This window comes from Lissotriton helveticus, chromosome 7 (genome assembly GCF_964261635.1).
Source record: "Lissotriton helveticus chromosome 7, aLisHel1.1, whole genome shotgun sequence".
Classification (NCBI taxonomy): Eukaryota; Metazoa; Chordata; class Amphibia; order Caudata; family Salamandridae; genus Lissotriton; species Lissotriton helveticus.
In genome coordinates, this window is record NC_136068.1 from 452,224,609 (window position 1) to 452,368,787 (window position 144,179).

Sequence of the window (144,179 nt, forward strand, 5' to 3'; positions counted from 1 at the left end):
CTTGGACCCTTAAGACCCCTTACTGAATTACTGGTAAGCCCAGCTTCCCTCCGCAATTACGCTCATGACTCAGTCCCTGTACCATGTCTTAAAACACCAACTCTATATACAGGTACAAGTGGACACAAGGAATTAATCCCTTCCCGCCCCCTTACCTCCAGAACTCTATTTGAATTTCCGGTAAGCTTCTCAGTCAATTTAATGACCATCTAAAGTAACTAATAGGCTGTTCTTCGTCTTAAACCCTGCAATTTCCCTCCCTCCTTTAGAAAAAGTTCGAATATTCTAATAACACGGAATAGATTATCCCACTGTTCCTGTTTCAGCCCTCTACCCGCTCGCCCTTATTTGAGCTTGCTAACTGCCTCCCTGGTGAGCTCCCTGGCAACTTTGACCACAATTCATATCACTGCGCCGCTCTCTTATTTTGAATATAATGTCCTCTGCACAAAATATGACTACCACGAATTACTCCACTGCGCCGTTCTTTTATGTGCGATAAAGTAAAAGTGTCAATGTTTTTCCTTTCATTATGATGCCACTTCATGCACCTCAGCACCCGAAACCACCTGGGTGTCTCCATCATCACTGCGTCGCTCCTTATTTTAACTCTGATGTCACACTTGGCACCTACCCAGTCACCAACAGTATGTGCGCCTGCACTTAGTCACATGCCTGTCACTCGCTGTCTCCACCAGGACACAAGCGAAATAGGTCGACTACCACGGCACAATGTCACCTTCATTATGCATGTGAGTAAAATTAATGTACCTCCTTTCCTCCCTTTAGGCTAAAGAGGCTAATAACTAAAAAGGCAACCATTTTCTTGTCCTGATGATGGACCCCATTATTTAACAAGGGGGTCCGAAACGTCGTCGACCCAATGTGTACCATATACCTGTGAAAATGTACAAAATGAAACAATGTAATGGTACCTATAAGTAATCTCTCTGTCCAAAAACTGGAACCCTATAGAGATTGTTGATTTTGCCTTGTAAAAGCCCTTTTGTGTATGTCTCTGTCTGTGCACGGTCGTGGTTGGGTACAGGCTTGTGCCCCACGCACGTGAACTGTTGAAGGTGTTATTCTGTTTTGTATGTCCTCATTTAAAATATAAAACTTGGAAGACCACTGCCCGGCTGGGTACGTCTTTATCAATATAGAACTGACTGAGTCTATATTTATTTTTCAATCATCCAATTCCCTGCAGGGACCATTGTTGTTTCTACATAATGGAAGGACGAGAGGGCCCCTCCTCTGTGTGCATGGAAAGCAGGATTGGATTTTTGTATTGGTCTGGAGTGACCAATATTTGAAGCACGAGGGTGCCCCCGCAAGCACTTCAAGATATGGAAGAGGTGGGCTGATTATAGGGAGTTGACACTAGATCCCCCAGTGGAACCCGAGGAAGAGTTCTAGGCATCCACCTTTACATGGGCCTGTGACTTACGCCATACCTGCCGCACTATGCTCGCACAATGATGCTTCTTCTACACACGTGCACAGGGTTAGGGAGGGATAACCGGGAGGGACGGGACATGGGTGGTGGGAGTTTGGGGGTAGGGGTGGGGGGGGGAGTTTCTATTGTACATGTTTTGCCATGATTCTTGATCGGACTCGGATCCTGCGATATACCATGTATCAAAATGCCTGGTGGTTTCTCCTGACTGTGGGGTGCCACATTGATTGCCTTGCCTGATTCATTCAATAAAAATGTGTTGTGAAAAAAAAAAAACATGGAACCACAATCAGGAGTGGAACCAGTTGTAGAGTTGTTGCTTCATCGGTGAAAATGCCCAAGTACCCCAAACCCGCCCCTTTCAGCAATACGGCACTCACAAAGATACACACAGAAGTGAAAATACTTAAAATAAATTTCAAGTCATTTTAGCTCGTGTAAAACATGCTCATTTAACTGTCACTGAGTAACAAAATGTACTGTTTGCATTTTCAAACAAAAAAATTGTGACCTGTGAAGTACATGAAACACAAAAAAGGTGACGGGAGGAATGCTTGCAATTTGTCTAACCACTGGCAACCGCTTGGGGTAGCATCCCAACCCATCGTTATTTTGTACACCAAGCCACCTAATGTTTGGACCTAGCTTTATGCAGATCAGTCTTGACCCTGCTCCAATCAGAACCGTCCAGCCTTCACTGTCAAGTCAGGTCCTCTCTAAACCGGAAAACAAACAACCCAGAACTGATTTTGTCCTAGTTATGGGCTCATCTGCGGGGTACCGCTTGGTCATAGTGAGACAGTAAGCACAGGGTCCCCGTCTGGGCATACCCATGGCACTTTGGGCGGTACATCAAACACACGAAAGGTGTGTAACCTGTGAAGTAAGGCATATCTTTTTAGAAAAAATGCAAACAGTGGACTTTATTTAATCAGCGACGTGCGCTGAAGACTGATTTTGAGCTGGAAATACGTCTCAAATTCAGCAAGTGTCGGACTCGCTTATAGAGCAATCAGGCAGTGCCCTGGTGGGCTGTTCTGATAGGTCAGCATGTGGGCAGGTTTTTTGGCTGTTTGTGTGCCTGTTGTATGGTCTTGTTGTGCGCCCGCTTTTTAGGTCTCGCCTATTCAATTCTGCAGGAATGAATATGCGAGTCTAATGCCGTCAAAACAAGACTTAAACCCGAGGCTCCCCAAAAGCGGATTTCCAACAGTTCACGTGAATCACGTGACCACAAGCACGCGCATTTCCCCACATGAAAGGCATCAGCCTCCCTCCCACAGGCTCCCCAGCGTGCGCTCGGCCGGCCTCTGCCAGTTCTCCTCCCCTAATTATTGACTTCACTTTTCACGGCCGCAGGCCATGACTCGCATTTCTACTCCCCCCTGGTCTCACATCAAAGGCATCAGCCTCCCACAGGCATCCCTCCCACAGGCTTCCCTCCCCGCCCCCGCCGCCCCGCCTGCACTCCCCAAGATGTTACCAGGTACACTTATATTCTCCTTTAAAACGTGTTTACTTGCCCAGCTTAATTGACCATTTTGTCAGGGATGTTCGGTGAGGTTTTGTGCAGCCCCATACATGACTTTCATCTGGTCCCCCGATTACTCGTTTTCAAACTGAATAAAGTGATGACTTCAAATGCTTTTAAAAAAGTGTTGTAAACTGATGCTGCTTTAATCACAATTGACGAATGTTTCACAAACTGTAGACACCGCTTAGTCTACATCAGACCCCTGTGCTGTGAACCAGTGACTGCAGTGTAGAGAACAAGCACGCGCTTTTCCCCCACAGGCACCATCTGTGCGTCCACATCAAAGCAATCAGCCTCCCTCCCAGCCTCCCTCCCACTGGCATCTGAAGCTTCCCCCAGCGTGCGCTCTCCTCCCCTAATTATTCACTTCACTTTCACGGCCACCAGGCCGTGCATGTCTCTTCCCCCCCTCCCAACAGCAATGCCAAGAGCTTGTTTGTGATTTGTGACCCTTGTGCACGATGTTTTGTACGGCTTTGTTTTAATACATTTTGGGAAGCTTGCCTCGGTTTTTGTGAAGCGTATGCACATTGGAGGGCTTTGTTTCTATATGTTTTCTGAAGGTGGCCACTAGTTTTGTGAAGAGCTCGGTGCAGTCACAGAGCTCTCTGCCTGCAGCTTTCAGACAGACTGTCTGGTGCGTCCTTCCTGGCCGTCCTCCTCCCATTCCCATTCCCTCTCCCAGCAGCTTGGTATTTGATCCTGTTATCCATGACCCCCACTGCTCCGGGTCTCTGGATGTCCGTGGTCGGGGAGTATGATCTGTGCCCACAGCCCCCACAGACACCATTGCAAACAGGAGCTTTTGTACGCCATTGGACAGCGTGGAGCAGTGCGCTGTAATTTGGCTAATGGTGTCTCTCCTCAGCAGAACAACACAACATCGCAACTCTGAATTAAATTAAATGTTTTTTATCAAACAATTTTCAGAGGAAAAAAATAAGAGACATTTAATTTACTGGAATGAGTGGGTTGTTGCATTTTGCGGAATATATTAATCTTTTAAACTGCAAGCTGTTACCAGGTACACTTATATTCTCCTTTAAAACGTGTTTACTTGCCCAGCTTAATTGACCATTTTGTCAGGGATGTTCGGTGAGGTTTTGTGCAGCCCCATACATGACTTTCATCTGGTCCCCCGATTACTCGTTTTCTAACTGAATAAAGTGATGACTTCAAATGCTTTTAAAAAAGTGTTGCAAACTGATGCTGCTTTAATCACAATTGACGAACGTTTCACAAACTGTAGACACCGCTTAGTCTACATCAGACCCCTGTGCTGTGAACCAGTGACTGCAGTGTAGAAGTGCACGGTGTAGCCCCTTACCCCTCTTCATAATGTAAACAATGGAAGCCCAGCCCTTAACATAAACAATCCTGTTTAAAGTGCTAGCCGCTGCTGCATATTCCCACAAGCAGCGCTTTCAACTAATCCACTTATTTAAATACATAACACACTATCTCATTCTACATAATTCCGCTACAGTTCATACCATTTAATTTCTAACCACATAATGCACACCAGGCAACATATTTTCACTACACAACTCCACAACAAAAAAAAATGTAAATACAACCCATCTCTACATTGCACTTCAAAAAACTAAATATGTCCTCTCTAAACTGCCTGCTCACACATGCTCCCTTCATGTACATCATCATACTGAGTACAGGTCCACTTCTCACCCCCCCTTAGTGCCCCTCCCCATACTCCCTTTCTCTCTCTCACTCTCTCTCACTCTCTCACGCACTAATCCAGCATTTCTCATATTGATTCACTTCAAGTCTTTCAGCACAGTCTCTTTACCATAACGTTTTGTTAAATCCAAACCACAAACACACACTCCCCTCCTCTTCTTTGTGCATCTATAACCTTCTCTCCCCTTCATTCTTTCTTTCTCACACACTCTTTCTACTACTCTATCTAGTTTATTACGCTGTGTGCTTTTAACATTGGCTACGCACGGGGAAGGGTGGGGGCACTGGGTCACGTCGGTGGTGGAAAAATAACAGTAAAAAAACAAGCATTTTTGTGCCTTTCTGCCCCTATTAGACTCGTTTTTTCCAATTTTTCTGCCCTTCTGCCCTCTGTTAGACTCGCTTTTTTGTGCCCTTCTGCCCCCTGTTAGACTCGTTTTTCCCTTGTTTTTCTGCCCTTCTGCCCCTATTAGACTCGTTTTTTGTGCCCTTCTGCCCCTATTAGACTCGTTTTTTGTGCCCTTCTGCCCCTGTTAGACCCGTTTTTTGTGCCCTTCTGCCCCTATTAGACTCGTTTTTTCCCTTGTTTTTCTGCCCTTCTGCCCTCTGTTAGACTCGCTTTTTGTGCCTTTCTGCCCCTGTTAGGGTCGTTTTTTTCCCCTTGCAACCCCAGCATCACTCAGCGCAACCCCTGCATCACTCAGCGCAACCCCTGCATCACTCAGCGCAACCCCTGCATCACTCAGCGCAACCCCAGCATCACTCAGCGCAACCCCAGCATCACTCGGCGCAACCCCAGCATCAATCAGCACCACCACATTATCAATCAGCACCACCACATTATCACTCAGCACCACCACAGCACCACTCAGCACCACCACAGCACCACTCAGCATCACCACATCATCACTCAGCGCTACCCAAGCATCACTCAGCACAACCACATTATCAATCATCACCACCACAGCACCACTCAGCACCACCACAGCACCACTCTGTACCACCACAGCCCCACTCCGCACCAACACAGCATCTCTCATCACCACCACAGCGCCACTCAGCACCACCACATTATCACCCTGCAACACCACAGCACCACTCAGCACAAGCCCAGCACCACTCAACACCACCCAGAACCACCACAACACCACTACTGCATCACTCATAACCACCACAGCTTCACTCTAAACCACCACAGCACCACTCAGCACCACCACAGCATCACTCAGGACCACCACAGCACCACTCAAAATCACCACAGCTTCACTCAAAACCACCACAGCACCACTCAGCACCACCACAGCATCACTCAGGACCACCACAGCACCATGCACAACCACAAATTCAATCAACACCACCCAACACCACCACAGCACCACTCACCACCACCACATTATCACTCAGAACCCCCACAGTATCACTCACCACCACTTTACCCTCCAACTCCACCCTCAAAATCTACCATCCAAATCCACCATCCAAGCACTACTACACACTCCAAATACACCCTCCGACTACAATCTCCAACTCCACCATCCAACTACACCCTCCAAATCCACACTCCAACTCCTTCCTCCAACTACAAATCCACCCTCCAAAAACACCATCCAACTCCACCCTCTAACTCCAACATCCAAATCCACCCTCCAAATCCACCCGCAAACTACAACTACGGACTCCAACTCCACCCTCAAAATCCAACTCTACCCTCAAAATCCAACTCCACCCTCAAAATCCAACTCCACCCACAAAATCCAACTCCACCCTCAAAATCCAACTCCACCCTCCAACTCCACCCTCCAACTCCACCACTCAATGCCACAGCACCACTCAATGCCACAGCATTACTCAATGCCACAGCATCACTCAATGCCACAGCATCACTCAACGCCACAGCATCACTCAATGCCACAGCATCACTCAATGCCACAGCATCACTCAATGCCACAGCATCGCTCAACGCCACAGCATCACTCAACGCCACTGAAGGCCACAGCATCACTCAGCACCACTGAACGCCACAGCATCACGTGAATCATCTGACCACAAGCACGCGCATTTCCCCACATGAAAGGCATCAGCCTCCCTCTCACAGGCTTCCCCAGCGTACACTCGGCCGGCCTCTGCCAGTTCTCCTCCCCTAATTATTCACTTCACTTTTCACGGCCGCAGGCCGTGACTCACATTTCTACTCCCCCCTGGTCTCACATCAAAGGCATCAGCCTCCCACAGGCTTCCCTCCCACAGGCTTCCCTCCCCGCCCCCCCCTGCCTGCACTCCCCAACCAGGCTGCCGCGCATAATTGCATCAGACCCGAGCCACATGTCATCCTCTTCGTTTTCATGCCCCCCTCTCCTTTACACTTCAGTGTTTACCCCCGTCTTCCTCTCCTCTCGCTCACTTACGCTCTGTGTTTATTCTCTCCTTTTCCCCTATTGTTACTCACTATATTAATGCGTCACTTCCCTTTCCACGAGCTCGTAATACGTGTGTTTTGTGAGCTTACATGAGCCGACAGGTTGCCAGTGCCAGTCTTCCTTCCCTCGTGCACGCTGCAGGGGACGCAGGCCGAGCCCAGCCATCCAATTAATGCATGAGACACACGCCTACCCAGGCCTCGCTCTGGCCTCCGGTCTTCCTGCTACCTCCTCCCCGCCTCTCCTTCTGGTTTACTCACTTCCCCTCTTCCACGTTCTCTTCGCCTCCCTTTTAACTCTCCTTTCCCCCTATTGTTACTCACTATATTAATGCGTCACTTCCCTTTCCACGAGCTCGTAATGCGTGTGTTTTGTGAGCTTACATGAGCCGACAGGTTGCCAGTGCCAGCCTCCTTCCCTCGTGCACGCTGCAGGGGACGCAGACCGAGCCCAGCCATCCAATTAATGCATGAGTCACGCGCCTACCCAGCCCTCGCTCTGGCCTCCGGTCTTCCTGCTACCTCCTCCCCGCCTCTCCTTCTGGTTTACTCACTTCCCCTCTTCCACTCATAGCCCGCACCCAACCCAAAGGCATTGGAGAGCTTTATAGAGCAACAGTTACATCACACAAGGACACGTTCATTTTTGTAGGCACGGGGAGAGCAAGTGACTTGCGCAGAATCACAGGACGTTCAATGGAGTTTCCAAACGCAGCTTCCCAATTCCAAAGCCGGAAGCTCAGGCCCGTGTGCCATATCCTCTCCCGGTCGGCACCTTAGAGGCTGGCGGGACATGGGCGTGGCTAAAGAGCAGCAGCCAAACCGCAGCGTTTATACAGAGTCCTTCATTGCTGGAAATGTACTGCAAACATGGAAACCGCACAGGGCTGTGTTACAATATCAAGTGGGGGCTTCCCCGAATTCCACGCAGACATCTCACTCCACTCCATTGTTATGTTTTATGTTGTTAGTGTACTCATTGTGTGTTCTGTCATGGGCATTTTGTTTTGTTCAGCTACTTTTTGGTGTATTACTATTTTGTATTGCTCATGCACTAGCACATCCCCAAGCCTTCTGCCTGCCTCCTGCCTTGTTGTCTGAGCCTCGCATGACTTCAAAGGCTCCCCCAGCGTGCGCTCGGCCGGCCTCTGGCATTTCTCCTCCCCTAATTATTCACTTCACTTTTCACGGCCGCCAGGCCGTGATTCACTCGCATTTCTCCTCCCACCAGCCCATCGCAGCCTGCCCAGCCTGTGCCGTCTCTCCCTACCCCTTAACCCTTCACCCTGCCCCCACCACCTCTCAATATTGCTGCTTGTTCTGGTGCTGTGCTTCGAAACTGTATCGAACGATGGAATCCTACCATTTGTCATTTTTTTCAGGCAGCAAACATTACCCCACGAATTGGAGTTTGGATTTTTTATCTCGGATTGAAAAACGGAAAAAACGATTTACATGTAGTGTCTACTTTTTTTGGTCTCGCTGAGCCAACGCACACACACAACCAAACACACACACAACCCCACACACACAACACCCCCACACACACAACCACACACATAAAACCCCACACACACCCACCACACACACAACCACACACACACACACACACACACACCACACGCACACACACAACCACACACACACACACAACCACACTCAACCACACAACCACACACAACCCCAAACACAACACACACAACCCGAACACAGCACACACAACCACACACAACTAAACACACACACAACCACACACACACATGACACACACACACAACCACACACACATACAACTGCACACACAACCACACACACAACCACGCACACAACACACAACAACACACAACTATCTATCTATCGCCCTCCCTCTATCTATCGCCCTCCCTCTATCTATCGCCCTCCCTCTATCTATCTATCACCCTCACTCTATCTATCTATCGCACTCACTCTATCTATCTATCGCATCACCACAGCATCACTCAGCACCACCACAGAATCACTCAGGGGCATCACAACATCACTATGCGCTACTACAGCATTACTGAATACCACAGCATCACTCATCCCCACCAGAACATCACTCAGCGCCACCACAGCATCAATCTGTGCAACCATTCAACAACAACTGGTTCAAATACGTTCTCTCAATGTTTCAAGCTTTATTACAAATGTCACAAAAAGATGTTAATATTTCACTTCTGTTCTTGGATTTTCGTGACAATAAAATACACTGAACATAATCTTCACAAAAGTTATTTACAAAAGTTAAAGCTATTGCCATTATAAATTACAATAACTTTTAGTTAAGTACTAATTATTTTAAAAAATTAAAAGCCATTGTTATTTGTAATATCAATACATCTAAGTCACGTAAATACAACACATATTGCATTACAAATGCTATAGGTGTCACATTTGCGACTGAGGCTGACATGGACCCTAATCAGCCTCAAGTTGATCCGATGACAGGCTCGACCCCTACGCCACTCCTGGACACAGACACATTTAGTCTGGCAGAAGTAGGCACAGCTATTGCTGGACTTGCTACTGAAAAAGCCCCCGGGTTGGACAAACTCCCTGGTGACCTATTTAAAAGTGAACTCATGATCTGGGTTCCATATCTATAGGTTCTATTTAATGCAATCCTGGAGGGGATGCCGGTGCCTGCTACTTGGCTGGGGGCAGAGATTGTTCCCATCTTCAAGAAGGGTTCTTCTCTGCTCCCAGCCAACTACAGGCCTATTAGTTTAATAGACGTCCCCCAAAAGATTTTTGCTAGGTTGATCTTGGACCATCTATTAGAATGGATCCAAGATCACTCAGTCCTGAGCCCATATCAGGCGGGGTTCAGGACTAAAGTGTCCACTGTAGATCAAGTCTTTCGACTTTCCATGATATTTTGGAAAACGGTACAGCTGGAGGGTGGCAGCCTCTACACTGTATTCGTTGACCTAAGAGCGGCCTTCGATCTGGTACCGCGTAGGAAACTCTGGTCCGTGCTCTCTGGTTTGGGGGAGCCACAACACCTATTAACTATGATTATCAGATTACACACTGATAATTACGCCCAGGTAAGATGCGGCAGGGAAGGGATATTGTCCAACAAATTCCCCGTTGACAGGGGGGTTAGGCAGGGCTGTGTGCTTGCACCGACTCTGTTCTGCCTCTTTGTCAACGGGGTAATAGAGCATTTGAATGGGGTTGAGAATACTGATGCTCCCAAACTTGGAGGCAGCAGGGTGCCCGCAATTATGTTTGCGGACGACACCCTGCTCCTCTCCAAGTCCCCAATGGGGATTCAGCGAGTTCTCAATGGCTTCGAGGCATTTTGTAAAGATCATGGTCTCGCGATCAATGCTTCGAAGACCAAATATATGGTCTTCAACCTTCCATCTCGAGCTCGCTCTAATCCTTCTATTGGATCTAATACGCTAGAGAGGGTCCGAACCTTTTATTACTTAGGGATCACCCTAAATGAAAAAATGTCGTGGGTACATCAACGTGAGAAAGCGCAATTAAACTGGCTCAAATAGCAGGCGGAATTACCAAACTAATTACCAAGAATAAATCTACCTTTAAGCCGGTGGGTCCCGCCCTAGAGATTTACAGAGCACAAGCTAGGGGAGCAGTTATGTATGGAAGTGAACTCTGGGGCCACACGTGCAACCGCGATCTGGTAGTAACCGAGAATAATTTTATCAGACAGCTCCTATCACTTCCCTCTAGCACACCCCTGCTGCCTATTAGACTTGACCTGGCCCTGAGACCCCTGGATGAAGATATGGGCCTGCGGCCCCTGTTATTTTGGGGCAGGATTTGGTCAGTACCTGAGTTAACTAACTATAGGTTAGAACTGCAAGAAATCCTTACTCTCCCAAACATTGGGAAAATTCCATGGCTAAATTTTATTAAGAAAGAATTAAGGAAATTAGGGATTCCTACCTTATGGTCTGACCCGCTTACATCTTGTCCCGGGGTTACGCGGAGGCAGCTTATCATCCAGTACCAGGAGAGTAAATTGGCTACCCACATGCAAGGAACTGAGCCCGGCACCCTAACGTCATCATTCTTAATAATCAAGGACAGTTACAGGCTCAAAACTGTTTTAGATATCATAGCCCCAATATCAATCAGAAAACTGTATCTCCAATGGAGGTATGGTAGTCTACCACTACGGGCCCTTACTAGTAAATGGGCCGAGCCATCCCGTCTCATTGCCCAGGATGCAAATCTGAACAAGAAACTGATTTGCACATATTGTTTTTCTGTAATGCGTATGTGCAGGCGCGGAGAAAATGGATTGTCCCACTATGTAAAAATGTGGGCTTCTCCCATTGCCTGCAAGCATACAGGGTTCTAAAGACGGATCTTTCTGGGCATATTGTCTTTGCTTTAGCCAAATATTTGGGCTCCGTGTGGCACAAGAGGAGACATCTTTTAAATGGGGACCTATGAAAAATGTTAAAATGATAAACCCTGAGTTAGATATTCTGAGAATGTCAAAAGGCTGCTCCTTGTATTTGTATAATGTTTCTACATGTTTTAATGCTTGTATATATCTTAACATTTACTGTTTTAATGTTTTATGTACCTTTTATGGCACATGATGCCAAAATAAAGATGATGATGATGATGACATTTGCGAAAGTTAAAACTATTGGCATTGTAAATGACATAGCTATTAATTTCGCTACTTTCAAAACCAAAACATAAATAAAATATTTGTCATTTACAATACCAATAGCTCAAACTTTCCTAATGCGAGACCTATTGCATTGCAAATGCTTGTTGCTTTTTATTGTTGATTTCCCTGATGTTGCCACAAACATTGCCTGCAGCAAACACAAATGCATGCCGTTCCGTTCCCCACACCTTGCAAAACACCGAAACTGTGTTTCTTTACAAGTTCAAAACTGCCCCGAATTGCAAATGAGTACCAGTTTTTTTAGCTAATAAATTCTAATGAAGCCACTTTTATTGGGCCTATTTTCCGTCCCAGTCCGACCTTGAAAGCAGCCTCCGGCGACCGTATCACTTTTATGTGTTCTTTGAGAAAGAGACACCTGGCCTTGTCTGCTTCTCTGTCTAGTTTGGCAATGCTCAGCTACATGTACATATGAGCACACTTATATACTCGTCAGGAGTACTTCCTGGAGTCGAGGCAGCTATGCGATTGTTGCAACGTTGTCACAGAGGCTTTAGAAACAGATAATATGAATTTTCATACTGCCCACCAAGTGGGCGTGTCAGCGTTAAGCCACACTGAAGTGCGGCCTCCATGTTGGCAGTTCCTGTGTTTGCGAATAGGTTGTCACACCAACAAAAAACGACATACGGCATTTTGGGGCATATTACCAAGGGCCCTTATCGCCGCTTTAGCGGGACTTTTTCCCGCTACAGCGGCGATAATTTGATCGCCCTATTACCAAGCTGTCGCTAACACCAGTTAGCGACAGCTAATAGGCGATAGCGAGCATCTTGGGGCCCGCTTTGCATGTCAGCGATATTTATCGCTAATGACATGCAAAGTGGGCGTGCCAAGATGTTAGCGACTGAAAACAGTCGCTAACATCACTATCTCCTATTACCTACAAAGGCGTAGTTTTGGAAATATTCCAGCTAAGCGCGAATATCTCCAAAAGCTAACACCTGCCCAGAGCAGTTCTTAGCCATGTTATCCAATGGGAGGTGGATAACATGGCTAAGAGCATTGTCACGATAATGTGTGAATATCGCTGTATTTCCAGCGATATTCACGCATTTCGTATGATTTTTATCGTTTCTGAGATAAACCTTGATGATAGCAAGGTATCTCAGCGATCAAAATCGTCGTAGCGCGGCGATGAAACTATTCCCGCTACCCCTGCTTAGCGATAAATATCGCTATTGCTAGGTAATATGCCCCTTTGTTCTTTTGCGCATGTCATGTCATTCTGATGCAGCCATTAATCGTCTAGAGAAAATAGAACTATGGAAGAAGCAGATCATAATCTGTGAATATTCACCTTCATGCTGAAAGAAAATTGAGCCAAAATGGGTACCCTGTTCTGAATCATTGACAACCCAGCTGTTTGTGGTTTGTATTTACAATAAGATGTTTTGCGTATTAAATACAAAAATGTGTTATATTTGTTTAAAATATAGTCGATTAAACTTTTTGTTTGCTATGAAGGATATTGTTATGTGACTAATGCCTAAGAAAAGATAGAAACGAGTCTCCATAACAGTTTTACCAGCAGACATTTTATAGATCGCAATGCTGGTCTTGGTTTTCAAACACAGTCACTGATTATCATCTAAGTGGTCGAGGTAGTAAGCGTTATATAAATACAAATACTACTGCAAATAGGAAAGTGACTGCTTGAGGTACTTATATGTGTCGCTGTTTTTCTAGGTTAAAACATAAGCAAGGCTTACGCCCTGGTGGCCATCCATCAAATGTGGGCCTGGTAAATGTTTCACAAACTATTAAGAAACCATTCCAGACACCCACAATCTCTGCAGGTTCTATTTCCATTATTTATTTATTTATTTCTGTTTCACAGCCAGCTTCTGTCTGTACAACTATGTATATCATTCTCCATATGAACTGGCTATTTTTTGTCACTTTGTATTCTTCAGACAGCTTACGTCCGATCTCGCCCTCATGACTTTCTCATACATATAGGAGGAATAAGCACTGGCTGTAGTGGATTCTGTTCCCTAGCAATTGGAAGAGTCAATATTATTATTTCAAAGGCAGTTGCTATCTGCGCACAGTCTCTAAGGCCTTATGGGGCTGCCGAGTGTGTTCTTCTTTAAATCTAGGCAAGTCTTCTTCCCCTAGGAGAAGCAGATCATGCCAGGCAACCAGACGAATGTGTAGAGCAGCCACCAGTAAACTGGTGTAATACTATATTGTAGGAAAGTGCAATTTCTTTGTATGGTCACCCCCCCCCCCCAACACTTTTTGCTCCAATGCTGATGATTATGACTAATAGTGCAGTGGAGTCTGCTCCCCAGACCCTAGTGCCAGTGCTCTCCCCCTAAATCTGTTATGCGTAAATTTCAATCCCAATTGACACAGACTTTATCCCCTTCTAATCTACTAGTCTATGGTACCAATGGTACCCAGGGCATGGGTGGTAAAGGGGCCCCTAAGGCTTGCATCACTGTTTACGCCACCATGAGTGACACAAATAAACTACTGACAGCAGGCCTGACATTGTAGACTGCAGGAGCAGTGCAAACTGCTTAAACTTGATTTTATCCTCACCATGTGTGGCAAAGTCAAAGCCAGTCACCCCTAAGTAAAGTCTCCTAAAGTCCAGGAGGCAGGGTGCATTATACCAAAGGTGTGGACATTTAAGTGCCAGCATAAATGATAAACTGCCCATAGGATAACATAGGCTGCTACCCAGGCAAATCCGAGGCTGGCAGCTCCATCATGGTAACGCCTAAGTATGTCATGTTTGGTATCAAATAATGTGCCTTCTTACCTCTTACATGTATCTTGTGTCAGGGGGATGTGGCATGCACCCAGGTGCCTACCTTAGAGGTTGTGCACCTGGTTACCCCAGCTTCTCTGTGTTCTGGCTGGCAAGCCCGCACTTGCTACCACCAAGAAAGGATTCTGACCTCCTGCCAGGCAGTGTGATCGCTCCCAGGAGTCAGAAACAAAGGCCTAAGTAAGTCCTCGTCCCTCCCAGCTGGCTAGTGAAGTGGCACATCAAAGTATGCATCAGGGCTGACTCTCAGGGAAAGAAACAGCCCTCCCCCTGCCCCAGGTACATTTGCACCAGGGCAGGAGAGAAGTTAGATAGTCAAGGAGGTGTACATCCCCCAGAAGGCTAGCTACACCCTCCAGGGTGAGCAGCCCGATCTGTATACTGGAACAAGGTCTCTACCATTTTAAAAGTGGCAGAATAGAGGGCTCTGAGCAGAAATGGTGATCCACACCCTCGGATGTAACCATCTCAGGTGAACATTAGTTATAGGGACTAGCAGGCCATTGACAACCTTCTCCCACACCCCTACATCCCCTAAATCATAGATTTAAGGACACTCCTGATACCAGAACCTCAGTTCTGAACAACCTGCATAAAAGAGGACAGAAAAAGACAAACATGTCTGCAACAACAGGACTTGCACAAAGCAAAGAGGGATACTCTGCACCTGCGGCAACACTCCTGGAACTTCCTGATTGAGACTCATCCTAGGCTATCTCTTGGTTCATACTGGTAATCAAAAAGGTCCACCTCAGAGAGGGTCAGTGTATATCCTGTTGTTTATGGAATACACACAGTGTGTTAAAATACCCCTCACACACCAAAAGGGCCCTTGGTGTCATGCTTCATCATTGGGGTCTTCCCGCCCGGCTGCCGGACGGGGCAGTGCTGCGACAAGCGACTACGCTGGAGCACCTTTTAAATGTGGGTGCTATGTGAGTGAATTGGAGTGAGTGTCAGTAGGGTCAGGGGTGATATAGAAAAGTGGTGTTAAAAAATACCTGGCCTCGTGATAGAAAAAACTATTTAATAAACACTGGCTGGTATTATTAAAAAATGTGGTGTCGGAAAAGTTAAGCGGGTTAATGGGCTTACTTTCCTGTGCGGGTCAACATGTTTCGGGGCACCATGCCCCTTCGTCAGGACCGGGGTCAGATCCCCCTGTCACTCACTAATGTCTTTCCACAATAAACGGTGTATGTACAAAAAAGTGTAGTAGTGATCTTATTTATCAATGTGTATAGATATACATTTTATATTTATACAATTCCCTTGCTAATCCTGAAATACTGATGTAGTATGCCTGAAAGACAAGAGCACGGTATTATTAGTGCGCGGATCCCACAGCGCTATTCTCTAAAATACCTGTGAAAAAATGAAGGAAACACACATGCAGCAGTAATCTGGTGCTAAGGATCCTGAAAGAGAATCACTAATTTCTGTAAATATTGAAGTGATTAACCAGACATAGTTAAACACACACACAGTTAAGCACACACACACTTTACGGACACAGTACAGTAGGTTTAGCTAGAAAGGGTATGTACTCATTTTCAAATACATACTCAGGAAGGTTGAGGAACAATGCCCCATGAGCCAACTCTGGACAAAAGGGTATTTGAGGGTCCAACTGCAGGTGGGAAAGAAAGAATGGGGAAAAAAAGGGAAAAGGGTTTCTTGTCCCAGTCTTTAGATGGCAGGTAACTTAAAAGACAAACCTGGTTGGAAAACCAAGTGTGCCACTGTTCTTTAGGCTCTCCCTTGCGGCTATGCCGTACTTACTCAGCCCCCAGCCTCGTTGTGCTTCCTCCTCCGTCCGTGGCTTCCGTGATTGTGAGGATGGAAGCTCGGGCGGGTGTTTATATAGTAGCGTTAATTGGAAAAATGCTTGCTTAATTAGTTAATGGCTTTCGACTCCGGACAGGTGCGCCCGAAAAAGAGAGTCCCAAAGTTAGGTTACTGTGGTGGCCATTGTTAGCTAGTCACGGGTCCTTATAATGGTGCCACAAGGACTGGTTGTTAGTACCGATGGCCCCCGTAGCTGACCGCTATATATACGGTTTGTTAAAGACTATTACAAGCGGAGCGGGAGCTAATGAAACCATCGTCTTGGTGCAGCCGCTATGCGGTGTGAACTGCGCATGCGCGAAGGAGTGTATTCAATCCGCGCATGCGTGATTGAGTGTTGAATCTCCGCGCATGCGCGGAAGGTAGAAGCGCACTGCGCGAGTGAATTTAAAAGCAAAATGTGAGTGTTAAGCGGCTCACTACTCCTGATGTTAACAAAATAGTGATGGATATACCGGGCATATCCTAGTGCTGTGTCTAGGAGTTGTTACTCGGGACAGGGTAGGTTGAGATTAGTCAATCTGCCAAGGAGAGCCTGCAAGTTTGATAGAGATGGTGGCTACAGCTGTATTTACAAGTGTGGCACGATTGGCTCGGCTGTGTAGTCAAGGTCTTGGTACTTTTATCCTCAATTTTTTGACAGGCATAAACAATGTCAACTGATTGGGCTAATCTTGTACTGTTTGAAACACCATAAATGGGCACTGGGACTGGTCAGGAGTTCAGTTGGGACCAGGGTATATCATCATTAAGGCCAGTCTGATGTGTACCCAGCCGGTACACCCAGCGTTGTTCCTTCGAAAGAAGGTCCTTGTCACTCTTGAAAACCTTAATGACCGTCCATTTCAGATCATGAATGCTGTGTCCCTTTGTCACATAGTGTGTCGCCATTTTGGTGGTGTTTTTTTTGCAGCGTACATTGCTGCGGTGTTCACCCATGCAAATTTTCACAGGTCTGCTAGTCATACCTATATATTCTTTTTTACAGGGGCAGGTGATTAAGTAAACCACGTTGCGACTATTACAATTGGTAAACGAGCGTTGTTCCCATGTAGTCTGATTGGAGAATGTGATGGTGCGGCTTTTTTGCGTGTATTGACAGGACGGGCATTAGCCACATGGGTGGTGGTCTCCAACTGTTGTAAGTCTAGAGGGAGCGTTGGACTCCATGTTCCTAGGTCTTGTGTGAACCAACATATCCTTGAGATTTTTGCCTCTCCTATGCGAAAACATGGGTTTAGGGAAGTCAAGTTTGCCACAGTTAAGCATTCTCCAATGCTTGTTCACAATTTTAGTGATGCGGTTGGAGTTAGTGTTGTATGTTGTTACACAGATGGGTCTTGGGTCAGGCTCTTTGTTACATGTTTCTTCTAGTAAGGCCTCTCTGTTGCGGGCTCTTTTTTGGCCTTTCTTAACAATTGCTTTTGGATAGTTTCTATTCAGTAATTTACATTCCAAATCGGCTGTCTGGGTTTTAAAATCCTTGATGTTGCTGCAGTTGCGTCGCAGTCGAAGGAATTGCCCATAGGGTAGATTCTCCCGTAGGTGTCGCAGGTGAAAGCTGTCGTAAAGTAACAGGCTGTTCTTAGCCGTAGGTTTGAAATGTGTGCTTGTTTCTAGTTTTCCATCAATGGGGTAGATATTTAGATCCAGAAAGACAAGGTTCTCTTTGGAAACAGTATGGGTAAATTTTAGGAACCGATCTTGTTGGTTTAACCATGTCATGAACCAGGTTGACTGAGTCCTGATCGCCCCTCCAAATCACAAGCACATCGTCAATGTACCTCTTCCATGTTACCACGTGGTTTCTGTAGGGATTTTGGTCGCTGAGGATCTTGGACCTTTCCAGGTGGTGTACGTACAAACCGGCCAGATTAGGGGCGCAAGTGCTCTCCATGCTCGTGCCGTGCTTTTGCAGATAGTAAGTGCCTTCATACTGAAAGTAGTTTTTCTTCAGTGATAGAGAGATACACTCAAGTACCACCTGCCTTGGTGTGTGATACTTCCAGGGTGTAGAGAAAAGAACTTCCTCTATTATCTCCAAAGTTTGTTGGTGGTGGAGGCTCGTGTAGAGACTCTCCACATCCAAACCTATAAGTAGGTCTTGTTCTGGATCGAACAGTATCTCATTGACCAACTGTAGGACAGCTTTGGTGTCTCTCAAATAAGTATTGGTCGCTTGCACAATGGGTCTGAGGAATGCGTCAGCGAATTTTGACAGAGGTTCCAGGATTGATTCGATACCTGAAAATATAGGGCGACTAGGTGGATAGGGGGCATCCTTATGAATCTTTGGTATCGTGTAAAAATAGGGTGTTTTGGGGTTGTCTTGAATCAGAAATTCACTCTCTTTTTTGGAGAGCCAATCATGTGCTATGGCTTCCTCGATCATTATCAGAATACAGATCCTGACCTCTTCTGTTGGGTCATCCCTGAGTATTTGGTAATTGCGTAAGCAACAAAGGAGGGACAGGGGCGGGACAATATTTAGAGGGGTCCAATGTGCGCGTCCCATCAGACAATGCTCACAAAGAATGCACAAAGTTCCCCTAGGGAGTGATATAAAAATAGAAGAATACATTTTGTAATCCTTCCTCTCTCCAGGTGTGGTTGTATGTGATAATCAGGGGCAGGTGTCCCTTGTCGGAACTAGGGATGCCTCACACAACCGGTTGGCTTAACGACTGCTGTCATATCACCAGCCAATTGTCACGTATCATCATCGGCTTCCTGCTCCTACGTCAAGCCGGCGCTGCAATGCCTGATGGGTAGCACGGAGTGCTACACTTTTACGGAGATCTTTTGTTCCTGGCCGTGTGATTGCATGGGTGTGAGGGACCCTAGTGATAAAGTAGTGAGCGTGAGGTGAGGTGTATTAAAAAAGGTTAGTATAGTCTACTCTGGACACTTTATTCATGTAGCTAACTACCTTGTTAAAAAGAAGAGGGGTATGGCGACTCAACCAAACTATGGGTGGGAGACCCGTTCAACCCTCATTAGTGATCAGGTCAACATGTTTCATGCCATCATGGCAATTCGTCAGGACCTAAATAGTGCTCATAAACTAGAAAGAAGCCCTAGTTGGGCTGAGGGGTCAAGCAGATACAACCTGATACAACCTGGAGGGTCAAAGACCGGAACAGGGAGAGTTCATGTGTTGTAATCCGCCCTAGAAAAGATTGGAAAATTGGACACATAATAGTTACTGCACTCCAAGGGATTTGACAACCCATCTTAGAATCCAAGTGAAAACCGCTAATTTAACGTCCACCCGAAATATATGTGTAACCCGTGGGTTGGAAAGAGGTGGAAAAATTATTAACAACAACTCTAGTGATATTAAGATTGGGTATGATATACCGTGTTAGGGTACCAACAACCATATACTCGGACAACATTGTGGTCGGATACATTTGGTTGGTAAGTAGAGGAGAAACCATAATAATAATAATAATTATCATAATGCCGAAGGAAAAAACATGAACTGCAGGGTTAAAAATCATGAACTGCAGGATAAAAATTATTTACTTAGGACTTACCCTCAGTAGCTGTAGAGGGTCCCCATAGACTGCTTGGGTGGGAACAGCGCCCTCAACCAACAATCTAGGAAAATCAGGAAGGAAGCGGAGGTCTTAGTCTCCTAGAGGAGAGCTATAGTCTATCCTCATGGAAAGAGTGTTTATGGCGGCGCAGAGAACCTCCAGCTAGTCTAACTGAAGTTGTTCAGACCGACCGGTAACGTCAACGGGAGCATACCACTCCGGTTTTGACTGCAGCCACAGCCGGGAACCCAGTCGGTCGGACCCGGGTCATCACAGCGACACCGGCGCTGCGCCATGCGGGGGCCGCGATACCCCCAAGGTGACATGCCCAGCCAGGACGCACGTCCCTCACAGTGCCATCTCACATCCGGTTGATGTAGGTAGCGGGCCGCCGATACAGCGCGGTCCACAGGTCCAGCCACCGCTGCCGCCACAGGACCCGGTCCCCCCAATGGCCCCCTCACCATGCCTACAGCCCAGTAGAGGGCCGCTCCCCCGTCACCCCCCGGCGGCAGGAAAAACCCCGGTCAGCCGACCACGCTCTTAGGTTTTCCTCTGCGTCCCGCTCAGGTCTGGAAATAGTGTCCCGCCCAATGACCCCCTTACCTTGGAGGCGCGAGGAAGTTACCTCTGCACCTAAGCCCACATCACCGGCACGACTCTGTAGTGAAGCAGCCTGTAGTGTGGTCATGGTTCGCAACGCCAATTTATCCCAGCCGGTGTTCGTGGATAGGGCGTGTCAGTGAGAAGGTTGCTAGGATACGCCTCAAGCGGGCGCGGAGATGACGACTTGTACGTGTCATCGTATCTGTTTAGGCGCCATATTGAAATGGGATATACAGTTTTAAGAACAGAATATTTATATTTAAAGCGTGGGTGTGTTCTGGCATTGTGATGGCCAGATCAGTTAGCGAATAGCGAAACTGGCATCAAGCATAGAGGGTTTTCAAAAAGTGGGCATTTGGACAGCCGCACTGGCTTCTGATGCAAGTTTAATTCTGCCTCACATATGGAGCGCCATTTTGGAATGGGCCGGCGAGCCAAAATCGGGCGCCCTTGTTCATTTCCTCGTCACTATTTGCAGACTATAGGAGTCATAGGGATGTATTCCGAAGCTCCTTGTGAGATACCAGAGGCGATAAGGTAAAAATAAAAATAAAAATAAAAATAACAATAACAATTGATGTTTGCGGAGTTAGTACATCACGATCACTGTGGTTATTGGGGTACAGGTCGTGTTGGTGTCATGAGGGTGTCCCAGACCCCCTGTGGGGAGATGGAGAGAGAATGTATGTGTGGCGATATGGCTTGCACATCTCTGGGTTCTTGGTCATGTCTGAAAGGCTTTGTACAACTCACGGTATGGTGTTTGAACATATGAGTCATGGACCGTGTTCATTGTGAAAGGATCCGGGTGGAGGGGTGGTGAACGTTCCTCTCAGTGTGTCCAGGCGGAATTTAGGACATAGTGAGGGATAAAACAAAACAATAAATATCAACCCCTCCGGGGTGTGAGAGCATGCTGGGGTATGTAGTCAGTGCATCTCTCGCATAACCAGGGCGTATATCTTGTATAGGGGTATGCAACACCAATGGCTGAGGTCTGATAGCCCGAAAGGGAATTCATCTAGTTAGTGTATGCCATGGGACGGAATCATTCAATCCCTCAGTATCTAGATGTAGGCGGTGGACCCATCTCTGTTCAATTCTGAACAGGGCCTGCTGATTTGATGAAGGATGCCACTCCAATATCACCCACTGTATGTCCTCTGTGACATGGCCATGTTGCTTGCAGTGTTCGTACAGGCCAGTATGAGTCTTATGGCAGCGGATATTACTGTTGTGTTCCATGATGCGTATCTTAACTGTCCGTGTCGTCATTCCAATGTACTTCAGGCCACAGGGGCAGGTCAACATGTAAATGCACTTGCTGCTGTTGCAGTTGGTATGTCTGTTTAAATGCCAAGTGAAAGTATCTGAGAGTTGGACAGATTTCGTCTGTGTGGTTTGTGGGCAGACGACACAGTTGCCACATCGGTAGTGCCCCGTCACCGGGGGCAGGTTCCAGGGTGTGTTCTGTGGACGGGTACTAGTCTTTTTTGGACGGGTGTGGACCAGTTGATCCTTCAGGTTGGTGGTTCTTTTGAAGGCGAAGCGTGGGCGGGGGATGTCCAAGTTTACTGAGGTCAGTATGCCCCATTGTGAGTTCACTGTTTTTTTAATGAAGGAAGAATTCTTCGTGTAGGAAGTTACACAAGTGATCAGATCTTCTTTTTCTTTTATGTGGGTTTCTAGGAGGGATTCCCTGTTATTGTTCAGGGCTCTCTTCGCTGAACGTCGCAGTAGTCTTGTCGGGTACCCCCTCTCTTGGAGCTTGTGTTGTAGAAGGGTCGCTTCCTGTTGGTAATTGGAGGTAGTGGCACAGTTTCTGCGAAGCCTTAAAAACTGCCCGAAAGGGAGGTTGTCCCTTAGTGCCCTTGTGTGATGACTGTTATAGAGCAGGAGGCTGTTTCTATCGGTTTCCTTTTTGTAGAGGGTGGTCGAGATCTCTGATGGGCCCAATACAATGGTAAGGTCCAGGTAGGGTATGGAGTGTTCAGAGATAGTTCCTGTGAATTTTAAATATGGATCTTGATGGTTGATCCATGTGCAGAACGCAAGGCAGCTAGTCCGGTCTCCTTTCCAAAAAATCAGGATGTCGTCTATGTAACGACGCCAGAGGGTGAGGTTTTCACGGAATGGATTGTGTTCTGGGGGATAGATGTAAAGTTTCTCAAAGGCGGCCATGTAGATGCAGGCTACACTCGGTGCGAAGGTCGAACCCATAGAAGTTCCACGGATTTGATGGAACAGTTCTGATTCGTACTTGAAAAAGTTCTCTGTAAGGGCTATATTGGCTAACTCCATAATGAAAGATACCGGAGTGGGGGATGACCATTCTTCCAATCTCAAAGTAGACTCCACTGCCTCTAGGGTAGCCTGTTGGGGGATGTTCGTGTAAAGAGCTTCTACGTCTAAGGTCAGTAGGAGGTCAACATCTGTTCTTCCATCCACATCGTTTATCTGACGGAGGACATCCCTGGTGTCCTGGAGGTAGGAGGGAATCTTTTTCACTACTGGTTGTAGGAAGACATCACAAAACTGGGACAGAGGTTCCAAGAGAGATCCTATTCCGGAGACAATTGGTCTGCCGGGGACTGGGGAGATGCCTTTGTGAATTTTTGGAAGAGTGTAGAAATATGGTATTATGGGTTCAGTTGTAATGAGAAAGTCGGCTTCCTTCCTAGTGATCCACTCGTTAGTTTCGGCTTCAATCACCAAACTCATGATGGTGGTGGTCAAGCGCTTGGTGGGATCCACATGTAAGGGCCTATAGTGGGTGGTGTTGGAAAGTTGCCGTCTGCATTCGAGATCGTAGTCGTGGTGATCCTGTATGACCGTGGCACCCCCCTTGTCTGCTTGCTTGATGACAATCGTGACATCATTACCTAATGTGTCTACGGCATGTCTCTCAGCCATCGTCAAGTTGTTGAATTGTTTGATGTTAGGTTTCTTTTTTAGGCTCGCTCGAAAGTGAGGACCTCAGGGGGGACCATCCCATCCGTAGGGGTAAAGGTGGAAGGTTTCTAAAGGCCGGTATCCTGGCTGGTTGACTCAGGTTTGCCCTCAAAAAAGGCTCGTAGCCGTATTTTCCTAAATTTGGTAATTGCGCCTATCTTCCAGCAACTTTCTACATTCCCTATCGTAGTTTGCATAGGTCTGTATGACTGTAGCCCCGCCTTTATTGGCCGGCTTAATCACAATGTCTTGGTTGTTGGCAAGCTCTTGTAGAGCAACTCTCTCCAATCTGGAGATGTTCTGGAAAGTAGTACCTGCATCAGTGGGCAGTTTCTCTAGATCTTCCATGACCGCTTTCTCAAACGCCAGAAGTTCTACCGGTATTGTAGAGTCTAGTGGGGTAAATGTAAATGTAAATGTAGTTGAGCTTATATAGCGCACAGCTACCCGCAGTGGGTTTCCCGGCGCTTGCTTAGGGAACCCGTCCTGGTATTCCCCTGTGAGATAGCAGGGTATCCACAAGGTGAAAGTCAGGCATCCCGCCGCGAGGGGCCGTTGTGGAGATTAAGCAAGATTAAGCAAGATTAAGCAAGATTAAGCAAGCTATTGCCCAGAGTCGCAGAGTGTGAACCCGTGAGTCGAGGAGGCACCGGGGCGAGAATTATCGAGTCCGTGGAATTTTTAGCCCTGGTTGAGTTCCTCTAGTCTTTTCTTCAGGGCGGCTTGGGATAGGTAACTCTTAATTTTCACCTCAAGTTTGATATCTCTATTTTAAATTCTTGTGTAGGTTTGGTGGCAGTTTTTATAATAAGGACTAGCCAGTCCCTGGTGCACCTCCAACTTATCAGAGACCAGTCTCTTTTGAATTCTAAATCATGTGTAAAAATGAAAGGTTCGTTTTTTACTATTAGGCCGGGAGGGGCAGTTTTTGTTTTGAGGTACTCTGACATGAGTAGGCCATGCAAAGCTGTCTTTATCTGTGTTCTTCTTAGAACAGCTAGTTCATCCCAATCGCCTTCGTTTGTGTGAGGTTCAGAATTGCTCAGCCCTTCAAACGGGCGGAGGGTAGCTAGGATCCTGTCAACTTCATCGTCATCGAAAGTGAGGCCTCCTGCATCTTCCATGATGAAAAACTAACCTACTGTGTGTGAAGTGACTTCAATATTTACAGAAATTAGTGATTCTCTTTCAGGATCCTTAGCACCAGATTACTGCTGCTTGTGTGTTTCCTTCACTTTTTCACAGGTATTTTAGAGAATAGCGCTGGGGGATCCGCGCACTAATTACCGTGCTCTTGTCTTTCAGGCATACTACATCAGTATTTCAGGATTAGCAAGGGAATTGTATAAATATAAAATGTATATCTATACACATTGATAAATAAGATCACTACTGCACTTTTTTGTACATACACTGTTTATTGTGGAAAGACATTAGTGAGTGACAGGGGGATCTGACCCCGGTCCTGACGAAGGGGCATGGCTCGAAACATGTTGACCCGCACAGGAAAGTAAGCCCATTAACCTGCTTAACTTTTCCGACACCACATTTTTTAATAATACCAGCCAGTGTTTATTAAATAGTTTTTTCTATCACGAGGCCAGGTATTTTTTAACACCACTTTTCTATATCACCCCTGACCCTACTGACACTCACTCCAATTCACTAACATAGCACCCACATTTAAAAGGTGCTCCAGCGTAGTCGCTTGTCGCAGCACTGCCCCATCCGGCAGCCGGGCAGGAAGACCCCAATGATGAAGCATGACACCAAGGGCCCTTTTGGTGTGTGAGGGGTATTTTAACACACTGTGTGTATTCCATAAACAACAGGATATACACTGACCCTCTCTGAGGTGGACCTTTTTGATTACCAGTACTTTCGCAAGAGGAGGACGTGCCCACCTCGGTGCCACCCAGCACCACCTCTTCCTTCCCTCTTTTTGATTCCCCTATCTCTTGGTTCACCCAGACAGAGGGACCCCTGCGAGAGCTTGAAGCACTCTCGGGCTCCCCTGGACTAGTGGCACTAGTCCTATGCAAACTGCAGGTAAAACAATGCTCCACATCCAAAGAATAACTGGTCTTCGGGCCCTCTTTGAGATCACCCAAATCCAGATCTAATGCATTGTGTGGACTGTAGTCTTCTTGAATCTTCCATGAAGTTACAGACCACTGGACGTGGAAGTATGTTTTTCCAAGGATTACCGCTGCCAAGGGTTATTGGTCACCAGTTTGGCAACCGACCCCTTCACTCAACACTGGACCTAGAGGGAACTCCATCCGACCTTCAACCAACGTCAGAAACCACCCTGTTGTGTTTTTGAATCTATTTACCCCACAGCACAGTGTCAATGGTAAAGGGAGCTCTCCCACAACTCCTGTTCAGGAACAGGGACTGCCAGGAGAACTCATCACCCGGGCTCCATGGGCTAGGTAAACTGAACTCACAGTTATGGCCTGGTCCTGGGACCCGCATCACCTTTATCCTGAAAGGGTAGGATGCAACTCGACCTGCAAGTGACCGATTGTCACTAGGGGTTTTTCCCATTGACCACAATGTTACATTTTCACTGTATGATTTTCCACTGATTTTATATTGCTTCTTTATGTGTCGGCTATTCCATTCATTTTGGTATCTTAATTAATATAAAACTGCACTCTATTTTTATAAATTGGTGTCTGATTACTCTCTCGTGGTATCAACATGGGATATGGGAAATCAATGTTTTTGGCCCCCCCTTTTTTCTGGGCCCACGCTTCATGGATCGGCACATGCTTTGCGCTACTGTATGTTTCTATTCTGGCACAGTTTTTGACCTTATCAGCCACTTCCTACCTGATAGGAGGCTAGTAGTTCTCTGGCGCTCCCCAGACAGGAGTACCCCACATGCATATTTCTTTTTCTTGTAATTGTTGGGGTTGGTTTAGACAGAGATGGGATAGCTTTAGCATGTTGGGTTCGCTGAAGTAGGTGGGGGGTTGGCGGGGAGGGGTGGGGGTGTGGGCGAGACGTTTGGCACTATGCTTGTATATTATAACTGAATCCCTCCTGCAATATGATACTGTTGACGCACTCCATTATTTCATTTTATTGTTGAGCAGCCTGACTGAGTGGTAAAATGAGATTCCTGACTTGGAATGTGCGTGGCTTAAACACCCCCAAGAAAATCTGGTCTGTGATGGCATACCTGGACCGGTTGGCTTCCAAATAGCCTTTTTACCCAAGACTCATCTAACCAAGGCCTCAGAGAAAAATGTGGGTGGGCGTTGGGTTGGGGTTAAGATAGCTTCCTCTTACGCCACCTACTCACGGGGGTGATGATCCTAGTCAAGAACAGGTTTCCATTCTTTGTCACTCACTCTGAAACGGGTGAGCAGGGCCGGGTGGCGCTGGTCCAGGGTAAGCTGGGCAGAGTGATTGTTCTACAGGCTAATGTATACGGACCAAATATTAATGATCCGTCCTTGTTTGTGGATGTTTGGCACCGCATCTATAAGTTTCCCCCTGCGGAAATCCTCTGGGGTGGGGGTTTTAATACTTGCTTGGATGTGACCGTTGATAGACTGGGAAGTTGGACAGCACGACATAAGCAGGCCACAGAGGTCCTACTTGGCCTAGTGGAGGCGGGGAACATACATAACGTCTGGCCCCTGCAACATCCTGGGGCACAGGAAAGCACCTTTATATCCTCTGTACATGTGACATGGTCCCTCTTAGATTATTGGCTTGTCTCTGAGGTTGTATGCACGTGGGTGGTCAATGTTAGCCACTTTGCTAAAACGCTCTCCGACCACTCCCCAGTTGTCCTTGAGCTACAGGTCCCCACATGTGAAAGGCCACCTTTTATGTGGTGTCTCCAACAGGCCTCTTTAACTGACGCGGTCTTTAAGCACACCATAGGCGAGGCAATCCACAACTACTTCAGGGAAAAGGAGGACACTGTAGAGAGCGCGGGTCCTGTGGGAGGCCTTTAAGGCAACAATTAGAGGTGCCTGCATAGGTGCACAGGCGGGAGTCCTCAGCGACTTACGGCGTAGGATCCGTAAATTCGAAAAGGAGATATCAACTCTGGAGCTTGAGTACGAGAGGAACCCTTCTCCTGAGATACTTTCCACGATGCATGAGCTTGTGTCCGAATATAATGACACAGTGGATCAGGAGATGGTGCATAGGTCACGACGTAGCATGGCTCGGTATTATGGGGGGCAGGCCCAGTCGATCACTGGCGCAAACGTTAGCGGCGCCCATGTCAGGAGTATATTACGGAGATGCTAGACGAGGAGGGTACGGCGCATTATACCACGCCCGAGATTAGCGAGGTGGTCCTGCGCTTTTATACCAGACTTTACGCAGACAGGCCTACGGTGCAGCCGGCGGATATACACTCCTACTTTGACAATATTGCTCTTGGGTGGCTGTCTTTGGAACAGAAGGAATAACTCACTCAGCCCTTTGATGTTGAAGATGTTAAGCTTGCTATGATGTCTCTCCCCACATGTAAGGATGCAGGCCTAGATGGGCTCCTGAGCGAATTTGACAAAGCCTACGCTGATGATCTTGCCCCTAGACTCCTAGCTGTCTTTGTGGAGGCATATGAGACGGGGCGCCTTCCTCCCACTCTTAAGGAGGCCCTTCTGGTGACGCTATTGAAGCCTGACAATCGGTGCAACTCCTATGAGCCTCTTTCGATTATTAACATTGACACCAAAATTCTGGCAAAAATTATTGCCACCAGGCTCCAGCCGCTTGTCCCTATGCTGATCCTCCCAGATCAGTCGGGTTTTGTGCCTACCAGATCAACCACACACAATCTGCGTATGGTCTTTGAAACCTTACATTACTTTGACCCAGACTTCCAGGCAGTGGCAGTGCTGCTTGATGCAGCAAAAGCGTTCGACTCCCTGCAATGGGACTATATGCTTATGGTGTTATCGGGAATGGGCCTGTCCCAGTTCTTTCTTCACTGGATTAGGATACTGTATACTGAGCCCGTGGCTCGGGTACGTGTCAAAAGCTGGGTGTCCTCGGAGTTCCCTAACAGAAGGGGTACGCGGCAGGGGTTTCCTTTGTTGCCGATGCTCTTCGCGCCAGCGTTGGAGCCTTTGGCTTGTAAACTGCGCCAGAGGCACACATCAGCTGCATTGCGATTCAGACAGAGACCACTTGTGGTCTCGCTGTAAGCCGATGATATGCTGCTGAATGTCCGGGAGCCTGCCATTTATCTACCGGAATTGCTCTGTGAATACGTAAAATTTGAAAGATACTCGGGCCTCTGGATTAACTGGGCAAAGTCTACTGTGTTCCCGCTGATGGCTGGCACAGGCGAGGTGGAGCTGGACTTCCCGTTGACGTGGACACAGGACCCAGTGAGATACTTGGGGATATGGTTGCATAGAGGCCCCGATCAGGTCATCTCTATGAACTATGATTGTGTCCTTGCACAGATCACTGACCAGGCGACGCGTTGGGCCCGGTTGCCTCTCTCGCTTGCTGACTGGATAGTGGTGACAAAAATGTCTATATTGCCCAAACTCCTCTACTTGTTCGTCAATATCCCTATACAGTTGAACGCCTCGTTGTTTAATACGCTTCAGTCGGCCTTGTTGACATTTGTCTGGGGTGGTAAGAAACCCAGATGTAGTTGGGGTGTCCTCGTCCAACCATTTGATCATGGGGGCTTTGAAGCCCCGACATCCGGTTGTACTATTTGAGCGTGCAGACGCAGTTTGTGCATTATATGTTCTTTCCCCAGCAGCTCCAGCCACATACCGCAATCGAGGCAGATGCTGTACTGCCGACACTGTTGGTAGCGGCGGAATTGTCAGGTGGAGGACCTAGGACGGAACTCAATACTTTTCAATGCACCGCGTGGGCCTGGAAGGCTCTTGCTAAACGGGCACAGCTGGACTACCTCCATGCCCCATCGCTGCTGCTAGCCACGCACCCAAAGATTTCTGCGGCTCATAACCAGACTACTCAGCGCACGCGAAAAGCAATGGGAATCAAACTGATGGGGGACCTGTATGAAAAGGGTCTGTTCCGCTCGCTACAAGATGTACAGAGGGGTCAGGAACATGGCATGATGTTGGGGTTCACGTATGTGAGAGTGCGGCAGGCAGTTAGAGCCATCTACCCTGATTATCCAGCTCAACCAAGAACATTGCTAGCACTGCAGGCGGTGCTGGTAGGGGAAGAACATAGTGGTGTGATCATTAAGTTATATAATGCTTCACTACGAGAGAGAGAGAGCTAGGGGAACACCCCTCATATGTTAAATGGAACACTGCACTGGGGTCCACATTATCGCTTGAGCAATGGATGTTTTGCTGTGAGCTGACGGGTCACTTGATGGCGAACTGTAATCTCCGCATAATCCATTTTAAGTATCTGCATCAGTTCTATTATACACCAAGCAACTGTGGAGGTTCGGTTTGCGGGAGCATGCCAGTTGTGTGAGGGGCGGGCAGGACGATGCAAATTCTTTGCACCTGGCGTGGCACTGCGCAGGAATATCTGCATTCTGGACTTGAGTGGTGCGTGTACTTTCTGATGTAGTGTTGGAAAATGTGAAGTGTGCGCCTGAGGTTTGCCTATTGGGATGGGTGAAGATCCTTAAGCTATGCAATCGGCGCACCATCACAGTCTCGCCCTGGTTAGCTAAACGGGCAGTGGCGCAACACTGGGGTGCCAAAACCACCCCTACTGTCAAGAGATGCGTCCGCGACTTGATCTATTATAGGGAACAGCTGGGAACCTATGCAGAGGAGCTTCCGGAGGCCTCGCGGCCCAAGGATCTTTGGGTCCGACTCACTAAGTACCTACTAGGTCATCCTGAATTGCAGTAAATCTGTTGTGACATTGTGTGTATTGTCAGGGGTTGCAGGAACTGGGATTGCTCACAAGGGACGCCACACACATTGTTATATAAAGCGAGAGGTAAAAAAATGAACACCTAAAGTACCGGGAGGGGTGGGTGTGGAAATTCTTTTGTTGTGGGTTTGTTATATGTTTTGCTTTTTATGAGGTAAAAAACTGCTTACATCATTATATGCTACATTGGTACTGTGTGTTCCCGTTCCTGGGGCTGTGTATTATTGCTGCAAGCTACTTCATAAAAAGAATTTTTTTTTTAAACTCGCCACACATCTGAAACAGTTCCAACGACTCAATACTACCCAATCTGGTTTTCACCTGCATCCATAGCACAGAGACAGCCCTTATTGCAGCCACTGATGACATCCAAACCCTACTATACCAGAATATGACAGCAGCACAGATCCTCCTAGATCTCCTGGAAGCATTTGACATGGTCTCCCACCACAGACTCATTTGCAAGGTAGCACAACATCAGATTTCAAGGAGCTGCCCTGAAATGGATCACCTCTTTCCTCACTGGAAGAACTCAAAAAGTCCACCTACCACCATTCACCTCCGTGCCTAAAGAAATAACCTGTGGAGTACCCTCTGCAACACACACATGCACCACTAGCCAGCATCATCAAAACCCATGGACTCAACATCATATCCTACACTGATGGCACACAACTCATGCTCTCCCTCTCCAAAAGATACCTCCATGGCCAAGACCAACTTCCACAACTTTATGACAAACGTCGTCGGATGGATGAAGAACAACATCCTGAAGCTCAACACGGACAAGATTGAGGTACTGATCTTCAGCAACACGCTCCCTGTGGGACGCCTCCTGGTGGCCCACAGAATTTGGACCTACTTCAACCCCGACTGACCACGCTAGAAACCTAGGCACCAATTCAATCTCCTCCTACTGCTATGCATGCTTTGTAAGATCTTCAAATGACTCCGTCCATCACCACCCCCTTTTGTACCGCTTTTGGCCGCCATAAGTGTGGCAGGGTATGCTCAGACGTGAGTCCCTTGCTCACTTTGCCACTGGATTCAAGCAAGCCGGGCTGAAGACGGCTGGAATGCCAGAAACCGGTCCTCGGAAGCTTGTTTCCGGTCCAGGGAAGACATGGCTTGGCAGTTCGGGCTGGACTGTTCCCATGAGGCACAGGGTCAGACTGATTTGCATATAGCCATGTCTGAACTGGGGTGGCAGAGTGGGCTAAAGAACGGTGATGGATTAAACCCAGATCTTTTGACTGGGTGTGAGTGTTTGATTGAATCAGATGCTCCGTCCATCACCACGTCCTTTTGTACCGCTTTTGTCCGCCATAAGTGTGGCAGGGTATGCTCAGACGTGAGTCCCTTGCTCACTTTGCCACTGGATTCAAGCAAGCCGGGCTGAAGACGGCTGGAATGCCAGAAACCGGTCCTCGGAAGCTTGTTTCCGGTCCAGGGAAGACATGGCTTGGCAGTTCGGGCTGGACTGTTCCCATGAGGCACAGGGTCAGACTGATATGCATATAGCCATGTCTGAACTGGGGTGGCAGAGTGGGCTAAAGAACGGTGATGGATTAAACCCAGATCTTTTGACTGGGTGTGAGTGTTTGATTGAATCAGATGCTCCGTCCATCACCACCCCCTTTTGTACCGCTTTTGGCCGCCATAAGTGTGGCAGGGTATGCTCAGACGTGAGTCCCTTGCTCACTTTGCCACTGGATTCAAGCAAGCCGGGCTGAAGACGGCTGGAATGCCAGAAACCGGTCCTCGAAGCTTGTTTCCGGTCCAGGGAAGACATGGCTTGGCAGTTCGGGCTGGACTGTTCCCATGAGGCACAGGGTCAGACTGATTTGCATATATCCATGTCTGAACTGGGGTGGCAGAGTGGGCTAAAGAACGGTGATGGATTAAACCCAGATCTTTTGACTGGGTGTGAGTGTTTGATTGAATCAGATGCTCTGTCCATCACCACCCCCTTTTGTACCGCTTTTGGCCACCATAAGTGTGGCAGGGTATGCTCAGACGTGAGTCCCTTGCTCACTTTGCCACTGGATTCAAGCAAGCCGGGCTGAAGACGGCTGGAATGCCAGAAACCGGTCCTCGGAAGCTTGTTTCCGGTCCAGGGAAGACATGGTTTGGCAGTTCGGGCTGGACTGTTCCCATGAGGCACAGGGTCAGACTGATTTGCATATAGCCATGTCTGAACTGGGGTGGCAGAGTGGGCTAAAGAACGGTGATGGATTAAACTCAGATATTTTGACTGGGTGTGAGTGTTTGATTGAATCAAATGCTCCGTCCATCACCACCCCCTTTTGTACCACTCCAGAGATCAAGACACACAATCACCCAGGCTCTCATCGCCAGCCGACTTACATACAGTAACGTACACTACCTAGCAATCGCAGCCCACCTCCTCTGCCAACCACAGACCATACAGAACGCCGTGGTGAGACCGGTCCTCGATCTCAATCAATCAATCAATCAGGGGTTGGTAAAGCGCGCTACTCACCCGTGAGGGTCTCAAGGCGCTGAGGGGAAAGGTAGGGCAGCTCCGGTCAGTTGAAAAGCCAGGTCTGAGAGCCCGTCTGAAGGAGTGCAGGGTTGGTGAGCGTCTTATTTCTACTGGGAGAGAGTTCCATGCTGTGGCTGCGGTGTAGGAGAATGCTCTCCCTCCGGATCTGCTTTGGCGGACGCAGGGGATCTCTGCCAGGGCGAGGTCGGCTGTACGGAGGTTCCTATTGGGTGCGTGGAAGCTCATTCTGATGTTGAGGTACTTGAGTCCGATGTTGTTGAGAGATTTGTAGGCGTGCGTGAGTAGCTTGTAGGTGACTCTCCAGTGGAGTCCTCGCAAGTGAGGGGTCATGTGTTCGTGGCAAGGTATCCCTAAGATGAGCCTGGCGGCCGCGTTTTGGATAGTTTGGAGTTTGCGAAGTAGGGATTTGTTGATTCCTGCGTAGAGGGCGATGCCGTAGTCGAGCCTGCTGGTGACGAGTGCGTGTGTGACGGTCATTCTGCAATCAGGGGGGATCCACTTGAATGTCTTACGCAGAATACGGAGGCAGTTAAAACAGGTGGATGAGATAGCGTCGATTTGGCGGTTCATGGAGAGGGAGGATTCCAAGATTATGCTGAGGTTCCGGGCGTTGTCGGTAGGGGGGGGTGGTGGGGCGAGAGCGGGAGGCCGCCATGAGTTGCTCAATGCGGAGGGGCGGGGTACGAAAATGAGAACCTCGGTCTTTTCGGAGTTGAGTTGGAGGCAGCTGTCCTTCATCCAGCTGGCCACGTTCCTCATTCCTTCCTGAAAACAGAGTCTGGTGTCTTCTGGGTTGCTGGTGAGGGAGAGGATGAGTTAGGTGTCGTCAGCCTTAGGACACGATGGTGAAACCGTGCTGCCTGACGATTCTAGGGCCATGTAGATGTTGAACAGGGTAGGGCTCAGATGGGAACCTTGGGGAACTCCGCAGATGATGTCGGTGGGTTCGGAGAGAAAGGGGGGGAGCCTGACTCTCTGTGTTTAGTAGGAGAGGAAGGAGCAGATCCAGTTGAGGGAGTTTCCCTGGGTCCCTACGTTGTGGAGTCTGGTGGTCAGTGTGCAGTGTGAGACGGTGTCGAAGGCAGCGGAGAGGTCCAGGAGGATGAGGTCCGCGGTGTGGCCCTGGTCGAGCAGCATGCTGATGTCATCGGTGGCAGCGATCAGGGCTGTCTCGGTGCTGTGGTTTCTGCGGAAGCCGGCTTGGGATGTGTCCATGATGCCGTTGTCCTCGATGAAAGTAGTCAGCTGGGCGTTAACAAGCCTTTCAGTTACTTTGGCCGCGAAGGGAGGAGGGAGATGGGTCGGTAGTCAGTAGGGTTTTTTGAGGAGGGGCTTCACTTCTGCGTGTTTCCAGTCCATGGGCAGGTGCTCGATGCCAGGGAGGAGTTGACGGTGAGGGCTAGCTCTGGAGCGATGGCCGTGGAGGCTCTGTGGAAGATGTGCGGGGGCAGGGAACCTCCCCAGACAAACCCACTTGCCTCCTACCTCAGGAAGCTCCATTGGTTTCCTATACATAAAAGATGCCAGTTCAAACTCCTAACCCATGCATTCAAGTCCCTACACAACTACAGACCCGCCTACAGGAACCCCTGCCTGAACTTTCACCAGCAGAGCAGACACCTCTGCTCTGCCTCCCTCTCGCTAGCCCACAGCCCCCACATCCGACAGAGCATAAGTGGAGGACTCTCCTCCTCCTACATAGCAATGAAGACATTGAATGAACAACCCCTACACCTCCAGACCTCCCCATCTCTTCCTAAGTTCTGAAAGTCGCTAAAGACCTGGCTCGTCAGCTGATCACCTGGACCCTGCCAGTGCCTGGATACCCTCACAGGTGACAAGTTGCACTCTACAAATTTACTGACTAATCGATTGATTGATCCTAAACTCTTGTATGGAATCCATTCAATACATTTGCCATGAATTCCACCATCTGGGTCTAAAAGGAGTATCATTACAGACCAAAAGAAGCATCTTCAATTTAGAGATTGTGGGCACTGGAACATCGAATGAACTCCACTTACGTTCAACATCCTCGAGCATTCACAAACACTGATATAGGGCAGTTTCACTGCCACTCATAATTCAGAAACCTTTCCAGAAACATCTTGGGCAGCAGCAGCTCTTTTAAAAGTAAAGTATGTGCCTAAAAATTGACTCAACTCGTTACAATTTCTAAACAAACACCTTTGAATCAGTGGAAGCAACATTCAAACCTCCTCGTTGTCCTTAACCTGTGTTGGCAGATTCTTCTCAAGTAAATGGAAATTTAGTTGGATTACTTTGAGTAACTAAATTCAATTAAAACTGGCTTTGGAATTCCTCCATGTTCATCCTTGTTGATGGGAACACAGGAGCACAGGCTCGTGGAGTCTATTATCAACTTTAGATCATCTAAAATGTTCGTCATAAGACTTTAATGCAGAATATGAAATAGAAAAATACAAAAACAAGAAAGAAAGAGGAAAATAAAAATCAGCACCACATGGAGAAAGCAGGGAATAAACCTTTTCTGTAAGCTTGAGATAAAGTGGCAGGGAGTGTATGGTGGTGGATGAAAGAAGCATGAGTTGGAATCAAGACTGCAAAGCCTTGATATTCGGCAGTGCTGGCCTCTGACTTCACAGAAGTCTTTGGGCAAATTAAGTCCTGCATGACGACAACACTCCACTTTTTGCATTCCACAAGAAAAAACAGACAGGATCACGTGGGATTCTATTTCTGCCAAATACTCCGTTTTCAAACTCTGCTACTGTTGATTTCTTCAGCTCCAGAAAATTGATACACTGGTGACTTTGGCTGATTAGGAGCATTCTGCTCAGTTTACTGAAGTATGAGTTCAGAAGTTTTGGTCCAACTAGATTCCTCTGTGTCTCTTTGCTCGTTACCCCTTTCAGATCATTCTATGCAAGAAGGCAACGTAATGGCCTTAAAACATTCTGAACAGGAAGAACAAGCATTTACAATGCAATGGTTTTGCCTTTGTTAAAGTTAGAGCTATTGGCATTGCTCTTGACATTATTTTTATTTATGTTTTTTTAAACATAAATAAATGGCATTGTCATTTACAATGCCAATAGCTTATTCTCTCTTATCATCTCACCCCTCCACCCTGCAGCCCACTGCTTTTTTAGAAGGAATATGTAAGTATCACACCGCGGCCATCTTGTGTGTGGTGTGTGCACCTGTCCTGAGTGTAAAAAGAACAATTGATAGACAGAATGCAGAACAATGACATAAATTCACCCCAGTATAGAAATTTGGGCCATTGTTTTTTTGCTCACCATGCCATTCCAGTTTGGACCCAGCCATATGCAAATCAGTCTTGACCCTGCGCCCAATGGGAACATTCCAGCCAAAACTGCCAGGCCAGGTCCTCCCTGGACTAGAATCAAGCATTCTAGGACCGGTTTGGGGGTTTCACCCCTCATCACCCAGGATAGCTTGACTCCAGTGGCATGGAGAGCACGGGACCCACACGTCATACCCGTCCCACTCGGGGTGACAAATGTAAAAAGACAATTGATGGACAGAATGCAGAACAATGACATACATTCACCCCAGTATAGAGATCTAGGCCTAAAGCCATCTGTTTTTTGCTCACCATGCAATTCCAGTTTGTACCCACCCATATGCAAATCAGTCTTGACCTTGCACCCAATGGGAACAGTCCAGCCCGAATTGTGTGTCATTTGCTTTCTCGCCATGACCTCTTCCCTTGACCTCAGTCCCCTATATGGCCTCTGCCCATGCCGGGCACACTGCCTGTAGTCTCTCACTCCTGCCTCTACTTCTTATGCATTAAAAGCCTCTCATTCACAGCCTGTCATCACTTTGTAACATTCAGTCACACTTGGCAACCCCCGCAGTGAATCTCTGCGCCGCTTCTTGGGACCTCGACTCCAGCCCGGTTCCTTGTCACTAACTCGCGCGCACGTACCTCTTGCGCGTGCACCGGTCCAGGATGAAGAAGCGGCAGAGGTGCAGACGGGCGCAGTCCTGGCCCGGGCACCGTTCCCTCGAGCACGTGCGGATGGCGGACAGCGCCAGCACCAGCCCCGCCGGCTCCAGCAGCAGGAAGCGGGAGGCCTCCTCTCGGAGGATGCTTGTGATGTGCGTCGGTTAGAGGCTGAGGTGCTTCCGGATCTCGGGAACGGCCAGGCACCCGCCGCGCTCACACAACACCTGGGTCAGGAAGGATGAGATGGCAAGGTCGGACATGGAGGGCTGCTTGGCCGAATCTGACTCTGTGCTCTTCTTCCACATGGCGAGGATGAATGACTGAAATCACGTGTATAGCGCCTCGTACGCCCAGGGTGCTGGTGAGCGCTTCTGAGTTGCGTTATCTAAGGCTGTCAACAGGAGCAGTGCATGTGACAAGTCGCTTCCGAGGCCATCAGTGTAAATAACTGCAGGCAGGCTGGCCTTTCAAAGCCAGTGCGCCTCTCTGAGTAAGAGTGTGGGTCACTCCGCTAGCTTGTGTGGAAAGTATCTCCTTGGTTTTCCGGTGCCACCAGTCACCCGTAGAACTGGTGCTTTTTTTTTTTTTTTTAGATTAACACGGTTTGTCAAATTACTCCTGGAGTTGGTGAACTGAGTGCCGTAGGGAGCGTGCCCGTCACTGTCTAGAATTGGTCTAAACTCAAGAGACGCCGCAGACAAGTAGGTCACTCCTACAGGTGGTGTACTGTGTGACGCCGGGTGCGTGCCAGTCACTCCCAGAGTTAGTGCACCGGGTACAGCCTGGGCTGCCGGGTGCGTGCCAGTCACTCCTAGAGTTGGTGCACTGAGCACAGCCTGGGTTGCCGCGTGCCTGTCAGTCGCTCCTGGAGCTGGGACAGGTCTGCCTTTGGTTTGCCAGGTGCATGCCGGTCACTCTAGACAACAGCTGATGTTCCCGGGAGGCTGGTCGGATACCGGTCACTCTCTCGCTCCTCTCTGTTTGCAGGACGCTCGTGCCTCCGACTGGCTCCCGTTAGTCTGTTGTTTCCCTTCAGTCGTCCCCGCCCTTCCTCTTCTTCTTACAGCAGACTGAAGAAACGAAACCGAACCAGGGAGGGCAGCAGAGGGCGGGGCAGCGGAGACTGCCGGTGCGATGGAAACAGCGCAGAACCTTGGTCTGTCTTATTATCCCCAGTAAAATGCCATTTTCAAATGTTTGTAATTTAAATGAAGTTATTTTGTGTCAGTCCCATGTGCCTTGTGGTGGCAGATCGCCCTATTTATGAAGGGAAAACATCCGTTTGGTTCATCTATGAATCTGTGTGTAGGCTGACGAAACGAAGCTGCGGCCAATCGCAGCACGGCTCCAGCGATGACGCGGCGGCTCGAGAACCACTCCTAGCGCGGCGGCACTGAGGGGGCTCGACCGCCTCAGCCAATGGGAGGGCAGCTCCTTCGTTCTTGCTCTCCGCGGCCCCGGCGAGGTCCTCATGTTATTCTCGGCCCCGGGCAGCGGCGGCAATCAGGGAGGCAGCGTTTGCACCGTAGTAGGAGGCGGCAGAGCGCTCGGGGTGCCACTAGTGCCTTACCAGATTCGGGGGCGTTCCCGAGAATCGGCTTTCGGCTGACGTAGCGTGACGTCGGCAAAAGCCAAAGAATCTCGGGAACGCCCCCGAATCTGGTCCGGCATTGACGGACAGGCCCCTCGTCCAATGGCTATGCTCCATTTATGGAGCCAGCCAATAAATGACGAGGGCCGACCCAAACCCACACTACAGTTCTCATTAGGTTTTCGCCTGCGCGAAAAAGCTGCGCAGAGCGCAGCTTTCGCCAGGCAAAACCTAAAAAGGCAAGCAAGCAAAGTCTACGGTGCACCAGGGCAGAGACCCCGTACAGAGAAAAATAAAAGATCCACCATACACAAGATTCCTGAGGCTCACAGCTAGGTCTTTGTGTGCTTGTTTCCAGTAGGACTGCAGGATTCATAAACTGGCTGAGCAGGTAACACTTGCAGCATACATCTATGAGCTGGTGTGCAAGCCACAGGTTAAATCAGACATGGCCAACTCAACCTTCCAAAATTGATAACATAAGTAACAATTCCATTCCTTGGAAATGCCAAAACCTGGGGTGTGAAGTGCCATGTGACAAAAGCAAGTTGTCATGAAAAGCGACACAGGGAGACATAGGCAAGCAGCCAGTAATACAAATACAAGGGGTGAACACATACTAGAGCAGAAGACTGCAAGACATGAAAAAATTTACCAAAGGACACTGAAATTAGAGTGCGTGCTTGATTTACTTTGGAATAACAAGTTTGTATGCATCTGACAATTCAACCTGCAGTGTTTGACTTTAAGATGGGGTGCCCAGTGTGAGGCTTCGAAAAAGCTTTGGAGATTTGTTTTGTTTTACATAAGGACTTGATCTTTTGGATGTAATAAATGAGCACCCTCTTAACATCTAGTGGGTAAAGCCCTCTCCACTACAGAGCAAGGGTGCAGGAAGAAGGCAGGCAACTTAATGGTGTTATTAATGTGAAAAAGTGGCACCGCCCTTGGCAGAAACTTGGCATTGGTTTTAAGAAAAACTCCATGACAAGAACTGGAATGTAGTTGTTAAATGGGTGCACCCATGAGCCATCTGAGAACTACATCCAAGGCCAAGATGTTACCCGCAAGAAAGATATAATGCTTTTAAGGCCCTCCATGAACGCTTTAACCACAAAGATTTTAAAGAGGAACATGTTTCCTATTTTGCATAAGTACTATGACTGCTGTCAAATGTGGGCAAATTGAATTTATGCTAACCCAGCCTTCTGAAGGGGAAGCAGATAGCCAATGAGATTGTGAACCAAGACTTCGAGTGGGTCTATGTGTTTATCGATACAGTCATGGATAAACCTTCTCCACTTTGCTGCACACCAAGCATGCAAAGTGCGCCTGCGTGCCTCATGGTGATTAATTGTGTATTCTTTCAGGAGCTTGAGGTACCTGAATTTTAGATCCTCACATGTCATATTACTTGATTGATCTGTTGAGAAAATCTGGATGTCCGAGCTGGCTACAATGCTGTGTGAGGAGGTCTGATCTCAGGGGAAGATTATTATGTGAGGTGATGGGCATCTCCTATAGAATGCAGAACTAGTGTTCTCTGGACAAGGTTAGTGCCAGTAGTATGAGGGTCATTGATACTTGCTTCATTTTCCTGACCACAAACAGAATGTAGGGTGCTGGCTCTGTATATAGTGCACTAAAATGAAGTACACTGTGCAGAGAGTTCAGTGGACCCAGATTGGTATATAGAGGCAAAAGTAGATAACACTATCACTCTTCTATAGAAGCGGGTAGTGATGGGGATCCGATTGCCCCTCTTTCGTTATGTGCATCTTTGTAAATATTATCCAACAAACTTTTTTTATATTCAGAGTGCTGTTTGGTACACATGCATCATACTACTCAAAATGCATTACAGACTTTAGCCAGGGCCTCAGTGCCTCTCATGAAAGACAAATACCATAGCACTTCTTACAACAATCCATATACAGTTATTTCCAATTTTACTGTAGTCATTTAGTACAAAAAATTCAAGAACATGGAGCCAAATGTTTTTTATTGAAGTTTGTATTTCTGTTGATGCAAAAAAGCCAGTCTGGAAAGTACAGCGGACACGTGTTTTGTCACGCCAGTGACTTTTAAAAGGCTAAGACACCGGTATTAAGCTGCTGATCCAGTAAGGCGGTTCGGTAAAGCAGTCAGAACAAAGAAATGGCTGAAGTGGTTCAGAAATCCAAATGGACCTTTTAAGTATCATTGGTGAGGCCTGTCATAAGTAGTAAACATGAGGTCTTGAGAAACTGAGGATGTCTGTATTGTCCTACTTTGGTAAATTAATATGAAGAAAGTGAAATGCGGGAGGTCGATATCGTCCTCTTACTGCCCGTCCAAGGGACGTCGTGAGAGATGACACAAGCCTTGATATGCCCCCTGTGTCGAGTTGACGTGTCCCGTTTCAAAAGTCTAAGGCGTCCGGAAGTGATGTGACTCTCTCACTTCACTTGATTTGAGTGCTGCATAAGAGTCGCCGGGGAGCAGCAAGTGGGTAAAACCAGATTCTGTGGTTCGGTGGCTGCAGGAAAGTGGTACCCCCACTCCAAGGGAGTTCTTTGACAAGTTGTAGATATCTGAAGGAGCTCCAGGGGTTCTTGGAAGCCTCACAGTTGCAGGACAAGACAGCACATCATGATTGTTGAGTCCTTAATGCAGCAGACCTGGTTTAGTGCCAATTTTCTGCAGCAGGGCTTCAGTTCTTGGGTCAGCAGCTCTTCTTTGTCCTTTTCTTCTCTGTCAGCTGAATCTAAGTTCGGGGTCTAGAGATGCCAACTAAATACAACATTTAGGGGTATTATAGCAGGTGACAGGTAGTAGCCAATGGGCTACCTACTTTTAGGGTGTTTGAAGCTTCCCAACTTGGAAGGCTATCCTGCCATGGAAAGTATGGAGCACCTCCGGGAAGAGCAGGCTTTGTTCCTGGCCTCTGAGAGTGCTGGCCCTCATCCCATGAGATCAGAATCGAGTCTGGTGGTAGCAGGCTGGCTAAAGCTAGTCAGAGACCACACCAGTGCTTCGTAGAATTTAAGGGGATCCTCTAAAATGTCTTATGTGTGCATTTATTAATATATGCAACACTGGCATCAGTGAGGATTTAAGACGGGATGTTTGGTACCAAACATCCTAGGGTACATGGAAGCCATCATGGAGCTAGGAAACTCGTTAACAGCAAGTATACAGACCATTCACTCTCTATGGCCTCCCTGTGCACTTCCAATATCCAAGAATGGACATGATATTGTAGGGTCATATCTGCTGATGTAGATATGTCCACACATGGGATATAGTGCATCCTGCCTTAGGGCTGTAAGGCATACAGTAGGGGTGACTTAACTATACCTCTTGCAGTGTATGGGGGCATGGTATACAGAGCGGTGTGCCATGTCGACTCCAGTTTTCTCTGCACCAAGACACACAGCCTGCAGTGGCAGTTTGTGTGGTCTTGGTGAGTGGTCCCTATGGTGGCACAATTTGTGCTGCAGCCCTAGTGGACCATCTTCAGCCCCAATGCCATAGGTGCCAAGGTTACCATTTACTAGGGACTTATAGGGGTTGCTAAAGTTGTGCCAATTGTGGTACAGTTTTAAGGAATAAACACTGGCACTGGAGATCTGGTTAGCAGAGACCTAGTACATATCAGTCAAAATTCCATCAAAGACCAGGCAAAAAGGTGGGGGTACTGCTACAAGAACCCAGTTCCTCAAACAGAATGAATGGGAGAGGAGGAACGGTGTTATTGCTAGACCAGCTCATCCATAGTGCATTGCCCATGGACTGTGTGCGCATACCAGAAGTTGAAGCTTTGGCATTTTACATTTCTGGGAGTGGCGAACAAGTCTATGGTCAGTGCCCAACTGGCGAAAGTACCTGTGGAGGACTTTGGGTTCAGTTCCCATTCATAGGCTGGTTAACTTGTCCCGCTTAGTAACTTTGAAACATCATTGACCACGCCTGACAAGTGTGCCACTAACAAGAGTATGCAGTTGAGAGTCACTCAATGCCAAATCTCCTGTGCCAGTCCAGACAGCTGGGGAGATTGGGCGCTCCCCAGCTTTTGGACGTAGTACACGGTTATCATGCTGTCCAGATTTAGGAGGGCTGTTTTTCCATGATAAGCATGAAGGTGGCTTTAAGGGCCAAAAGATGGGTAGTAAATCCAGGAAGTTCATAGAAATTCCTGGTGTTGTGGGTTCAAAATACCCTAAACAGGCTTATGAGGCCCGCTATTCCATGAGTGAGGCGTCTGTGGTAATTGGTTACCTGCGGAAAACGGTAAAGGAAAAGTCTACTGAACAACAGACCTTTGTTCTTCCATTATTGGAGAATGCAGCTTTAGCAACATGCGATCCTCCCAATTACCCACCACTTTTGACAACTACCTTGTACGGCACGCTGGAAGTGGACACATGTGCAACCTGCCTGGTGTGCGGTACTTTGTTGATGCATGGTGCCATAATTCTCAGTAAATTCATTATTATCCATACAGGAGTATAAACAAATCTGCAAAAAACTTTATAGGAAATGGAGAAGAAATTACGATGCAACAAGCAAACAGATCTACACAGACTCTTACAATTTACCAATCCAAAGTGAAGGAGGCACAAGCACTATACTATGAGGAAAGAATAAACTCTGCCTCAAACGCCCCACGTGAAATTTTAAGATCGCCAAGCACCTTCTAAAACTAACAGTCAAGGATGTTACACCAGACAGCTCAAACACACGCTGTGACGAGCTTGCAGAGTTCTTCTCTAATAAGATCAAGGATATCTGCAATTCCTTCCCCCTCCCCGGCCCATCCATTTCTGAGGGAAATTCCCCTGATAGACATGGACACCCTAGTATATATATGTGACTCAGTAAAATCTGGCTCTCCCAATGACCCAGCCCCTCCCCAATTGTTTTGTAAAGCTGGGGATACAATCATCCCAGTGTTGCTGAAGCTGATAAACTCCTCCATTTCAACTGGTGTTGTACCCCCACCCTGGAAACATGCCATGGTGAGGGCACTTTTGAAGAAACCCAGTCTTGACCCCGATACACTTGCAAATGATCGCCCTATTTCCCTTCTCCCCAAGGATAAGTAAAATGATAGAAAAGCATGTTAACTCAGTTATCTCTGCTTTTCTTGAATCTAATAATATACTCCACCCGTCTTACACAGGATTTCGCCCCCAAAACAGGACTGGAACCGCATTACACGCAGTGGTTGAAAAAGCCAAAATAATCCTAGACAAAGGAGGATCAACAGCCATCATCCTCTTGGGCCTCAGTGCCGCCTTCGACACTGTTAACTATGACATCCTGATCCACAGATTAAGGAATGTTGGTCTATCAGGTAGTGTCATCACCTGGCTACAGTCCTTCCTCAAGGACAGGAACTTTCAAGTATTTGAAGGGGATAACTCATCAGATCAAATCCCACTTGGCTGCGGCGTCCCACAGGTCTCATCCCCGAGCCCAACGTTGTTCAATGTCTACATGAGCCCACTGGCACAGATTGCCCTCCCCTTCAGGATAGACATTGTTACATACGCCAATGACACCCAGTTAGTGGTGACCCTAACCCACACAGGATCCACCTCACCCAGTCTAGGTCCCTGCATGGAGAGAGTCCTCAAATGGATGGAACTCTCCTGCCTCAAACTAATTGGAGATAAAACAGAGCTTATGATGCTTGGTAACTCACCCATCTCTGGCATCGGCATTGCTTGGCCAAGCTTTCTCGGCCCTCCACCCACACCCAAAAATCAGATAAAAAGTCTAAGCATGTGGCTAGATCAGTCACTCACTTTTGATCATCAGACAACTAAACTGGCAGCATCCTGCTATGGCATCCAACGGATGCTCCGTAAAGTCTTTCTGCTCCTCCCTTTTTCTACAAGGAGACTCATAGCCCAGGCTTTAATCCTCTCTCGCCTCGACTATGGAAATGCTCGGTAGTTAGGAGCTCCTAGGGCTACCACAAATAAACTGCAAATCATTCAGAATTGTGCAGCACGGATGCTTATGACTCCCAACAGCCACAATTAAAGTCTCTATGTATCGCCCACACATCTTTCCGGAAGAAAGGCCATCCAAGCCATCGTCTCCACTTACCACCCTAACAGACTCCTTTGTTCATCTAGTCTCTACCTAGCTGCGGTCCCAAAAATCAACAGGATGAGAAGTGGTGGTCGTTCCTTCCGCTTTACTTCCACCAAGCTCTGGAACACACTCCCTCCCCACCTACAATCGGAACCAAATCCCCTTCCCTTCCGTAAATTACTGAAAACTTGTTTTTTTTAAATCCCTCCTACTAAGCTGCTGTGACCTGCCTCTCTCTCGGCTAGTGCTGGATCGCCTTCGGGTAGCCATGTGCTCTACAAACATCCATAACATAACAGTAAGACGACATTATGTCTGAAAAGGAGGCAGCATCCTTTTGAATATCATTACCCTCTCTTGGTTGGGGTAGGCCTTTCCTGTAACAGCAGAGAGGATTGACTCGGAAGGGATTTTTTTTTTTTACATTGATGGTGAACCACGGCCTGTGGAGTACAGACAGCATGGTTAGCCTGTGCCCTCAGACAGTCATGTAAAGAAGAGAATAAGTCAATATTGTTGCTACGCAGATGCATGCCCACCACAGGCAGAACCTTTGTGAAGATCCTTGAACTGTGCTGCTTTAAAGGGCAGTACCTTAAACTGGTAGTGTTTGTCCACTTACCACAAAGCAGGGCTGCCTATGGTCAGCTGGATGAAGATGTGAAAGCATGGGTCTTTCAGGTCCAGTGGTGACATGAAGTCACCTTGGTAGAGCAGTGGGATGACACGACAGAGGAGAATCATCTGGAAATGTTTCAACAAGATGTACTAGTTGAAATGCTTTAGGACTAGGATTGGTCTAAGAAAGCAACCCGTTTTTAGCATCAGGAATAGTGGGAGTACATTCTTTTGCCACGTTGTTGTGAGAGCACTGTCTCAATGGCATTTTTGGCAAGAGGAACCTTAACCTCTTTCTTAAGCAGCTGAAGAGGTTCACAGCTGAGGACATAGCAGGTGGGTGGGATATGTGGTTATATGGTGTGGAATTTAAAGTAGTACCCCCACTGAATGACAGAGTACCCACAGGTCAGAGGTAATTTCCTTCCACCAGGAGAAAAAGAACCTCAGCCATCCCCCAATAAGTGACCTGCGATCAAGGGGAAAGAACAACAACAAAAACTGTCGGGGGGCACAGGTGCCACAACTGCAGCAATCTCCATTAGGCCTATGCCCCTGTAGCCATTCTGTGGGAAGGCCTTGGCCTGCTGGGTATCCTAAAAGGATCACTGGTGATGCTGGAAAGTTCACCTTGTGCCTGTAGCTGCCTTGCAACCTTTGCCCCACCTCTAGACTGGTTGCCAAGAAAGGTGGATCTAAGGTTAAAAGAGTGGAGTGTACCTATGGACTTTCTGTAAGGAAAATGCTACTTACCAGTATGCATCTGTTCTTGGCATGTAGAGCTGCAGCTCCACACACTATACATAGATCGCCATCTGGTGTTGGGCCCGGATGTTTACACTTGTTTTTGTCTTGGAAAAGTCTTTGGAAGTCACATGATAGGTGACTCCTCCTTTGGATGATAGTGTGCATGGGCATCAGCTCCATCTTCAGATTATTTTTCGCCAGCAGGGAAATTATGGAGTTTTGTAAGAAACAGAAAAGATGCCCATGTATGCTGTATCTAAATAAGATAATACTGGAACAGATAAAGGTAGCCAGGGAGGTGGTCGGGCATGTGTGGATCTGCACCTCTACATGCCAAGAACAGATGCATACTGGTAAATAGCATTTTCCGTTCGAGGCATATGAGCAACAGATCACACACTAAGCATAGGTTGTATAGCAGTACGCGTCCTTAGTAGCGACCACCAGTATCTGTGCAGTAGTTTGAAATAGTGTTTTGAGTACAGCTTGGCCTACAGTAGCTTGCTGTCTTGTTTGCACATCTACACAATAGTGCTTTGTGAATGTGTGCGGTGTAGACCATGTAGCTGCTCTGCAGATGTCATCTAAGGGAATGTTTCCTAGAAATGCCATTGAAGCCCCTATCTTGCGGGTAGAGTGGGCTTTAGGAGGAATAGATAACATATGTTTTACCTTGTGATAGCAAATTTGTATGCATTTGACAATCCACCTTGCAATTCCAGATTTTGATATGGGGTTGCCTTTATGTGGTGGTGAGAAGGACACGAAAAGTTGTTTCGTTTTCTAAAAGGTTTTGTCCTTTCAATGTAATAAAGGAGTGCTCTTCTTACGTCTAGAGTATGTAGAGCTCTTTCTGCGACTGTTTGTGGTTGCGAGAAGAACACTGGCAACCCCACAGACTGATTGAGGTGAAATGGAGAAATAACCTTAGGGAGGAATTTGGGATTGGTTTTGAGAACCACTTTGTTATGACGGAGTTGTAAAAATGGTTCTTGAATAGTGAGTGCTTGTAGCTCACTAACTCTTCTAAGGGAAGTAATGGCCACAAGGAAAGCGACTTTCCATGTAAGAAATTGTAATTCACATTTATGCAGAGGTTCGAATGGAGGGCCCATTAGTCTTGTGAGAACAATGTTCAAATTCTATACTGGTGAGGGTGGTACCCTGGGAGGAACTATTCTTTTGAGACCTTCCATAAAAGCTTTGATAGCAGGTACTCTGAATAGTGATAAGTGCTGCCAATTCTGTAAGTAGGCTGCAATGGCAGCGAGGTGTAACCTAATAGATGTGTATGCTAGATTAGACCTTTGAAGATGTAATAGATAACATGTTGAATAGACACATCTAGTGGATTGATATTGTTGTTGTTACAGTATATTACGAATCTTTTCCACTTGGCTGCATAGCAGGCTCTAGGGGTGGGGCGTCTAGCCTCTCTGATAACGTTCATACAGTCAGGGGGAAGGTTAAGGTAACCAAACTCTAAGACCTCAGGAGCCAGATCGCTAGGTTGAGCTGTGCTGGGTCCGGGTGTCTGATCTCTCCACAGTTCTGGGTTAAGAGGCTTGGGGAGAGGTGTGGTCTTTAGTGCGGAACTACTGATAGTTCCAGCAATGTTGTGTACCACGGTTCTCTGGTCCATGTTGGTGCAACTAGGATAAGTGTCAGTGAGTGTTGCTGCAGTTTGTGCACCACCACTGGAAGGAGTGTGAGAGGCAGAAAAGCGTACGCAAATCTGCCTAACCAATTCATCCATATCGCATTGCCTTTGGACAGTGGGTGTGGATATCTGACGGCGAAGTTTGGGCATTTGGCGTTTTCGTGTGTGGTGAAGAGATCTATTTCTGGTTGTCCCCAGAAATGGAGAAATGGTGAAAGAACTAGCGGATGAAGTTCTCACTTGTGAATCTGTTGCGTTTGACGACTTAACAGATCTGCTATATTGTTCTGGACTCCTGGAACGTGTTGGGCTAGGAGAAAAATGTTCTGGGAAATAGCCCATCTCCATATGTTTTTCCCAGTTGGGAGAGTTGTAGGGAGTGTGTCCAGCCCTGTTTCTGTGTGTAGTACATTGCTGTCATGTTGTCGGTGCGGACGAAGACAGCTTTGCCTGATTTTTGTTTCTGCAATGCCTTTAGGGCCAGGAATATGGCTAGTAACTCCAGGTGGTTGATGTGGAGTAACTTTTACTGATGGGTCCACCTGCCTTGCATGATGTGATGCAATATAGGAGCTCCCGAGCCGGAGAGCAATGCGTCTGCTGTCATGACAATCTGTGGAACTGGCTCTATGAACTGTCACCCTTTGGAAAGGTTTTTGGTGTTCCACCACTGCAGAGAGCGATGAGTGCGACAGTCAACCAACACCAGATCTGTTAGTTGACCTTGAGCCTGGTTTCATTGGCATGCTAAGCACTCTTGTAGTGGACGCATCTGGAGTCTTGCGTGAGGCACTATGAATATGCAAGAGGCCATCATCCCTATGAGCTGCATGAACACTAGAGCTGGAAGAGTGTTGAGGCTGAAATATGGTAATGAGGGTGTTAGACCTGTCAGCCCTAGTGTGGTCTTAGCCCATTTTTGTTTTTGCCCTTTTCTCCTCATTTTTGCCACCATCTTTTTGTTGGACCTAGGCCTCTTGGCGCCTTACCACTGCCAAACAGTGCTGAGGTGCAGCTGCTCTCTCCAAATAACATGGCTGCCACAGGCCCTGCTACTGCGGAGTGGCCATTGAACATACATGTACCAGTAGTAAGGAGCAGGCTGGGACATACTGATACTGTATCTTTGCCGTCCCGCCTTTTTGTCCCATAGACCAACATGTAGAAGCTCCTGGAAACTTCCAGCCCAGGGAGGAGTTATGCTTTGCCCCCTTTACAGGAGGGTCACCTGACCTAGGGGTATAGGAGGAAAGGAGGTAAACCTGACTAGTCAGTTGGGGCACCACTGGACCGGGGGGAACCTCTGCCGGAGTATAGGCGGTTGGGCCTAGGGGGGCACCTACACTAGTGAGACTGACTGAGCTTAGGCCCTGCTGTACCCAAAATAGCGGAGGGACTCTGCCAGCCTGCTGACTTTGCCCAGTGAGGGGGGAAACCCAGGGGACCAACTCCAGTGTGCTGCAGGGGAACCATCCTGCCTCCTATGCCTGCCAACTCAACCCCCACCTTCTCCCCCAGAAACTGTAACTGAAGACCTGCTATCAACCAGCGCTGAGACTGGGAAGCACTGTGGACTTAACACCTGAAACCACCCCCAACCCGCGCTATGATTCCTGAAGTGCTGGGGGAAACGGCGAGCGCCGCTGCTGCTGGGGTCCACAAGGTAATGAGCGCTATGCCCCAAGTCTCCTGCTATTGTCCCTGAGCGCTGTGTTATAAGAACCCTGCAACTGTCACCCCAAGTGCTGTGTTAGAGAAGCGCTGCATGCCTCTCCACTTGCCAGAGCTCCCCTGCGCTGAATCAGCGAAAGGCTGTGTGCCTAAAATCACCGCCGCGGCCCCCGGCGCTGCTGAAGGAGAAGCGTTGCAACTGACATCACCGCCGCGGCCCAGGTGCCGTGGAGCCAGAAGCGCCACTAATCGCCGAGACCCCCAGCAGCCCAAGGAGACGAGCGCGTGTCTGGAATCTCGGCGCGGACCCCACAGCGAGGGGAGGGCCACTGCGGGTGCTGGATAGGCCAAGCCAGGCCTTAGGAGCAGCCGAGGAGCGTTGCGGGGCAACCGGGGCACCGGCAGCGTCATAGGCCACGCCCCAGTGAGCCGCACTCTCATTGGCTCCTGCCGCCGCGCCCCCGGGAACCGCGTACTCATTGGTTCCCGAGCCATGAAGGCCCGGAGACAACCTAAACATAAGCGAGGGGGCCCGCCCCCCCCCCCCCACCCCACCCCACGCCAGGCCAGGACCGAAGCAGCGTGGAGGCCCGGGGAGGAGCGCAGGAGCAGCGTGGGCCTCCCAGTGAACGCCACCCCAGGTAAACATCCCAGGAGGGAGGCGGTGCGAGAATTGATAGCGGGGCTGCCGAGGAGCCAGGATAGGGCGAGATCAAGGGCGGATTGGCACTGCGGGCATTCGGGAATCGGCCGAAGGGCCGCTGTTTCAGTGCCCTCTGTGGGCCGTTTTTTTTCTCCCCTTTCCCAGTTCACAGAGAGTGCTCTCTGCTGTCTGCTCTCTGTCGACTGGGAAATGGGAGAAAAAAAACGGCCCACAGCACGGAGACAGAGACAGAAATGAAAGCGCTTCACTGTGCAGGCCATACAGCGATTATCAGCTGTGGCCTCTACTGCACCCCCTGCCCTGCAAAGCAATCACGCTGAGGGTGGCTGGGGAGGGGGTGATTGTTTACAAGAATCGGCCTCCCTGGGGGCCAGGTGTTTCTCAGGCCCTTTGAGCCATTTTCACTATGGCCCCCCTGGGGCCCACGCCGCCTGGGAAACAGTGATCGTCTTAACACCTCGCCCACAGCACCTCACATTCAGGGCACAGTGGGCGAGGAAGAATGGGTCTGGCTGTGGGGGCCAGGTGATGTTTTGAAAGCGCACAATCTTCACCTTAGCCCCCCCCCCCGTGCAAGAAGTTTTTTTTAAAAAAAAGGGTTATAGTTCTTTCTCGGTGTCATTTTAGAACTGATGCATTTTCAATATTACATTCAAGGAAGTCATGGTTGCAGCTTTTCTATTTTATGCAACTAACAACCATTGACAAAACCTATAGTTCTGGCTTGTTGTAGGTGTAACATTACTTGCTGTATTATATATCTGAACGCAATGACAGAAGCCGCAAAATACCAGTCGGGCGGCACACTATGCTAAGCACAGATTTGTAGCTTAGGTGTTTTAAGCTACGCCCATAATTACATTGAACACCCCCTTTGGAGAGACCCCTCAGTTTTGTCATCCCACTTAAAGCCCTGGAAACAACACCATGTCACAGACACCTCAGGGCCTGGCACTATGCATCATGCATGACTCATGACTTCCAAGGTTTCAGATTGACTATGTGCAGGGGCATCTTGAACGCCTCCCTTTGCTTTAGGAACTACAGCGAGGGGTGAGTTCCTGATGAGTCTCTTCTGTCTGCAACGCTGCTTACAAAGGCTCAGCTCACAATTATTGTGAAAAGGTGGGTGAGAGAGTAAGTGAAGGGATGGCTGGATGGATCAGTGAAAGGGTGAATGGATGAATGAAAGGGTGAATGGATGGATGATGAGAGAGAATGGGTGGATGGATGAGTGAAATGATGGATGGATTGATAAGTGAAAGTGTGAATGGTTGAACAGATGTGTGAAAGGGTGGCCGTAAGGATGGATGAGTGAGTGAAAGGGAGGGTACATGGGCAAAAGATTGGATAGATGAGTGAAGGAGTGAAAGGATGGATGATTGAAAGGATGGATGAGTGATAGGGTCAATGGATGGATGCATGAGTGGATGAGTAGATGGATAGTTGGGTGGATGGATGGCTAAGTGAAAGGGTCGATGGAGAAAGGGAGAATGGATGGCTGAAAGGGTGAATAGGTGGAAGGATGAGTGACTGGGTGGATGGATAAGAAAGTGAAAGGATGGCTGGATAGGTGAGAGGGCAAATGGCTAGATGGATGAGTGAAGAGATGAATTGGGTGAAAGGGTGGATGGAGAGAAAAAGTGAGGATGGATGTGTGGATGACTGAAAGGGTGAATGTGTCTAAGGGTGAGTGACTGGGTGGATGGATGAGTAAGTGAAAGGGTGGCTGGATGGGTGAAAGGGTAAATGGATGGATGAGTGAATGGATGGATGGGTGGAAGAGTGGATGAATGGGTGGATAATGGGTGGATGAGTAAATGGGTGGATGGAGGGATGGATGAGTGAAATGATGGATGGAAGAATACATGATGGATAGGTTTGCAAATGGTTGAATATGTTTGGATCTGGATTAGCGGCATCTTATGTTTGCCACTTTACATCTCACAATGACTATCCAAGCAGATCTTCCCGACCATTTCTCTCACCAAACATGCCTGCTCAGAACCATGAATTGTAAACAAAATATCAGACTGGACAACCCAGTGCTGTAACCATATATATAGATTATTATCATATGAAATATCACAAAAAGACCTGCACAGTTGATCAAAGCTGCGTGCATACCGAAAAACCGTGAAGTACACGATTGGTTCAACCTGATATAAACTTATTTTGACTAGTGCTTAAATGGTTGTCTATTTACTTACTTACATAATAATGCGCAACCTCCTCTGATGGGTCTGTAAAACGTACCTTTTGTCCAGAAGGTTTGTTCTGAATTTTAACCCTTTGTCCTGAATTGTTACACTCCCCATCCTGAATTTGCACCCATGCCAGTTGGTCACCCTAGTCCTGACACTCCCATACAGAACTACAGAGTGTTCACCCTGCCTTTTCTATTTGGTTACTCTTGTAACCAGATGCACCACACTGCCAAGCTCTAACTCAAGAGGGGCCATCTAATCCCGTTGGCATCCCACAGGGCTGACCAAAGTAGGCTGAGTAAAGCTAGTAGCTAAGTACTCAAAGCTACATCGAGTGTGCCTCAATTGTCATCCCACCGAATCCAGAAAATACTGCACTACTCAGTTCAGTAGGTCTTCCTCAAAGGTTTACTTGACTTGCCACATCCAGCACCCAGAAATGCAATGTGTTGCTAGCCGATCCCTTCCTCTGAAGCAAGAAGGAACCGGTAGGAACCATTTTGTTTACCATTTCTTTGCACAATTTACTGATTCATTTGTGTGCCAGTTAATAACGTAACTTTATTTTAAAGGCCTCATCCAAAATGCAGACAAGGGGCATATTTCTCTATATGCGAAACATATTAATTAGTAAGTTTTGGTTCGTTTTTGTTTGTAGGTCTGACTGCACTCTATTTTGAGTCCTAGGCCAAAATGTGGCAACATGTTTGTGTGTTGATTTCAGGACATGTCTAAGACTTTATGTAATGTGATTTCTCAAAAGAGAGCTGTTTAGCCTCATTCTATGATAGGCCTTGTTCGAGGCCTAAGCAAAATTTGCAAACTTGGCACTTCTTTCTCTGTGCAGAAGAATTAACTTTTCTAGCATGTTCAGGTTAGAATTCCTTTTTGCAGATTTTATATCATTTTCATGGTTAATTGAGTAATCCTCAGTCTCCTCATGGCCCAGACTTGAAGGCAGCAACAGATGTGAATAAAACTGTTTTTTGTATATAGACATCACTTGCTGGCTGTGAAATAAATTTATGACTAGATTGTACAGATACATTTTTTCAACATTCTTTACACCCCAGACTGCCTTTTCCTCATTTGTGAATTCTTACTTTTGTTATTACATGTTCTGTTCCCAGAGATTCCAGTCTTACCCTTTCTCCTTGACTTTGTACTAGATTTCTGATTTGTGATGATTAGCTGGTTGGGAAAGAGTATCTACCGACCTTGTGCAGGGCGTTAAGACTGCATGGGCCTCATTTATGAGGCCGTGCGTGAGTTTTGCGCTTCCGATGCGTCACTTTTTGTGACGCATCGGTGGCGTAAAACATGCCTCCTGATGCGCACTATTTACAAAGTGACGCATCTAAGCAGATGCGTCACTTTGTAAACCCCTGCGCTACATTATACCTGCGTCAGGTATAATGTATGCAGAGGGGGCGTTTACCCGCAAAAAGCCTCGTAATAGTGACGCAGTGAAATCTATGAGATTTCACTGCGTCACTTTTAGGATGCTGTTGCGTCAAAATCTTGCGCCTGCCTCACAGCAGGCGTAAACTGACGCAAGCCCTTTCACATGGGGCTTTCCCCATGTGAAAGGAAGCATTGCTGGAGTTGCGTCACTTTTGTGACACACTCCAGCAATGCGTCACTTTTGCGCCTACAGATACGTCAGAAATACGGACGTATCTGTAACTCCTTGCGACATGATGCGTCATATTATAAATATGACGCATCAATCATGTCGCAGGGAGAGCGCAGTGAAAAGTGACGCATCGCTGTTTTCACGCAGCGATGCGCCACTTTTCATAAATGAGGCCCCATGTAAGTATTCAGTTATCAGACCTGCAGTGCTCCTAGTCTTTACCAATGTTACTTGCTCTGTAAGCTTTAAAAGGCTTAATTTACTAAATATTTCTCTACGAATTAGACTTCAAAGAGTAACCAAATAGTGTTTCATGAAAGGGCACGCCCCTTGAATGTGTGCCACGCCCCTTAACGGTAGGCCACGCCCCTTAACGGTAGGCCACGCCCCTTGAACGTGGGCCGCTTTTTTCGTCAGTGCACGGGCCAAATTGTGATCCCACTCCGACCCTGGGCGAGATGGCAGCCCTGTGACCGCCCCTCACCAAAGGAGACTCAAAACAGGTAGCGAAGGCCTCAATTAGCTCCCTGCCAGCAAGAGCTAACGTGGTATGCCCCAGACTGACACCTGTAAGGGGCTCAGTTTCCAAAGCATTGCTGAGGCCTCTCCCATTGGCAACTGAGGCAGGTTAAAGGGATTTTGGGGCCTGGAACAGTTGGTACAAGACTCCCAGGCCCACTTCAGCACAGTCTGGGGGCGTTCATTGCTTACTACATCCCGCCTCCAGGGAATTCCTTTGCGAGCACATCCACACCAGGCCTGCCACGAATGTGCTAAAGCCTTAGACCTGTACAGGCATAGAGTTAAGACCAGCCGTAGAGGGGTTGCCTGCATTCCCCAGATGTTAGGGAATGTTCATCTGCATTGAATCTGTGCTTAGGAAGTGTTGCCCTTAACGAAGATGCGCATAAGTGATGTTGCCTTTATTGATGTTGCATAAGGAATGTTGCCCTTATTATTCACCTGCATAGGAAATGTCCCGGATGTGGAATACATGCCTACGCAGAGTTGCTTTATGTGAATGTGTCCCTAGCTGATGTTGCCTATGTTGACCAAGGATACAGGGTCGGTTAACTGTGTTGAATCTAGGCCTGTATAAGAAGTGTCAGGGGGGTATAAGAACTGTTACCTACAGGAAGTTCCGCTGTTCTGAAGTACTAGAAATCTACTCATGTTGTGAATCTAATGTTGTTCTGAGATTATCTGCCCGATCGACTGATCTGGCTTGAATGAGAAAGAGTCTTGGTTTCTATAACAACCTGGTGTGGTGTCATTCTATTGCGTGCGAGTTACTGTCTCAGTGCGAGTGTGTGCTGCACCACTGCTTTACACATTGCCTTCGGGTGCCTTCCTGCCTCGCGTCAAGCTACTGTGTCGGAATTGGTGACCCCAGTTCTAACAGAGGGTTTGCATGCTTGCTATCCTGGCTGGACTGGGATAAGCGAGTGCTTTTGAGGTGTTTATTGTGGCACCCATGTATTGTTGTATGTGGGACGGTTGTAGATGAGACTTTGCGTGGTTTACTGTAAACCCCAAGTTATTGAGTAGTTGAATAGTGGCGTGGGTGTGATGTACACACTGACTGTATGAGCTGGCTTTTATTAGCCAAATATGGGAAGACGTGAATGTGTGGTCTTCTAGGATGAGAAGCAACTACCGCCAGGCACTTGGTGAATACCCAGGGTGCTGTGGTGACTCCGAAAGGGAGTACTTTGAATTGGTAGTGTTGACTGTCCACTCCGAACCGGAGATATTTCCTGTGAGATGTGTGAATGAGAGTAGGCATCCTTGAGATCTAGAGTGGCAAGGAAGTCGCCTTGTGAAAGAAAAGGACCTGCTGAAGTGCGACCATGTGGAAATGGTCTGGTTGTATGTACAGGTTTAGGGGTCTGAGGTCTAGAATAGGTCTCAGAGCCGTCCCTTTTTGGTATGAGAAAATACATAGTGTAAACTCCTGTATTTTGTTAGTGCAAGGGAACTGGTTCTATTGCACTCTTTTGTAGAAGGGAGATGACTTCCTGCTTGAGCAGTGATAAATGTTCTAACAGCATTGGGTGGTATGTTTGGGGGGGTAGAGGTAAGTTCCAGACAGTAACCCGATTCAACGATTTGTCAGACACACCTGTCTCTGGTGATGTTGTTCCAGACAGGTAGGAACTGTTGTATTCTTCCCCCGAATGGAGTGGAATGGAGGGAAGTCATTGGGTAGGGGTGCCGGCACATCGGGAATTATTGGTCTTGCCTCTACCTTTGTTAATGTTGCCTCTGTAGCCTCCTCTCTGGTAGCCTCTGGTAAATGTAGACTGGGTGGGAGCCTTGTAAGAGGTGGAGGGGTTTTCAGAGGAGTAGCCTCTGGAGGTGCCTTTGTAGAAGGAGCGACAAAAAACACCTGGGAGCTTGCAAGGCTCCCGTTGATTTAGCTGTGTGTGTCATTCTTCATCTTTTCAAGTGATTAATCTACATTAGGTCCCAATAAGTGTTCCTGATCAAATGGCTGGTTTAAGATGGAACTTTGTACTTTAGGTTTAAAACCTGAAATGCATGTCTACGCAGGACACTTGTGTGGACGGCTCTGGCGGCGGTATCTGCTACGTCCAGAGTGCACCTAATGGAGGTGTTAGTGATGATTTTTCCCTCCTGCATAAGGTCATTGGCCCGGTTTTTATATTTTTCTGGTAGGTGCTACAATAGGGTCTCTAGTTCATTGTAATGTGCCCTATTGTACCTGGCTAACAGAGCTTGAGTGTTGGCGATAAGCCATGTTAGTGGCTTGTGGCGCAGTTCTTTTGTCAGAGGCGTCCAAGAGTTTGGACTCTTATATCGGGGGTGGAGTGTCTCCTGGTGTCTGGGAGTTGGCCCTTTTCCTAGCATGAGACTACTAGGGAATCTAAAGGTACGGACGGGGCCCTTAATGTAGGCTGGGTCCGCTGGGGCAGCTTTGTGCTTCTTCTCGATCCTGGCTTTAATAACTCTATCCCTCGTAGGAACTTCAGGTGCATGCTTGATGACCCCTTTTAGCATGGGCAAAATAGAGGTGGACCTTTGTGAGGTTATCAAAAGTGTCCATTAGGAAATCCTCTTCCACAGGGTCAGTATGCAAGTTATCCCCGTGGTATCGGGCAGCTCTGTGGAGTAGCTGATTAAAGCCCATTGTGTCCTCTGGAGGGGAAGGCCTAGAGGGGTAGATGTCCTCCTGTGGAACATCAGGGACATCTGGCGTGTTGTAATCGTCCCATGGATCAGGGGAAGAAGGTGGACTAAGAGCCACTAGTGGCTCCTCATCTGCGCACCACGCCCTCCCCCTCCCCCCAGTGTCATTAGAGGTGTCATCATTGTCCCTTGGTGGAGGAGATGGTGTTGGAGAATGTTGTGGTGGGGCAAGAGAAGGTGGAGGAAGGGGGGGGGGGGGAGAAGGGACCCTGAGAGGCGATGTGGCAATGTCCCTCTTTTTGGGTGGTGGAGCCGGTGTAAAAAGCTCTTCTTATGGAGGCTGGTCTTTCGGCGCAGACTTTCGGTTCAGTAGCTTTACGCGGCACCGACTCCTGAACGGTTTTGTGGTCTTTTGGCTTGGAACAGTGATGTTTTACAGTCTCTGTAGCGGTCTGTGGGACCGGTTGTTTTTTCGGTTCTGAAGATTTTTCCGGCTCCGAAGCGTGTGATTCCGAATTTATAGGGAGCTGCTTTTTGCTCAGCTCCGAGTGTTTTTTCGGAGTCGATGGGTCGGTGCTTTTAGACTTCGGTGCAGAGTGCTTGGATGTGGAGGCAGCGATCGGCACGGAGGAGGGAGGTTCCTTTTTCAGCGTCGGTACCAATGGCAGACTGACTCACGCCCAAGTCGCCTGAAGGCTTAATAGGCTTATTTGCGGAGCCCGGGGGAGAGGCATGCAAAGCAGTCTCTCGGTGTGCACCTGGGCCCGAAGGTGAAATTGTGACTATGCCTTTTTCGATGGTGTAGTAAGGGGGTCGGGCGACTTCTTTACTTACGACCTGCTGCGCCGGAGTGAGGTATTCGATGTTAGAGTCCACGGCTTCGGAGGCGCTGATGAGGTGTTATTCGACCTGCTCCTGTTCTGGTACGTCGACGCCCTCTTGGAAGAGGTCGTCCGGAATGGATGTTGACGAGAGCCATCGTTCTTCGAGCTCGACGATCCTGAATGGTTTTTTGGAGCAGAAAGAGGCACAAGCTGCAGTCTCTGGCCTCGTGCTCCAGTGAAAGGCAGAGGTTACACACCTCAAGGAGATAAGTGTGGGGGAAACTTCGCACAACATTGAGGACACTTTTTAAATGGAGTCCTTCCCATGATCCAGATGCCAAGGCCCAGGCAGGCCCAAAGGCCCTCGTCGACGATCGGAATCGAGGACTTAGACGTTGGAGAGATGCGAGATGACGGGTTCGCGATTGAAAACAATACCATAGAGGGTGAAGGATTGCGCGTCGAAAATGGAATCGATGACTGTTCCAAACTGGAGCGCGAGAAACACATCTGAGCCCGATGGCGAAGAAAACAATCTGAAGATGGAGCTGATGCCCATGCGCACTATCATCCAAAGGAGGAGTCACCTATCTTGTGACTTCCAAAGACTTTTCCAAGTCAAACAAGTGCAAACATCCGGGCCCAACACCAGATGGCGATCTATGCATAGTGTGTGATCTGTAGCTCTCATGCCTCGAACCGTCTGTTCTTTTTGAGCATCCTATCAACCTGCGGGCAGAAGAAATGCTCACCATCAAAAAGCATGTAGAGGTACTACCTCTTCAGCTGAAATCAAGAGTCAAGTGTGCCACGTAGTAGGATACTGGTGCCTACATCCCAGGCTGTGGTTTAGCCATGTCCAGAGCACATGTAAAATTGCTCATAACCTTGCTTTCCACTACTAAATCTTGTCCCCACTACCTGTGGGCCTCCAGGATTGATAAGCTTCATCTTATCACAATAATGCCCATCATGGTGGAAGAAGGCCAACTAGTAAATTGGAAGTGAGCCAATGGAGTGGATGGCAGACCCATCTCTATCAGATGGTGACACATCCCCAGTTACTAGCACCAAAGCCCAGTTTATACTACGAAGGAATCTGGTGGCACCATACTCATTAAAATGACCCTCTCTACTACTGTTTTTGTACCGTGGATGGCAATCTTTACCTTTACCAGCTTTTTTTAAATGGTCTTTAACATGCCCCCAACATATGGCAGTAGTGCACCGTCCTCTTTCTTTTGGACTGTTTCCATCAGGAAATCATCTTTGGTTTCTACCACATGCATTTTTATGTGGTGGCGCTAGTCTGGGCCTTGCAGTACCTCATTCTACAAGGGGGTGTTGTCAGTCAGAGAGCTTTCGTGAACAATAGGACTGTGTTTGGATCATCTGGAGGATTGATATTCAAGTCAGCCCAGGGGTCATACCAAACACCAGGCACATCGCTAATCATGCAGGTAGTATGGACTACTGGGATCTGACAAGTGTGCAGATTCCTACAGGGAATGTGGAAGTGGTGCGTGCCCATGAGCAGGTGGGAATGGTGTAAGACTGCACTATTTCCAAGTCTTTTGAAGAGACTCGAAAGACCCCTTCTCCTCAAAAGGTAGCCTGCACTCGTTGGGAATGCAGAAAGGTGTATGTGTAGGCTTGGGTGAGGATCTTCTCCCCTGAAGAACAAACACTTCATTCTGCCTCTAGTCGAGGACCATGGCCAGTTGTACAAATATGGATGTCTCTATTGTGTCAGACCTCCAAGTCAAATGTGCCTCTTGCATTGGCCTTGAAGCCATCCAGGTCTTTGCTTTCAGCATAAACCTCTGTTCCGAAGGTGACATAGTTCTCAGAAGGTATTGACGATTGGCACACAATATGTCTTGCTCAGCATCAACAGGGTGCTAGAGGCTTAGACGTACCCATTGTTGGCACCAAAGGGTCCATGCCTCTGAGCTTTAGTAGCAACATTTGTTCTCAGTCTGGTGCGCTTTTTAGATCACAACTGTCTGACCCTTTTGTGCCTGGACTTGATATTATACAATAGGATTATTGTGTGGACATCGGTTCCGTTCTGGTTAAGATTGAAGTCATCAACCTTATATTCAATGTTCCGAGTGCGCATGGCTTCTCCATATATAGGTGAAAAATATTTTTACGTTGTAGTATTATGAACATTTATTTTTCACAGTAGGTGTGTTTTGGTGCTTAATATCTATCACTGTATTTTTGACATCCGTTGGTAATGCTTGCACAATTTTTTGTCTCTTAGCATCAATAATCCAATATTCTACCGAGGGCATTTTGCAGTTGGTCCCTTAAGAATTTGTATTTTATCAATTAGAAGCACAGCTCTCGCTGCATCAGCCGTAATTTTAGGTGGCTGTTTGGTGATCAATCACCTAGGAGTTCCCAACCATGCATTTCTGACGCCTGTTTTGTCATCTGTAAATAACGGACCATCAGATCATGCATTTATGACAATTCTCCATTGAGAGCTGATGGGTGTTATATGATAATTCTCCACTGGGAGTTGATGGTACTAGATTTGCAAAAAGATTTGTTCCGCTATGTTACGACGCTCTCACATCGTTATTTCTGTCTGTGTTTATATGACCACGAGACACTGAGCGTATGCCGGGCGCTACATAACAAACCAGGACTTGTAATTTATTCGGATGTTATTTAACTTAACGTTTGCTTTGCAATTAAGAGGATATTTATTTTACCTTCTTGCAATGGCAAATGCTACATTTCATGAACCAAAAGAGATCAATGTCAGAAAGTATTTTTTTCACTGTTTATTATGATGCGTGCGCATGCCGGACTTCGATACAATGAATGAAATTGTATATATTGTTAATGTGATCTAATTCAACATTTGCTTTGCCCTTATAGACTCCAGTATGTTGCCTTTACGAAATTTAGTATTTGCCATTGCAAGAACCAGCAGTGCTAGGAAGTATTTCACTGTTGATGACGTATGCGGATATATTGTGCATTACCTCCGGTGCCCTTTGAACTTGACAAAAGCCTTTTCGGCTGAAACGCGTTCAGTTTGTTTTATTGACTTGGAATACATCATCGCTACTGAATTGGCGTGCCGCCTCACCCTTCCAGCTGGATTGGAAGCTTGCATATATATCTTTTAGTGGCTTTCAAAGACTGTAGTGTACACTTATATTAGCAAATAAAAATATTTGCTTTTACGACTCCCAGCATGGAGTACATCTTTTACTATTTTTAATTATATTGTTTGGATTTTGATTGATTCCCTGGACTAGACCTATTCAACCAATCATATAAAGTAGGTTTAAAAGGTTTTCTAGGACAACTCCTTCAGAAGTGTGTGCTTGCATTTCTTCAAAATATGATCGGAGATGCCAGGGGCGGTTGAAGAACGGGAGTCCTAAATCGCAGTGTGTCAACGCTCATTGGTATAAAGGTGTTGAGTTAAGAGCGGATGCGTCAGAAGTTTCCATGGCAAGCACCAGATGCCTGGGGTTGTTCTCATACTCAGAGGTTAGGTCAATGGTTGAGCTCAAAGAAATGAGAGGAGTTGGTCTGTCCAAGAGCTGGCACTCAAACATCCAAACCTGATGGAAGAAAACTAGCTAAGTGCAGCCACTGCACTGGTGCATTGTGGATCAAGGAATAAGTCACAAGTTGTGGGACTACAACCTTCTTTGAAGTATAAGGTACAAACATCTGGGCCCAACACTAGATGGTAAGAGTAGGCAGATCAAAAGAACATAGTCACATGCTATATACAACTAGCGGACACATACAGACCCTTTGGAGCAAAAATTAAGGTTACCCTGGCACACATAAGTAAAGTACGAAAAAATAAATTTGTAGAGGCCAAAGTTCCGTTTTAAATATATACTTCTTTATTAGATATATATACTTTGAACGTCAACACTACACGTGAGACTCAGAGCCGGCGCAAGATGAACAACAGGAACACCAGAAGCGCTGTCACCACTAGGTTGGAGGAAATGGAAAGGACCTAAAGCTCAGAGGCCTGCACGACAATACACAACCATTACAATAACAGACAAGTGCAACCACTGCTCCCGTATTGCAGCAGACATGCCACCCATGGGTGGACCAATGACCGTACGGGAGGTGCAAGTAACAGCTAGCCACAGTGGCGGCCCAGGGGAGCGTGGGCTGCCAACCATTAGAAATGATGCCTTGTTTCCATGGTACCAGACAGCAGGGCCAGATGGCATTTTAGGAACTGGTAAGAAGAGCTTGAGGCTTCTAGATGTTTGACGTTACTCCATCGGCCGGCATAGTCAGGGGAGCCACTCCAATCAGGGCAGACATTCCAGGAATAGCACGAGGCGAACATGTGAAATGGGTGGCATTGGGAGAGACACATAGAAGGAGCGGCATATGCAGGTGCGCGTGACACCAGGTGCAGCTGGAGGATTGCTACGTGGAAGCTGGACTTAGTAGGCATGGTTGGAGACGAAGAGGGAGTCGCCGGCGGCAGCTCCGGCCTGGCCACTGGGAACGTACTTGCCTTGGCACGCCAAGCTGTTGGCCTGAAGAAAAAGAAAAGAAGGCGGGTTATTTTGGGGAAAAAAAAAATACAAGGAGGAGAGGGACAAAAAACCAAATTAAAAAACATTTACATTTAAAAAAAAAAAAAAAAACTTCCGCTAAAAACATAGCGCTATAAAATGTGTTGCGATCTTAATAACTCTGGTCTACTATGTGCAGTGTACAGTACCAGACTCCACCATGACAGTTAGTGGAGGGATACAGTTCCTGAAGGAGCTGGAAAACTAGAGACTGTCGATATTTGCTGGATTTGAGGCTTTCACTCAATCCTCTGTAAGTGCAGGAAGGAAGTCTTTCACAGAAGAGACCGCACAATTAATCAAAACTAAGAGGAGCATGGTTAAGGCGAGAGAGAATCTGTAGTAAAACAATCATGCCCCCAATCCAAGCAGGTGTATTCCACAGACCATCTGGGTTGGGACACCTGCCGATGGATGGATAAACTTATTCAATCTGACGGATCGATGATGGAGCTTGTGCTTCTCACACCTTTCTGGCCAGCTGGCATGACCACACAAGGTGGATTCACCAGTTTCCCGTGAGCACTGGTTGAGTGTTTACCATCCACATTAGGGCCCTCCACTTCCTGCCACTGGCCCTCACCACACAAATTAATTTTATGACCCCACATTCTGCCCAGGAATTATCAAAGGAGAGCCAGGCCAGGGATCAATTTCGCACCCAGTCGTATTTTTGTCATTACCTTGGAAGACTTGTAGGACGGACGTCAAGAAGAGTTATGCAAGACTAACCAGAGTTACTACCCTGGCTTGAGTTTTAATGTTCATGCGTTACCCATTACCCAGCAGTAAACTAGAGTATTTTGAGGAGTCAAAATGTTGAACAACCCCAGTAATGTTAAGGGGGGGGGGGGGGGGGGAATCATGTACCATTGTATCTACTTTGCTTAAGGCAACACTAGACGATAACCAACAAAGCTTTCTACTAGGCTAGTACCCCCACAGCCACCACTTCAACACCTACCAAGGCTCTCTTGATGTACTCCTCCTGAGCATTCTTGACATTCTCCTTTTTGCCGCCCCAGGCCTTCAGGCAGGACGCCTGCAGGGCACGGCCATAGGAGAAGGTGACGGGCCAGGGTCGGTGTAGAGGGCACTTGTTGATGGCATTCAGATGAATGGTGGCTTCCTCCTCACTTTGTCCACCAGACAGGAAGGTGATCCCTGCAGACAGGTTCAGAAGAGGCATCAACCAATAAGTATGCAGGTACACTCCGCACGCAAGGCATCCCATCCAATGAGGGAACGTGTATGCCGATCCACCAAATCCAATGGGTCAGACAAACAGCAACTCCAGCCCTTGCAAGCACCGTCATCCGATCCTTCATATGCATACAACAGGAGCATGTCGGACATCACTCTCAGTCATAAGTGGCCTGATGCACACAAAAGCCATCACCACATACGAGCAATGTACAAGGATACACAGAACATGCAGAGCACTCCGTGGCCACTTCATCCCTCCCAGTTAGAAAACACTGCACAAGCAGACACCACCGACATACAGGACATGGCAACAAACAAGTAAAAGACAATCGACCACACAGGTCAACTAAACTGAAGGACATAACACTCAATAGGGGGTCCTAGCCGATCAAAAACAAGGACTTCATCAAAACCCACCACGGCGGCCAAGCTTTAGAAAGGGTTCCTGAGATCAGAGTACCCATGTGCATTTAACTAGTGTTTCTGCTGCTCCCACTGTGGGGACTCACCAGAGACAGCTGGGGGTACAGTGCGGCGCAAAGCGGTGACTGTAGCCATGGCAACCTCTTCATGTGAAAACTTCTTGGTGCAGGCATGGCCTGGTGTCACCATGTTGGGTTTCAGCAGGGTGCCTTCCAGGTAGATGTGGTGATCACTCAGGGCCTTATACACAGCAGCCAAGACCTGAACAGCAGAGGCAAGAAAGGGAGATTAGGAGACATGGATTCGCATTTCCCCTTCCACGCCGCATTTCCCCTTCCACGCCCCCCCCCCTTTTTTTTTTTAACACATCCACCTCCCTATTCTGTACCTTTTCTGTGACGTACTGGCAACGCTTGAGGTCATGGTCTCCATCGGGCAAAATTTCAGGCTCCACAATGGGAACGATGCAGTGCTGGTTGGAAGGATAGGAGGTTAGCAGCTAGCCTGGGCATTTTACGACAAGTATACATGATACATTAAGGAAAGAAAGTGCATTACAGTTCCACCGGCAGTTTAATGGAAAGAAATAATCTTAAATAAGGTGCGAGAAAATGGAGTCTAGCAGTCCATTTGCCATGAGCACTCAACATTCTCCAACCCTGCTGGTCTAAAATATGTTTTTGGGCCAAGGAGGTGCGAACAAAAAATAGGGACAATCTATAAATGTCTGTATACCACCACCCCTTCCACAAGCCCCTAAAGAAGCTGGGGAACGAAGGCAGTTTGAAGCAGTTACATACACTGCAAAAGCAGAGAGGGGCCTGGGACAGTTTTCAGCCTAGCCACGACCAGTAGGTCGGCAGGACGCTAGGACACAGTACATGGTTGCCACTGATGAAGTGTGATGGGTAAAAGTATCCTCACCTGCTGGCAGATGCTGGCGTAGCGAGCCAGGACATTGGCGTTCTCCATGATGGACAGTTCAGAGGGGGTGTGCTCGGATATTTTCAGCACGCAACGCCACTTGGCAAAGTCGGCGCCATCCTTCTTGTACTGGGCACAGCGTTCAGCGAGACCATCGAGACCTGGGGATGGAAGGGTAGGTTCAAGGTATCAGACTGGCACAAATTACTGCCGTGAAATTTGACTCAGGATTTTTTTGGGTTTCAGGCAGCGTGGGTTAATAAAAAAAATGTATAAAGAAAAAGAGGTTGAGCATCAGTTGTTTCTGGTCCTGGTAAACCAAAGGGGTTGATCATAGACTGGCACTGGAATTACGAGGCGTGAAAAGGCAAATTATGAAACATAATGCAGCATATTCTAGGCAGAGCTTCACCGGCCTTTTTAACACATTGCTGTATCTGCACAGTTTTCTGCACAGTTTTCCCCTGTTAACACAGGGTAACATGTACATGGCAATAAGCAACTCAAAAGTGAGCAGTTAACCTCTGAAAACGGCTCACCAATGTGTGGCAATACACTTTTTTGTGACTGTTAATCGATTTGATCTTTAAAAAAATGGAAACTCGTATTTGTGAAATTTGAAAATATGCCGCAGATAAGCTTGTGTCATGCAGAAAACTCTAGGACCACAAAATCCCCAATTCCAGTGACCGGGGTCATACAGAAATGAGGAACATTACTCCTCCACCAAAGAAAATACCCCAAAACCTTACTTTCCCCAATCACTGGCAGCAAGGTAGGGCAAGTGAACTTACCTTGTGTAGTGGTCTCTCCGTTGGTTCCGGCCAAGGGGACAACACCTTTGTCAACCTACGGAGCAAACAAACAGGTGAGTGAAGGATCGGTAAATTTCCTTATCTGCATCAGCACCTTGTTTTGGAAGGCAGGTAGACCCCCTTTAGACACTAGGAATAGCTGAGGAATGCAATCAAATACATTCATTGTTTTGGGACCTGAAGGACGCCATTTGTGGGGTAAAGTAGAGTCACTAGAGACGAGACATAATTGGTGCTGTTGGTAAACACAAAGAATGTAGCAGCGGACCGTACGATGCCGCACCTAAAACCCAGTTCCAACAAGAGTCTCACGATGCCGCACCTAAAACCCAGTTCCAACAAGAGTCTTTAAAGTTTTGTGCCGCCAACCCCGACGTCAGCTGCTAATTGACGTCGCTGTGCTTTCCAGATCAAAGAGTACTTGGTTTGGTTTTCTATGGGGGCGCACCAAGAAGGAAGTCCAGAAAGATAGTCACTTGTATATATAGAAAAGTTCTTTATTTGTTTTAGTCCATCCTTTTAAAAACAATCATGCACTTTACAAACAAGTCAGCCAACGCGTTTCACTCCCTTCCAGGGAGTTTCTTCAGGGCTGAAAATCAAAGTAGATAAAAAAAACTTCCATGAGTTTTGTATTTCATAAATCATGTACATGAACACAATTCGTCATACTTATTTCATATTTACTCTAAATTAAAAAACATATTGCAGATAATAACTCTCACCACAACGGAGAACATAGTACCCAATATGAGAAAGACAACTAGAGCCACAGTGCAATGTAGCATAATCCCAATGCTATAATTACAACTCTTTCTTGCATAATACCTTCTCATTTCCTAATCATGTGTTTCCAATACATATTCGACACTGCCTTCTATCGCACAGGTAATCACAAATCTGTAACACATGAACATTGTAAAAACACGACAAAGCCCTTGATTCGGACCCTATTCTAACCTGTGTGGCCGTGGAAGGCGGAAAAGAACAAAATACGCGGCAACACAGAAAAGATTCTGAGATAAACTGTCTCAGAATATGTTAGACTGTAAAGATGTATTAGTATTTTTCCTGTAAGATTTAGCTAATTTTTGGTCACTCCCTTTTCTTTTCTGTGTTGCCGTGTATTTTGTTCTTTTCCCCCTTCCACAGCCACACAGGTTAGAATAGGGTCCGAATCAAGGGCTTTGTCGTGTTGTTACAATGTTCATGTGTTACAGATGTGATTACCTGTGCGATAGAAGGCAGTGTCGAATATGTATTGGAAACACATGATTAGGAAATGAGAAGGTATTATGCAAGAAAGAGTTGTAATTATAGCATTGGGATTATGCTACATTGCACTGTGGCTCTAGTTGTCTCTCATATTGGGTACTATGTTCTCCGTTGTGGTGAGAGTTATTATCTGCAATATGTTTTTTAATTTAGAGTAAATATGAAATAAGTATGACGAATTGTGTTCAGGTACATGATTTATGAAATACAAAACTCATGGAAGTTTTTTTATCTACTTTGATTTTCAGCCCTGAAGAAACTCCCTGGAAGGGAGTGAAACGCGTTGGCTGACTTGTTTGTAAAGTGCATGATTGTTTTTAAAAGGATGGACTAAAACAAAGAACTTTTCTATATATACACAAGTGACTATCTTTCTGGACTTCCTTCTTGGTGCGCCCCCATAGAAAACCAAACAAACATAATTGGTGCTGTACTGGGCTTGGTAGTCAATTGCTGGCCTATCCAGTGCTTAAAATGGAAATACAGAAGTGCTATTACTCACTATCCAGAGTGACCTGGTTACTCCTGAGAAGTGCCGACACTCTCCCATTAAGTATTACAGCAGTGCTAAGAAGTGCAGGCATTCAGTACTGCAGTCAATCTACCAATTTAAAGCCCTGGGCCTGTCAGGTTTGTGTGGGCTCAAATCACTAATGTCATGTGGGGCCCATCTAACTGGTTGCATGGGCCACGTTCAAAAGAAAAACGGTGTACTAGAAAACATTTCAAGGCAGCACAATTGTATAGCACCACCTAATAGCAAATCACGTTGTGTGCCTGGCCATGAATTTAGAATTAAAATCAATCTAAATCTGCCTTAGTGATGAACATATTTATCAGTGGCATTGCAGGGCTGTAGGAAGGTGGAGTATTTTGGTGATGTTGGTTAGACTTCACCATGCAATACGATCACAGACCCCAAAGATGGTCCTTGCATTCACACTAACAAATCCTTAGCTCTGTCCTAGGAGTCCAGCTTTACCAAAGCATTTCAGATTACCAGCAAGGGCATTAGTTAATATGACTAAAAAGAAATAAAAATACTCCATTTATAAATTAGTTGTATCTTGCGTTCGACACCAAATGAACAGAATAGCATACATATAACTGGAGTTATACATTTTAGGAGAAATATAAAAATCAGCGCAAAAGGATAGTGAGACTTTATCATTGTGGTCCAAGGGAAAAACCACCAGTGACAGTCGCTTGCAGGTCGAGTTGCGTGCTACCCTTGCAGGGTAAAAGATGGACCAGGCTTTGATAGTCAGTTCAAATTTACCAGGCCCACGGAGCCCAGGTGCAGAGGTGTCCTGGCTGTCCCTGGTGCTGAACAGGAGCTGTGGGAGTGCAGCTTTTATAGCTTGCATGGTGCCACAGGGAACAATACAAAATTACAATAATTGGCGGTGGCTGACGTCATTCCAAGGTTGGATCGAATTCCCTCAAGATTGTGTGTGGGGAATTTACGCGGTTTACAGCCTAGCTAAATAAACCCCTGGATAAAGGTACTTCGACGTTTGGTGGCCTCGGGGGATGGGGTAGCTGCCTGTAACAGTCTTCATGAAGGCTGGATTACAGTTCCCCACAATGCACTAGACCATCTGTATTTGGACAATTCCTCAGGAGGGTCCGATGGCCAGCGATTCTTCAGGTCCTGGGTGTTTATCTGCAGTTTGAGGGGGACTAGTACCACTAATCCAGGAAAGTCGGAGGGTGCTTCATACTAACATGGGTACCTCTGTCTGGGTGAACCTAGAGCTAGCCTAGGACAAGTGTCAATCAGGAAGTTCCAGGAGCATTGAAACGGGTGTGGAACATCGCTCTTTTACTGTGCGCAACTCCTGTGGACAGTCACAGCTATTGAATTAAAGCCAATATTGCGATTACCCTGTGCGAGCCCTAAAAACACCCAAGACTCCCTCCACCCCAACCTGGCCCCTGCCCCACATAACAGTCCACATCTGGAGCTTCCTGTCCCAACACTTCCCTGCCCATCCTGAACACTAGAGTACTATCTGCCTTAACCACTCGTGTGGTTAAGGCAAGCGTGGTTACGCTTGTGATATTCCGGCATGCGTGGTTCTGCCAGTGTTTCGGCTGTTCCCCACCACAGGCACCATATACTAGGGACTTATAAGGGGGGGGTGAGGTTGTTAATTTGGGTAACTAATTTAAACCGTTTAGGGAGACAGTTCAGGTCTTGGGGTCTGGGCTTAGGTCATGGGCAGCAGACTCCAATGCATTATCAGATTCATATCCATCAGCGTGGAGCAAAAAGTGGGGTGTGGATACAAAAAAGGCACTTTCCTACATGAATATAAAAGTGGGACCACATTGTCCCATAACCCTTCACGTACCTCCTGTGGTACCCAGTCAAGCCAACAAAGCCCCTGACTGGAGTCTGGATTTTGGGAGCCTCCAACTCCAGAATAGCCTGGATCTTGGGTTGGCCCTGGCCTACACCTACAAGGTGGGCCAAGTATACAACAGAACGCTGCCGTAACTGGCACTTGTCTCGATGTTTAGGCCCGCTTAGTGCAGGGCCAGTTAAACTTCCTTCAGGTGGACCACATGAAACTAAAGACAGCTAAATCATCTAGATATGCTCCACTATAGTTGTCCAAGACTCAGCACTTTATTCACCAACCTTTGGCAGGTGCATTTTCAATCCAAAAGACATCCCTTTAACTTAGAAGTGGCCCTCTTGGGTCAAACATGCTGACCTCTCCTTTACTTCCTGAGAGAGTCCAATCAGCCGGTACCCTGATGTGAAGTCAAAAGTACTTAAGAACTTGGCTGCACCAGCTTATCAATTCATCTCCTTTTGGAATGGGGTGAGAGCATACATTATGGTAACATCATTTAAACCCCTATAACCCACACAGGTCATTTCAGGTTTCCCACCTTTGGAAGGAGGCCTGGGGACTAGTACCACTGGGCTAGCCTGGGACTGGTACCACTGGGTTGGCCCAGGACTATGGGGAGGTTTCAATCACCCCTAGCTTTAGCACCTGGCTGTCCTCAGTCTTAATGCAAGCTTTGACTTTGTCTGTCAAGCTATAAATTTGGTTCTGGACAGGGAGGCCGTGACTAGTGTCCACATCATGGGTACACCATGTTGCCGGACCAGGTATCAGAGCAGAGCTAAACAAACTGACCTAGGACTTGCCTGCAGTCAGACTGCTGCTGTGCAGTAAGGGTTAGACAAACTGCCTCAACTGACCCATCCTGTGAGCGGTTTGCAGCAGGTCAGGGAGGGGTTCAATTTCCTCATACCAGCCCCCATCATAGACCATGGTAATGTCAACTCTGTCCTGGTGGGGTTTTAGGCTATTGCCATGGAGAACACTATGAACACTACCAAGGGTGCCCATGTCTACCAAGTAGGTGATTTCCCTCATCTTCTCCAAGATTGGATAGGACCAAGTCCACAGGTTTGATGGCCCTGGAAGCCACAGGATCCACTACCAACGCCAGTTGCCCTAGTTGGTACTCCACCAGTATTGACTTCTGGTTGTACCAGTGCTTGATAAGCTCCTGGTTGGTTGTTAAATGCTTATTTGCCTTCTCATGTAGTCAGTCATACATGAACGCAAACCCAGTATAGTCCACTAGGTCTTGCTTGGGCTCTTCGAGAGGTTTCTCCCATCCTTCTCTTATAGGATGGCCAAAGTTTAAAATAGCTGAATCCAACCCCTTTTTGTGGCAACTCTTTAAACGCCAACAGCAAGCAAGGTAACATGACATCCCATCTCCTGGTGGGTTATTCGTGGAGCCCCATTATCATACTTTGTGGTTTTATTGAGACTCCAAGCCAAACTATTTGTCTGAGGGTTAAGGGGGTTGAGAACTTGTAGTTCACTCCACATAGCCTTAAAACATAGACGTGAAACGTGTCCCTCTATCAGGTGCCACATCTTCAGAAAACCCAACCCTGTTAAAGATGCCAAGTAGGGCCTTTGCCACTCCAGGGACAGTGAAAGTCTGGAGGGGATTGGTCTTTGGATACCTACTTTCATGGTACACTACCACTAGAATTAACCCGTTCCTGGGTGTAGTTTGAAGGTCAATGGACCAACAGTGGCAATCCCTACCCTCTCAAATGGAGTCCTAACCACTAGAAGCGGAATTAAGGGAGTCTTTGGTGGTGTGCCCACCTTGAGAAAAAAAAAAATCAACAAAAAAAAATAAAAAATCACAGGAGTGCCAAAATTCCTCTCTTTTTCAGACATCTAGGACCAATAAAAATGGGCCACCAACCTGTCCTAGGTTTTGGTTTGTCCCAGATGTCCAGCTAAGGATATGTTATGGGCTAATTTCAACATGAACTCTGTACATGGGGGGGGGGGGTGATTATTACTATTGGCATGGGCTGCCCCTGGTTTGGGTTCCCTGGCCTCAGTCCTCAGTGTACAGAAGCCCATCTACCCAGTACAGTAGACCCTGTGGGTAGCACCGACATACTTTTCTTTCAGTCCAAGTCCTTCACGAGTAGGCCACTGCTTTTGCTCTTAGCAAAAACCACCAATCATAAGTGTCCACCTCATTGCCTTTTATCCAACCCGGTAGTGTTTTGACTGTAGAGTCCAAAAAGTTCACCCATGTCTGGTTTTGACCTTTTATGGGTGTTCCTAAACGACTGCCTGTATTCCTCTGTAGTGGGTCCAAATCCTTCTATCAAGGTCTATCTTCAGTGAAGGCTCATAGGACTCAACTACATCTTCTTTAAGGGTTAGCACACTATCTCTGCCCTTTACCGAGATAAACTCAAAGTAGAGAGCCCAAGTGCTGGCGATCCTTCTCATTTTGCAGGCCCTCTCAAAGGCTTCAAACCACTTATCAATGCTATCACCATCACTAAACTTGGGGGTTAATCCTTTTGGGGTTTTAGAGTCCAATGATTCCTCCTCCCAGTTTGTGCCACCATATTAGGGCGTCACACCAATCTTAACCCTTCATTCCCCAAGGGCTAATCTCCTTTCCTCAAGTAGACATGTTTTCTCCTCTAAGGAAGAATAGGTCAAGCTCTTCCTCAAGGGTTCCTACAACCTTCAATGGGGGTCTCCTAGAGACCTTCACTTCCCACTGGTGCACTTCCCACTGTCGCTTCCCACTGGTGCGGGGGGGTCTGGGAAAGGGCTGAGAGTTGAGGCCTTTACCTTCTTGCCCATCATTACCACTTTGGGGGTACAACACCATCCTCTCCCTCTTCAGGATCTTCTGATGGGTGGCCCCCCTCTATTCTCCCATAGGAGCTGAGGGCTTTCTTAAGTTCTTCCTTTTTAGCTGTAATTCTATAGCAATGTCCCTTGCTTTGCAAAAAACCCTCATATCACTGATCCTCCAGGCTAAGATGACCGCAAGGTCAAGATACTTCCCAACCTCCACTCTGCCTAACTTTTTACTTGGAAGTTGGGTATTTTTTTTTTTCAACACCTTTTTTTAACTTTCCTGAGCCTTTTTAATGTACTACTTGAATAGGGGTCTTCATGATGCCCTAATAATCCAATTAAATCTTTCAAAAAATATGTCTGAATACATTTATGATGCTAAAGTTGAATTGATTTCTTGGCCATAATCACTTAGGAATGACAGACTAAAAGTGCATTGACTTTCCCACACTTAGTGAGGGCAACGTCGACATGGAACAGTTTGCACTGTTCCTGGAATGGAAAGAGGATTTATATAGCGCGATGGCTACCCAAGGGCGTCCCAGCGCTGTAAAAGAAAAAGTAGAGGGTTAAGCAGTGGAGGCTGGAATTTGAGAACAGAGAAAGAATTAAATCGGAGTCCTATTAAAAAAGCCAGGTTTTTAAAAGTTTTCGAAAGGTGAGCAGATTGGATTCCGATCTGATAGGAAGGGGAAGAGAGTTCCAAGTCTTGGCCAGATTGTAAGAAAGCGAGCGGCCTCCCCATCTGGCTCGAATACGTCGTACTGAGGTGAAGTGGGAGGTCGCGGATCTGAGGGGGCGGGTGGGAAGATAGGCCTTCACTAAAGGGCAATTGATGGAAGGGCCTGTTCTCCAATAAGAGCGATGTGCAATGCACATGCTCTTGAATTAAATTCTGGCTTTCACAGGGAGCCAGTGAAGGTCTTTCAATCTGGCTTTTACTGAGGTTCGACGAGGGATGTTCAGAAGAATTCTTGCCGCACAGTTTTGAATAATTTGGAGTTTAGTGAGTGTGGACTGTGGGGCGCCAAGATATAGGGCGTTGCCACAGTCCAGACGTGAAAGAATTAGTCCTTGGACCATAATCCTTCTTGAGTGGAACGGGAGGAGAGGGAGAATTTTTCAGAGTTGCCTCATCAGTCCAAAGCAGGTGGCGGCGAGCTTGGTTGCTTGGTGGTTGAAGGTGAGAGTTTGGTCGCGCCAGATGCCTAGGCTCTTGATTTGCTCCTTGGGTTGCGGGGGGTCACCTAAACAGAGGGGCCAGATGGAGTCAATGGATTTTGTGATGTTTCCAAGGAGCAGTACCTCTGTTTTATCCCTGTTAAGTTTTAAGTGGGAGTCAGACATCCAGGCAGCGACCGCTTCCAAGCATTTGTGAAGGCTGTGGTGGGATTTAAGAGGGGGGGTCCAACGCTACCACCAGCTGCTTGTCGTCCGCATAGGTGACAATTTTCACACCGAAAGGGCGGACGACATCAGCCAGAGGACTGAGGTAAACATTGAAAAGGGTGGGACTCAGGGAGGAGCCCTGAGGCACTCCGCAATTAAGAGGTTTACTGGAGGAGGTGAACTCCCTCTCAAATACTTGGAAGGATCTGTCTGAGAGGAAGGATATCATCCAAGTGAGTGCTGTTCCTGACACTCCTATCATACCAAGGCTGTGGAGTAGAATGCTGTGGTTTACAGTGTCGAAGGCGGCACTCAGGTCGAGTAGGACGATGGCCGTAGACCCGCCACCGTCCAAGATCCTTCTTGCCTCCTCCGTCACTGCAATCAGGGCAGTCTCTGTTCCATGCCGAGGCCTGAAGCCCGTCTGGGTGGGATCAAGTATGTTATTAGATTCTAGGAAGTCAGTCAAGACAGAATTGACGTACTTCGAGAAGTTTGCTGAGCCAGGGTAGGAGGGAGATGGGACGGTAATTAGAGGGATTGGATTGATCATGACTGGGTTTTTTTAAATAAGGCTTTGACCATAGCTCTTTTCCATAAGGGTGGGACAATTCAAGTATGGAGGGAGGAGTTGAGCAGGTCTTGGATGATGGGTGATATCTGACTGGTTATTGGAGTGAGAACCCTCGGGGGAGCTGGATCGGTGGGTGATCCAGATTTGACCGGTCCGATGATTTTTTCTAGGTTGATTAGGTCTAGTGCTGGGAGGCTGTCAAGAGAGTTAAGTGGGGCTGTCATGGGGCCTATGTCGGCGGAGTCTCTGGGCGGGGTAGCAGAGTTAAGGAAAGAGGAGTTGGTGACGTGAAGGTTGGGGCAGTTACTGAAGATGGGGTCTAGGAGATGGCCTTTTTGATGGGTGGGCCCGGGGAAGAGTTGATGTAAATCGAGGGCATGTAGGCTGGAGGAAAGTTCTCTGGCGGTGGGGTCGTTCGTGTCATCTAGATGGTTGTTGAGGTCGCCCAGAATTGTAAAGTTAGCAGAGCTGAGTGCAAGATTTGCAGCTATCGGGGCGAGATGAGAAAGAAATTGACCCCGAGACCCTGGCGGGCGGTATATGAGCATACCCAATAAGGTATGAGTGGAGCTAAGTTTTATAAAGAGAGGGAGACATTCACTGTCCGGAAGATGAACGGGGGTGCTGGTAACTTCGTAATCTGCTTTATGGATTACTGCTAGGCCACCGCCTATTCCTTTCTTTCGGTCGAGGCGGAGTATTTGGTATCCAGGCGGAAGTGCTTGTACCAGATCGGGTTCCGAGTGTTCCTGCAGCCACGTCTCTGTGACGAAGAGGATATCTGGGCTTGTTTCCTCTAACATTAGGAACATTTCAGTTGAGTGCTTGGGGAGTGAGCGGCAGTTGAGCAGGAGCATGGAGTATGTTGTGGGTTTCATTGACAGATGGAGTGAAAAGTGAAAGCCACACTGCTTGCAAGCAGGATGTTTTATAGATGGGTCCCAAACGTGTAGGCAGGGTGACTTAGCTGCGCTTCCGGAGCATACACATGATATATACTGCCGTCAGGTGACGACCAGGGGGCGTGGCGTGATGGCGCCAAGAAGTGTTGGGTTTCTGTTGCCGCGTCAGCGCTCAATCCGCTGCCTTGCACAACCAGTTGCCAGTGAGGGTGAGTAATTAAAAACACAAGTATCAGTGACAATAAGTACATTTTTTAATTCCTGCTGTCTGCAATGGCAGGCCTGCTCTTATTAGTTTACTTTGGTCCCCTTCACCACCCATGCATGCACTAGTGTACCACAGCTACCCTATACAAGGGATGTAGAAGGGGGTAATCAATTTAAACCTAACAGTTTTAGGGAGAGAGCAGACACCCGCCGTCTGGGCAGCAGGCCCCGGTGCACTACGCAAGTCATAACCATCAGTATTGGAGAGAAAAAAGTGTTTGGGGGGGACCTTATAAAAAGGGGCACTTTCCTACAGGGACCCTTAAAATTAAATGGCCCAGAGCAAACTGCACCAGCTGCTCCAGTGGGGTAACGAAACTTGGAGGGGGGCCTGCAGGGTACTTTGAAGGACCCCCCCTCCAAACTCAATCTGGAACTCTCCGGCTGAAGTGCAGTGCAGTACTGAGCCCCCCCACCATGCGGCAGCCTGTGTTACACCCCTGAGCTGCTCCCTGCACCCGTCTCGCATAGAAGGCCAAACTATCAACCATTTAACAAGCTTAAGTGAAGAATGACAGGATTTCATCTAAAGAAGGGAACATAATGCTTGGCACTTTAATTCCGGGCATTTAAGAGAAACACGCCATTTTAGGAGAACCCATTAGATTGAAGCATCAGGATTAGTCAAGACAGGGTGAAGAGCCATACAGAAATGCATGAAACTAAGTGAGGAGCATAGAAGCAGAATATGGGTAGCATGACATGAAAGCAATAAGAGCACGTACGGAACAAAACCAGAATGTGCAAGATAGGAATAGGCAACACTTGTGGCCTCAGCATGGAGTCTACAATACAGGCCTGGGAAAAACACAGGCAGTCGTACTATCTGTATCAAAAACAGGGAAAGTGGTTTTGTGGGGTTTTTTTTTGACTGAACTGCAAAAGGTCCTCAAACTAGGGAAGTAATATATTCCCCTCCAACACCAGTTAGACCCTTTTTTCATCTCCCACTCATGTAAGAGTGCAACCTTCAAGTGCTCAGGTTTTGGACTGTGCCACAGAGGTGAACAAACGGCGGCACCCGCTGGTACGCCAAGGCCCTGGTAGGCCACTAGCTACCCACCTTAATTCCAACCACGGCTCCTTTGTCCTTGATGACCTGGACGAAGGAGCGCTTGTCGTCGGCATGGTGGTAGAGGGTCTCGTGGAAGAGGATAACGCCACCAATGCAGGGGTTGACGCGGTCGTCGGCGGTGAAGAGCAGCTGGCGGTAAAAGCGGCGGTTCTCTTCTGTGTTCTCTACGTTGATGGAGTTCAAGCGTTTAGCAATGCTACCTGCAGTGGGTGAGGACAGACAAAAGTTAGCATTTAGGATGAGCAGTCAGCATCCACCACGAGGTGGCAGGGACAAAAAAACGTACAAATCTAAATCACTATTTGCACTCTCCCTACGACTCGGCCTTCCTGCACAGAGATTTAATACCTATTAAACCACGCAGTTTCCAAACGCCTCCAGCCCCCTATTAACGTGGTTACCAGTGACCAATCCCCCCACACTTTGCTTTTGCTGCCCTGTGCTGCCCCGCTCTCACCGGTGGACTCGTCGGCCGCCAGTATGCCCTTGCCGCAGGCCACGATGCGCTGCGCGATGTCATGGAGCTCCTTCTTCTGCTCCGAGGTCAGAGCGGGGTACTGGTGAGTCATCGTGAATGTTCTGGGTGGAAAACAAAGATGAAAGGTTAATGTACTATAGGTGAGGGTACCCTTACTACTTCGTCCTCCGACTCATTTTAGCAACATGCCAGGAGTGGAAATAAATTACATCACAGGATTGACTCCTTGCGTCACCCGTAGCCACCCAGTCTCCCATCTGTCACTGAGGGGCTAGGAGAAGATACAAGTGTAGGTAATAAAACACGAGAAAGAAGACCAGGGCACTCAAGGCCTCCACCAATACGTATATAAGTTTAAGAATATGGGCAAGAATGTAGTGCAAAGAGCTGAGAACTTTACCTTCCTAGTTCCCACAATTTTGGATAACTAAAAACACAAGGTACAGTATAGCTCAGCACATACCCCAAAGTTAAAGAGATTAATGACACATGGTATAGTACAGTACCCAGATTAATAGTTGCCAAGCAAAATAATCTCCAGAAAGAAAAAAACTTCAGATTCTTGTGAAAAAATATCCTTTTATTCTTTCGTATGGTGATTCTTCATTAAAAACACAATACAAGTTCTTAGGCTATTAACTTGCATTGTGTTTTTAATGAAGAGTAATGAAGAATCACCAAATGAAAGTATAAAAGGATATTTTTTTCACAAGAATCTGAAGTCTCACGCTATTCTTTCGGGGGATTATTGCATGTTTGGCAACTATTAATCTGGATACTGTACTATACTATGTGTCATTAATCTCCTTAACTTTGGTGTATGAGCTGAGCTATTCTGTAACAAGTGTAGGTAATGCAGTATGTGAATGCGATATTAAAGCCTCGTTAAATTCCGTTCCTGCTGCTGCATTCGTGGTCCCCGAAACCACTCCCCACAACCTCGAGAATACCGAGGCGCCCATGCCCCGTCCAGCACAGATCACAAAATACCCTAAAGTTTGCAAAATGCCGGAAAACCATTCATTGGGAGCTTCGATTTGCATGCGGTCTGTCGTCGTTAGCGGTCTCGATAAAGGATTCTTGTCGAGGCATCCTGACCCCTTACAGAGATCACCAGCCACTGCCTGTAGGATGCCCGAAGTCTTATCTGTCCCTCGGGGTGGAGGGTCTTATCTTTGGCTAAAAATATTTCAGGGAGGGTTGTCTCTATGGGTGCCAAAACGAGTCTTGTGACCGGTAAAACTGCGACTAGGGTGGGAGGGATTTTGGGATGCCCATAGACAGGTTATTAGTGTGAGATTTGTCCCCTGCATGCATTTAACCCATTCTAGTCTTGTTTTAAATTTCCCACGATTATACAACAGAACTGTAGTAGGCGTTATAGCTCTGCACCTAGAATTCTTCCCGGCGTAAGGTTTGTACTTGCTTGTAGTTCAGTATTGCTGTATTGGCATTTAAGTGCATGTTGCATAGCTCTGAGGGCCTACAGCGCTCCAAAGCTTGTGTAGATTGGTCTCCACCCTATGCCTTGGCACTAAACAGGCCCTCATACTCACTGAAGCATCATTTTATCTTTAGCCTGGTCTCCACCCTATGCCTTGGCCCTGGTACTAAACACGCCCTCATACTCCCTGAAGCATCATTGTATCTTTAGCCTCGTATCTACCAGACCACTTGCCCGTGTATTGTTTTTCCTACCCTGGCCGTGTATCATCTGCCCACGGGGCGTGCGTCAACCTGTTTTTGTGCACAATTCCGATAGAAGGCGTCAAGGGCATCCAGAGGGCAGCGCGCCTTCAGGGGAAACGGTCTCCTTCCCTCATCCCCGGCTAATGCGGTTATTGATTGAGCTGCATAGAAGAGTGCATGGAGCTCGTTTCGGCCCTTTTATACACCAAATAGCCTCTTTTACCCGCCACGGTTTGTACGCTGGGCTTTATGGCCCTGCATAAAACGACAGTCTGTGTATACCAGTGTATATAACGGGAAACAAAATATATCCCTTTGAATTAGGCCTTGGGCTAAAAGAAACATGGCGTTCAACGGCAAAACACAGCCAAGGTCAGCTCTGAAAGGCATCCCTGAAGGAATGGAAATATTAAGTAACGGGGTACGTGATTAAGCACGGTAAAGCCACGCTCCTTTAGATTTCGTATGTAGCGTCACTGAAACGTCGCTAGGCACCGCACTCGGGAAGTGACTCAGCCAGCGATGCAGCAACAGGCCCAGCTGGCCAGCACGTACACCGGCGCTAAGCCGGAGGGAGGGGGCGAGAGGGTTAACGCAGGGGGAACCTGAGGGGTCCTCGAACATCTACCGTCGCCTCCACTTAAAGGTGCGCAGCGTAGCCCAAAACATACGGATTTAAAAGAAAAATAAAATTATCGACAAAATGAACGACTGTAAGAGAGACTACCGACGGCAGATTATTTATAGACTGTCGGGTTGCTACGTCACACCTTCATCCTACAAGCACCCGCATCCAACAGCAAACGCATTCACTTCTCATTTTTGGACCAAAATCCACTCGGGTATGTATGCGCTAATTTATAAACATTTACATAATTCATATGTAAACAGGGACAAGTCAATCACCAGATTAGTTTCATCCACGCCAAAATTCCCCATTACTGTCCGTAATGTACCAGTAAATGAACCTAAAGCGCCCCATCAGCCTCCCATTTCTAGTACTCGGCGGAAAATGTGTAACACGCATCCGACCCTCCGCTTCCCTCAAAATAACAGCCCTTCGTGCAAGTCACTACAGCCCCCACCTCTTTAAAAAGAGCTCTCGCAATCAGGAAGGACTAGGTCTTCTTCAAGGTCATTGCAGTTTGCCATCTCTCAAGCGCCGAGATGTGAAAGAGGCCTGCCCGCTGCAGATTTTCCTATATGTTCATGTCGCGTGGAGTTTTAGTGAGCACTACACATCAAACCGGAGCCTCGAAAGGACGCCAATCCACCAGGTGGACGGTGTAAAGATGAAAGGATGGAGGTTTGATACCGAGGCTACTGCCCGAGTGAGCCACGGTGTGAATACAAAAGGACGCCAATAAAGAGATGAAAATGTTCCGCAAACGACATAAAAACCCAGACGCTCCTTCCTTCGAGGAAAAATAAATATATATTTATTTATATCGGACACACTCGTAACATGTGACATTCTAGACATTTCTATCCCATCACGAAAACCAGGTGAGAGGGGCCTTCCCTAAAATTTGGCCTAAAAATTAAAACATACCTGTTGGAGGAAGAATGTCATTAAGCAACAGCCCCGGCCTCACCTGCTCTGCTGTTCCGCCTGCTCTTGAGACCGTCGGCTCGCACTGAACGTTTCTAAGGGCGGGCGCGGGTATCAGGGCTCGCCTCGGACGGACACGCCCACCGGGGAGGGAAGGGGCCGGACTCCTCTGACGTCACACCGAGGCACGGCTTTCAAAGCAGGGGCGGGGCTAGGCCAGTGATTCAGCCCTTATAGAGGCGAGGTGCCCCGCGAAATCCCCAGCTCGACACAATCAGAAGGGGCGTGACCCGGCGTGTACGAAGCAGCGAGGGAGTGATGTGGGACACAATGAGAAGGCATAGGCGCAGGCCACCTTGAAATAGGAGAACATAGAAGCCTGTCTCTTCCGCAGAGGAAGCAGAATGATGCTGTTTAAGGGGCGTGGTTTTAAGGGTGGGCGAGTCCAAGAGCATTCATATATGGACATCTGTACAGAGCATTTTTTTAAAATTATATATAAAGGAGGGGTTGGTTTGTCTTGTAACACCAGATCCCCGCTGCTCGGTACGTGACAGAATACACACAGTCTCGCTAAATCTTCAAGGTGATGAGTCACTCCCCCCAATACTCATCCCGCCCCGTAAAACCCCACTGCTAAGAAAACAAGCATTGGAAATGCAATAGGTCTCGCAGCATTAGAGTTAGTGCTTTTAGAATTGTTTATGGGTTTTTTTTGTAAATCTTTAGCATTTTTGTTTCCTGTAGCCAATGCTAAAGAATTACAAATAAAAAAAGCCATAAACAATTCTAAAAGCTCTAACTCAAATGCTCCGAGACCTATTGCACTGTGTGAGGGTGAGGGGTTGAGGGTGAGTGAGGGTGAGGGTGGGTGAGGGTGAGTGAGGGTGAGTGAGGGTGAGTGAGGGGTTGAGGGTGAGTGAGGGGTTGAGGGTGAGTGAGGGGTTGAGGGTGAGTGAGGGGTTGAGGGTGAGTGAGGGGTTGAGGGTGAGTGAGAGTGAGGGTGAGTGAGGGTGAGGGTGAGTGAGGGTGAGTGTGAGTTAGGGTGAGGGGTTGAGGGTGGGTGAGGGTGAGGGTGAGGGGTTGAGGGTGAGTGAGGATGAGTGAGGGTGAGTGAGGGGTTGAGGGTGAGTGAGGGTGAGTGAGGGTGAGTGAGGGTGAGTGAGAGTGAGTGAGAGTGAGGGTGAGTGAGGGTGAGTGAGGGGTTGAGGGTGAGGGGTTGAGGGTGAGGGGTTGAGGGTGAGTGAGTGAGGGTGAGGGGTTGAGGGTGAGTGAGTGAGGGTGAGGGGTTGAGGGTGAGGGGTTGAGGGTGAGGGGTTGAGGGTGAGGGGGTGAGGGTGAGGGGGTGAGGGGTTGAGGGTGAGTGAGTGAGGGTGAGGGGTTGAGGGTGAGGGGTTGAGGGTGAGGGGTTGAGGGTGAGGGGGTGAGGGTGAGGGGGTGAGGGGTTGAGGGGGTGAGGGTGAGGGGTTGAGGGTGAGTGAGTGAGGGTGAGTGAGGGTGAGGGTGGTGGCCCGATGGGAGAGAGCAGCCAGGATGGGAGAGAGTGTGAGAGAAATGGCAGGATGAGAGAGAGATGGCAGGATGGGAGAGAGAGATGTCAGGAAGGGAGAGAGATGGCAGGATGGGTGAGAGAGATGGCCGGATGGGAGAGAGTGTGAGAGAAATGTCAGGATGTGAGAGAGATGTCAGGATGTGAGAGAGATGGCAGGATAGGAGGATAGGCGAGAGGGCGTCAGGCAGACAGAGAGAGAGAGTGGGAGGAGCAGTGACTCTGTTACAGACAGATCGAGGGAAGTAGGGAGAGAGGTGAGGGGAGGGAGAAACGGCGGCCGCGATTACTGACACTTCAGGAGAGAGGGCGCGTGAGGAGAGCTGAGAGTGACAATGTCAACAAAGGACGGGAGGGCATGAAGAAAGGAGACCCCCTTGCAGAGGTGACGGGCAGAGAAGAAGAGACAGCGACTGGTGAAGGGTCATAGACAGAGGGCAATGGGAGAGAAAGGCGACATTGGCAGGGAGAGAGAGCAGTGATGGAAACACAGTTCATTAGACAGGAAGCGTAAAGGGTGTGAGGCTGGAGGGGGTACCAGGTGCGGCCCCCGCTCGGGGAAACGAGGTGGAAACAGAGAGAAGCGCTCCACAGCCAGAGGCAAAAGACGGGGTCCGGGCACAGGCGAGGAACGAGGGCACATTGGGTACAGGCAGCATTCATAACAGGGCGCGCTGGTGAGCGCCAAGCCTTCCTGCCCCCCAGGCCTGGAGAACAGACAGCAAGGCCCAGCTGCAGCCGCCCTGGCCTCCCGCCAGCCCCAGGAGATCAGCCGCCTGCAGGAGGAGTGATTCACCGCGGCGGCACAACGGAGCCTGTGTGCAGCGGCAGCGGCGGGCCGAGGGCCTGCTTGTTTTGGAACAGACGTATTGCATTGAAAAAATAAAGTTTACGAGGGCTTGAACCGGAGCTCAGCGACCGCTGCTCTATTTTAAGAAGCGTCTCGCGCTGTCACATAGACGCAGGCAGCGCGAGGCGCGTCTTTGCTCGCTGAAATGGTTTGCGAGATGTTTGTCACGAGCAAATGTAGCGCCTTGAAATAATAACGGGACACTGCGCAGAAATATTGTGTAAATCAGTGTGCATAAAAAAGGTGGCGTTCTGAATTGAAAATGTACATACTGGCTGGTTTGTCACTCCTTGATTCTGGTGGTGAAAACCCTAACAAGACGAAGAGAGCGAGAGTGAGCTGGCCCTGGAAACGCCTCCCCTCCCTGCTGTTTGTTTCAACAGAAAGAGGAGAGGAAGCAGCGCTGCTTGCCAGCACAGCCGCCCATAGGCAACAAGACGGAGGGAAGAGAGGGGAGGGGGGAGGAGAAATGCGACACGGCGGGAGGGGGCGGACCGGGTAAAATAAACAAGACGGAGGGAAGAGAGGGGAGGGGGGAGGAGAAATGCGAGGGGCCAGAGCGGGTAAAATAAACAAGACGGAGGGAAGAGAGGGGGGAGGAGAAATGCGACACGGCGGGAAGGGGCAGGCAGGATGACTCAGGGGAGGGGGCGGAGCGGGGCAGAGCGGCATGTGGGTGTGAAGAAGCCGGGCCTTTGAAGTGAAGCTAAGCTTCACTTCAAAGGTGTCGGAGGAATGCGGGCGGCTGTGCACGCGCTTTTAAGCTCAATGCACATGCGCATTGAGCTTAAAAGTCACGGGCACTGCAAGGAATCGCCACGATTCCTTGCAAGTTAGATAAAGAGTCGATGAGCCCCTATAGTCTCGCTTGCTCGATGCGCATGCGCATCGACAGGCGAGACCTAAAAACGTAACCGGAAATGCTCTTAAAATAGGTCACCATTTCACACCTAGCTGAAAAATTAATGACGCTGATACTCTTTCTGCACGCCTTACATTACATTACAGGAGCAGCCGACCTTGAAGCCGGGGAACAAGGTTCGAGTCTGGTGAGAGGCTCAAACAGCCTTTGATTTTGGGCAAATCACTTAAGCTCCCCGTGCCTAAACAAGCATTGGAAATGCAATAGGGCTCACATTAGGAAAGTTTGAGCTATTGGTCTTATAAATGAATTTTTTTTATTTATGTGTTATTTTTTAAAATAGCTAAATTAATAGCTTTGTCATTTACAATGCCAATAGTTATAACTTTCGCAAACACCTATAGCATTTGTAATGCAACATGTTTTGTATTTACGTGACTTAGATGTATTGATATTACAAATATCAAAGGCTTTTAATTTTTTAAAATAATTAATACTTAAATAATTTATTTAATTTGTAATGGCAATAGCTTAAACTTTTGTAAATAACTTTTGTGAAGATTATGTTCAGTGTTTTTTATTGTGACGAAAATCCAAGAACAGAAGTGAAATATTAACATCTTTTTGTGATTTGTAATAAAGCATGAAAGCTTGAAAACAGCTTGAAACATTGAATGAAACATATTTGAACCAGTGATGCTGTGGTTGCGCTGAGTGATGCTGTGGTTACGCTGAGTGATGCTGTTGTTGCGCTGAGTGATGCTGTAGTGGTGCTGAGTGATGCTGTGGTTGCGCTGAGTGGTGTGTGCATCGGTGGAGCTTAGTGGGTGCATTGGTGGAGCTGTGTGGTGGGTGCATTGGTGGAGCTTAGTTGGAGCATCGGTGGAGCTGTGTGGTGGGTGCATCGGTGGAGCTGTGTGGTGGGTGCCTCGGTGGAGCTGTGTGGTGGGTGCCTCGGTGGAGCTGTGTGGTGGGTGCATCGGTGGAGCTGTGTGGTGGGGGCCTTGGTGGAGCTGTATGGTGGGTGCCTCAGTGGAGCTGTGTGGTGGGTGCATCGGTGGAGCTGTTTGGTGGGTGCATCGGTGGAGCTGTGTCGGTGGAGCTGTGTGGTGGGTGCATCGGTGAAGCTGGGTGGTGGGTGCATCGGTGGAGCTGTGTGGTGGCTGCATCGGTGGAGCTGTGTGGTGGCTGCATCGGTGGAGCTGTGTGGTGGGTCGTTCGGTGGAGCTGTGTGGTGGGTGCCTCGGTGGAGCTGTGTGGTGGGTGCATCGGTGGAGCTGTGTAGGTGGGTGCATCGGTGGAGCTGTGTGGTGGGTGCCTCGGTGGAGCTGTGTGGTGGGTGCATCGGTGGAGCTGTTTGGTGGGTGCATCGGTGGAGCTGTGTCGGTGGAGCTGTGTGGTGGGTGCATCTGTGGAGCTGTGTGGTGGGTGCATCTGTGGAGCTGTGTGGTGGGTGCCTCGGTGGAGCTGTGTGGTGGGTGCCTCGGTGGAGCTGTGTGGTGGGTGCATCGGTGGAGCTGTGTGGTGGGTGCCTCGGTGGAGCTGTGTGGTGGGTGCATCGGTGGAGCTGTGTGGTGGGTGCATCGGTGGAGCTGTGTGGTGGGTGCCTCGGTGGAGCTGTGTGGTGGGTGCATCGGTGGAGCTGTGTGGTGGGTGCCTCGGTGGAGCTGTATGGTGGGTGCCTCGGTGGAGCTGTGTGGTGGGTGAATCGGTGGAGCTGTGTGGTGGGTGCATCGGTGGAGCTGTGTCGGTGGAGCTGTGTGGTGGCTGCATCGGTGGAGCTGTGTGGTGGGTGCATCGGTGGAGCTGTGTGGTGGGTGCATCGTTACAGAGGGAATCTGTACTTGGAGGAAGTGGGGAGAAAATCAGTAGGGGATAGGTAGAGCTTGAGCCGGGAGAGAAATGCATCTACAAGCGGCTTGCCAATAGTGAGATTACAAAGCTTCACACACGAAGAAGAGCCGAGGAGTTTGACAGAAAAAAGGTCACTCCGGGAATGGGTACAAAGCAAAAAATTAAGTTTTTCATGAAAAAAGAGAGTAAACTGGCAGTGGAACTACCCAGATTACCGGAGCAGTTTTGAGTTTCTTAGCACACCTCCGCCTGAGCCCGCATTCAAGGAAAGATCAAAATTTCAAACAAACATGGGCACTCTTCATATGCAGCCGCCTCTTCCTCGAGATGTCAGCGCTGCATTGCTAGGCACTGCTCGTCAGACAATGTCCACAGGAAAAAAAGAAAATATATCCTTAAATGCGCAATGAAAACAATTACGACTGGCAAGGTGATCTGCAAGAACTATACTTACAGAGGGAAGGAATATGTACTTGGAGGAAGTGGGGAGAATATCAGTATGGGATAGGTAGAGCTTGAGCCAGGAGAGAAATGCATCTGGGAGAGAAATGCATCTACAAGCGGCTTGCCAATAGTGAGATTACAAAGCGTCACACACGAAGCAGAGGAGTTTGACAGAAACAAAGGTCACTCCCGGAATGGGTACAAAGAGAAGGGTTTAGTCTGGGAGATTGATGGGAGTGAGTAAGGGTGACGAGAATAGGGTGAGGGAAAGCTAGAAGACATTCAACCAGAAAAGGAAAAGCTGCCATGTTAAAATAAACGCGAGACACGGCCTGGCGGCCGTGTAAAGTGAAAGTACGGCCGGCCTGGGCAGTGAAAGGGGAGGAGGAAGGAGAAATGCGAGTCACGGCAGCAGCAGCCTTTGATGTTGCCGCCGGCCGTGCAGTGAATAATTAGGGGAGGAGAAATGCCGGCTGGGGGAAGCTGAGATGCCTGTGGGAGGGAGGCTTTAATGTGCTGGTGGCTTTGATGTGCACAAGCTTTTTGCCAATGCGCTTGCGCATTGAACTTGTTTTACTCGGGCACAGCAACAAATCGCCGAGATGGTTAAGCTCTAGTTAAGCCACAATATAGCTCGCCAGCTATGCGCAAGCCCATCAGCAGGCGAGCCCTAAAAACATGAATGTGTCCGCCTGTAATGCAACTGGTGCTCATGTATAGCGCTCTGATACCTTTGGGTTATATAAAACTGCTAAAAAAAAGTTTCTGTAGCGTGGTAGTTGCTAGCATCTATACATATTGCATGAAGTTTGTTATTTAAGTGGGATGAAAAAACTTAGGGGTCCCTCAGAGGGGCGTGGCCAATGAAATTAAGGGTGTGGCTTAAAACACTAAGCTAAAAATCTGTGCTTAGCATAGCGTGCAGCCCAACTTGTATTTTGATGTTTCTGTCAGTGCATCCAGATATATGATTCAAGTAACATCATACCTACAATAAGTCAGGACTATTGGCTTTGTCAATGGTTGTTAGTTGCATAAGATAAATAAGCAGCAACTATGGCATGTATATAATATTGAAAAAACTTTCACTTAAAGCCATGGTGACACCATGCCAATGTTGCTGTTCCTGAGTTTCAAAAAGTGAAGGGAAATCCAGAGAGAAAAGGACTCTCTTTAAAGGATTTCCCTTCCCTTACAACGTTCACCTGGCATTCCAACATGGCTGCCCGGCGCTTCAGCTCCGTGGAAACCCCATGCACAACATCATAACGCGGCCCTCCAAGCCCCACTAAATTATCTGTAAGGGCCAAATGCCAAAATCGGACGATCTGGAGCGTCTGCCGCTGGGGCCGCCGATACTTCCAGCGGCTGCTCTGCCGTGATATTGGCAATATCGACCCCTGGCGAGAACACCTCAAGATGGCGCCCTGAGGTAGAAGTGGGAGGCCGCGGTGAAACGTTCCTGAAAACACCTTATTAGCCCCTGTACAGTGTACTATAGGTACCCAGGGCATAGGTGCACCCAAGGCCTACCAGGGGCTGCAGCATATCTTTTGCCACCCCTGGCTGGCTATCCAAACTGACACAACTGGCTGATCACTCAGCTGGGGCAAGGTCGTGTAATCACCCCTTGCTTAGATATAGTATACCTATATCTAAACCTATATCTGGACACATATATGCCTATCAGTCACTCCTATGGCAGGCCATAACAATCCTGGAGGCAGAGTGCTTGGTTTTATGTGAGATGGTGCTCTAGCATGAGCTGAGCCTGTCTGCAGCTTTTGGAACCATTTCCTTATAGCTGTTCCAGGGTATTGCCATACCATATACTCTTAAGTGCATTATAATCCTCGCGGTTATTGATAACTTTGGTTTGGCTTTATCAAAACATGTCGTGTAAGGTGTCATACACTTTGGAATACTACCCCCTCGCCAGTTTTGGCGACGGGGGTAGCATTCCACCCTTCTAGAGGGAGAAGACATGTTACTTTACTTAAACGCCGTTAAATCTAACCAAAGCCCCAGCATCACAAAATGGATGCTGCTGCCACAGACACGAGTCTGGCCTCCTGCTGCTGACCAAAACTCCGGCCAGGGAGGCCTGGACAAAAGGTTTCCTGTCACAGGGAGGTGTTACACCTCCCCAGACAGGAGATAGTTGATTGTAGCAGGGAGGGTTGAATGAAACTAGACACTGCCTGGGGCGCACAAGGCTCCCCATGCATAGCCCAGTTCAAACCGGTGCTGGGACACTCCAGTCCCAGCTCTGGCGCGAAACTGGACAAAGGGAATGGGGTGTAACCACCCCCTTCCTGGGTCCCACCCTTGGAGGGACCGAGCAGATAATCCAGCCCTTTGATTTGGAATAAAGGTAGGTGCTGTGCCATGGAGCATCAGATTATCCTGACTGAAACTTATGAAATGAAACTCTGCACCCTTCGACATCCTACTCGACGTAGAAGACTGAAGAATCTCCCTTGTGGTCAAGGAGTGACCACCCTGTTCAAACAGGCACCATCCAGCGCCCAACGGTTTGCTTTGTTGAAGTTCGTGCCGGAACTCGAGCGACAGAGATCGACAAGACCCAGCTTCCCTGACTTCTAACAGCCCGATCCACAGTCCAAGCGAATCTGAGACCCGTGGAGGCGACGTGAAGCGTGGGGCCGGCCATCTTGAAAAGACTGCAAAGTGCTGACCGTGCAGCTCCCGAGGCACCCTCGAAGCTGTGCATTGGGGTTTGAGAAGCCCCAGCCCCGAGCAGCTTGTGCACCGAAGATCTCCCCTCCACACTCATCGAGTGCTGCGTGGGGCCCTTTTGCATTTTCCTGCTCGACGCGTTGGTCCGGTGTCTTGCCCGTTGGCTAGTGGCCCCAGAACCGACGAACCTTTGAAACTACACTGCTAGTCTGGTTGCTCCAGACTGGTCCTCACTCCCCTGAAAAGGAGCACCCTCTCTGACCTTGCTGGTCCGAGTAAGAAGCAATCTTCTAATCCTGCGTGGGTTGCCCTTGCCAAGGCTTGTTAACTCCGATCTGGAAGCCGACACCGCCGACAGCGAGAGCCTTTGTGGGACAGCTCGTGATCCACTCCTGGACATCCTCGATGCCCCAGAGTCCACGTGGCAGCGGAGACGAGCTTCTCGACAACCACCTGATTGCGCCCGACATTGCCTGGTTCCTTCCTGGTTCCACCCTGGTCACTGCTGAGTGACCCAGCCTCTGTCCCCTCTGCTTTCAGGTACTCTACATCTTCGATCCCCCCTTGGATCACACCAGACTCTTCTCTTCTGGCCGCCTGCAGCATCTTCATCTCCAGGCTCCATAGATCTACACGACGAAACCCGACACACTTTGGCACCTATGCACCCGCTTCCTGTGGGTGAGGTAACGATCTAACACCAGTGCTCCTGTAGTGGTTTACACCTCTAGTGTCCTAGTTTAAAGTGGTTTGATTCTATTCCAGTCGGAAGACTCCTAAAACTGTAACTAACTCGATAACTTTTACGCACCATTAACTTTGCATTGGTGCATGCGTGTGCTTTTAGCGCTGCACCCGAGTCCCGCGGGCCTCTCCCGACTTCATCACTGCTAGTCCCGAGTAGTCCCAGCGATTCCCAAGGCCCTAGGCCTTACCATTGTTCGTTAAGTGATTCTTATACCACTTATTTAGTATATAGTTTGAGTGGCCACCGGCTCTCTCCAAAATTGTGCAACTTTTGAATGTTTAACTGTGCTTTTGTTTAAACGCTTGTGCCTCTGCACTCATAAAGAGTACAGAGGATTATTCTAGTAATAAATACATATATTTTTATAATATATAACTTGTGTGGTGTCCTTTCATTTGATATTACAGGATTGGATATGTTAAAACAGCTGGCTTCACATGCCCTCTTGAGTTTAGCCTAAGACTCCTTAGTCTATGCTACCACTAGGATAGCTTGTCTATAAGGTTGACTTTACAACCACCATCATAAGGGATTGTTTGGACTGATACAAGGTGCCCACAGAACTGTGGACATCATACATCAGGCCAACTTCTCACATTTGTGTGCAGCGGTTGGGATTTGAGCTTGCTGTTGTTTTTACCATTGCAATCTTTATATCATTTCAAAGATCACATTAAGTACTATAGGTACATTTAAAACAAAAGCTTAACATACTTAAGTTGTGCTGAACTTAGTAGTTGTAGATAAAAGGGAGTAGCACACCCTGACTACAACTAACTAGCAAGGTTCCAGTAGGAAAACACTTGGTGTAGGTAAGTGCACCATTTACACCTCACTAGAGCTACGTCTGGCACAGGTGAAGCTTCCAGCTCTCTACCTGTGAGAGGTGACCTGACTAAGGTGACCTTCCAGATATGCAAACCTCGGCTTCAAAGACTTGAGTGGCTTATGCATTTCAAGGGGGCTGAAAAGGGGTCACAACCCCACTATCTCAATCCTGATAGGACTCCTAGAGAAGGATGATCTTGAGAAGGCTAGTGCAGGCCCCTCAGGGAATCCAGGAGATGAGCTAAACCCCCCAGAAACTGAACCCATCACTCCCATAGATCTAGATGACGAGGTGGGGGATGATATAGATTCAGATGATCAGGGGGATGTCCAGGTCCTAGTTGGAAGGCTTAGCCAAGCCAACTTGAGCCTACATGGAGAAGGAGAGGTGATTCACCTCCCCAGACCCAATAGCAGACTCTTCCCTGGCAATAGAAGAGAAAGATCGCCTTCAAGGGAATCTAACATTTCTAGTTCCTCAAGGGCCTCTGAAAGGGGAACGACTTCCCCTCAGAGAAAAGAGCATAGGGCTAGATTGAAGGCTGTCGAACTCCAGATAGAGAGGGAAGAGATAGCCCTGGCCCAAGCTAAACTTGCTTTAGAAAGGGAGCAAAGATTGATTGGATTAGATTCCACTGGTGGCAGCATTATCCCTAGAGATAAAGACAGGTCCTATGATCATATAAACCTGACAAAGAGTGTGCCCCTTTACAAAGAAGGGGATGACATCCACAAATGGATGACTGCTCTGGAGAGGGCCTGCATGGTACAGCAGGTCCCCCCAAGACTAGTGGGCAGCAATCTTGTGGTACTCCTTTTCTGAGAAAGGGAGAGATAAGCTCCTCACTCTTAGACCTGAGGATGCTAAAAACTATACTGTCCTGAAGAGTGCTCTTATTGATGGGTTTGGTCTAACCACTGAGCAATACAGGTTGTTGTTCAGAGATACCCAAAAAGCTCAGACTCAGGACTGGGCTGATTTTGTAGATTGTGCTACTAAGGCTCTGGAAGGTTGGTTGCTTGGCAGCAAAGTACATGACTATACAGGATTGTATAATTTGATTATGAGGGAGCAGATCCTTAGTAATTGTCAAAACCAGCTTTTACACCAGCACCTGGTGGACTCAGATCTGACCTCTCCACAAGAATTGGGTAAGAGGGCAGACAAATGGGTCAGAACCAGTATTAGGCCTAGAAATCAGGGTAATGACCAGAAGAAGGAGTCTACCAAACCTCAAGAAAAAGGTGGGGATAAATCTAAAGACAAGACTTCCCCAGGGCTCCAAAACTCCAAGGATGGGGGTGGGTCCCAAGACACTTCCTCTACAGTGAAAAAGCCGTATTGCCATGCTTGTAAAAAGCCTGGCCATTGGAAGACTGACAACAGTTGCCCTAAGGCCAGCAATAAGGAGAATATTCCTCCAAGTAATGCTCCAACACCTCCTGTTACTGTTAGTAGTAATCCCCCAGGTGGTGGGAGCACCCCCAAGAATTTGGCTGGGTTTACCTTTGGAGCTGAGGTGGGCTCTGGCCTAACCAGGCCCCCCACTACAGCTACTCTTGTCTGTGAGAATGGCATGGGGTTTGCCAACTTCACTTCTTGCCCAAACACTTTGAGCAAGTACAGACAGGAGCCCCACATCAATGGTCAGAAAGTTGAGGCCCATAGAGGCACAGGGGCTAGTATCACTATGGTGACTGAGAATCTAGTCCCCTCAAGGCAACGTTTACCTGGTGCCACATACCAGGTGACAAACATTGATGGAGTGCAGAAAAATCATCCCATCGCAGTGGTAAATCTCAGCTGGGGAGGTGTCACTGGCCCCAAGAGAGTGGCAGTGTCCCCAAACTTGCCTGTAGATTGTCTACTGGGGAATGATTTGGAAATCTCAGCCTGGGCTGAGATAGAACAAGAAACCCATTCTAAAATGGTAAATCTCCATGGAAAGGTTAGTGGGGCTGTGATGGCCACAGCCCCAATCCAAGGTGTCCTTCCTCAAAAGGTTGGAAGGGCTGTGCCAGTCACAGCCCCATCTCAAGCAGACTCCTTCCCTAGACAGATTAGCAGGGCTGTGATGGTAACAGCCCATACCCAAACTGAGTCCCTGCCTGAAAAGGTTGGTGGGGCTGTGATGGCCACAGCCCAAACTCAAACAGATTCATGTGTTGTGAAGCCTGAAACTATGGATCACTCCACACAAACAGAGAGCATTGAGGAGGAAGATAAATCTCCCACCCACCAGACTTTAGGAAAGGATCAGCCTCCTCAGGGAACTGATCTTACCCCTTGTGAAGGAACTGCTCCAGAGGTAGTCGGCCTAGCCTGGCAGAGCCCCTGATGTCAGTGGACCCTTCCAAGGTGGGACCCAGTCTGGAGCAGGTAACCAGCCCAACTCTATCCTGCCTCAGTCGGCCCAGGGCTGCAGAGGTCAAGGAGGTCAGTGGACCACAAAGGGCCCCCTGTCTAAGAAAACCACCCCATCAGCAGATTAGGGGTACCAAAGCAAGCAGCCCTAGCACAAGGTGAAAAAGTTAAAAACTCCAGAGGGACCTCCCTTACACTTAGTTAGGAGCCTCCCCCAGATGGATTCTGTTGGGCACAGCCAAACCTGGGACCCAAAGGCCCCAAATCTGACCTGTCCCTCCAGTAAGCCAACAAAAGGGACCCAGCCTCCAGCTTTAGGTAGCCAGAGGTTGACCCTGAGAGCACAGTGCAACTCAGTCCTGGAAAGAAAGGCATCCATGGTGGATAGTGATTGGAGGAAGCTGAGCCCTACATTAGTGGAGCCTCACTGCAATACTCCATTCCAACACCAGCCTTTTACTTTGCCAAAACACACCACAGGTAGAGATTCCCTATGGTGGAGACCCTCTGATACCCTTAGGCTGAGGGATTGCTTAGTGGACCATGAGACAGGGGGTAACCATGCTAGTGCAGGTACTTCCTTATATGGCCACTTAGGCAATATAGGCTTACCTGGTCAAGGATAGCCTTATGTCCTTTCGTTTGAGGGGGGGGGTATGTAGGAAGGTGGATACCAGACTATGGTTACCCCAGATTTTTTGCCTAGTGTTTAGCTGGTTTTCGACTTAGTTGGCCTGGGACCCTGCTAATCAGGGCCCCAGGCTATCTGCTCTCTCCTTAAAATGGACTCCATGTACTCTAGGTGCATAACTAATTGGGATTGGATCACCTTATCAACCCTGTACAGTGTACCATAGGTACCCAGGGCATAGGTGCATCCAAGGCCTACCAGGGGCCGCAGCATATCTTTTGCCACCCCTGGCTGGCTATCCAAACTGACACAACTGGCTGATCACTCAGCTGGGGCAAGGTCGTGTAATCACCCCTTGCTTAGATACAGTATACCTATATCTGGAAACATATATGCCTATCAGTCACTCCTATGGCAGGCCTTAACAATCCTGGAGGCAGAGTGCTTGGTTTTATGTGAGATGTGCTCTAGCATGAGCTGAGCCTGTCTGCAGCTTTCGGAACCATTTCCTTATAGCTGTTCCAGGGTATTGCCATACCATTTACTCTTAAGTGCATTATAATCCTCGCGGTTATTGCTAACTTTGGTTTGGCTTTATCAAAACATGTCGTGTAAGGTGTCATACACTTTGGAATACTACCCCCTCGCCAGTTCTGGCGACGGGGGTAGCATGCCACCCTTCTAGAGGGAGAAGACATGTTACTTTACTTAAACGCGGTTAAATCTAACCAAAGCCCCAGCATCACAAAATGGATGCTACTGCCACAGACACGAGTCTGGCCTCCTGCTGCTGACCGAAACTCCAGCAGGGGAGGCCTGGACAAAAGGTTTCCTGTCACAGGGAGGTGTTACACCTCCCCAGACAGGAGATAGTGGATTGTAGCAGGGAGGGTTGAATGAAACTAGACATTGCCTGGGGCGCACAAGGCTCCCCATGCATAGCCCAGTTCAAACCGGTGCTGGGACACTCCAGTCCCAGCTCTGGCGCGAAACTGGACAAAGGGAAAGGGGTGTAACCACCCCCTTCCTGGGTCCCACCCATAGGAGGGACCTAGCAGGTAATCCAGCCCCTTGATTTGGAATAAAGGTAGGAGCTGTGCCATGGAGCCTCAGATTATCCTGACTGAAACTTATGAAATGAAACTCTGGACCCTTCGACATCCTACTCGATGTAGAAGACTGAAGAATCTCCCTTGTGGTCAAGGAGTGACCACCCTGTGCAAACAGGCACCATCCAGCGCCCAACGGTTTGCTTTGTTGCAGTTCCCGCCGGAACTCGAGCGACAGAGATCGACAAGACCCAGCTTCCCTGACTTCTGACAGACCGATCCACAGTCCCAGCGAATCTGAGACCCGTGGAGGCGACGTGAAGCATGGGGCTGGCCATCTTGAAAAGACTGCGAAGTGCTGACCGTGCAGCTCCCGAGGCACCCTCGAAGCTGTGCATTGGGGTTTGAGAAGCCCCAGCCCCGAGCAGCTTGTGCACCGAAGATCTCCCCTCCACACTCATCGAGTGCTGCGTGGAGCCCTTTTGCATTTTCCTGCTCGACGCGTTGGTCCGGTCGCTTGCCCGTTGGCTAGTGGCCCCAGAACCGACGAACCTTTGAAACTACACTGCTAGTCTGGTTGCTCCAGACTGGCCCTCGCTCCCCTGAAAATGAGCACCCTCTCTGACCTTGCTGGTCTGAGTAAGAAGCGATTTTCTAATCCTGCGTGGGTTGCCCTTGCCAAGGCTTGTTAACTCCGATCCGGAAGCCGACATTGCCGACAGCGAGAGCCTTCATGGGACAGCTCGTGATCCACTCCTGGCCATCCTCGATGCCCCAGAGTCCACGTGGCAGCGGAGACAAGCTTCTCGACAACCACCTGATTGCGCTCGACATTGCCTGGTTCCTTCCTGGTTCCACCCTGGTCACTGCTGAGTGACCCAGACTCTGTCCTCTCTGCTTTTAAGTACTCTACATCTTCGATCCCCCCTTGGATCACACCAGACTCTTCTCTTCTGGCCGCCTGCAGCATCTTCATCTCCAGGCTCCATAGATCTACACGACGAAACCCGACACACTCTGGCACCTATGCACCCGCTTCCTGTGGGTGAGGTAACGATCTAACACTGGTGCTCCTGTGGTGGTTTACACCTCTAGTGTCCTAGTTTAAAGTGGTTTGATTCTTTTCCAGTCGGAAGACTCCTAAAACTGTAACTCGATAACTTTTACGCACCATTGACTTTGCATTGGTGCATGCGTGTGCTTTTAGCGCTGCACCCGAGTCCCGCAGGCCTTTCCCGACTTCATCACTGCTAGTCCCGAGTAGTCCCAGCGATTCCCAAGGCCCTAGGCCTTACCATTGTTCGTTAAGTGATTCTTATACCACTTATTTAGTATATGGTTTGAGTGGCCACCGGCCCTCTCCAAAATTGTGCAACTTTTGAATGTTTAACTGTGCTTTTGTTTAAACGCTTGTGCCTCTGCACTCATAAAGAGTACAGAGGATTATTCTAGTAATAAATACATATATTTTTATAATATATAACTTGTGTGGTGTCCTTTCATTTGATATTACAGGATTGCATATGGTAAAACAGCTGGCTTCACATGCCCTCTTGAGTTTAGCCTAAGACTGCTTAGTCTATGGTACCACTAGGATAGCTTGTCTATAAGGTTGACTTTACAAGCATCACCATAAGGGATTGTTTGGACTGATACAAGGTGCCCACTGAACTGTGGACATCATACATCAGGCCAACTTCTCACACCAGGTCTCCCATCTTCAAAGTACCCTCGAGAAATTGAATTCATTTGTTCCCTATCTCCAACTCTTTCCCTCTCTCTGCCTACTCCTACTCAGACTCAGTCTTTTAAGGATTCTGTGGCCTCAGCCAAGACAAGTTCCTCGACCCGTTTCTGAAAACTAAACATATAATTTCAATCAATCAATCAATCACTGCATTTATATAGCGCGCTACTCACCCGGGAGGGTCTCAAGGCGCTGGGGGAAGGGGTGTGTTACTGCTCGAACAGCCAGGTCGTGAGTTGCTTCCTGAAGGAGAGATGGTCTTGGGTGTGTCGAAGGTGAGTGGAGAGGGAGTTCCAGGTCTTGGCTGCCAGGTAGGAGAAGGATCTTCCTCCGGCGGTGGTTCTGCGGATGCGAGGTACGGTGGCGAGTGCGTGGCTGGTAGATCGTAGCTGGCGCGTGGGCGTGTAGAAGGTCATTCGGTCGTTGAGGTACTTGGGTCCCAGGTCGTGTAGGGCCTTGTGTGCGTGGGTGAGGAGTCTGAACGTGATTCTCTTGCTGACGGGGAGCCAGTGCAGTTCTTTCAGGTGTCCGGTGATGTGGCTGTGTCGGGGGATGTCCAGGATGAGTCGTGCAGAGGCGTTCTGGATTCGTTGGAGTCTTCTCTGGAGTTTGGCTGTAGTTCCGGCGTAGAGGGCGTTCCCGTAGTCCAGTCGGCTGGTGACGAGTGCCTGGGTGACGGTCTTCCTGGTTTCAATGGGGATCCATCTGAAGATCTTACGGAGCATGCGCAGGGTGTTGAAGCACGAGGAAGAAACGGCGTTGACTTGTCTGGTCATTGACAGGGAGGAGTCCAGGATGAAGCCCAGGTTGCGTGCGTGGTCTGTAGGTTTGGGGGTGGTGCCCAGGGCCGGGGCCACCAGGAGTCGTCCCAGGCGGAGGGTGATGATCCCAGGATGAGGAATATTATTTGGCATCATTTAAGCTTCAATTAGTAGAAATGTGACATTCAAACAGAGAGCCCCAAAATATGCTCTGTTTGTTGCCTCACAAATCCTTAAGATGACACTGGTCTCATCTTCTGGGCCACTTAGCCTACACATTTTACAACTCAACAATATGCACTACTCTCACACAAAGGTGGACCACTGGTACCCCGTCACTAATACTAAGACTGTTGCATCACTGAGAGCCAGTCCTGCAGAACTGCATAAATGAGATAATCATACACTAACTCTGAGACTGAAAGAACAAAACGGGTACAACGGTCCCTACACCACCTTCGGGGACAGGAGCATATTGCACTGGGTTCAACAGGAAATGCATTTCCCTGTGCAATTGCAAACTGGGGCACCAAGTAAAAGGGGCCCTGTTAGTTAATTAAAAAGAGAAAATGTGCATATATTATTTGAAAATTGGGGCAGTGTTGAACTGTAAAGGCATGCTGTACAAGTGTTTTGCAAGGGATTGAAGATTGCATGGATTTGAGTGTGCTGCAAGAAATGTTCGTTTCGGTTTCAGGGACATCAACAGTAAACAAAATCGGTCAAGCAGACCATAAAACAGGCCCACAAGCCAAAACACTGGCCCACACACTGACCTGTCAGACCAGCCCATCGGACACTGCCTGATTGCCCTGTAGGCCAGTCCAACCATGGTCAGGAGACATGTACATCAGAATATATTGATACCTGAGTAAGGAGACACCTACACTGAGATAGAGGAACACTTCAATTTGGCGGAAGAGCCAAAGATATGAAAAGCAGTTCTCTCTGTGCTCCCTTAGAGCAATTGAAGGGTGAACGGAGACCAGTAAGAGGGCAAGCATGCATGCAGGTTCACGAAAGGGCCCCTACAATGTGGATGTCTGCGCCAAATCCAACAGCATGCTGACAAGTAAGTCTAGGTATGATATCCACACGGAAGAAGACAAGGAAAAATTGGGTTTTGTATAGTGATCAATTTAAAAAAAAGCTTTTAGTAGGTACAACGATAACAGCCGTGCTTACTATTGGTGAGGTCCTTTATCATGTATGTACAAACCTGACCAGTATTTTGGGAGCAGTAGACCCCCTACATGCTTCACCATCCACCCGGGACTCTTCCCCATTCTTTCTCGCTGCCTCAGTCCTCTGTCTCCTTCTCCACTGTCTCCGGACGTATCTCCCTGCCCCCTTCGTGTGTCCTTTTCTCACGTCCTAGCTTCCCAGCTGTCACTGCCCCCGTGTCATCCCTTCCTGCCGCCCCTTTCTCTCTCCCTCCCTCTGTCTTTCTCTGGTTTCCAAAGTGACCTTTCAGAGGGAGCACAGAACATGATGCAGAAGAGGGCCGCGTAGCCCCACCCACCATAGTCCGCCTCCTTTCTGCAGCAGGGTGTTTCCTTCCCCTTTGCAGTACTGTACAAACCAGGCAGGGTGGACGTGTGCCTGTATTCGTAGCGCGTCTAGAATGGAGAGGCCGCCCGGGGCCGCGTTACCTGTTTAGCTGCAACAGCGAACCCGGGATGCTCTGGTACGCGGGCATTTAAACCTATTTGAAGAGGCTGGCACCTAAGCGCCTGCCTAGCCCAGAGTTATTTAGGCTGTGGCTGGGCAAATAACAAACACCTACCAAGCTACGGCTGCTTCTCAATTCCTGGAAAGCGAAGAACCAGCACGAACTATTGCAGTTTGTAACAGGGCCCAACCTTCATTTTGTTACATTCTGATGACTATCCATGTTCCTTCTCATTTTAATGCATGATGTAAATGAGAGGTAATCCTCACAAAATATCTGAGCAGACTTTACATTTGCTCTAATGTTTGAACCAGACATTTATTAAAATAGACTCACTAGACGACTTTGTAAAATGTTATAAAAACATTTCTGGCATTTTTATCGACAGTACTTTGTGTGCTGGGGCTCTGAGTATTCCTGTTAGTTACCATGTTATTCTATTTTTTGAGTGATATGTGAGTTATTCTATGTTTTGGTACTTTTGGGGGAAACACATTTTAATAAAGATTTGCGAAACAAAAAAAAGCAAAACCTCAAGTCCCACAATGTATTAACACTCCTTGGAAAAATAAACAGGCAGAAGAATGTACGAAGCAGCAGATGAACTGTCTGAAGAGCGACTGAAAAGGAAATACAGTCTGCTGGCACTCTTCTTCCTGAAACCATTATCGGCCCTGAAGGTGGTGAGATTCAGGCAGCCCCATTTTGATATTTGAACAGGTGCCGCGCCGCCGCCAATGCCTGAGGACTCACGGTTCCCACTTCCATACTGGTCACACATGTTTTTTTAATCCTGGGACTTGCAGATCTGGGTTTATGAGTTAACACTTAACAGGACTACAAATCCCAGCATGCAACAAAAAATCCATGCTGGATGACCTACAAATGCATGGGAGTGGGTAACTTGAGAGCGGCACATTCCTGTGAGGGATATCCTAATTAATAACATACCTCTGCGGGGACGGGTAGGTCAAGGTTCCCTATATGTGGAGCATACTTGAGAGAGAGAGAGAGAGAGAGGGTCGAGGAGCCCTGAGCTCCCAGTATGTGCAGGCATACATAGGTGCTGGACTTGATCTTGGCACCGGAAGGTGGAGCTACTGGCCCTTGTGCCAGTACTGTGGTACTGTTGCCTGCGGGTGACAGCCGGGCCGTTCAGCTCGTGTTTGGTTCTCGTACAGTAGAACTGCTTGCTAAGGGGGTGAGCCGAGTCCCGGAATCCCAGTATGGCAGCATGCCTGGAGCAAGCATTTTACCCACTGTGTTTCTGTATCTGCAGGGCTGCGTGCAGACGGAGAAACCAGACTGGTCGGGCCCCAAATACCTTGTGTCGCTGTGGTAGCACGTCTGAGAGTAATGGCTGCTTAGGGGTACCCGCTTGAGAGAATGTCTAGCCCCAAAATGACGGTCGGGTTTGCACCTGTCAAGAACATGCCCCAATGGACATACCTTCCTTGAGATTTGAGCTCCACCCCTTTACTGCTTGTGCTTCCCACTCATGCAGCAAGATTTATAAGCCAACACCTCGGATGCCCCCTTACCTGACCTTTGCTGTAAAGGTCACCTCCTGTCTCTGCTGAAGGTCACAGCTATTCTTGACACCGAGTGGGGAGGGGTGGGTGGTTTGAAGTGAAGGCAGCTGCCAGGAGCTATCGTAACGTGCCCAAAGGGAGGGAGGTCCCCACCCCCTAGCACCTGTCACCAGTTGCCAGTGATTGGGGACATGGGCAGTTTTCTCACGGGGCTGGCGAGTGTGGTGAGGCAGCAGATATTAGTCGCCTCAGTGCACCCAACGGGCTAGCCAGCGCCTCATGGTCCGTACTGCAAGGAAAGAAATAGGAACTCGGGCCGCAGTTTGAACTGTAAAATACGGGAATAATGTGTTTTTAATATACTGCGCTATATCACACGCCTGCTTTCACCAAGAACTGCAAACAATGTATTACGAGTGACCTCCTCATTCTGATAGGGTGAAAACAACGATTATCTGCCCATCAGAACCACGAGAGCCACCAGGGTACTGTGAATCTCTGGACTTTCACGCGGAAATTTCCGGTGCTGAAAACATCTGAAATCTGCCATAACAGTCCAGTTAGACCAGCCCTCAAAAATGTTTAATTCACAGTCTCACAATTTTAGAATTGAAACATTTTCAATTTTATTTACAACTAAATTGTGTTACTCATTTATCTTAAACAGCTAACAACCATTGACCAAGCCATATTGGCTGGTTTTAGGTGAATGTTAGATGTATTTTATATCTGAAAAAAATAACAGAAAGCTCAAATAGGAACCAAAGTACGGTTGCTGGCACACTACTGAAATCACAAAAATGTAGTTTATGCTTAAGCTACACCCTTAATTACACAGGCTACTCCCTTTGTAGACCCATCCCACACTTTTGGCATCCCACTGAAAGCCCGGAATGCCACCAGCCAAACAAAAATCCCAAAACGGTATGGAACAAGTACCCAGTCACTTGGCCATATATTGTAAAAAACAAACCTATATAAATGCTGATAACATAACATAAAGTGACAAAAAGAGGTGAAACATTTTGCTTAAATAAAAGTGAGACCTATATCGGAAAAGGAAGAAATGTCCCTTGCTCTCAGCCCCAACCCTGCTACTGCCCATTCTAGCCACCCTTTCGAACCCTCTCCATCGGGCAGCTGCAGAGAGAGAGACTGGTTACTTCGAGGCTATGTTCAAAGGAGACTTGGCCTCGTCCCCCGTACCTAATTCTGGGGGTACTCACGCAAAACTAGTCGTCTTGGAAGAGGACGCAAGGCGCGGTATCACAGGTCTGACTCGCAACAAGGCTCTGGGTCCCGACGGTATTCCACCTGACCTTTACCTGTCAGATGTCGCACTCTGGGCTTCAGTCCTCACCTCTGTAATTAACGCAGTTGTTAGGGTCGGTACTCCGACCTCCTGGGCCACCTCCATTATTGTGCCAGTTTTCAAAAAGGGGGACAGCACAGTGTGTTACAGACTGATCTCATTGATAGATTCAGTGGTAAAAGTGGTTGGCAGGATTTTGTTGGATAGGTTAGCGACCTGGGCCACTGACAATAACATTCTGCTGGATGTCCAATATGGGTTCCGCCCTGGCCGTTCTACGATCGAACAATTCCTGAACCTTTTTTTAATCTCCAGCAAATATACAGTTGCCCGCAGCGGCACCATTTTCCTGGCTTTTATGGATCTGTCATACACTTTTAATTGCGTAAACAGGACTAAGTTATGGCAGATCCTTTTAACCTTAGGGGTAGACAGGGAGCTGGTCTCCTTTCTCTATGATCCTCACCGGGACAACAAGGCGGTAGTGTGGTACTCGCAGAGCTTGAAGGTATCATGCTCATTCCCAGTAAGGAGCGGGGTCTGTCAAGGCTGCATACTGGTGCCTTTTCTTTTCATCCTTTATATTAACAACTTGGAGAAAACACAAATGGAGACCACAAATGACTACCCTCGGATCGGTTGGCGTGGCCTCCTGATTCTGCTCTACGCAGATGATGCCGTCTTGATGGCTAGGACAGAGAGGGGCTTACAAACCATTTTAGCATCGTTTGCCCAGTTCATGGGAGATCTGGACCTAAAAATTAATCATTCCAAATCATACCTCATGCAACTAGGTTCCCGCCATGCAAGATCATATGTCTTTAAGGTAGGACTCACCCCATTCCCAAAACGACAGTCTTTTCCTACCTGGGGGTACTCCTGGACGACACACTCAACTGGGCTCAACAACTCACCCGCAAAAGAAATGACGTCAATAGGGAAGTTGGCCCTATCTTTAACTTTGCTGTGAGGCTAGATAAAAGACCAGTGGGGGCCCTCCTGGAGCTTTTTAGGGCTAGGTGCTTGTCAAAAGTACTTTATGGCAGTGAAATATGGGCATATGTAGATGCAAAGGACCTTCACATCTCTGAAAACAAATTCTTGAGAAGATTGTTGTACGTACCCCAGGGTAATCCCTCTTTTATTGTTCACAAAGATTGGGAATGCCCTACATCACAGACCAGATAGCTTTCAGACCGTTGTCACTCCGGTTAAAAATATGGGCCAAGGAGGGGGACTCGTTTAACAAGGCAATCATTTTAGATTGTTTATCCTTGGATCAAGCGCTAAGGATACCTTGGTTGAAATAAGGATACCTTGGTTGAAATATATAAAAAATCAGCTAGCGTGCGTGGGCAGAGGAGACCTCTTCACTAACCCTGAGGGAATTGGCAAAAAAATGAGTCATCCACCTTGAAGAAGACGTTTGGCATGAGCCGGCATGCTTTAAGGAAAGAGAGGGAGCTAATGAAGCAAAGTGTCCTCCGCTTTGTTATATGAAGGGCCACCGAGTTGGCGGAGCCATACATACCTGCTCTAGTGAACCCTCACAATAGATTCCTTTTGACCAGGTTCCGGCTTGACATGTTCCATTTACTTCTCTCATACCCAAGGGGTGTAAGCAGAGGACAGTACTTCCTCACTACGGCTGCGATGGTTTAACTCTGCAGGACATGCTTCATTTCACCATGTTTTGCCCTTTTATGATACCCAGAGGAAATCCTATCTAATCCCAATATTGAAACAGTCCAACTTTAAACAAGTGCGGCCTGCATTTACATTTTTACAGATGCTGACGGGCAACACCGTTTTTCACGTTTTAAAATCGGACATGAAACTTAGAGCAAGCTGTGATTAGATGTGTCACTTCCCACAATGATCCTGGGCCATATGTCCCTGTTCAGTCATCTTAGTGTGGATTGGGCCAGTGATTTTAATGATTGTAATGCATTGTTGCTTCCTTTTTTACTGTTTTTACTTAGCATGTATTTTAGATGCACCCTGCATATAACTGACAAGCCATGAAATTGCTTAGGCCTGTTTTTGAGAGTGTACATTTTGTATCCTACTATTTTACCTTGGTATTTATATTGTGCTTTTATGTTTTGCTGATCACAAAACCGCATAAAGAAAGTTAACTGTTCTTTATCGCCTTGTTTTTCTCTCTCTCACACACCCAGTTGATCGTTTAATGTTTCTCTTTTTTGCACATAGGCACTTGTAGTGTTATTTTCCCATGATAAAGTTAGGAGTCTGGGTATCAAATGCAACCCCACCCCCAAAACAGAAACCACAGCTTGTTTGACACGGAAGAACATGAAATATCCGGCCCTAGTGGGTGCTATTGAAGATATCTGGGAATTTCTATTTTTACCGCAGTGGGTTTAGGCATCTAGTAATTTTAGGGTTCAAGCAGTAGGGCTCCTAACAATTGTAAAAGGGGTTATGCCCTACCCTTCCAGCCGACACCCTCCCCCAGACTTCCGGCCCTGTCCTTTTAACCAGAAGACCACCTTTGAAACCTGTGGCAGGTGGTACCAGCTGTACCACAGAGAAGAGTGGTGGAGTTGGTTCTAGAGCAGGAAATTGAGCAAAAGTGCTACTGTTGGTACTTCCTGGTTTCCAAAAAGGACAGCAGCCTTTGTCCTGTCCTAGACTTCAGACTGTACCTAGCTCGGGTTCTTGTGGTGCTGGAAGCAGAGTACCAGATGGTGTCCCTCCACTAGAAGAATGCATACTTGTAAATTGATCAAAATTGATACTTGTATAGCGCACTACTCACCCGCAAGGGTCTCAAGGCGCTTGTACGAATACCGCTGTGGAATCCATCCTGTGGTACGAAAGGGGGTGGTGATGGACGGAGCATCTGAATCAATCAAACACTCACACCCAGTCAAAAGATCTGGGTTGAATCCATCACCGTTCTTTAGCCCACTCTGCCACCCCAGTTCAGACATGGCTATATGCAAATCAGTCTGACCCTGTGCCTCATGGGAACAGTCCAGCCCGAACTGCCAAGCCATGTCTTCCCTGGAACGGAAACAAGCTTCCGAGGACCGGTTTCTGGCATTCCAGCCGTCTTCAGCCCGGCTTGCTTGAATCCAGTGGCAAAGTGAGCAAGGGACTCACGTCTGAGCATACCCTGCCACACTTATGGCGGCCAAAAGTGGTACGAAAGGGGGTGGTGATGGACGGAGCATCTGAATCAATCAAACACTCACACCCAGTCAAAAGATCTGGGTTGAATCCATCACCGTTCTTTAGCCCACTCTGCCACCCCAGTTCAGACATGGCTATATGCAAATCAGTCTGACCCTGTGCCTCATGGGAACAGTCCAGCCCGAACTGCCAAGCCATGTCTTCCCTGGAACGGAAACAAGCTTCCGAGGACCGGTTTCTGGCATTCCAGCCGTCTTCAGCCCGGCTTGCTTGAATCCAGTGGCAAAGTGAGCAAGGGACTCACGTCTGAGCATACCCTGCCACACTTATGGCGGCCAAAAGTGGTACGAAAGGGGGTGGTGATGGACGGAGCATCTGAATCAATCAAACACTCACACCCAGTCAAAAGATCTGGGTTGAATCCATCACCGTTCTTTAGCCCACTCTGCCACCCCAGTTCAGACATGGCTATATGCAAATCAGTCTGACCCTGTGCCTCATGGGAACAGTCCAGCCCGAACTGCCAAGCCATGTCTTCCCTGGAACGGAAACAAGCTTCCGAGGACCGGTTTCTGGCATTCCAGCCGTCTTCAGCCCGGCTTGCTTGAATCCAGTGGCAAAGTGAGCAAGGGACTCACGTCTGAGCATACCCTGCCACACTTATGGCGGCCAAAAGTGGTACGAAAGGGGGTGGTGATGGACGGAGCATCTGAATCAATCAAACACTCACACCCAGTCAAAAGATCTGGGTTGAATCCATCACCGTTCTTTAGCCCACTCTGCCACCCCAGTTCAGACATGGCTATATGCAAATCAGTCTGACCCTGTGCCTCATGGGAACAGTCCAGCCCGAACTGCCAAGCCATGTCTTCCCTGGAACGGAAACAAGCTTCCGAGGACCGGTTTCTGGCATTCCAGCCGTCTTCAGCCCGGCTTGCTTGAATCCAGTGGCAAAGTGAGCAAGGGACTCACGTCTGAGCATACCCTGCCACACTTATGGCGGCCAAAAGTGGTACGAAAGGGGGTGGTGATGGACGGAGCATCTGAATCAATCAAACACTCACACCCAGTCAAAAGATCTGGGTTGAATCCATCACCGTTCTTTAGCCCACTCTGCCACCCCAGTTCAGACATGGCTATATGCAAATCAGTCTGACCCTGTGCCTCATGGGAACAGTCCAGCCCGAACTGCCAAGCCATGTCTTCCCTGGAACGGAAACAAGCTTCCGAGGACCGGTTTCTGGCATTCCAGCCGTCTTCAGCCCGGCTTGCTTGAATCCAGTGGCAAAGTGAGCAAGGGACTCACGTCTGAGCATACCCTGCCACACTTATGGCGGCCAAAAGTGGTACGAAAGGGGGTGGTGATGGACGGAGCATCTGAATCAATCAAACACTCACACCCAGTCAAAAGATCTGGGTTGAATCCATCACCGTTCTTTAGCCCACTCTGCCACCCCAGTTCAGACATGGCTATATGCAAATCAGTCTGACCCTGTGCCTCATGGAAACAGTCCAGCCCGAACTGCCAAGCCATGTCTTCCCTGGAACGGAAACAAGCTTCCGAGGACCGGTTTCTGGCATCCCAGCCGTCTTCAGCCCGGCTTGCTTGAATCCAGTGGCAAAGTGAGCAAGGGACTCACGTCTGAGCATACCCTGCCACACTTATGGCGGCCAAAAGTGGTACGAAAGGGGGTGGTGATGGACGGAGCGTCTGAATCAATCAAACACTCACACCCAGTCAAAAGATCTGGGTTGAATCCATCACCGTTCTTTAGCCCACTCTGCCACCCCAGTTCAGACATGGCTATATGCAAATCAGTCTGACCCTGTGCCTCATGGGAACAGTCCAGCCCGAACTGCCAAGCCATGTCTTCCCTGGAACGGAAACAAGCTTCCGAGGACCGGTTTCTGGCATTCCAGCCGTCTTCAGCCCGGCTTGCTTGAATCCAGTGGCAAAGTGAGCAAGGGACTCACGTCTGAGCATACCCTGCCACACTTATGGCGGCCAAAAGTGGTACGAAAGGGGGTGGTGATGGACGGAGCATCTGAATCAATCAAACACTCACACCCAGTCAAAAGATCTGGGTTGAATCCATCACCGTTCTTTAGCCCACTCTGCCACCCCAGTTCAGACATGGCTGGAATCCATCCTGGCTTTCCCTGTGAGGTGTCCACTCCTGGGCACCCCCAAGGTGGAGGCCAGGCATCCTTAGCGTTGTGGGGGCCGTTGTGGAGATTAAGCAAGCTATTGCCCAGAGTTGCAGAGTGGGACTCCATGATTGGAATAGGCACCGAGGCGAGAATTATCAGGTCCGTGGAATTTTGAGCCCAAGACCCACCGAAGCAGGGATTTGAACCCTGGTCCCGGGCTAGACCTCTGCATCAGGGTCTGCCGCTCTAACCATTGAGCCACACTACTTCCACATACTGATCCTGTATTTGTACAGGAGGTACCTAAACTTCTTAGTGGGGTCCTCTTACTATCAGTTTAGGGTCCTCCTGCTTGGACGGACAATTGTACTTCAGGTCTTCACCAAGGGGATGGCAGTGGTTGCGGATCATCTTAGAAGCATGAATTCCTGTCCTTGGACGACTGGCTGCTCAAAAGTATCTTGCTGCAGATGATGTGCATCACCTGTAGGAAGCACCATCACTAATGTTAAACCTGCGTTGTTCAATCTCCGTGCCCAAATCTCACCTAGAGCCCTACCAGCGCCTCCTCTTTATAGAGGCACTACTGTACGTAACATCTATTCAAGCTTTATCTCCTCCTCGCTGGATCCGGGACATTTGGGATATGAGCTTGATGTTTAGAGAAGGAGCTCCAGTTCGAATCTTGGTTCTTCTTTGCCTTCTCGGTCTGGCTTCCTGCATCCTCTTAGTCACATACACATGCTGATACATGAGAGCTCCGCAAACATAGGCAAGATCTGGCAAGCACAATTCTGATCTCCCTATGTATCAGTGAGTGGCAAGCACTGGGTGTTCATCTGCCATACACGTGTTTCCTGGAGAAACTCATCTTCACTACTAAAGTGGCTTTACTTCCCAAATAAGTCACTCCTTTCCATCTGAGTAAATTCATTAGCATTCATACCATCTAAGCTCTCCCTCATATCACAAAGGTGGAGGAGAAATTATACCAATTGAACTGCAGAAGAGCAGTTCCTTTTTAAATAGACAGCACCAAGGAGATCAGGTCTGGTGACCAGCCGTTTGCAGGGTATACAGGCAGGAAGAAAGCCATGAGTGTTCAAAAAAGGATTTTAGTTCAATGAATAATGTGTATAAAGATGTGCTACGTCCTTGCCAAGAAGGAGCTAATGGGGGAAATCCATGTCCATTGTTTCAGGGCAAAGTCTTCCTCTCCAGTACAGACCAGGCAAATTCAATGTGGCTGAGATCTGTTGTACAGTGACATGGGTGCCCTTCACACTTTCACCAAACATTATTGCTTGGATTCAGAGGTGAAAAGGGATGGACATTTTGACACCTCAGTGCTCCAGGATTACCTCTCTGACTATTCCTTAAGACACACCACCTGGGGGGGGGAGGAGGGCTAGGGCTTTAGAATCAGCTCAATAATCTGCAGAGAGAAGTATCCAACACAGGAAAAAGTATCTTTCTTAACCTTTGGCAATGATCTTTCTGGTGGATACTCTATCTACCTGCATAAAAGTCCCCTATCCCACCATCTACGGTTCTCTGCAGGAGGACCGTAGGTCACAATAAAAAGGTTCTGGTTTAGATTGCTGAACTGCACTGTCACAAATAATTGTCTTTTCCTCATCTCTACCTCAAAGGGCACAAACAATTTGAGGGGGGACTGATGTTGGTATGCCAAGGAAGGCACTTTATGGCTCCAGTGACATCACTATGGTGTTGTGTCTGGACCAAACTGGGGTCATGGCCCATGCGATGCAGGAGAGCTATGGAACAGTTTCTGAAATGAGTCTAGTGACAGTGAATATTCAACAGGTGAGGCTTAACCAGCAAAATACTGGGCTTTACGTGGGCCGGGTCCTGTTGGTGCTCAGCACCGGCAGTTCTAAAAGTGCTGATGTTGGTCCATATCTGGCACTCCATGTTTGTCCTCAGTCTGAAAAAAAAGTCTTAACTCTTCAGCAGTGCCACCGATCACCGACCTTTGATGTAACTTGGGCGAGACTTTTTTGTCATGCATTCTGCCACGCTCTGGAGCTGATCGGGAGATATGTTCAGCTGATAGTGATATGAAAGTGCCCGCTGTGGTATCCGCTGAAGGGGTGATGGGCAGAGCTCAGGCTCTAAATATTTTACAAAGAGTTTGACTCAATGTCACTAATGGAGCGTTATAATTATTTCACATAATTTCAGAATTGAAGCATTTTCAATATTATTTATTTCATTTATATTACAGAGTGAGAGACTGTTCTTTCTCTCGTTATCTCTCTCTCTCTCACAAACACACACACAGACACTCACACAAACACATACGTTTTACGTCTGACGAGAAATAGTGCACTCTAACTGTGCTACAACAAACTGACTGGTCCTACGTTGAATCAAAACCCTTGGAGTGTTTTTCTGCCAATGCTGGGCTGGAGTTAGAACATTTTCAAGGTCTGCTTCTAGGTTCCAGGACAGACTAGCAGAGCTGTCAAGATGAGTCAGCTGATCATTTAATGTTTTGCTTTTCGGTACACTGGTACTTGTAGTGTAATTTTGGCATGATAAATGTAGGAAGGAGTCTATTAATTAATTTATTTAAAATAGCGCCAGAATCGACCCCCGAAGGGGTATCGCTGCGCTGCGGACATGCAACAGAAAAGCTGAGGGACGGCACAAGATCAGAGACAGAAAAGAAAGGTCTTATGGTGCTTCCGAAATTGGCTGGTCTAGGTATTAAACGCAAAAAAACAAAAAAACAGGAACGAACCAGGGCTGGAGCGGACACTCATGTTTGACATGATAGAACATGATTGTTACAAAAAGACAAGGGAACCCAAAAGGTATGCCATAGGGACCTTGGGCAGTATCATATTATACAAAAAATTGGTCCCTATTTTTGGACAGAATAATGTACGGAAGCAATAATCATACACTTGTTAAGTGATATGTCTTTTGTCCAGCCGGACAAGAAATTTATTTTTGGCGTTCAAATGGATTTCACATGATGCGAGAACCAATTAATGACAAGCGGGCACAGCCGTGACCCGTAACATTCAAGACAAAACAATGAAACAATGGCCAAAAGAGCAAAGTAAAAATCTGTCTGTGTACTTGTAGTTGTTACAGACTCAAATTATTTTGAACACACCATTGCTTTTTACAATATTGCATTTTCATATTGCATATGGGGTTTTGTGGTCGACGACATTTCGATGCCGCCTTTAAATATAGGGCATCATCATCAGGACAAAAAATGTTTCCATTGTTGTCTTACACTTGAATTATTGACAGGCAATAATTCAAGTGTAAGACAACAATGGAATTTTTTTTTGTCCTGATGATGATGCCCTATATTTAAAGGCTTTTACAAAAAAGGGGGAGTGTGGCCCATTCGGACATGAGTGGGGTAAGGGCCCATATAGTTTATGAAAACAAGGAACCCACACTCAAAAACTTTTTCACCATTATAACTCAGGATGAAGAAGGATAAACAACCTGAATATGTTTATCTCGGCAATTACTTACGCCGTTTTATTCAAGAATTTTTAAAGTGAAAAAACGATTTATATCAAGAGAAGTCTCAATGTCTTGAACTTACTTGCCAAACACGTAAACTTATAGAAATTCAAAAAATACGTGAATGAACAAACATGTGAAAGAGTACATATGAGTTAAAGACTCAAATCCAACATAACATAATTGCGCAATAATTTGACAAAAACAAACATTTAGATTGTGCAGAGCATAAAACAAATATGCATTACAAAAATAAGTGCAAAGGGAATACTCATAACATCATCATACAGTATTCAAAAGATAATTGACCGAAATGAAGCCTTTTGGTGTGCTTCCATATAACAAAACAACCTCTCGGTAGCAATGTTAACAGGCGTAATATTCCTAACAGTCTTAATTATTTCTAAACTGGCTAGGATTCAATCCTGCACGCCTACGCGTTTCGAGTTTGGGAGGGGTCTTCTCAAACTCTCTTCAGGGCCAAATATATTCCATTCCCCTTTTGATGACCTCTAGGGATTTGAGGTAATTCAAATAGTCCAGAAAAATCTTGCAATTCAATACGGTCTGTGCGGTACTCTGCTTGCTGGGGGTCGCGTAACTAGTTAGCATGGAGGAGTCTCGTTCGTTATCGGAATTAGAGACTCCTCCATGCTAACTAGTTACGCGACCCCCAGCAAGCAGAGTACCGCACAGACCGTATTGAATTGCAAGATTTTTCTGGACTATTTGAATTACCTCAAATCCCTAGAGGTCATCAAAAGGGGAATGGAATATATTTGGCCCTGAAGAGAGTTTGAGAAGACCCCTCCCAAACTCGAAACGCGTAGGCGTGCAGGATTGAATCCTAGCCAGTTTAGAAATAATTAAGACTGTTAGGAATATTACGCCTGTTAACATTGCTACCGAGAGGTTGTTTTGTTATATGGAAGCACACCAAAAGGCTTCATTTCGGTCAATTATCTTTTGAATACTGTATGATGATGTTATGAGTATTCCCTTTGCACTTATTTTTGTAATGCATATTTGTTTTATGCTCTGCACAATCTAAATGTTTGTTTTTGTCAAATTATTGCGCAATTATGTTATGTTGGATTTGAGTCTTTAACTCATATGTACTCTTTCACATGTTTGTTCATTCACGTATTTTTTGAATTTGTATAAGTTTACGTGTTTGGCAAGTAAGTTCAAGACATTGAGACTTCTCTTGATATAAATCGTTTTTTCACTTTAAAAATTCTTGAATAAAACGGCGTAAGTAATTGCCGAGATAAACATATTCAGGTTGTTTATCCTTCTTCATCCTGAGTTATAATGGTGAAAAAGTTTTTGAGTGTGGGTTCCTTGTTTTCATAAACTATATTTAAAGGCGGCATCGAAACGTCGTCGACCACAAAACCCCGATATGCAATATGAAAATGCAATATTGTAAAAAGCAATGGTGTGTTCAAAATAATTTGAGTCTGTAACACTGACTACAAGTACACAGACAGATTTTTACTTTGCTCTTTTGGCCATTGTTTCGTTGTTTTGTCTTGAATGTTACGGGCCACGGCTGTGTCCGCTTGTCATTAATTGGTTCTCGCATCATGTGAAATCCATTTGTACGCCAAAAATAAATTTCTTGTCCGGCTGGACAAAAGACATATCACTTATCAAGTGTATGATTATTGCTTCCTCACATTATTCTGTCCAAAAATAGGGACCAATGTTTTGTGTAATATGATAGAACATGATAGCACCGGCTCTAGGGGGTTCTAGCAGCAAGGCTCCTGGTGTCAATGTGGCATGCTGTTGGCAACCACCAAGAATAAGACCACGCTGCAGAAATGGCAATATGGCGATGGATAAAAGTGGGAGATTCAGGGAGAGGGTGAGGGAACCGGGGAAAGAGAGAGAGAGGGGAGATAGGTGGAGATAGGGGACAGAGCGTGACGATAGAGGGACAGTCGGCAGCATAGAGAGCGCGAGGCTATAAATAACCTGGATGGTAAAAAGTACAGTTTCCTTGAATTAGCTCGAGGGGTAATGTGCATGCTACAGGGATCTGTGTATTTGTTACCTGCTGCCCATGGAAAACATCCATTACAACGCAGGCATTACAACGTAATGCCTTTACAACGCAAGTCGTTACGATGTGTTGTTACATCGCATGCCATTACAAGCAAGTTGTTACAACGACTTGCTGTAGGGGGCAGAAGGTGTTGGATTTGTTGGGTTTTCAATCCAATAACTTCCCTACTGTTGCACACACTTGAGTTGGAATAGTAAATCATACTATTCCAAACTCCAGCACCCCCCTACGGCAAGTTGTTGTAATGATTTGCGTTGTAAGGGCATGTGATGTAACAAAGCTTAAATGTAACGACTTGCGCTGTAATGGCATGCGTTGTAAACACATGCATTGTAATGAGTGCTATTCGCTGCCCACCGCCTCCAGTCTGACTGAGGCAGTACAAGGGGTTAAAGTACTTACTGCGGAGATCTTCGTGTGATCGGCAAATAACATGTTGCAATCCCAACGACAAAGTTTGAGTTAGATCAAAACTTCAGATGCAGCGGTTTCTTGAATCAGCAAGTCCCAGTTCTCAATCACATTTCAAGGGGTTATTGCATCTGCTGCAGGATTCATAATGTACTCCAAAAGATCAGGTGCCTGTGAAATGGTTCAGGGAATTGATGTGCATGATGCAGAGATCCATGTGAAGGCGGCAGAGATGCTTGTGGAGTCTGCAACTCACATTTTCCAAATCCAATGGCATAACTCAGAGGGTTAAAGTGCGTGCTGTGCAGTTCACAGGCCGTAATTTCAAACCCATAAAATCTTCGGGTTCTCCATTGTCTTAGTAAACAAAACTTCTGTTTGTTCTTATATAAAAAACAATTAAAGTTCAAGGAACACATATTTGGATGCAACAATCTCCCAAAAAGTGTTTTATTCTAAAGCTTGCATAATGATTGCCTAGCACACCCCTGCTTTTGTTGAGGAGATACAATACTGTAATAAATACTACAAGGCTGTGGAAATAGCAGGTTTGCTTTATGTGATGAACTGTAACAATGAATCTGAAAGGACTTCTACTGTACTAGTCCATCGAACCTGTGACAATGGGAATATCCCACTTCTCAAACCAGGGATACCCCCACCCATATACCCTTTACACCAGTGCTGCTGTATTTGTCATATGAGAAGCTCAGAAGTATGGCATAATCTAAAGGCACAGCCACGTTAAATGTAACTTTGTCAGCAAAAGTTAAAAAAAATCGCAGATTAGTTTAACATACTTCTGTAGTTGGCGGTCGTCTTTGAGAGATATTTACTTGAGATGCATGTGGGGTCGTAATAGTAGGGCAGAGGACGAGGGAACTATGTGTCCCAGGTCCAGTTGGCATAGCTATGGCGAGGAGCCTCGGTATTGCTCGTGGGCCTTGGCACAGAGGAGCTATCCTGGCATGGGTATGCTAAATTGGCATGGGTGAACAAAAGGTTTGCTGAAGGCAATTGCAGTATGCTTTAAACAGGGCCTCAACACGCTGTCTGGGCCTGTGAGGGCGCTGCTATTCCCGGGCCCTCACGCTTCACAGAGCCCCAGCTATTCATTCCCCGGACAGACAGAGAGGCTTTAATGAACTCACAAAAACTGGCCTGGGTGGGAGGTGACTGGCGCTGCCAGGAATCTGCAGTATCAGCAGCAGTATGTTGCAGAGTACGTGTACGTGTTGGTATGAAGAAAGCATAGTCGTGGGATTAAACAATTTGCCCATGATCACACAGTATGCTAAAGACTAGCCAGGCCTCGAACTCACTAACAGGAAACACGGCAGAGCCGAAGGTAGCAGATCATGATGCCGTGACTGCCGCCCTGTGCCCGCCGCTGGCAGACTCCCCTGGCAGTGCCCCACCCACGCCTCACCCGACACAAGCACACGAGAAAGGATGAAATACGCAACAAACACAACACTCCCTGCCCCGCAGATATAGTTAGGTCCCTCTGCCCTTGGGAGTGCACTTGCATCTATGGCCTGGTTTTCTTCTTTGCGTTTAAACAATTAGACTGAAGCCATCGTTATTTTTACAGGTTTGCTTTCTGATACAGACCGATAGACCTGGAGGTGCCCCTGTCCCATACCGCGGCATATTTTAAGGGGTCATGGCCTCTCTCCTGCGAGTGCATTCTCTTACCTAGTGTTGGGCTGGAGCTGGCGCTGGTGTTCGCTCGGAGGCGCAGGCTCTGAGTGCCCTGCAGGAGCCGCGGGTGGGTATAAAAGGGCAGGGCGAAGGCGGGCTATCCATGTCTAACCTTCTGCTGTCACCCCTGCCCTTTACCCGGGAACGGTATATTTAGCCCTGAGTGGCGGCAACGAGTAACCGGAGCAGGTGCCGCCGCTGAGGAGCACGAGGAGTTCTCAAGGTGACTCGGGCCAGGGAGAGGCTCGCCGTGCTGTGACGTGGGGCCTCCTCGTGCTGCGGCGAAGGATGCGTACGTACGTGAGGCCTCCTCGCGCCACCTGAAGGGGCGCGAGGCCTTTGAGGTCTCCTTCATCAGGCGCACTGCCGGCTACAGGAGGCCTCGACGGGGGAAAAAGCTGCGCCTTAAATCGAGCAAGCTTGGGTTGTGAAATAAATGCACTAAATTGTTTAAGACATCTAAATTTGCAAACATAACTCAGACCCTATTTTTAATCGAAAACAACGATTTATATCCCTGGTCAAATTACAAAAAATCTAATAGTAATCATTTATGATTACGTTTTATTACATGTTATTTAATCTGTTAGAAATGTTAAACTATGTCCGTCTGTAGTACTCAAGAAAATTAATGACATTCGTCTTATGAGTCACCCTCTTACTTTTTGTAAGCATATTTGTAGGTTTCCCTAATGCTTTTCATAGTTATAAAAATAATGGATTTACTAACAGCCATTGCATTCCAGCAAACAATACACGGTTGGAAAGATAGTAGACACTTCCAAGTTATCTTTTACACTATGGGAAACGGTGTGTGTACAAATCCTAGAGTAGATATTTGTAATACATACTCTGTGCAGATCGAAGTTCAAGAGATCTATTCTAGCTTTCATTGATTAATATTTTAATAAATAGGTATCTTATATCTGCAAATCCAACCAATGTTTATGGTCCACTTTAATTATTTTAACAATAAATTGTTTTATAATTATTTATGAAATCTCAATTATGAATTGCTTTTGTCTTATGTATGTACATTCATAACGTAATGTTATCTCTCTTTAATTTCTATAATTTGTTTCTACTCTTCTTCTCTTTCATCCTACTTTCATTTTCCACAGCTCATATTTATGTAGATCTGACCTTTAAATGTATTTATTGACTTACACTCCGTATATTAGACTTTTTAGAGTCACAGAAACATTGTGATTAATATATATATATATATATATATATATATATATATATATATATATATATATATATATATATATTTATATATATATATATTCACTGAAAAAACCATAGGTTTCACACACGTTATAGTTAGGAATTGGCATTTAAAAAACCTTGCAAATTCATTGAAAAAACTATAGGTTTCACACATGTTATAGTTAGCTGGACATTTCACTCATACAAAACCTTTGAAATTCCCCCGTTATAGTTAGTTTAGCTAACTATAACTCGCGCGCCCGCAATACACTGCTGATGACGTCACATATTACATCACTCATTACATGGTCAGTGACATCACTCATGACATCACTGATGACATCTCAAATGTCATCACTGATGACATCATCCAGTGAATGTGTGTCTTTCTGAAAAATAAATATTTTTTATATATGTATATCTAAAGGTCGATGGAAGAATAAATGGGTAAATAAGTGTCTAAATGGATGTTTTTTGTGTAAAATTGATTGGTTAACTGACTTATTAAGTGTATCTTAGTGAATACATATATTAGCGAGTAATGTTTAAATATTTAAATATATGTATCAGTGTCTCACTTTGTGTATAAGTGGCTGCATGGGTTGGTGAGTAGCTACATGAGTGTGTATATGGTTTATTAGTTGTTTTTTTGAGTATCAGTATGAGTGTCTGTATGGTTTGGTGGGGGGTATTACTTAGTGCACAGAGGCATGAATGACTGACTCACTGTTTGTATGTGTTTTGAAGACAGCATGTGTGCAGGACTGTATGGGTGGATGAGTATGTGTATGGGTGTGTTACTGAGTTAATGAGTGTCTCAATAGTATATTTATGAGTAACTACATATGTTTTAATCTAGTATATGTGAGTATTGATGTAAGTTGAGCTATTGGTATTGTAAATGACACATTTTGTATTTATGTTTTGTTTTTGAAAATAGCTAAATAAATAGCTTTGTCATTTAGAATGCCAATAGTTATAACTTTCGCAAATGTGACACCTAAAGCATTTGTAAAGCAATATGTGTTGTATTTACGTGACTTACATGTATTGATATTACAAATAACAATGGCTTTTAATTTTTTTAATAATAAATACTTAAATAAAAGTTATTGTAATTTATAATGGCAATAGCTTAAACTTTTGTAAATAACTTTTGTGAAGATTATGTTCAGTGTATTTTATTGTGACGAAAATCCAAGAACAGAAGTGAAATATTAACATCTTTTTGTTACATTTGTAATAAAGCTTGAAACATTGAGAGAACATATTTAAACCAATTGTTGTTGAATGGTTGCACAGATTGATGATGTGGTGGCGCTGAGTGATGTTGTGATGGCGAACGAATGATGCTGTGGCGTTCAGTGATGCTGTGGTAGCACATAGTGATGTTGTGGTGCCCCTGAGTGATGCTGTGGTGGTGCTGAGTGATGCTGTATGCTATGCTATGTTTTGTTTTGCTATCCTATGCTTTGATTTGTTATGCTATGCTGTGTTTTGTTATGCTATGCTATGCTATGTTTTGTTATGCTATGCTATGTTTTGCTATGCTATGCTTTGTTATGCTATGCTATGTTTTGTTATGATATGCAATGTTTTGTTGTGTTTTATTATGCTATGCTTTGTTTTGCATTGCTATTTTTTATGCTATGCTATGCTTTTTTGTGTTTGGTATGCTATGCTATGTTTTGCTATGCTATTATGTTTTGTTTTGCTCTGCTATGTTTTGTTTTGTTAAGCTATGCTATGTTTTGTTGTGTTTTGCTATGTTTTGTTATGCTATTTGTTGTGTTTTTTTATGCTATGTTTTGTTATGCTATGCTATGTTTTGTTATGCTATGCTATGCTTTGTTTTGCTATCCTATGCTTTGTTTTGTTATGCTATGCTATGTTTAGTTTTGCTATCCTATGTTTTGTTTTGTCATGCTATGCTATGTTTTGTTATGCTATGCTATGCTCTGTTTTGTTGTGTTTTATTATGCTATGCTTTGTTTTGCTATGCTATGTTTTGTTATGCTATGCTATGTTTTGTTATGCTATGCTAAACTTTGTTTTGTTATGCTATACTATGTTGTGTTTTGTTATGCTATGCTACGCTTTTTAGTTTTTTGCTATGCTAAGTTTTGTTGTGTTTTGTTATGCTATGCTATGCTTTGCTATGCTATGTTTTGTTATGTATGCTATGTTTTGTAGTGTTTTGTTATGCTATGCTATGTTTTGTTCTGATATGTTTTGTTGTGTTTTGATATGCTACGCTATGTTTTGTTAAACTATGCTATGTATTGCTTTGCTTTGTTATGTTATGCTAAGCTATGCTTTGTTTTGTTATGCTATGTTTTGTTATGCTATGCTATGTTTTGTTGTGTTTTGTTATGCTATGCTATGCTGTGTTTTGCTATGCTATGTTTTGTTGTGCTATCCTATGCTTTGTTTGGTTATGCTATGTTTTGCTATCCTATACTTTTTTGTTATGCTATGCTATACTGTGTTTTGTTATGCTATGCAATGTTTTGTTATGCTATGCTGGTGAGGGTGAGTGAGGGTGAGGGTGGGCGAGGGTGTGTGAGGGTGAGGGGGTGTGAGGGTGAGGGGGTGTGAGGGTGTGAGGGTGAGTGAGGGTGAGAGGGTGTGTGAGGGTGTGTGAGTGAGGGTGTGTGAGGGTGAGTGAGGGGGTGCGAGGGTGAGTGAGGGGGTGTGAGGGTAAGAGGGTTGTGAGGGTGAGGGTGTGTGAGGGTGAGGGTGTGTGAAGGTAAGTGAGGGTGTGTGAGGGAGGGTGAGGGGGTGTGAGGGTGGGTGAGAGGGTGTGTGAGGATGAGGGGGTTGTGAGGGTGAGGGGGTGTGAGGGTGAGGGGATTGTGAGGGTAAGGGGGTGTGAGGGTGATGGTGGGTGTTAGACGGGGACCCAGAGGGTCGGCCGAATACTGGGGGAGAGGCCTCCGATGAGAGCCGTCTCCGGCGATCGTACAGACAAGTCACTACCTTCCCCACAGATAGACACCACACCAGGATGAGATCGACACTCTTTATATAGGGTTCTTGCGGCAAGGTTATCAGCGGTACAGGAGATTCAGGACTCGAGGGTCCTCTCAATTCTAGTCTCTGTAGGGAAAGGGGTAGCGGGACAGTCTTGGTACCGGGTCGGTACAGAGGGTGGTAAGAGAGAAGCTCACAATCCTCGAGCTTAGGAGTCTGCAAGGTCGGGCCGCGGCAGCGCCAGCCGGCTAAGATGAAGGTCGACAACGAAGGGGCCGCGGCAGAGCCAGCAGGCCAAGGCGATGGTTCAAGTACAGAGGGCCGCTGTAGCGCCAGCAGGCTAAGGCGATGGTTCAATGGGCAGAGGGCCGCGGCAGCGCCAGCAGGCCAAGGTGGTAGTCCACGTTGCAGAGGGCCGCGGCAGCGCCAGCAGGCCAAGGTGGTAGTTCACGTTGCAGAGGACCGCGGCAGCGCCAGCAGGCCAAGATGATGGTTTCACGAGGGTGGGCCGCGGCAGCGCCAGCAGGCCAAGACGAAGGGTTCACAGGGCAGGGCTGCGGCAGCGCCAGCAGTCCGTCAAGGATGAGTTCTTCTCGGTGTCTCTCGACTCCAGGATACAACTGCCCTCCTGGTCTGGGGCTTCCCCAGTTATAGGTCTGGATCCCTTTGATGTCCGGACCCTCGCGCCTTTAGGTCGGGAGGTCCGGAATGAAGGGGTCCCGACACCCAGCAGGGGGTTGGAGCCAGTGCCCAGGGAGGCCGGGGGTGATCGACACCCGGCGGAGGAGAGCTGTTGACGCCTTCTTCTTTCATTGACCTGCCAAGTGGTCTCTTTACCTCCTGTGTGGAGGTTGGTGCCTCGATGTCGGGGCCGGGCCAGGCCCAGGGTTGGGGTCGAGTCGAGGCCATGCGGCCTCGTGCTGTAGTGTCCAAAGATGGCGGCTGGGCCGGGGCCATGGTGCTGACGGGGACCAGGGCCCGCCGGTACGGGAGGGTTCAGGAGCTGGCGTCCCGTTGTGGACGGGTTGTGGGTTGCCTCGGGGGGATGCCGGGGTGGCTCTTGCTGGGGATTCAGGGAGAGCCGGGGTCCGGGCCCCGTTGTGCGGAGGGGGGACGGCCCAGCCACGAGGCCTGTCCAACATGCGTCCCCCCCAGCTGAAGGCAGGGAGAGTCAGCCATCCTCTTGGGGACTCTCCTCGCCGAGGCGGAAAAAGCGTGACAGGCCGTCTGCGTTGGCGTGGTCCTGGCCTGGACGATGCTCCACAGTGAAGTCCATCCCCTGTAAGGAGATGGACCAGCGCAACAGTTTCAGGTTCTCCCCCCGCATCTGCATCAGCCATTGCAGGGGTCGGTGGTCTGTCTGCACCCGAAAGGGGGTGCCGAAGAGGTAGGGCCGGAGCTTCTTGAGGGCCCATACTACGGCGAAGGCCTCCCTCTCGATGGTGCTCCAGCGCTGTTCCCGGGCCAGCAGGCGTCGGCTGATGAATGCCACTGGCTGATCGACTCCCTCGGTGTTGAGTTGGGAGAGGACGGCCCCCACGCCATGATCGGAGGCGTCCGTCTGCACGATGAATTCCCGGCCGTAGTCGGGAGCCTGGAGCACGGGGGCAGTGCACATGGCGGCCTTCAGCTTCTCGAAGGCCGATTGGCAGTCCGGAGTCCAGTTGATCGTTTTGGGGCTCTTCTTGGATGTGAGCTCCGTGAGGGGCCCCACGATGCTGCCATAGTCCTTCACAGACCGCCGGTAGTACCCGGTGAGCCCCAGGAAGGCCCGGACCTCGGTTTGGGTCGTAGGGGGTTGCCAGGCCTGGATGGCAGCGATCTTGAGCTGGAGGGGGGCCACCAGACCGCTTCCCACCTGGTGTCCTAGGTAGGTCACGGACCCTTGGCCCACCTGACATTTGCTGGCCTTGAGGGTGAGCCCGGCCTGCTGGAGGGCGTGTAGAACTTCCCGCAGGTGGCGGAGGTGGTCGGTCCAGTGGTGACTGTACACAGCGATGTCGTCCAGGTAGGCGGCGCTGAATCCTTCGAGGCCCGCCAGTACCTGGTTCACCAGTCGTTGAAATGTTGCCGGAGCGTTTTTCATGCCGAATGGCATCACCCTGAAGTGGTAGTGACCGTCCGGGGTAGAGAAGGCGGATCGTTCTTGGGCCCTGGGGGTGAGGCCGATTTGCCAGTAGCCCGCTGTTAAATCGAAGATGCTCAGGTAGCGGGCGGCCCCCATACGGTCAATCAGCTCATCTGCCCGGGGGATAGGGTGAGCATCGGTCCTGGTAACGGCATTCAGTCCCCGGTAGTCCACACAGAACCGGAGCTCAGGGGCAACGCCCGGGGCGGCGGCCTTGGGGACCAGGACGACGGGGCTGGCCCAGGGGCTGTCCGAGGGTTCGATCACTCCCAGTGTTAGCATCTTGGACACCTCGGTCTGGATGCAGGCGCGCACCCGATCTGGTACGCGGTACGCCCTGTGGCGAATAGGGGGGCTGTCCCCGGTGTCCACATCGTGAAGGCACCAGGGGGTGACCCCAGGGGTGAGAGAGAACAAGGATGCGAATCGTGTCAGGAGAGCTTGACAGTCTTGACGTTGCTCTGGGGCCAAGGCCTCGGAGAGTCTGACCCCTTCCACGGAGCCATCCTGCTCGAGGGTCCTCAGCAGGTCCGGAAGGGGCTCGGAGTCTTCTTCCGTCCCATTATCGGTAGCCATCAGGAGACTGAGTTCTGAACGTACAAAATGGGGCTTGAGTCTGTTGGCGTGGAGGACCCGTAGGGGGTTCCGGGAAGTTTCCATGTCGATTAAGTAGGTGACGGGCCCCTTGCGTTCGATCACCTTGAAGGGCCCGGACCATTTGTCCTGTAGAGCACAGGGTTCAACCGGGGACATCACCCAGACCTGCTGTCCCTGCTCGAACTCGAGGGAGGAGGCGTGCTGGTCATACCATTTCTTCATGTCTTCCTGACTGGCTTCAAGGTTGACTTTGGCGATCTCCCTGAATCGCCGGGTCTGGTTGCGAAGGGCCAAGAGGTATTTGTACACATCTGGGGGAGTTTTCTGGGGGGGCCTCTCCCAACCTTCTTTGACTAGGCTGAGGGGACCCCGGACGGGGTGCCCGTACAGGAGTTCAAATGGGCTGAAGCCTAGGGATTTTTGAGGGACCTCTCGGTAGGCGAACAGGAGGCACGGGAGTAGCACGTCCCACTGGCGACGGAGGGGCTCTTCTAGGCCCATGATCATTCCTTTGAGAGTGCGGTTAAACCGCTCGACCAATCCATTTCCTTGTGGGTGATAGGGGGTCGTGAATTTGTAGGTGACCCCGCACTGTTGCCAGAGAGACTTCATGTATTTCGAGATGAAGTTCGTGCCCCTGTCGCTGACGACCTCCCGGGGAAAGCCCACCCGGGAGAAGATCCCCATCAGGGCTCGGCCTACCACAGGCGCCGTCACGGTTCGAAGAGGGATAGCCTCGGGATAGCGGGTGGCGTGGTCCACCAGGACCAGGATGAACCGGTGTCCTTGGGCGGTTCGGGGGTCCAGGGGCCCCACAATGTCTATTCCCACCCGTTCGAACGGGGTGGTGACGACGGGAAAAGGCTGCAAGGGTGCTTTGGTTTTTCGGCCACTTTTTCCGCTGGCCTGGCAGGTGGGGCAGGCCCTGCAGTGGTTGGTGACATCTTTTCGCATTCGGGGCCAGTAAAAGTGGGTCACCAGGCGGTCGTACGTTTTGTCCTGTCCCAGGTGTCCGGCAAGGGGTATATCGTGGGCTAAGTTCAAGAGGAAATCTCTGAAGCGGAGGGGCACCACCAGCACCCGACTGGCCCCCAGTTCTGCAATCCTTTGCTCACTGTAGAGCAGGTCATTGTCCCAGTAGATCCAGTGGGCCCCCGAGGTGTCCCCTGCGCTCTGGGCAAGGGCTTGCTGCCGGAGTCCCTCGAGGGAGGGACAGGTTCTTTGTTCTTGTTGGAATTGTTCCTGGGTGGGGCCCCCCTCTTGACGCCACTGGGCCAGGTGGGGGAGGTCCGGGAGCCGACCGGGTCCTTCTCCGGTTTGGGCCGGGAGACTTGCTTCTGGGGTGGCCTCCTCTGGGACAATCGCGGGAGGAGGCTCCGGCCACTCGGGTTCTTCTGGACTGGGGACGGCACGGGCGGTCATGGACCGGGTCGTAGCACAGACCCATTCGGGGAGGCCCAGCATCCCCAGGTGCTCTCTCCGTTCGACTGCTGCCCAGGGAGAACTTTCGAGATCGTTCCCCAGGAGGCAATCCACGGGGGCATCATCGCGGACAGTTACTTTCAGCATCCCTGATACTCCTCCCCATTCGAAGGGGACGTAGGCCATTTGACATAGACTTTCTGAGTTGTCGGCCGACCGGACAGGGCAAAGAATGTTCGGCAAGATCTGGTCCGGGGCCACCAGATGACAGCGGACCGCGGTCACACTGGCCCCGGTGTCGCGGAGGGCTTCCGCCCGGCGGCCATTAATGTTGACCCACTGGCTGTACTTCTGCGTGTTGGCGGGAAGGGGGGCCCGAGGGATCAGGTCTCGTTCCCCTAAGCAAACCAGGGACATGGCGGCCGGTTCCAACTCAGGCTGATCGTTTTCATACTCTTCTTGGTCTTCTGGGTGCTGCTCTTCCCCCAGGGCTGCAGCAGCGACCTGGCGGGGTAAAGGGTTCGGGTTCTTTGGGCAATTGGGATCATTTGCGTAGTGGCCGGGTCGCTGGCATCGGTGGCAAGTGATGTTGGCTCGGAAGCTGGGTCGCATCGGGGGGTTTCCCCTGCCGGCCGGGGGCGGGGTGTTGCTGGCGGGAGTCACCGGGCCGGTGTCCCTACCCCGGCCCTGGCCTCCTCCTCCACGGGGGCGATGGGGCCCTTGGGCAGTTCTGTGCGCTTCGCTGGGTCCGTTTCGGCCAACTCGGGTGCTTTCCCATCGGTCAGCTTCGGCGGCGAGTTGCCGAGGTTCCGTTAGTTTACTGTCCAGGAGGTGCTGCCTGAGTTCGATGAAGCAGTTGTTAGAAAGGTGCTCCCACACAACAAGGTCAAAGAGCTGTTCGTAGGTGGTCACGTTGCTGCCCTTGATCCACCCCTCGAAGGCCCGGCTAAAGAAGTTCACGTATTCCACCCAAGTTGTACCCGGGATCCGTTTGCAGTCGCGGAACCGCTGGCGGTACATCTCGGGTGTGAGTCCGTATCGAGTGAGGAGGGCGGCCTTCATGTGGTCGTAGGATGTCATCAGATGGTCCGGGAGTTGCAGCAGGGCGTCTCGCCCTTCGTTGACAAACCTCCCCCATAACCCGGCTCCCCAGTCGCTTCGGGGAATCCGGTGGGAGGTCATGGCTACTTCGTACGCTTTGAACCATTGCTGGATGTCATCGTTCTTGTAGTACTCTCTGACAACATCTTTGGGTATGTGGACCTTGGGGTCTGTAGGGGCAGGAGTGTTCGTGCGCTCGGGGACCCGAGTTCCTTGTTCTGCTTCCGAATCTCTAGTTCTTTGAGGTTGCGCTCATGTTCGTAGGTTAGCTTCTTCTCTTCTAGCTCTCTCTGCCTTTGTTTCTCTTCTCGCTCCTCTCGGAGCCGTAAGTGTACCAACGTTATTTTTTGTTCCGCCAATTTGAGCTCTCCATCTAAGCGAAGTCGTGCCAGTTCTAATTCATGGAGCCTGCTTTTTTCCCGTTCCCGGACCTCTTCTGGGGAGAGACCCGATCTTCTTTCTTCCGTCGGCGTGGGGCTTGTTTCGGGTGTCTCGTGGCTTTGTGTTTGGGGTACGGTCGTACCCGTCTCCGCCCAAGATTCCAGGGCTCGTTTGAAGTCCTCTTTCGTGCTCAGTCCTGTGGTTGAAATGCCTAATTCCATGCAAAATTGTTTCAGTTCTCTGTGGTTGTATTCTTCCAGCTTTTCCATCTGGAATTTTTCTGTTGCTCCGCTCTCTTTTGTTGTCATGGTGGTTGTGTGTCGTGGGGCGAGTGACCCTCTGTACGATTATGCGTAGGTTCGGATCGCGCCGCTGGCCACCAATGTTAGACGGGGACCCAGAGGGTCGGCCGAATACTGGGGGAGAGGCCTCCGATGAGGGCCGTCTCCGGCGATCGTACAGACAAGTCACTACCCTCCCCACAGATAGACACCACACCAGGATGAGATCGACACTCTTTATATAGGGTTCTTGCGGCAAGGTTATCAGCGGTACAGGAGATTCAGGACTCGAGGGTCCTCTCAATTCTAGTCTCTGTAGGGAAAGGGGTAGCGGGACAGTCTTGGTACCGGGTCGGTACAGAGGGTGGTAAGAGAGAAGCTCACAATCCTCGAGCTAAGGAGTCTGCAAGGTCGGGCCGCGGCAGCGCCAGCCGGCTAAGATGAAGGTCGACAACGAAGGGGCCGCGGCAGAGCCAGCAGGCCAAGGCGATGGTTCAAATACAGAGGGCCGCGGCAGCGCCAGCAGGCTAAGGCGATGGTTCAATGGGCAGAGGGCCGCGGCAGCGCCAGCAGGCCAAGGTGGTAGTCCACGTTGCAGAGGGCTGCGGCAGCGCCAGCAGGCCAAGGTGGTAGTTCACGTTGCAGAGGGCCGCGGCAGCGCCAGCAGGCCAAGATGATGGTTTCACGAGGGTGGGCCGCGGCAGCGCCAGCAGGACAAGACGAAGGGTTCACAGGGCAGGGCTGCGGCAGCGCCAGCAGTCCGTCAAGGATGAGTTCTTCTCGGTGTCTCTCGACTCCAGGATACAACTGCCCTCCTGGTCTGGGGCTTCCCCAGTTATAGGTCTGGATCCCTTTGATGTCCGGACCCTCGCGCCTTGAGGTCGGGAGGTCCGGAATGAGGGGGTCCCGACACCCAGCAGGGGGTTGGAGCCAGCGCCCAGGGAGGCCGGGGGTGATCGACACCCGGCGGAGGAGAGCCGTTGACGCCTTCTTCTTTCATTGACCTGCCAAGTGGTCTCTTTACCTCCTGTGTGGAGGTTGGTGCCTCGATGTCGGGGCTGGGCCAGGCCCAGGGTTGGGGTCGAGTCGAGGCCATGCGGCCTCGTGCTGTAGTGTCCAAAGATGGCGGCTGGGCCGGGGCCATGGTGCTGACGGGGACCAGGGCCCGCCGGTACGGGAGGGTTCAGGAGCTGGCGTCCCGTTGTGGACGGGTTGTGGGTTGCCTCGGGGGGATGCCGGGGTGGCTCTTGCTGGGGATTCAGGGAGAGCCGGGGTCCGGGCCCCGTTGTGCGGAGGGGGGACGGCCCAGCCACGAGGCCTGTCCAACAGTGGGTGAGGGTGAGAGGGTGTGTAAGGGTGTGAGGGGATGTGAGGGTGTGAGGGTGAGTGAGGGTGAGAGGGTGTGTGAGGGTGAGGGTGTGTGAGGGTGAGTGAGGGTGTGTGAGGGAGGGTAAGGGTGAGTGAGGGTGAGGGGGTGTGAGGGTGAGGGGGTGAGAGGGGTGAGAGGGTTGTGAGGATGAGGGGGTGTGAGGGGGTGTGAGGGTGAGGGTGGGTGAGAGGGTGTGAGGGTGAGGGTGTGAAGGGGTGTGAGGGCGAGTGAGGGTGTGTGAGGGAGGGTGAGGGTGTGTCAGGGTGAGAGGGTTGGTTCAGCGAGACCTAAAAAAGAATGATGGAGAAGAAAGAAGAGGCGAGGAGAGAGGGAGTGGGAAGAAAGAAGGAAGTGGGAAGGGAGGAGTGGAAGAAAGTATGCGAAGGGAGGAAGATGACAGCGAGGAGGAAAGAAAGAATGGATGCAATGAAGAAAGGAAACAACGAAGGGAAGAAGGAAAGAATGAAAGAGGAGAGTAATAACTAAGGGGGTGGATGAAGGGAGTAAAAGAGGAAGAGTAACAGAAGAAGGGATGAAGAATGGAGAGAAGTATGAATGGAAGGGTGAGGAAGGGACAAAGAGGAAGGAGAGAACGAAAGAAAGCGTAATAAAAACAAACTACTTGGGGGAGGGGCGGGGGGTGCGGGGGGAGCTGGAGTTGCTTTCCTTATTCTGCTCCAGGAGGACTTGAGTGACGCTCTGCAGTCTCAACGCGTTGCGTGTTGAATGAAACACCCGACATGAAACAGCAGACAGAGGGCGCAGTTGGGCTCAGATGTGAACGTACTTGGGAGATGTCTAAGAAGCTGCAGCGCCTCGCGGAAGGCGAGGGATCCCTGTGGAAGCGCTTTCTATGTTGATCATTAGAGCTAAGCACAGGGGAGATCCGAGGAGCAAATCTTAAGGATGCAGACCGAGGTGCGTGATGCGGGAGCCTTCGACAAAAAGATAACAAAAATAAAAGAATAAATACAATTACGATGTAAAACGTTTTTATGTAGTGCATAGTTTATTTTATGCAAAATGAATCCAACTCAATACATATGTTAAAGGTTATTTCCGGGGCTCAACACAGTGACGTGTATGACTTGATGCTGTGATGCTTGAAAGAGGTTTGATGCGCAGTGAGGTTTCGGAGAATGTGAAGATATGTATAAACATACATTATATGTACAGAGCTCCCCCTCAGTGCAGTGTAGTGGCATCTGCGGATATCTGACATTCTCAGCACCTCAAAGACATGTCTCGTGCACATATTTAATGGAGCCTGGAAGAGATCTGAACATTGTAAGGCAATAAAAACAAGCTCTTGACATTGCTGTGGGGTTGGGGGAGCGCATGGGGGGAGCAGCAGCCTTTGATGTGCGAGCGAGTGTGAGGGAACACCATATGGGGTGTGAATGAGAAGTGAGGCCAAGCGCGCGCTGGGGAAGCGTCGCGCTCGAGTACCTCACATGCATTGGGGACAATCCTCGCTGGTTCAAGAGTTTATTTCGCCTACATTAGATATCGACATCTGCAATGCGCAAGCGCATTGGCAGAGGTCGAGACCTAAAAACGATCAAGTATCCTTTGGATGCCCGTTGGAGATTTTGAAAGAAGGAGGGTGTCATCGGCAAAAATTAATGCCAGTAGTTTATTTGCAGCAATCTTAGGGGATTTGTTGTTATCAACCCTATTTAATATATCCACCAGGCCAGTCGTGTAGAAGCAGAATAATGTCAGGGGCCGGCACACAGTTCTGCCAAACCTCCCTACTGACTGTGAATGGTTCAGCGAGCACTCCAAGTTTCCCAAAACGAACCTGGGCACAATTTCCTTCATGTAGCCTCCTAAACACTTGACACAAATAGGCTGGGACCCCCATGCTGGTAAGTACTGACCACAGCTTGTTTCCAGGTACTAAATCAAAGGCTGATTTGAGGTGTACAGATATTAAATAGAGGTTGCCGCCCTCAGAGGTTACAGTTTTCCAATACAGGAGTTGCAACCTAAAAATTTGATCTATAGTGGAGGTGTGTTGTCTAAAGCCTGCTTGAAGAGTGCTAATGCGTCCCTGGAGTTGTACCAATAGTACCCAGGCAAAGACTTTCTGCATCACATCAATTGGGCTAATACATTTATAAATGCTTGGTATCAAAGGGGAACCGTTTTTGTGAGTGGGTACAATTTCTACTCTAGCCCATGATTTAGGGATCACATTCCCTCCATTATAGCATTAAAAACTGCCTTACAAATATGGTCCCCAAGCACCCCAATGCACAACTTCCAGATACCTCGGGAAGTCAATGCAGGTAGCAAAATGCAGGATGTCCAGGAGTTCCAGATCCACATCTCTCGTGTCCACCACGGGTCGCAGCTTTGCTGTGAGCGAAGGTCGGCGTCAGAGAGGTCTGGAAGTCCATGTCCTGTGTCGCAGATTCTGCGGGATCTGGCGGGAGCCTCGAAAATGCAGACCGGCAAAGATGCTTTGGTGCCTGTTTGAACAGGGTGGTCACTCCTTGACCACAAGGGAGATATCTTCTGTCTTCCAGTCGAAATGGAATGTCGAAGGTCCAGGATATATGTTTTAGAGTTTCATCCAGGGTAATCTAAAGTCCTAGGGACTGGGATCCTATACTTATACTAAGTTTAATGGTTGGACTAACTTTAAGGTCCCTCCTATGGGTGGACCTGGGGTAGGGGTGGTTACACCCCTTCCCCTTTATCCAGTTTCGTGTCAGAGCTGGGGCTGAGTGCCCCAGCAACCGGTTTGAACTGGGAAATGCATGGAGCACCTTGTGTGCCCCAGGCAGTGTCTGGAAAGCATTCACTGAATGCAGCCCTCCCTGCCCCAATACACTAAAGCCTGTCTGGGGAGGTGCCAGCACTTCCCTGGACAGGAAACCTATTGTCCAAGCCTCCCCTGCCAGAGTTTCGTCCAGCAGCAGGAGGGCAGACTCGTGTCTGTGGCAGCAGCATCCATTTTGCGCTGCTGAGGCTCTGTTTAACTTTAACTGGGTAAACCAGTAACTACATGTCTTCTCCCTCTAGAAGGGTGGAATGCTACCCCCGACGCCAGGACTGATGGGGAGGGGGGGGGGGGTAGTATTCCAAAGTGTTTGACACCTTACACGACATGTTTTGATAAAGCCAAACCAAAGTTAGCATTAACCGCGAGGATTATAATGCACTTAAGAGTATATGGTACGGCTATATCATAGAACAGCTATAAGGAGATGGTTCCAAAATCTGCAGAGGGGCTCCACTCATGCTAGGGCAAACTCACACATAAAACCAAGCACTCTGCCTCCAGGATTGTTAAGGCCTGCCATAAGAGTGACTTATAGGTGTATATGTGTCTATATGTATATATAGATATGGGTATACTATATCTAAGTAAGGGGTAATTAGACCACCTTACCCCGGCTGTGTGAACAGACCTGTGGTGTCAGTTTGGAAGGCAAACCAGGGGTGGCACAATACATGCTGCAGCCTCTGGTAGGCCTAGGGTGCACGTATGCCCTGTGTACCTATGGTACACTATACAGGGGCTCACAAGGGTGACCCAGTAACCAATCTGGTATGTACCTAAAGTACATGGTATCAATTTAGAGAGAGAACAGCTGGGCTGTGAGCCTGATTAGCAGGTCCACAGCCACACTAAAGTCGAAAAACCAGAGAATAACAGCAAAGAGTGGGGGTAACCATAGGAAGCAGACCCTACTCTCCTACACTAGACTTTATTTTGTTCTTTAAGCCAGCAACATTCCAGGACACCACCTTGAGGGATATTTGGACTTCCTGAATTTCTCCTGTTGTTGTATGGGACTCTTTCCATTGAGATATCACCGCCTCATGTGATGATATTGGGCTAACCCCCCCTAACCCTAGTGGACAGCTCCTGCTTTCAGGGTCCTATTCCCCGAAGGACATACCCCTCATTGATACTGGTCCTAGCTTCCACAGAGGGCCTCAACGAAGGGAACCCATGATGCAAGTGACAAAGCCCTGAGGGGTCGTGAAATCAGATCTCTGTCCCTTCTCTATCTGGGCACAAGCTAGTGTGAACCTCATACAATTTATCTTGTCGCCACTCCCTTCATGGATATAAGGGAGTAGTGTGTACAATGGTTGCCCAAATCCTGTCCCATCCACTTCAAATGATCCCCCTTAGTGGCCTTGGACGGCTCAGTCTTTACACAACTGCAAAGTCAATTCACAGTGCCCCAAATCTATTCCCAAGTGGTATTAAAACGAGAGGGGGCCTGGGAGTCTGGTGAGCATATCTGCCCCACTTATAGGACAGATTCTGGGAAGCCAGGGCTTTTTGGTTTTGTTCACTATAAAGTGGTTTATAAAAGTAACCAAGTGGTAGAAACATAATCCCTGAACCTAGTATTTCTGCGTAAAGGTCACCTGCCACAAGATTATAGGCCAACCTCGGATTCCTGAAATAATAACAATGCAGTCACCTTGCCTATCTTTGTGGCACTTTCCTATTCAACTTGCCCTGTGAGTCATAAGAATATCACCAGCCCCTAACGTAAGGGAGATGCCTAACTCTGATGAGCCAGTGCAAACATTTATTAGTTAGCGCCTCCTGGGCTTCTCTCTGGATAATTTTTAACTCAGGGACCCCAGAAAGGACCACACATAGAGGTAGGAGGCAGATTAATATTTGGGAAATCTATAGTATCAGCACTACCCATCCCAGACCCTTCCCTTCCGCCCTATTCATGGGCTGGTCCATTACAGTACCTTTGGGCAGAGAAAGCACCTCAGGATTGAAAGGGAATTAATTCCCCATTATAAAACACGCCACAGGGCGTGTTTGCACACATGTCACCTCAGACCCCGCCCCCTTCCTTTAACATTGTGCAAACGTACCCTGTCGTGAGTTCTAAGTTGAGGAATTAGTTCCTCTTCAATCTTGAGTGTCCCTGGGGGGCAACTAACCCTCCAGGTACCTCCAGTATGCCCCAGGGAGCTGCGTTGCAGAGAGGTGTTTTGAGGTTACGCCCCTTTTTACACCTCTCTGCAAAGCAGCTCTGTGGCGCTTACTGGAGGTAGCTAGTGGGCTAGTTGCACCCCAGGGACCCTCAGTATTCAAGGGGAATTAATTCCCCAACTTAAAACGTGCCACAGGACGTATTTGCGGAGAACACTATCAAATATACTTATACACCTATATCGACAATACACACCAGCATACATCCTATTGACTTATGAAGGCATTCTACTCACTTATGCAAACAATGGATCATACTTACATTTACTTAGCTACACACTTATACAAACACCACTTCATTTATTCATATAGATAGTAACTCATACTTAGTGTGTTATAAAATCATTATTAGAAGTATACTGTTATCCATACAGTCACTCATACAATCACTGAGTCTTATGTATACTTATTTATATACAACAACTGTCACATACACTGACTTTTATTTTTCTAGTTGGTTGGACATGTACCATTGAGAGATATATTTGCTCATGACCGCACCCAAACAACTGTTATAACATTTAGTCTTAACCTCATATACCTACTGAATCAACTATTCACACATCTTTGAGCAGTCACACACCCCCCCACCGAACCACACACACAAGCTCTCTCCCATACAAATAATCAGTTAACTAATCAATAACTAATATAGAATTTCACATAGCTAGTAACCAACTGGTGCAGCAGTTTACACAACAACTGACAAAGTGATACAGATATTCACACAGTTTAGTCACTATCCAATATATTTAGTGAGACACTATACATTAGTTAAGTAAACAGTCAATCACACAGCTTCTATATCCTCCATCCAGATATTTATATTTATATATGCACTTATTCCTCAATGCAGATTGCTATATATATAAAATACATATTTAAATAACGAACCAAACCACATTCACTGGATGATGTCATCAGTGATGTCATTTGAGATATCATCAGTGATGTCATCAGTGATGTCACTGACCATGTCATCAATGATGTAATATGTGACATCATCAGCAGTGGATTGCGGGCGCGCGAGTTATAGTTAGCAGAACTAACTATAACAGAGGAATTCCAATGGTTTTGTACGAGTGAAATGTCCAGCTAACTATAACACCCCTAAAACCTATGCTTTTTTCAGTGAATATATATATGTATATATATACATTTGGTTTGCTAGTAACTGTGGTGCCATTTGACGAATCTTCACAAAACCTTTGTAAAAAAACAGCAGTCAGGATTTATGCCTCACCGAGGGACCAACCTTAACCTCCGTTGTCTGTATGGGGTTATGGGACAAATCACAAACTTGAATGTACCAGCGCTGGTGCTATCACTTGATCTAAGATGGATTTTGATATGTTAAAATGGCACTATATGTTTGCAGTGCTGGAGAAGATGGGATTTTACCCCTGATTTCCCCAATGGGTTCAGTTCATATATGCGGGACCACCAGCTCAGGTCAAAGTGAATGGCAGCTGCACCTAGGCCTTTCAATTATCCAGAGGCACCAGACAGGATGCCTGCTTTCTCCCCTAATTTTCGCCCTGGTTCTTGAGCCACAGAAGACCTGGATTTAACAAGATATGCTGGTGCGAGACATGCATTGGGAGGCAATGTGGGAATATAAAATATCCCTATAAGCCGATGATATCCCCCTGTATGCGACAGGGATGACCCTGGCTTGGCTGATGCACATCATCACCATCTTCGGTAGATATTCTGGTAATACTATTAACTGGCAAAAAATCCCTATTATACTCCCAAAGAGGCCCTGTGCCTCCACTGCCACCAGACTGTGAGGCAAAAGTGGATTCAAATTTCCAATACTTAGGTATATATATTATCTCGAATTAACCTGTCGCTGGTGCTCGATAGATTGCAGCAAGATGTGCGCCATTTGAAATTGCTCTCACACCTCGACAGGGATGCCAAGTGCAATGGCTGGAACAACGTAAGCTGCTTTTGGAGAGAAGAGGAAGAGGCGAGGTCGCCGGGAAAGTGTCCGGCAGGCCCAACAGTAGTGGAGCTCCTGCAAGACCCCGCAGCGAAAGCGGAGCTGAGCGCCAAGGATGCAGCCTTGGTCAATGGCGGCCCTGAACAGGAACAGGAGTTAGGAACAGCTCTGGGGCTAGACCGCAGCCCTGCAACACTGGGAGGAAGTCAAACACCCGACTGCATAGTGAATGAAGGTAGGCCTATGACGGTGAACTACCTCCCTCTCCCCCTGTCTACTTTTGGGGGTGGGGGCCAAAGTAGCAACGAGCCAACAGCTCTTAGTAGCCTGGATCAATTTTCAATGGGCGAAGACAAAGAAGGAGAGAAAGGAGCTTGTCCCCTGGGCGGGGTGGGCCCGACAGCATCAATTACAGGCGATGCCCATTCAATGCTCTTAGATCAACCTCTGCAAGAGCCCAGACAAGGCAATACACTGCAATCATCAGGATCAACCCTAGCAGAAGGTTATCAGGGGGAGGAAGAACTGGTAAGGGCAATATGGAAAAATAACCCAGCAATTACTTTTTCTCGGTATCAGATGGGGCCGAGTGGAAGCATGATGGCTCTGGCATCTCCTCTGACCTCAGTAATGACTATAGCGATCTTGAAGAGAAAACCAGGAGGCAAGGATCTTGTCTGAGATTATACCACTACTAATCAATTTGTTGGCTCCCCACCCAGTGGTCCGTCGGGTATAGGCATAGCTGCACCAAACCCCCCAACAAACATTGGAGGCCATCTATCAGGCAATATCTATGCACTGGGACGAGACTCGTCAAGATAGCCGCAAAGCTTAATCTGCCCTGTGAAAAGTGCAAGGGGTGTTCAGGAAACTGACCCCAACATGTAGCTCTATCGGGGAGCGGATGACGGATCTGGAGTCAAAAATTGTTTCTGCAGAGACTGATCTCGTAGCTTCTCAGGCGGTACTAAATCTCACGAATCCCAACTAATAGACATACAATGGAAATTGGAAGAGCATGAAAATAGCCAGAGATGCAACAATCTTCGCCTGCTTGGGATTCCTGAGGGCGCTGAGGGTTCGGATGCTCAAGTTATGTAGACAAATCACAAACTTGAATTTACCAGCGCTGGTGCTATCACTAGATCTAAGATGGCTTTTGATATGTTAAAATGGCACTATATGTTTGCAGTGCTGGAGAAGATGAGATTTTACCCCCGATTTCCCCAATGGCCTGGAATTGGGTGCTAGAGGTGCAGCGGGCTCACCGCATCACATTTGTGCAGAAACATCCACTAAGAGAAGGTGCAATGCCACAAGCCATTTTAGTGTACTTTGGAAACCTTTTGCTGCGACAAGCAATCTTTGAAAGAGCTAGACCTGAAGCACATAGGACCAGGGAAAGTCTCGTTTTTTGTCCGGCCAGACTTTTTGCCATACTACAGTTGAAAGGCGTTTGGTGGGTAAGGCAGTTGATTAAACCCTTCCAGGACAAGAACGCACACGCCTTTCTGAACAGTCCAGCTTGGTTAAAAGTGATCTGGGGGGGGGGGACACGTTTCTTTGTTTCTGAAGTTAAAGCTAAGGAATATTTAGACAGCCTTACAACCTAGAGATGGGTAGGCAGGTCAGGCTGAATTTGAAGATGGTGATAAGATGGCATTAAGGAAGGGAGCTGATGATTACCATGCTGTGCAGAAACTAATAATTAAAGCAATGAGGTTAATAATGATGGGAGCTAGTGAGTTCTCTTAGTAGCACAAGGGGGTGGAGTGTTGGAAAGGAAAAGGAAAAGGAGGGGGGGAAGGAAAAAAGTCAAAGGAAGAAGAAAGAGGAAAGACAAAAAAAACGATAGCAAATTCCAATAATCTTTTTCTCAGGGAAGTATACATAATGGTGATATGTGCAAGGGTGTAGTACTATGGAGCTCTCAGTCATGCGTGCCGCATCCATCACACACTGACCTCAGACTGAGAGCTTCTCAGGGGTGGTGGTGGGAAGGTGTGCTGGAGGGGTGGAAGGATGGGTGGAGAGGGGGGAGGGGGAAGAGGGGGTGCAGGGGTGGAAACTCAAGAAAAAGTATACCCAGAGATAAAATAGAGTCCCATGCAGAAGAGTCACTTTACTTGTGGATAAAATCCAACAGTGGTACATCAAGCTGGTATAAAGTTAGGTTCAGATGAGTAAACATTTGCTCAATGAATGTGGGTGGGCTGAATGATAGAGGGAAAAGGCTAAGATTGGCCGCATTTGTGAGGATGAATGCTTTTGATATTGTGTGCCTACAAGAGGCACATATTCAATGGGGGAAAAGGGGTCTGATGGGTATCAGGGGCTATAACTTGCTGGTCTGCATGTCACAGAGTTCAACTATTCGGGGCATGGCAATCTTCGCAAACATGGCTTCAGGACAGGCTAAGCGTAACGCATCGGACACACTGGGAAGTTGGGCACTGGTGGAATTAGAGGTTGGCCTTACAGTGTGTGTGGTATATGGATCAAATCAAGATGTTCCAAACATTTTCGAGGGCCTTGTGGTAGAATTGGTGACTTGGCCCTGCCCACTAATTATGTGTGGAGATTTTAATATTTCCATGCAGAATTATCTTGGGCAACCAAATAAAGGGACCTACCAAGGGAGGAAGCCTAGAGCATATAGGGCACTGACATCCCTGATGAGCAGTCATGGCTTGGTGGATACCTGAAGTATTAAGAATCCCAATAGCCAATGCTACACATTCTATTCTTGTCCTAATAGGAAGTATGTTTGGCTTGACTACTTTTGTTTGTTCAGCAGAGGGCGCCAGAGAGTCGAAGCAGAGTAGCAGCAGTCACAGAGAGTCTGTGTGAGCCTGCCGTGAGGAGCGGAGCAGGGAGTGGAGCGGAGCAGGGTTGCTTGGTGGCTGGCGGCTTGGCGGTGGCGGCTTGGCGGTGAGAAAGCCGAGACCGAAGTTGAAAGCCGAAGCTATCCTGGTCACCGGGCCACCCATTTCAGACATCGAACCGGCAGCCCGAACTGGCAGCCCGTAGCCCGTACCCCTGCAGCCCGCAGCACGCAGCAGCACGCAGCACGCCTACAGCAGCAACCCGTCTGCCGCCGCCCGTGAGCCCGCAGCCTGTACCCCGCAGCATAGCGTGGAGCAAAGCGGGAGCGGGAGCAGGAGCGGGCAGGAGCAGGCTCCGGGAGGTTTGGCGGCAGCATGGACCCGCTCATGAACCTGCGGGGTCTGAACAGCGCACTGAGCGGGAGCAGACTAAGAGGAGGAGCAGGGTTGCTCGGCTCGGCTGTAGATTGCAGCACCACAGTCTGAATCTCGCCTCCCCACCCAAAAGATAAAAACAGGAGAATCGAAGCACCACCACCAGCAACGGAGCATGGAGTTTGGCAGACACCTACAAAGGATATCTAAAAGAATTACACGCAGTAAGGTGTAGAAAGGTGCACATAGCGAGGCACTATCCTGGCAGGCTAACAATCAAGCCGCATCCACAAGCAGCTGCCCGGGGTGCCTAAGGAACTAAGGAACTAGAGGAGTCAAGTAAATCCAGAGGCAAGAAGTGTGTACCGAAGCTTGGACATTCAGCTGCAATATAACGGTGAGAGCGGCGCTGGGGGCTACAGGGAAGGGGGCAGCAGCGAATAACAGCCAGCATTGCCATTCCCCCCGAACTCCCCTTGAACTACCTCCAGTGGCAGTCCTTATTAACTTTGGTAACAACCGTGACTTCGAAAACCCGAGGCTATCCTCGCTCTCTCCCTGACGGCAGCAGCCCCCTTGTGAGGGGTAGACGGGCCTGGGAAAGTGAGGTGGCGGAGTTGTCGAGGCGTCGCGGGCCCCTGAGGCTGAATCCTCGGGGAGGGTCTGTCTAAGTGCGTCAGGCAAGGAGCAGTAATATAAAATAGGAGTGCAATAGAATTAAGCGGAGTCCAGGCGTGCCCGCCAAGTTTGGCGCTATAAGAATAACACCGTTGGAACCTACAATTGGAAAAATACTATCAATGGTCCTGGTGCAGGGAAATGGCCTTTAAGAAACTGAGATCACGAACTATTTTTATGAAAAGAATGGGGACAGAAGAGGCAATTAGGAAGACAACTCACAAAGCGGTGAAAAGTGGAAGGATAACAGGAACCCCCGGAATACGAAAGTACTTTACATCATTAACCACGGAGGGACTAGTAGCAATAAATCAGTCAAACCCAACTATAATAGCTGAAATAATGGAGGCCGGAAAAGACAAAGAGGGAAGTGCACAGGCCCCCCCCAAAGAACACACCCTAATTACATCTGAGCCTGTCCAAACAACCCCCTTAACAGATTTCGAGGACTCACCCCCAGAAATAGAGTCAACTGGCCAAATAACATTAGACTTATCTAATATTCAACATAGCCCCGATCATATCTCGACGCATTGTGAACCAACCGTTAAGAAAGGAGTATCAGATCTGGGGCTTCAAGAGGAGCCCGATGTTACATACAATAGCACATTACAAAAACCCGCTGACCGAGAGAGTCTCCTGGAATATTCCCCGGACCTTTTTATGTTCAAATCCACCAGCTTAACGAACAACAATACTCCAGTATCGAACTCTATTTTTTCACTGCACAAAATACTGGAATCGGTCCTCGCTCATCTAGGTAATATCCTGGAAAACTCGGATCAAACACTTGATGTGCAAATAGGAATATTAAAATTTCTAGTAGAACAAAAAAGGAAAAAAGAACAAACCGAGCAAACCAAAGTAAAGGGAATACCTGACAACTGTCAATAAGTAACAAGTGACATCAAAAGCGCTAGCCACTTAGCGACGATGAAAAGAGAAATGGGAACACAAACCGGTAATAAATCAGGTAAGGGACCAACAAGTAATGAGTGTAAAACTACGGTATATTCCCTAAAGAAACTCTTCAAAGAAGACACCAATAGCGAGTCTAACCAATATCCTATATTTAGGAAACCCAAAGACAAACTTATCATGGCCAATCCTGTCATGGTCCAAGAAAAAAAGGATAGTACCGGCCTAAACGGCGAGGATGCGCAGGACCTACAAAATATAAAAAAGAAGCAAGTGGAAAGAAAGAAAAAAAGGGGAAAGCCGCTAAGAAGATTAAAAAAGAAACAAGCATTGAAAATGCAATAGGTCTCGCAATAGAAGAGTTTGACATTTTTCGTTTTGCAAATGGATGAGTGACACCTATAGCATTTGGAATGCAACATGTTTTGTATTTACGTGACTTATATGGCAGCTCTGGTCGTTATGCTACATCTCTAGATAGTTTTATCTTTCGCAAATGTGACACCTATTGTAACACAATATGTGTTGTGAGGGTGAGTGAGGGTGAGGGGTTGAGGGTGAGGGGTTGAGGGTGAGGGGTTGAGGGTGAGTGAGGGTGAGGGTGAGTGAGGGTGAGGGGTTGAGGGTGAGGTGTTGAGGGTGAGTGAGGGTGAGGTGTTGAGGGTGAGTGAGGGTGAGGGGTTGAGGGTGAGTGAGGGTGAGGGTGAGTGAGTGTGAGGGGTTGAGGGTGAGTGAGGGTGAGGGTGAGTGAGGGTGAGGGGTTGAGGGTGAGTGAGGGTGAGGGTGAGGGTGAGGCTGAGGGGTTGAGGATGAGTGAGGGTGAGTGAGAGTGAGGGTGAGTGAGGGGTTGAGGGTGAAGGGTTGAGGGTGGGTGAGGGTGAGGGGTTGAGGGTGAGTGAGGGTGAGGGGTTGAGGGTGAGTGTGGGTGAGGGTGAGTGAGGGTGAGGTGTTGAGGGTGAGTGAGGGTGAGGGGTTGAGGGTGAGTGAGGGTGAGGGTGAGTGAGTGTGAGGGGTTGAGGGTGAGTGAGGGTGAGGGTGAGTGATGGTGAGGGGTTGAGGGTGAGTGAGGGTGAGGGTGAGGGTGAGGCTGAGGGGTTGAGGGTGAGTGAGGGTGAGTGAGAGTGAGGGTGAGTGAGGGGTTGAGGGTGAAGGGTTGAGGGTGGGTGAGGGTGAGGGGTTGAGGGTGAGTGAGGGTGAGGGGTTGAGGGGTTGAGGGTGAGTGAGGGTGAGGCGTTGAGGGTGAGTGAGGGTGAGGGTGAGTGTGGGTGAGGGTGAGTGAGGGTGAGGGTGAGTGAGGGTGAGGGTGAGTGAGGGTGAGTGAGGGTGAGGGGTTGAGGGTGAGTGAGGGTGAGGGTGAGTGAGTGTGAGGGGTTGAGGGTGAGTGAGGGTGAGGGTGAGTGAGGGTGAGGGGTTGAGGGTGAGTGAGGGTGAGGGTGAGGGTGAGGCTGAGGGGTTGAGGGTGAGTGAGGGTGAGTGAGAGTGAGGGTGGCCCAGAGATGCACCCTCGTCTATATTTTAATATGGACTTGCATGAAAACACACAAACACGCACGCACACACACACACACACACACACACAGACACACACACAGGTACAATAAATAATGCTGAGAATTTTCTATTTCCTCCGGGGCATGCCCATCTGCACGGCTGCAAGCTCGTGTTTTTTTCAGGCACCATGAAAACAAGCCTACGTCAAAACCGAGAACTTTTGCCACATTCTTTTCGGCTGCATTAGGAGAGCCGCAGAAAGGACAGATGCAACCCGGGGAAGGAATTCCTCCCTCGGAAGCTCTTACACAGAGATGCAGGAAAAGCAGCGGTCTGACGCAGTTTTGCGGAAATCAGAGGAGCAGGTAAGTCAGCTTGGGGAGTGGAAGGGAGTAGCTCCTTCTCTGTGATGCTGTAGAGGCGGTGGCTGAGTACAGCAGAGAAAGGGTGACTCCTGGCGTGAGCGGCAGACCCCTCCTCCTGGGCTCCCTGGGGGGGGGGTGAATGCCGTAAAGTCAGTCTCAGGTCCATCCGACGGGTTAGCAGTGAAAACAGACAGAAGGAGAAATGGGCAGAGAATGACAAATTAAAAAAAAAAGGTAAACATGCAACAGAAGAGAACAAGAGTACTAAAAATGAGGTAAACAAGAGGGAGATGGGTAAAGAGAAAGACAAGCACGCACGCTGAAAGTTGGAGAAACACGAGAGACGGCCTGCGGCCGTCAAAGTGTCCATCCGACGGGTTAGCAGTGAAAACAGACAGAAGGAGAAATGGGCAGAGAATGACAAATTAAAAAAAAAAGGTAAACATGCAACAGAAGAGAACAAGAGTACTAAAAATGAGGTAAACAAGAGGGAGATGGGTAAAGAGAAAGACAAGCACGCACGCTGAAAGTTGGAGAAACACGAGAGACGGCCTGCGGCCGTCAAAGTGTCCATCCGACGGGTTAGCAGTGAAAACAGACAGAAGGAGAAATGGGCAGAGAATGACAAATTAAAAAAAAAAGGTAAACATGCAACAGAAGAGAACAAGAGTACTAAAAATGAGGTAAACAAGAGGGAGATGGGTAAAGAGAAAGACAAGCACGCACGCTGAAAGTTGGAGAAACACGAGAGACGGCCTGCGGCCGTCAAAGTGAAAGTACGGCCGGCGGAGGAGAAATGCGACACGGCGGGCAGGGGAGGGGGCGGAGCGGGGAGAGCGGCATGTGGGTGTGAAGAAGCCGGGGCCTTTGAAGTGAAGCTAAGCTTCACTTCAAAAGGTGTCGGAGGAATGCGGCTGAGGGAACAGACGGCGATTGCGGCTAAGGGAACTGATGTGCACGCGCTTTTCAGCTCAATGCACATGCGCATTGAGCTTAAAAGTCACGGGCACTGCAAGGAATCGCCACGATTCCTTGCTTGTTAGTTAAAGAGTGGTTAAGCCGCAATAGTCTCGCAAGCTCGATGCGCATGCGCATCGACAGGCGAGACCTAAAAAGAGCACAAACTCAAATTTCAGAAGATCACCACCCCTCCCGACGCCCACTTTGTTCACGAAGAAAGTATAAAATCTCCTATATCTCTAAAGAAAACAAATCAAAACCTGACGGAAAAATCTAATAATAAAATTCTCCAACAAAATCCGTTAAACCCAAGGGCAAAAGACTTCCCTTATGACCCAGTAAGCCCTGCACTAAGAGTTCATTTTAAAAGACCGGAAGATTACCGGAAAAAAGATCCAACACAAGAAGAGTTAATATCGACGCAGCTGCAAATAACAGAGCTGTTTCCAACAGATGAAGCCCCTCTCAATCGAGGCCGTATTATTAACCTCCTTCAACGTATTTTGCCCCTACAAACTTTATCACGTAAAGACATCGACTTAGTATCCTTTCCGGATAAAGAAAAAATGAAAACCGCCGTGGTAGAATTTTGGTCACCAGTGCTCCCTGGAATTATACTGAAAGAAAAAGAGACTCTCCATAAATGTGGCTACGATTTAACCTCAATACAGAAATCTACAGACGGAAAACCGAGAAATCTGCTTGAGGGATCTTCACAAAAATCCTTTAATCAGCAAAATAAAAAAACTAATTTTATAGGTGACTCTGCAGATCATCTAATTATCTCAGTAAAAGACGGGGAGAGAGAAATCTGGAGCCAAAGCTCCAAAGATAAGGACACAGTAAATATTGATCAGTCTTGGTCATGGATTGCAGGGACTTTAAATAATAATAAACAAGCACGGAACAAGAATTGCTCAGTTTAGCAGTGGTCTACAGATATCATCTTGGAACATAGCAGGGAAAACACCAGAAAAGATGATGGAACTTACGAAAAACCAACCAGCTATAATGGCAATTCAAGAAACTTGGTCAACAAAAAGTTTTTATCAGGAGGGGTATTTTACCTATGATATCCCAGCGCAGGAGGTGGGCCGAGGGCATGCGAAGGGAGGTATAGCAATCCTGTTAAGTGAAGAGTACAATTGGGTCCAAGAAATCATCTCCACAAAATCTAACCACTTCCAATGTATCAAGATCAGGTTGGGGTTAGACACTTCGGAGCTGCAAAAAACCTTATTGCTTTTCAACTTATATATACCCCCTGGACAAAAAAATGACGGGCTATTTGTTGAAATCTTGGAAGGTATCCAGCTAATAATAGAAACTCAAGCTTATCTCCCTTTTATAATCATGGGTGACCTTAACGGAAAACTATCTAATACAGAAATACTGAAATGGGCAAGCTGGTATAAGGAGGAAGCTCTTGAAATTTCAGTGCCTTTGTTCCCGACCAAAAGCAAGGCTGACAAAAGGGGGAAAATATTATTACATTCACTACCTCTACTAAATGGAACTATCCTAAACGGAAATGTGGAAGGTGACATCCCCGCGTCTTATACGAGACAGGGAACGAACTCCATATCAATTTTGGATTATATGATCTGCAGCTTGGAAATGTACGGGTCTGTCTTTCAGCTTCAGATTTACTGTGTCCAAGGAAGCGACCATGCCATCCAGGCCCTACACACCCAATGGACAACGACCATATGCCCAACCAGCCACATCATGTTTAAATCCAGTACAGTTACGGTAAAGACAAACCAAAGGCAGATATACTGGAATTCTGCTACACTCGATAAAGTCGCCATTCTACTAAATACAAAGCAGCTCCTTCAAGCAATCTATTCCCCCAACCTAATAACAAATTTTGAGGCGATAATCGAGACAATAAAACAAACGCTCCAATACAAAGTGCAACAAGCTGCACCAGCTAGACTCAAAAATAAAACTAGTAGGCCATCCACAAGTGCAAAAAGGTTAAATAAATTAATAAGAACGCAGTTCCTGGATCCCTCTATATCTAGACAAGCAGAAATTAATAAATTAAAGAACCAACGTAAGAGGGAGAAACAACGGCAAAAAAATATAACACAAGATAAAAATTGGGTCGACCTGCGAATAGCAGCAAAACAGTACAATCAACGTACTTACTGGTCATTAATCGCCAAAGAAACAGGCACAAAAAAAGCCTTGCAAGCCATCCCAGTCCCTCCTAAAGATTGGGAGATATATTTGACCAACTTGTATAAATTAAACATTAACCATGAAAGGCCTGTAACTCCCACAAACAACTGCGAAGATATTACCTTGTCCATTGGAACTGTGTCCTCCTTTTCTGTAGAAATGCATATAAGGAAGGCAAGAACAACAGGAGCCACCGGCCCAGACCAAATACCTATTAAGGTCCTTCAGACTGACCCAAAGGGTTGGAGTAAGATGCTATCTCCCCTCTTCAATTTCATCCTAAACACAGGGAATTTGCCGAAATCCTGGAAGGGTAGTATCGTCATACCGATACATAAAAAGGGACTGAGACAACAGCCTGGCAACTACCGTCAGATAGCACTATTGGATGCTACGGGAAAGATCTTTGCCGCAGAGGTACTTGATCAACTAAAAAAATTGGCTTTTACGCAGGGACTGATCCCGCTCTATCAAGCAGGCTTTAGGCCAAAACACTCAGTCTTAGACAATATTGCGATGTTACAAACTATCCTTGATAAATATGTGGTAGTTAAATCCCAGCCTGTGTACGCAGCATTCATTGACTTTACCACAGCATTTGACCGAGTGGATAGAGAGACCCTATGGAAAAAACTAAAGAGATTAGGAATCCCTGAGCAGTTATTACGAATCATAATGGCACTGCATACAGACACCTGGTGCCAAGTACAAATGGGGAGAGAAAAGGGCCTGACTAACCCGATCCCAACTCCCAACGGACTCAAGCAAGGGTGCCTCCTTGCCCCGTTGTTGTTTTCCTTATATCTCTGTGATTTGCCTCAGCATCTACAGCAAGAACTTAACTTTCCACCAAAGGTTGCTGCCCAAAAAGTTTACACCTTACTTTATGCGGACGATATTATAGTGATGGACCTAACCCCCTTTGGGCTACAAAACAATCTGGATGCCCTGTTTAAGTATACTAAGGAAAACTTTCTATTACCTAATTTAACCAAAACAAAAATAGTTTATTTCTCAGGCAAGAAAAAAAGTAGTAAATATTGTTGGTGACTCGGGGACGAAAAAATCGAAGAAGTTGAGGAGTATACCTATCTGGGAAGGATCTTCACTAAGTCACTAAAAAATAACCCCCAGTTCCTAAACTTGTCAAGAAAATCTGAGGTGCACGCAGGAGCTCTGCTAAGGTTATATGCTGCCTCGGGAAATAGACATTTTTCCTCCCTGCTTAAAGTCTACAGTGTGAAGATCCCTGCAGTTTTATCGTATGCCCTGGAATACATACCTATAAAACAGTGGACATTTCTGGACCTAAAAGAAGGAAAAATATTGAGGAAAATGCTAAAAGTAGCGCAGTGTATCCCGGTACAAGCACTTCGACTTGAACTATCGCTTACGAGCTCTTACTCTCGAGGCATCGCAAACATCATTAGGTGGGCATACAACCTGCTCCATGCAAAGGAAGGTACACTTCGCTCCCTGCTTAAAACAGAGACTTTTGATAATGATTCTACGAAGCACGTATTTTACAAAAACATGTCTTTCGCCTTCAAACTGGCGAACATTAGTTCTGATCTGTTGCTGACTTGGACACCGCCTCAATTGAAACTCTTCTTAAAATGCTATACCCCAAGACTAAGCTTTGAACTTGACTCGTCGCATTGCGCCAAATTAATTTCCTATAAAAACTTTGCTGAATCAATAGTATTTAAGAAAATCCAGAACTATATAGATTTTAATCTCACTCACGGCGCTAGGAGATTAATAATCTTGCTCCGGTTGGGTATTCTACCCACCCAAACTTTAACATCAAAATGGCATCTAAGTGAGTCACCAATATGTAGCCTATGTAACGGCGGAGAACAGGACTTAGAGCATCTACTGTTCATATGCCCCAATCTAAAAGTAGTAGCGGCGAGAGCAAAACATCTGTCTCCTATATATCTCCGATGCCGTATTACCACTGTCAAGG

At 48.0% G+C, this 144,179-nt stretch overlaps 1 protein-coding gene across 3 annotated transcripts; it reads right to left on the bottom strand.

The window, feature by feature from the left end:
• Positions 1-61,622: 61,622 nt before the first annotated feature.
• ALDOA (aldolase, fructose-bisphosphate A) lies at positions 61,623-114,150 on the bottom strand. Of its 3 annotated transcripts, none has more exons than XM_078652393.1 (9): positions 114,001-114,150; positions 76,826-76,947; positions 76,357-76,568; positions 65,695-65,749; positions 64,901-65,061; positions 64,365-64,448; positions 64,063-64,237; positions 63,312-63,511; positions 61,623-62,308 (listed from the first exon to the last, which is right to left on the bottom strand). In XM_078652393.1, the coding sequence occupies exons 2-9, from the start codon at positions 76,935-76,937 to the stop codon at positions 62,213-62,215; spliced, it is 1,095 nt and encodes a 364-aa protein (XP_078508519.1). In that variant the 5' UTR covers positions 76,938-76,947; positions 114,001-114,150; the 3' UTR covers positions 61,623-62,212. The 3 variants fall into 3 exon arrangements, with proteins under 3 accessions (XP_078508519.1, XP_078508520.1, XP_078508518.1); XM_078652394.1 differs by lacking the exon at positions 114,001-114,150 and adding an exon at positions 97,695-97,807; XM_078652392.1 differs by lacking the exon at positions 114,001-114,150 and adding an exon at positions 80,131-80,277.
• Positions 114,151-144,179: the final 30,029 nt, after the last annotated feature.

Coding starts and splice junctions, on each gene's coding strand:
- ALDOA (XM_078652393.1), bottom strand. CDS start 76,937: ATGACTCACCAGTACCCCGCTCTGACCTCGGAGCAGAAGAAGGAGCTC. Junction 76,569..76,825: donor GGCGGCCGACGAGTCCACCG/GTGAGAGCGGGG, acceptor CACCCACTGCAG/GTAGCATTGCTAAACGCTTG. Junction 64,449..64,900: donor ACGCCAGCATCTGCCAGCAG/GTGAGGATACTT, acceptor CCTTCCAACCAG/CACTGCATCGTTCCCATTGT.